Raw genomic sequence first — 144,179 nt, 5'->3', positions numbered from 1 at the left:
TTAAAGGTGCAAAACTTATTATTCAGCATAAACAGAACAAGACGATTGAAGATAAAAGCATCATATAGTCAACCCAGACTACTGCCCATAACATCCTGGGCCTGGAAAAGCAGGTCCTTTGCAGGCATGGTACCCCCAAGAGAATTTCATCCAATAACCGGACTCATTTCAAGAACTGTAGCAATGAGACATGCACCTCCTTCTTGCTTGTTTGAAGAAAATAATTTATTGCAAAAAACCAGACCTTTTTATGCTCTAAACATAAGTAAAACAAGCACACATTGGCTGTCTGCCACTGCGGTGTCACTGTTCATGCATCCTTTTACCCAACCACCTTTTTGATCATGCAGTGTCCATGCATCTCCCCAACCAATCACTGCCCCACTCCAGTTATGCAATTTGTTCTTTGGTTGTATAACCTGCTTTTTACCTCGCTGTTAGCTGAACCTTTCCCAGAGTGCTTTCTGGTGAGCAAGAGTGAACAGAAGTGAACAGGATTTAACAAAGTTGAAAAAGGCCCTTGTTCTTGAAGCCTTTTCTTATCTTCCACAAAGAACAGCCTCATAAACACCTGGGCTAGGGAACATGGCATTGAGTAGGTGTACCACATTCCTTACCATGCACCAGCTGCTGGGAAACTTGAGCTGCGCAATAGAGTGCTAAAAATCACCTTGGAGGCACTGGGCACGGGACTTTCAAAAATTGGGAGCTGCATTTAGCAAAGGCCACCTGGTTAGTTATCACCAGAGATTCCACAAATCAAGCTGGCCCTGCCCAGTCTGAACCCCTGCATAAAGGAGAAAGAGATAAGATTCCGGTGGTACATATGAAAGGTATGCTGGAAAGTCTGTTTGGATTAGTTCTGCCTCAAGTAAGACAAACCCATCTGTGGGGTTGTTCTTGCTCAGGGTCCTGGTTGCACTTGGTGGGTGATGCAGAGGGATGGGGAAACACGTGGCTCCAGGAGGACAAAGACAAGATTGGGGAGAGGCTCTCCTGGCTGAACCCTTCCCCCCGGACCAAAAAAAAAAAAAAAAGCCAAACCAGGATGGCAGGGGCTTATGGAGCTATTCTGGTGCGAGATGGGGGGTTCTGGCGCTGCCTGGGGCAGCTCCGGCCCTGCAGCGTCGGTTTCCCTGCTCCCTCTTTGTGACAGCATTGGTGTGTGTGGGAGGTAGGTCCTGCCACTTGCTGTCTCTTCCTGCCACCTGCTGTGCTCCTTTTTGGCTTGGTTTGAGTCAGTATCGGGGGCGCGGGGGGGGGGGGGGGGGGGGGCGCGGGCGCAAGGAACGGTCCCACCGGGCAACAAAAACTGCTGCCCCAGCCCCTGCTGGTCCAGGCTGTGGTTCTGAGCTGTCACTTCAGCACTACAGCTCGGGAGCATCTCTGCTACTTCCTCTTAGCCCCCTTGTCTGGCAGAAGAATCCCAGAGGGGTGGGGAATGGGAAGAGACCCATCAGGCGTGCAGTACTGGGATCTGCCTATCCCTTCACTTGAGTGAGCCAGACAAAATTGTGAGAAAGGATACTCACTTCTAAAAATTTTAAAAGGTTTTTTAAAACCTTATCAAAAATACAACAGAAGACTGAATAGAGAAAATATTACAGCGCCAGGAGCAAAGGATTTTTCCCACCATGTGCTCATCCACACAATGGAAGTTTTGCCTTTTAACCCTTTAGCCCCTCCCAAAGTTCTGTCCATCGACTCCTTCTTCGCTGTCTGTGGAATTCACATTCTCTGAACCTGAGAGAAGCAGTGAGAGAAGCAGAGAAAAGAATGATCAAAACAATTCTTATCTCATTTGCTTCTCCTGTGTTGTGCCAAAGTAGAATGCAATATGGAGATTGTTCACCCAAAGTGATGGTGTTTTGTTTCCTTGGCCTATCAGGGTCAAGCACGTGTCCAGACTGTCGGTCATGAGACAGTCACAAGATTTTATTGAGTTGAGTGCTTGTGCAGTTTCAGTTTAGATATAGTGTAATATAGTATAGAATAATATAGTACAATAAAGCAATTAATTAGCCTTCTGATATCAATGGAGTCAGATGCATCATTCTTCCCTTTGACGGGGGCTTACCTGATTTACAATAGCTGTCCAGTGGTGGAGTTCACTTCCTTACATCTTGATTGGAGGTCAGGTGCTGCCATAGTAACAAGCCGACCCTCCCAAATGTCCCAGGTCACCCCATGATAACAATGCAAGGCGGGGGGGAGGTAAAACATAACTATAAAACTTCTCCTAACATATACATAACATTTGCCTTTTAATTGTGAGTCAACTACCGCATTACTCGCCTATCACAAAATGGACTCCCTTCTGGTTCCAGCCATGGCATTTTCCCTGCTGAAACCACACCCATGACTATGATATAAATGGTATTTGAACAAATAGCAGTGAAAACTCCACACCCTTGTCTTTGTATCTGGGACACTGAAATCAGAAATTAAGCCCAGCTGCACCCAGCCCCTTTGATCTCTGTGGACCAGCTGGAATACAAGGGGCTTTATTTTCTGCCAAATTTCTATACTCTTAATGAAACATTACTGTATTATATTTTTATGCTACTTTTGTAGCTGATATCACTGAGATCATGTAGTTACTGAAAAGCTTAATTCCATCCAAAGTAAATTTTTTTCCCATATAACTGATCTCTATTACTTTGCCAGTATAACTAGCCAACAACTTCAGAAGCTATTAGGGGAAGGACACACAGAAGAGGCAATTACATTAGATCTGTTCTCTTAGAAAAGCAAATTAAAAATCACTACTTTTTGACGCTGTTGAGTCAGGGATGGGAAGAAAAGACTCCAGTCTTCAGAAGGTGAAGCAGAAGGCGTTTAATGAAAGTAGTGCATCTTTTTATAATGCGACTCACTAAGGTGAGATTTGATTGGTCTCAAAGTAAAAACCTCTCACACTATTGGTGAACTATGAATAGCACACTCTGGAGAATCATATCTATAAACAACAGATACAGAAAGAGAGATAATATTTGTTTAAATTCTTTTTTCTAAGTTTCCCAGGCTTGGCCTGGGAGAAATTATCTCCATTCTGTCTTCGACTGAACTGATAATATCCACAACTTTTCATTTCTTTCCTGCCACAATGAATCATGCACTTTTCTCTTTAAATCAATAAGACAGAAAAGAAATTGACAGATAGATGAGACTATTACCATTATGGAAAAGACTGGAACTGGAAATTAAATTTGCAGCATGTCTAAAGGTAGTGATATTAAGCAGCTTGCATATAGCAGTTGACTAAGGTCAGTGCTTGTTTTGACATAGGACTCTGTATTGGGTGTGGCTGAGCGGGAATTCCTTTTCTCATAGCAGCCCTCACAATGCTGTGCTTTGCATTGGTAGCTAGAAAGGTGTTGATAACACGCCAGTGTTTTGGCTACTGCTGAGCAGCACTGCCAGAGCACCAGCGCTGTCTCTCCAATATTCTGGCCCAAGTCAATAGGCTGGAGGTAAACAAGATCCGGGGAGGGGACGCAGCCAGGACAGCTGATCCAAATTAACCAAAGGGATATTCCATACCATATGATGTCAGCTCAGATAAAAAAGCTAAGGGAGGGAGGAAGAATGGAGGGCATTTGTTATTTACAATGTTTGCCTTCTGTGCTGTCACTACATGCGCTGAAGCCCTGCTTCGTGGGAACTGGCAAGACATTGCTTACCCCTTTTACTATTAGTACTAATGAGAAGTAGAGAATAAAATTATTGTTTTTTCTCTTTGCTTGTGCATGCATGAACTTTCAACTTTGCTTTAGTAAACTCCCTTATTTCAACCTACAAGTCATTTTCCATCTTATTTTCTCTCCCCTGTCCAGCTGGGAAGAGGACAGATAGAGCAGCTTGGTGAGCACCTGGCATCCAGCCAAGGTAAACCTGTAGCAATGAAAAATGAAGACAGACCCTCTTGGTTCTTGATCCAAAGAAAATCGAGTTTATTGCCAACACAGAAGGTCTTAAATACTGTACAAGTATGCTTAGGCTTTTATACTATGCTAAAAATACACTAGCTAAAATTATACTTGCTAGCATTTTTCGTAACCAAAAGAAACATACATTGGCTGCATGCCAACACCTGTGTTGCTGTCCATGTTTTCCCTTAACCAGTCAGCACTCTGGTTATGAGGAGGTTACACAACTTATTTTTTCTTCATGCCAGCTGCACATGTGGTAAAGTGCTTCTCATTGTGGAAACCCAGGGCACCGGGAATATTTCTCTGTCTGCTATGGGGTGCCTTGACCCCCAGGGGAGCACTGACTTTGACCCTCATTCATGGAGAAAGTTTCCTAGACTTCAAGATAGACTAGAGTCCACAAAAGTGTGAAATAGATTAGAGAGAGTAGTGTAGGTGTATCACTTGGTGAGAAATTTAGGTTTTGGGATTTTTAGTATGCTGTGGATAGAAGCAAGATGGAGGGCACAGGGTGTTGTCCTGGGTTTCTTCTTCATGCTTCTTCTTCCTTCTTCTTCATGGGTTTGGGTGGCTTTTTGTAATTGAGCAGAAAAGTCCTCATTGTGGGCTCTTTGGGATCAATTATTGGGTTAAAAGGGAAAAAAATCTAGGTGTCAGTTCTTAATTGGATAGTTTAGTCTTAAAAGACCTTGTAACAAGAGATTGTTAGCCATTTTGTTACTTCTAATGAAAAGCTACCAAACTCACAGTAGTGAGACTGTTTTACTGATAAGAAATAATAAATACTTGAGTCCAAACATGAACTACCATCTTAAATGCCTTCAGTCCAGACCTAGAGAAACCGACAACTGGTACCCTGGCACTCATGAATGAACAGAAGTGATCAGAGACCTATAAGGCCCTTATTCTATAAGATTTTTCTTATCTCCCACATCAACCCAACTGTGACAAGAACTTTCACCCCTGACTGCAAAAGCTTATTTGTTTTTCCCCCATGGCTCAGTCAAGGGGGGATAGCTTGCCTTGTGGTGAATTATCACAGCTGGAAAACATCCTTAGCCAGCAATAAACATCCTGCCCTGAATGCATGGGAAAGAATAAGCAAAAATTCATGACTGACAGACACAGCACTTGTACAAACTGTAGAAGATCACTATAAATTTCATAACATCAGTGTGAGAAACGACTGCTCACTTTTAAAAAATTTAAAGGTTTAATAAACCTTAACAAAAAAAAATACAGCAAAAGACTGAATAAGGAGAAATTGTAGTGCTTGGAGCACCACCCCCCCCCTCCCCCGTGACTATCAGCCACATGCTCACCTACAAAATAGATTCTCTGCCTTTTAACCCTTCCCAAAGTTTTGGCAGTCATCTCCTTCTCTGTCGTCTATTGGTGGAGATTATTTTCTTACATTTTGATTGAAGGTCAGGTGTTGTTACGCTGTGCCTCTTGGAAATAAGCCAGCCCTCTCTAAATGCCCTGACTACTGAGGCTATTACAAGGGGGAGGGGAAAGAGGACTATGGGGGACAGATTACAATAACATCACTATGCATCTTAACATACACATGATATCTATCTCTTAATTGTGAGAGCCAACTATTACACCACTCATCTATATGTTATAGATACATATTATAATATTGGCTTTTCGCAAATATTAAAATGGATTTTATATGTTTGATGTAAAGTAACTTTGTTATAAAGATATAGTGTAGCCGCAGCTCTCTCCACAGAGAGCAGCAGGCACAACTTTCCCAGGCATTTTCCTGGGGAAGGCTGTGAGAAGATCAGAGAAAAGAATGAGAAACAATTCTTATCTTCAGTTGCTGCACTGGTTGTGCACATGTGGAATGTGTTATGAAGATTTGTTTACCAAAGGGTGATTTCTTGATTAGCCACTGGTGATGGTGTTTGGATTGAAGGGCCAATTGGATCCGTTTGTATCAGACTGTCTGAAAGGGTGAGGGGTTTTCTTAATAGTGTGAAAAATGCATATTTTACGACTGGCTTTTCACAAATATTAAAATTAATATTATATGTGTTATGTTAGAAAGTTATGCTGTATTAATTTTCTTAAGTAGTGTGTTAAATATAGTTTCAGGTTATAACAGAATGTTAAAATAGAAACTATGTATGTGGGATATTTTTTTAAAAAGAGGAATTAGGTACTCGCACCGAGATAGCAGCCACAGGACACCTAACTCTTTACAAGAAAAATAATTTATTGCTCCCTTATCAGAAGAAACTAACTTCTTCCTGCCTCGCTCAGCTCTGAAGACGCTGTCAGGATTAAGAGGAAGAAATTGACACCGACCAGACCGAATCCTTTGTTTGAATGGAATTTATGCATCATGTATAAGATGTATGAATATGCAACAGGCTATTGTTTTTAAGGGTTAATCCTCTGTTAACGTGTGTCCTTTTTCAGGCTTATTTTGCCCAGAAAGAGGTACCCGGGCCAACTCTTTGTTTTTATTGTCTCGTATTGTCCTAATCCTAATTGTCCACATTTTTATTACTCTAATTATATTAGTATTTTTATAACCATTTTATTACTATTAAACTTTCAAAAATTTTAAAAATGAGTGATTGGTGTTTTTCACACAACATATTCACTCTAAAACATTTTAGATTATTTAGAACTCTTGTCAATGACTCTCCTCTGACAAAATATATTTTTTTGCCTTTCCATTGCCCTTTGAATTTTCAGAAAGACATCAGATATACAAAATGCCCTTATGGTATTTCCTGCCATGCTGCAGCTAAAAGAACTCCTGAACTGATCAATACAATTTAAGTGATTGCATCATCTCATCTACTAAACAAAAATCCAATCTATGCTTAGATTTGAAAGCATAATGTGGAAAACATCATTCACTTTTGTTAAAATTTTAGAAGTTTAATAGCAATTAAGAGTAATAAAAATTAGGACAATAAGAGACAATAAAAAGCAAAGAATTACGGAAATCCAGGTGCCTTGCACTCTGCCACAAAGCACACCTTGCTAACAAAGGATTACCCCTTAAAAGCAATAGCCTTTTGCATATTCATATATTTCATACATGATCCAAACATTCCTTTCACACTAGGGTGTTTCTGCTTAATTTTAGCTTCCCCCCCTCATTGTAAATTAATTTTTTTGGTTCATCCAAGGCTGAGCTTTCCCAATAAGGAGGAAATAATTCTTCTCTTGAGGTCTTGGTGTCTTGTTGCTGTTAACTCTATCAAGATAATGCAAAGAATTTCTTGATTATCTTTTCCATTCCTTGAGCTAGTTACAAAAAGTATCTTACATCACATAGTTTCTATTTTAATATTATGCTATAGCCTAAAACCTATATTTAACACACTACTTAAAAGAGATTAATACAGCATTACTTAAAAGAGATTATTACAGCATAACTTTCCAACATAATACATATAGTATTCATTTTAATATTTGTGAAGAGCTAATCATATAATATGCATTTTTCACAATAATGAAGAGTTTTTGTTCACATCAATGTATGCATGAACACATGTACAAAGGGAAAGCGAAAGGCTTGGTGCAATGCACAAAGTGAAAACTCAAACCTTAAGTATTCAATATGAGCAAATTAAGGCCTGTCACAGTCACTCAGACTATACTGTGATCAGCTGAGTATTTTTTTTGAGGTCAGTTCAATAGGGAACAGTGCAACAACCAAAACTGATAGCAGTACGCAGTTTTTACACAGCACTTTTACCCGATTTACAGGTTCTTTGTCCCATTTTCTCGAGGATTTCACCTGTTCATCCCTGGCCTCTGTTCCCCTGCTCTAACCCACTCCTCCAACAGCTTAAATACCACCCACCCTTCACAGCACAGAAAATCTGTCCTCTCCAATAGTATAATGCAATCCACCTCCCTCCAGAAAATAAAGTTAAACTTTAAATCAACAATCTTTATTACGTGTTGCGGTGTGAAGCTATATCCTGCCCTTCAGGTGTGCCAACTTCTTCCCCTCCCCCTTGCCCTCTTCCTAACTGCTGTCTGTCAAGTTCCACATTCCAGTAAGGGCGTCGTGTGATTGGCAGAAGTTCAAAAGATGCTTCTCAGACCTGGGGTCATTGGCCTGTCCAGGTGTCATTGTCCCCTGAGACCCTCCACCTCCCACCTGGTTGGTGGCTCACCTATCCTCTCCCTCCCACCTCCTGGTGGGCTTAAAAGTTACTGAAACCATGTGGTTGGTATTCTGTTGGAGCTGTTACCAAGTTTCAGAGGTCTGTCACCCTGGAATAAACTCTGGATTTAACCCTCCGGCGGAATCCGCTCTCTTTCTCTTCACCATCGCCTGCACTTTTTCCACTAGAGGTAAACTGAGTTTCTACCGTGCATGGACTCATTCCGAGTGCCTAACTGCCAGCCAGCCAAAGGTGTCTCTGAGGTGAAAAACCACAGCTGCCGCCCTTGGTCCAGCACAAGGGCCGGACGAGCCCAGGCACGCTCCACTCAGCAATATTGGGATTTATATTCTAATAATTACGTATATGTTATAAATACATATTATAATATTGGCATTTCACAAATATTAAGATGGATGCTATATGTACAATGTTAAAATAACTTTGATATAAAGATATAGGGGTTTTTTTATTCCTGTTGTTAACTAAACTTAGACACAGTCGTGAAATGGCTGACATAGTATGCTTGTCTAAAAATGCCTGCTTGGTTGGGATAACATTCAATGAACATATGATGGAGACCCCTGCTACTTACATGCCAATTATCAGCACCCACGGTCCGTAGAAAATATGGACCAAAGCCCAAACTGGAGGTGACAATAAGAATGAACTAAAACCACAGCCAAGAAAGAGCAACAACAGATCACACAGATGTTAAGTGTTCAACAGGCTCATAGAGAAGTTGATGGTATCCCTGTCCAATTTTTATCTTATCAGTGCCCCTTATCAGCCAGATGCCTTGTTAGCCCAATGGGATGATGCTCAAAAGAACCCCCTTGCTATTTTAGAGTCAATTTTTTTGCCTCATCAATTTGGAAAAACCATTGTTTCCCACATAGAACTGGTTTTGCTGTTAATACAGAGAGGTCAACAGCACCTGCTGCAACTTGATGGTGCTGATCTCTCTGTTATCTACTTACCCATGACCCAAGATTATTTAGATTGGCTGCAGCAGCACTCACTGGCTTTTCATGTTGCCCCGCAAGGGTTTTCTGATCAATTAAACATTCATTTGCCTTCTCATATGTGGTATTTTGCACAAGGGTCACAGGATGAGGGAAGAGACGAGAAAGTTGACTCCATGCTTCAGAAGGCTTGATTTATTATTATATGATAGATAATATATTAAAACTATAGTAAAAGAATAGAGGAAAGGATTTCACTAGAAGGCTAAGCTAAGAATAGAATAGGAATCAAAACAAAGTCTTGTGTCTCACCGAGACAGTCCGGCCAGGTGAACTGTGATTGGCCCATAATTGGAAACAGCCTGATGAGGCCAATCACAGATTCCCCCTGTTGCGTTCCACAGCAGCAGATAAGAATTGTTTACAGTTTGTTCCTGAGGCCTCTCAGCGTCTCAGGAGGGGAAAAATCCTAAGGAAAGGATTTTTCATAAAACATGTCGGTGACACTCATACTTTGCTGAGAAGCCTATCACAGTTGAATTTTATTGAAAAATCTTATTGTTCCCTGTTGAGAGGTATTTGCAGGACAATGGACAAATGCAACATATGCAGAATCCAGCCTTCATAGAAACTGAGTAAGGTCACTATACTGTAAAAAAGCCACGGGGGCTTGCTTCTTAACCGGATAGCTGATTCCCCATAGGGTCAGAGCACCCTCAGCAAGCAGTATTAAGGCCGGATATCTCAGCCCTCCGGGGGCTGGGTGCCCGAGCCCGAACTGCTGCATAGCTGTAGCTAACCTTTATCAAGCTTAGTGATTGTCAGCTCTTAGTGATACCAGCTCTTTTATGGTTTCAGCTCTTAGCTTGCCAAGGGGCTCTGGCTGGTCGTGGCTTTCAGAAGAGCAGACGAGGAGAGAGAGAGAAGGCGGCATCGGCTGTTGTTGTCTTGTCCACTGGGGTCCCAGGATGAAGGAAGAGACAAGAAAGTTGACTCCATGTTTCAGAAGGCTTGATTTATTATTCTAAGATAGATAATATATTAAAACTATACTAAAAGAATAGAGGAAAGGATCTCACTACAAGGCTAAGCTACGAATAGAAAAGGAATGAATCAACAAAGTCTTGTCTCAGACCGAGACTGGCCGGACAGGTGATCTGTGATTGGCTCTTAATTGGAAACAGCCTGACGAGGCCAATCAGAGATTTCCCCTGTTGCATTCCACAGCAGTAGATAAGAATTGTTTACAGTTTGTTCTTGAGGCCTCTCAGTTTCTCAGGAGGGGAGAAATCCTAAGGAAAGGATTTTTCATAAAACATGTCGGTGACAGGCTGTTCCACGATGGTTTATTAGAGGGATTCATGAAGGGTCCAATGGTAGCTCTTCCAACAAAATGGGCCAAGGCAGCCCCTTTTATAGGGTTAGGGGGGCTTGGAAACTGACCAATTGTAAGGGTTAGGGAAACTAGCCTATGGGGTCACAGAAAGATAAACAGGCCTGGAGGCCCGGAGTGAAGACTTCTGGTTCAATTCCTATGACTTGGCATTTCCTTATCTCTAAACTTTTGTTCTCCACCGGGCTGTAGCTGGCCCCGTGTCTCCTACACTATGACGTTGAAGGACACAAAAGAAGAACATGCTCAGAAGCAGACAGTTGAGGATGCAAAGGCAGACAAGAAAACCGCAGCAAGATGCATGAAGAAGAAAGACTAACTAAAATTAACTGAACTATTAAAATGCATGCATAAAAGGATTTAGCCAATCATGTATTAGCTTGAGGCATGAATGGTAGAACACAAAATAAATATAGCTTGCTTTTTGCAATATAGCGGCTTCACTTGATCATAATGATCATGGCGTGATGTCCCGTTACTGATCCTCCGCAGTTCCCCAGTTCCAATTGCCAATGCCTGCATGGTGTTTACAGATGGCTCTGGAAAGACTGGATGGTCTGTAATAGTGTGGCAAAATAACGGGCAGTGACTACAAGATATAGAAGCAGTTTGTGGTTCTTCACAATTAGAACTAGCAGCTGTGGTTAAGGTTTTTGAAAAATTCTAGAATGAGCTTAACATTGTTACTAACTCCGCTTATGTTGCAGGTATAGTAACCATAATTGAAGAAGCTTATATCAAAGAAGTAACTAACCCATTACTCTTTTCTTTATTATTATGCTTGCATTTTGCAGTGCAGTCGTGTACGAAAAGGTATTATATCCTACATGTACGTTCCCACACTAGTCTTCCTGGCCCCATCTCTGAAGGTAATGTCCGTGCAGACCAGTTAGCTGGAAATGATGTTGGTTTTTCTCAGGCATGTCTGTCACATGGATTTTTTCACCAGAGTGCAGCAGAGTGAAAACAATTCCAGCTTACACACAAGCAAGCATGGCTACTTCTTCAAGCCTGTGCCGACTGTCAACAGGTCGTGCCCTTGCCTGTCCTCAGAGTCAGTCCCAGGGGACTTCAAGCTCTAGAAATCTGGCAAATCAATGTTACCCATTTTCCTGAATTTGGTAAGGCATTCGGCGTCATTTGTTGTCCACTTTTTCAGCCCTTGGAGTGCCTGTCTCCATGAAGACTGATAAAGGGCCAGCCTATACATCCAAACAGATGGCCGATTTTTTTCATTTTTCGGGGGTGCACCATGTCATGGGTATTCCACACTCCCCTACAGGTCAAGTGATTGTTGAACAAGCCCATAGCACTCTCAAGTCTGTGTTGTTAAAACAAAAAAAGGGGAGTGTAGGGATGGGATATACCCCCCACCAAAGACTGCAATAAGCCTTATATGTTCTGAATTTTTTGAATTGCCTTCAGAATGACCTAACTGTGACAGCTAACACCTGCCCTGGAGGCCTCACAGTCATAAGTAACAATAGTATATGGTAGAGATAATTCATGCTATATATGTGTATAAAATATTGTAAAATCCAAGTTATGTCTTTGACCACCCTGGCTGGGAGCAGAGTCTTATTTCTATTCAATTAGTTCCCTCAACGTTAAGATAATATCAAGTCTGTTAACGTATGAATGAAACCTTCCCAGGCCATGACTTCTGACTTCCCTGGAATGTCTAAGCCACTCACAAGGACCTGCACCTGGGAAGATTGCATCTACCATACTCAAGCACCGGCTACATGTGAATGCAGGCTCTTCCAAAGAGTTCAGACAACCATCCAGACACCTGGACTGACTTCTGTATATTTCTGCACATGTCTCTCCCCAGTTCTACATGTGAAGGAATACAAAGGAACATTCGGTCATTTGTGCCTCGGGCAGAATAAACTGTATATAAGCTAGCTGCATGAAGCAGTCAGGGTGAACCACTGGGGAGACACTGACACTTTATCGGTCGGATCTTGGTTCACCCAGCGCCAACACCCGGGGTTGACGCTGCCTTGGCTGTGGTGGTTTTTTCAAAATTCCATTTTTGTTAACAATCTAATAAATCTTTGTTAAATTTTATTATAAATTTGGCTGCTGATTTGATCATTTATAACAGTCAGGAAAATTAATCCATTATGTCAGAGGTTTATGTTCAAAATGGAGATAGAGGAGTCTTGTAACTTTATATGAATAAAGGAAGAGGCCATGGGGCATTTCCCCTGAGATCTTGCAAATTTTTAGAAGACACAGCCTCCTTTTCACCCAAATTTCCCGGACGCATTTCCCTCTCTCTTTCCCTATTGACTTAAGTACTTGAGAGGTACAGACTTCTCGAATTGCCTTGATTTGCTCCAACGCTGAGCCAAGAGTCACCTCAGAGACTGATTCAGTGAGGTGGGTACTTGCTTTATTTGGCACCGGGTATGTGGGGGATCGCTCCTCCTAACATGCACACCCAGCACTTTTACACAGCACAATATACGGTTAAATTAATGCATATTAATTACATTCCTTGGGATAGGAGTGGTTGTACAATATACTTCTCAGAAGTCATTAATATCATTAGCATATGTGATCCACAAGTGCAGTGTACTCTGGTGGTCACACTAAGGAAGGCTCCGAGTCTTCCTCAGGGGTCGTTCTGATGAAGGCCAGCAGTCTTCCTCACTTTGCACTTTTCACCTTTCTTTCTGAAGCATGCACAGTCCTTCGCTGGCTGGTTCAGCATTTTCTGCTACTGGTTTCAATAGGTTTTGTTCCTCTTATCTTGACAAGGTGCATTCTATTTCTCTTAACAAGGCTAAGGCACATCCTGCTTCTTAGGCTTATGATTAATATTTGCTGATTCTTAATAGTTAACTCATGCTTACATGGGTTAACTACTGATCAACTCCTTTCAGCCTAATACAGACTCCCTTTTTCTTTGTATCTCTGTTCTTTTTTGCTAAGTCCAGGAATTTAGTATGGCCGTGGGTGAGAAATAGCCTGCGTCAATTAGTGGAATTACTGTGGAACTGATGGTTCCCCCCCATTGCTTCTTTCACCTATCAGTATCTGGCTTTATCTACCAGCAGGCCCACAGTTTGTAAAGACACATCTCTCTCATTCCTTTCATGTTCATTACATTTGTTGCCTTAGTCCCAGATAATGGTCAAGATGAAATTACATGGATTCTGTGTTTCCTAGAGCTTTTTTGTTGTCCCCAAAAGCTGGATTTGTCACCCAGTGTGCAGTAAGCCAAACTCACACACAGAGCTGAGGCATTTGTCTATTTCATATTTGTGCAAAGATGGGTGCTAACACACCAATTCTCAAAAGTTTACATTAGCTATACATTTTAACAAGCAGAGAAATCATGGTTCATTGGCTATAAGTTACCTACTTCTTCCAATAATTAGTATTCAACTTTCTATTGGTTGAATGATTCTCTGGCTTCTCATGCTAATTAGTCCACATGTTCAGTCTTCTTTTGAGTCAGCGGGCTTCTTGAGTCGGTGGTCCCAATCTCCCACTGCTGGAATTACCTTTACCCAGTTGGCTTGGTGTGCAAATTGCAGATTGAGCTCTGGGTGGTGGGAGCTGTCCTGGTTTAGGGAAATTTGGGAAAAACCTCTGAAGGGGTTCCTCTAGAAAGCAGATTTAAGCAGCCCCTCCCCCAACTGGTTCGGGAAAAAATTTCCTTGGAGAAAAGTGGAAAAAACTGTTTATTTAACAGTCAGAACATTCACCAGCACAAAAAACCCGAACAATATTAAACAATAAAACCTCTTGCCTTTCCAAAGAGATGACAAACTCAGAAAAGTCTCCTTGGTGGGTTGCAGCTCATCTTACCCAGTCTGTTATCAGTCCCTCCAGCACTGGAAATGCTGAGGCCCAGGCCCAGCCCAGTGGGCCACAGGTATGAGCTGCCGGTGCTCTTCTGGATGTTCAGTCCAGAGCAGGTTCAAACAGTTCCAAGAAAAAGAAAAATCACAGTCCAGGGAACTTCTCTGCCTCAGCTAGCTAAAAACTAAATAAAAAGCAAAGGAAAGCTCTCTCCCGCCGTCTGTTCGCAGACAACGCAGTCCAGGAGAAGGATACAGGGGAGCAAGTGCAGTTTCTGATAACAAACTCCACGCTTCTTCTCTCCCCCCCTTTGCTCTTGGAACCAGTCTTAAAGGTGCAAAACTTATTTCTGGGCTAAACAGACGAATGGGGATACAAGCACCATAAAGTCACCAGAGGACAGAGCCCAAGAGAAAAACTGGCTTGATCCCTTGCAATACAAAAGACACAGGGATCTGTGGCTCCAGCCAGGTGACAAGAGACACAGCAGCAGCCCAGGACTCAGCAGGAAGACCCCAGACTACCCATGAAGGGTATAAAAGCCCAGGTGGTCCTTTGTTCAAGGTCCCTCTTTGAAGCTATGAGGCCTGGTTCACAACCCTCTTCTCATTCTCTGTAACTTTCTGGGCAAATTGTTAACTATTTCTAACCTTTAGGATATCACCTGCACTAAATATATTCCTCAACATTATTTTTCCCAAACAATCCATATGTCTAGAGAATCAAAGGCCTTCTTCATGTTCTTTCTCCACAGTTTCTTAGACCAATGCCTGAGTGGTTAGGAAATTGGAACCAATTCTGCACTTATTTTAAGTGTTACATTATTTTTCCAGACTGGAAAAAGGAAGGTCCCTCATTGAAATGGAGGAACCCAGGACAAAGGATAGCTGCACTTCAGGAGGAAAAGTGTAAGGAGAGTATGCTAGGGTTTAACAGAGAACAGGAAGGAAGTGGCACAACAGAAGTATGTCAGACCACTTGGTGCAGTTTCTGTCAACCTAAACTGAATGATGACAAGAGAGACGGCAAGAAAGGGAAGTTGTTTGACTCCCTTAAGAGTTTCAGGTTGTGAGCCACGAAAAAAAAGAATTTTTCCCTTTAGGCTATTTTTCCTGCTTTCCATTATCCCCATACTATACAGCACCTTGGTTGCCCAAAATGTAGTGATTGTACCCGTCAGGCATCCCTTCTTTGTGAGGCATTATAAGGCTGGGCTCACTTAGCCTATATGGATGTCTTGGGGATGGTGTTTTATCCCATATCCATTTTTGTTTTGTTTTTGTTTTGTGTCCAAGGTGGTCGCTGCCCCCCCCCCTCCCCCCCGCTCCTTCCCCCCCTCGGCTCCAGGAGTCCTGGAGTATCAAGATAGGTGAGTGTGGGATTCACATTCTCTGAACCTGAGAGACGCAGTGAGAGAAGCAGAGAAAAGAATGATCAAAACAATTCTTATCTCATTTGCTTCTCCTGTGTTTTGCCAAAGTAGAATGCAATATAGAGATTGTTTACCCAAAGTGATGGTGTTTTGTTTCCTTGGCCTATCAGGGCCAAGTGCGTGTCCAGACTGTCGGTCAGCAGACAGTCACAAGATTTGTTCAGTTGAGTGCTTATGCAGTTTCAGTTTAGATGTAGTGTAATATAGTGTAATGTAATATAGAATAATATAGTATAATAAAGTAATTAATTAGCCTTCTGATATCAATGAAGTCCTCCTCATCATTCTTCCCTGCCATGGGGGATCACCTGTTTACAATAGGTGAGAGCCATTCCAGGATTTCCTATGAGAGTTGGGTGGGCGGCTGTGTCTTGGTTTGAGAAAATTCGGAGGAAATGTCCTGAAAAGGGTGTCTCCTCTAAAGAAAGGTAGGTTTCAACAGCCCCTCCCCCACAAGTTCAAAAGGAATTTCTTGGAGGAAAGTGAAAAAAACCTGTTTATTTAACAGAGTGCATGCAGGCATGGAAAAGAAAATGAATAATGTTAGATAATAAACCTTCTCGTTGTTGAGAAAGGTGGTTGATTTTTACTCCTGCTTGTCTTCTCCCAAGGTCTGGAGCCAGGATGTAGTGTCCCTGAAGCCTCCCCCACCAGGCTGCAGCGTCAGGCTCCCGGCAATGTTCAGGTATTTCGGGCCGGAGCAAAGCTGAACAGTTCCAGAAGAAGCTACAGTCCCAGGAAAAACTTCTTGCCTCAGCCAACAAACAGGAAGCTAGCTAAAAGCAAAGATTTACTCCCTCTGTCCATGCTAGGCAACATAGCTGCACGAACCTGGGGGAATCTGTGAGAACTGAACACAAACTGTGTGCCAAGGAATTTTCCCGGCTTCCCCTCCTTCGAGATTTAAGTTACAGGACCCATGTCTGGACATAAAGCAGAGGGTAGGGCATACAGTATCCTAAGATCACCCCAGGACAGGCTGCTTCTTTCCAGTGGAGTGATTGTCTCTGCAGCTATGCAGAACAGTGTCTGTGACTAGAGATACTGTTGTCATTTTGGGTTTTGCCCGGTTTTTTTCCTTTCTTTTGACTCTGTGACTGGAGCTTACTGGCTTGGCTTGCTTCTCTGCCCCCTTACTTGCTCAGGAGTCCAGACCCAGTGTGTGCTGCACCCCGCCTGGGCGGTCCCCTTTGCACAGCACAAACCCAGGATCAGCCACAGCCAGTAAGCTATTCAGAAGAGCAATTCCCCGCCCAACCGCTCTGTTGTCTGCCGCTCCTTCAGGGCTTCTTGCTACACTGTAACCCAACACCCAGACAATCCCATGGCTTCAGGCAGGACCCCAGAGTTTCTGCTACATTTTGTTTGCCACCCCCAGTTGTGCCTGCCTCTGCTGTTCTAGCTTGCTGCTAATAAGGTTTCCTGCTGCAGTCCATTCCATTTCCCAAGTGGCACTGAGACCAGCTGCTTCCCATGAGTTTGCAATGGAAAGCCCCTTCTCTCTCCCGCCAGTGTACCCACAATAACCATGTGGAAAGAGGGGGTTGAGCTTGCACCACAGCGCCCCCTGCAGCCGCGGAAGAATTATCACACCTGCCCTACCCCACCAGGAGTCAACAGTGCCCCTGCCGGCTGTGACCACAACTACACCAACAGGGAAAGTGCTTGACAGCTGAGAGAAGGCTGTTGTTGGGGTTCTGCTTTTGTTTGCTGTTGCTGCCATCACTGTTGTTTGTTTGCCGTGTTATATATACTAGTAAATAACTGTTATTCCTTTTCCAATCTCTTTGCCTGAAAGCCCCTTAATTTCTTAGTTACAATAATTCAGAGGGAAGGGGGTCATATTTTCCATTCCAAGAGAGGTTCTCACCTTCCTTAGCAGACACCTGTCTTTCAAACCAAGTCAGATTTTGGAGCCCAATGTGAGGCACAAAGGCATCGAGACGAAAGAGTGAAAAAGGAATAACAGTTCCTGAGTAACCTAAGCTTTTGTGTGCTGAATATAGAAACCTCATTAAGCAGCACCACGTGGTCCAGCCTACCCTGGTTTGGTTGGCACATGATTGTGGCTATATTTTTCCAATTAACAGCTCCTTATCTAAACATGGGTTCTATGACAAAGGCTGCTATGGCTGTAATCCAGTTTGCACAATGGGTCAATAAGGTGAGGAATAAATGGATTTTAAACTTCCTCTGGAAGGCGGGCACCTGGATACATGGCTATCACACACTAAGTGTATGCTTTTGGGGATTCATTAATAATGGTAACCATTGTGAGAAAGTAAGCCTGGGGGAAATCTTCTCCCAGCCCTTCAACCATTTGTTTGGGCCTACCCCAACAGCTTCCAAAGAGTTCAAATATTCTCTAAATGCTAATGATATCATACAGTGGCTAGTGTTGCAGATAGGCCTATTCTATTAAGCATTCAGAGATAAGATGAGATTGCCTTGGATAACTACCCTGATATCTACCTATCCTGGTTCAGGGCAAATTTGGGAGAGAACCCCCAAAGGGGTTCCTCTAGAAAAGCAGATTCAATTGACCCCTCCCCCAACCAGTTTTGGAGAAAATACCTCCTTGGAGAAAAGTGGAAAAAACTGTTTATTAAACAATAAAGCCTAAACACTATTAAACAATAAAACCTCTTGCTGCTCCAAAAGAGATGACAAGCTCAGAAAAGTCCCCTCCCTGGGTTGCAGCTTGGCTCACTCAGTCTCTTATCAGTCCCTCCGGTGCTGGAAATGTCGTGGCCCAGGCCTGGCTCCGTGGGCCACAGGTGCGAGCTGCTGGTGCTCTTCTGGGTGTTCTGTCCAGAGCAGGTTTAAACAGGTCCAAAGAAAAGGGAAAAAACCCCACAGTCCAGGGAACTTCTTTGCCTCAGCTAGCTAAAACTAACTAAAAGCAAAGGAGAGCTCCGTCCTGCTGTCTGTCCATCCGCAGACAACAACAGTCCAGGAGCAGGAATGTGGAGGAGTGAATGCAGTGTCTGAAAACAAACTGTGCACTTCTTCTCTCCCCCCTTTACTCTCTGGAACAAGTCTTAAAGGTGCAAAATTTATTATTCAGCATAAACAGAACAAGACGATTGGGGATAAAAGCATCATATAATCAATCCAGGATGCTACCCCAGAGACTAGGGATACAGCCCAACAGTCTGACCCTGCCAAACAGCCCACCTCAGAAATAAACCATCCAGATTGGATGGGGGTAATAGAGGAGAAGATACGTCAGGCGCTGAGGGAATAGTCTTCCCCAGCTGGTGGGAATCCCTGTCCCTGTCTCAAAGAGGATAAGTCTGATGATGCAGTAGTGGAACCCAAAGACGTTACAACCGTCCAGGTTCCAACTGAACCACAAGGGCAGCCACAGCCAGCAGCAGTTGCTCCTGTGAAGAGGAGGAAGTATAAGATGAGATCAGTGCACCCAGTTAATGAAGATGGGGAAGCAGGGCCCTCGCAACCAGCAGGGGAACCAGAGCCTGAAATCATCATCAAGTCCCTGTTGCACGATGGTCTCCTTAATCTGTGAAAAAACATTGTGTGACGGGGGCGTGAGGCTTACATGGCCTGATTACTTCGGGTTTGGAACCTTATGGGTACAGGTGTGCAACTAGATAGTGGTGAAGCAAGGAATTTGGAGTCCTTGACCCAGAACGTGGATATTGATCTGAGTGTTCTTAAGGGAGCCAGGGCCCCTTCCTCTCTGGGAGCAGTTTTTAATAAGAGAGAGGTTTTTTCAGAGACAGAATTCAGGAGCCCTACCATAGAATGCCCTGGAATACCATGGAGGAAGGGATCCGATGCATGAGAGAAGTGGCAGTATTGGAGATACTTTTTGGAAGGGACTGAGACATGGGGGTTAGAAATGAAAAGGTAATTGATTTAGGATATCTGGTTTAGATGATCTGTGTTGCTTAACATTTGCTGTGCTTGCAAGGCAGGATTTTTTCTTTGCCTTCGAAGATGGGACAAAAAGAATGCAAGGATATCCTGATAAGGAGAGCTACTTACCCTAAACAAGGTAATAGGAATGCAAGGCTTGCAAGGCTGTTGAAGATAAGAGAGGCTCCTCAGACCATAAACTGGCTTCAACCTGCCTTGTGGCTTGAACTGCGACCAAGAGACGAGAGGACATGTGCAGGGAGAGAAAGGTGAAAAGTTCACATTGATGAAGACTCATTTGCCCTTCCTCCTGCAACCACCAGACAACCACCAGAGAGCACCGCCCAAGCGCAGGACTGATAAGCTAATTATAATATGAAGCGGGGCTAGGTGGGGCTAGGTAATGAATATGCATGGATCTATTGCGAAACTTGATGCATATGTAACATTTCAGAGAATAGAGGGTTAGTTTCTCGGGAGGCGCATGTGTCTTTGGAGGAGCTTGGCCGAATAAATACATGCCTACTTTTCTGGAGTCTTTCCGTGTTTCATTTTTGGCAAGCCAGCCGGAGGGCTCTTTGTCTGGCTGCAGCATCAACGGAGAGGCCGACCTCCTAAGGCGCATCCCAGGACCTTCCCTGGAGGAACTCCACATCTCAGCTCGCTCACTGCGGGGACAGACAACAGCCTGCTGGGACTGCGGACAAACGGTATGTATCGAATCTAAGGCAGGGGGCCTGTAAGTCGTACACAAGGCTTGAAGGGCTGCTGGTAAGCCACTCAGAGACGTCTGGCACACAGCTCAGTCCCTGTGTAAGTAAAGGTTTGGGGCTTGCAAGCAGCCACCAGGCGATGGGGTGGCCGACAGTGGAGGAAATCGCCAGCCAATAGGGCAGCTGATGAAAAGATTTACTGATCGATTGCACGACCACTAGCAACCCTGGGGGTGGGTCAAGTGAATCTTTCCTTTTATTGCTGCTATTTACTGCTATTGTGTGACTGTTACATCCGGACATTTTAGTTGTGTGAGTGGCTTTGTAACTATGTGAGTGGCTTTGTGGTTTTGGTTGTATGAACAAGTGAGACGTACCTGCAGTATGGGGGGGAGTGTGGAGCTCTACCCGCATTTCCGGGAAAAGCGAAGCAAGTGGAAGTGCGGAAGAGTGTGTTGTGTTTAAGTGTGGTGATTAGTGTATGTTTTAACCGTGGCTAGGAAAACTGAAGGGATCCCTTTATCCCTGTGGTTAAGGCTTGATCCTTGGGAATTTGTAAACCCAGTAAATCATTGGATAGACAGAGGAAATGAACAGGTTCATCTAGATGGATTACATTGGACCTCTGCAGGGGAACTGGTAGCTTTGGACTGGGAGCAGCCTGCACTAGAGAATTTGAATATTCAAGAAGGCATAAATGGAATAGCTTGTTTTCGTGGAAGTTTTAGAACTCTCAGTCCATCAAGAGGTTGGCATCTCGCCTGAGTATTGTTGCAGTGTAGGATTTGTGCAGGATGCTACTACTGTTCTTCTGCAAGGCAGTGGAATGTGTGCGCTCAGTGCAAGTGGGGACAGCATTTTAAACGAGTAGATTTTGAACCCAAGATTTTAAAGCTTGTGTGTGAAAAGTTGGAGGAAAGACATTCTGTGCTGTTTTTGTGAACTAGTAAAGGCCTCCAGAAGATAAGGAAGCCCTATATCTCTCCTGAAGGAAGACACCAAGTTTGTCACCATGGAGACAGGATGAAGGAGAGAAAGTTAAGAGATATGGACTCTGGCTAGCTCACAGAGTGACATGGCTCCCCGGTCACCTACTGGAAACTCTGTTTCTCTTATATGACCAATGGGCATTGAATGTGTATGCTGGATGGGTGTAAGTGTCTTGAAAAGTATAAAAGCAACGTTGCAAAAATAAATCACTCTCTTGCACCCTTTCTGATGGAGTTGTGTATTTCTGTACTGTGTCGTGCTCTATTATGACAGAAAGTCACATCTAGGTTGTGCGAGAGGAAAACTGGTAAAGGAATGTGAGAGCCTGTGAAGAGAGGTTTGGGAGAAAGCGAGATAAGATGCAAAGAAGATAATGGGAACTAGTCAGAGTAAAGAGGTTTCCAGGGCCAGCCCATTGGGATGTATTTTGGCACATTGGAAAGAAGTTGCCAGCAGTGGGAATACAGAAAATAAAAGAACTTTAATTAAGTATTGTAGCCAGTGGTGGCCTTTATAGAAGTTGGAGGATGGAACAAAATGGCCATCTACTAGAACTTTAGATTATAACACCTTATTGCAGTTAATGCTGTTGTTAAGATGGGAAGGCAAATGGGATGAGGTTTCTTACACGGATATGTTCTTCTCCCTCCAAAATCACTCAGAATGGCAGAGGGATTGTGGACTCAGAGCTCCCTCTGACCCACTGGTATTAGCCCTTGAAAGAGAAAATAGAGCCAAGAGAGGACAACTTAAGTGATGTTATTCAGCATGCAGTATAGGACAACGATGCACAAAATCAGATAAGGTTTATCATACTGCTGCCCAAGAACAAGATGTAATAGATTTGTTAAAGGCTTCCCCTAGGAGACAGGAAGAAGAGAAAGAGATGGACTCTCCACCTAAAAGAGAAGAGGATGCAGGCTTGGAAGGAACATCCACTCAAACCCACTCTCCTCCTGGCAGCCCAGTTTCATCCAAGACTAGGAGGCAAGTACTGCAAGCTCCTTTGGGAGACGCAGTGGGACCAGAATGAGGGAGGGTAATGGTTAAGGTACCATTTTCCACTATTGATTTGGAGGCATGGGAAAGGGTTGCTAAGAATTATCTCAGTGATCCGTTGATTACTGCCAAACGCTTGCGGTATATCATCAAGCAGCATAACCCAGATTGGAGCGATATCCAGTTATTGATAGATGCTTTAACTGAAACAGAAAAGCAGTTGGTTCTGAAAACAGCAGGGGATCTGGCAGAGGATTTTTATAAAACCCAATGCTGAGATGTAAAAGACTATTTTCCCCTCCAAAATCCAAACTGGGATCCAAACAGATCAGCAGAATTGAAAAAATTAGAAAGTTACCAGGAGTGAATAGCAAAAGGAATGGAGAGAGCAATTCCTAAGACTATAAACTGGTCAGCTCTGTATGCTATCAAACAGGGGCCTTCTGAGTCTCCATCAGAGTTCCTGTCAGCCAAGAAAACTTCCCCTATAGAGAAGGACCAATGTGTGTACTGCAAGAAGTGGGGACATTGGAAGAATGACTGTCCAGTGCTGAAAGAAAAACCCTCAGTTCTCCAACTTCCAGTAGTACAAACTTCAAGTGATTCAAGTTCCAAGTGATGGGGACCAATGGTTACACCCCCAGTGGAACCTTCAGTTATAGCTAAGCTGGGGAAAGATGACATTGAGTTTTTGGTAGATACTGGAGCGGCATATTCTGTGTTAAATACATTAGAAGGGAAACTGAGTCACGAGACTGTACATGTTGTTGCAGCAACCGGGGTAAGCGAAACACGGCCTTTTTTCCAACCCTTAAAATTTAAACTGGTAAAGCACTTGGTAACCCATCAATTCCTCTATATGCCTAACTCCCCAAAACCATATCCGGGGAGGGATTTGCTATAAAAATTAGAAGCAGAAATTGAATTCAAAAAGAGGAAGGGTGTACGAGTTGTAATTCCTGAATCTAAATTTGTCCAAGTTGCTGCACTTTTTATACAGGAAAAATGTGGTGAAATCCCCACTGAAGTTGAAAATACAGTAAAGCCAACAGTGGGGGCCAGTGATATCCCAGGAAGATCCAAGCTGGCAGAACCAGTGAGTATTACACTCAAACCAAGAACTTCACCGTTAAGGCAAAAACAATACCCTTTGAAATTAGAGAACCATAAGGGATTGGTATCTATAATTGAAAAATTCCTACAGCATGGTTTATTAGTGCAATGTTAGACAAAATTCAACACTCCCATTTTAGCTGTTAAAAAAGCAGATGGCAAGAGTTATCTATTAGTACAAGATTTGAGGGAAATTGCAAAATTACAGAGGATATACACCCAGTAGTAGCCAATCCCTACACTATTGAGACCACACTGACAGATGAATTAGGATGGTTTACTGTTGTAGACCTGAGGGATGTCTTTTTTCTGCATTCCTGTGCACAAAAACAGCCAAGAGCTTTTTGCTTTTGAGTGGGAAAATCCTGAGACAGGGAGAAAAAGTCAACTTACATGGACAGTTTTACCCCAAGGTTTCAAGAACAGTCCAACAATATTTGGAAACCAGATAGCAAAGGAATTAGAGGACTGGAAAAGACAGGAGGCAGAAGGAGTTATTTTTCAATATGTAGATGGCATCCTGATTGTGGCTAGAACCAGAGACGCCTGTATATGACTTACCGTAAGTCTATTAAACTTCTTGAGACTGAGTAGGTACAGAGTTTCTAGAGGCAAAGCACAGATTGCAAAGGAAGAAGTAGTTTACTTGGGGCTTGAGATCTTCCATGGACACTAACAGCTCAGCAAAGAATGGAAAGAAGCCATCTGTCGACTTCCAGAGCACCATACCATGAGAGAGATGCAAGCTTTCCTGGGAATGGTAGGTTGGTGTAGTTTGTGGATAGCAAATTATGGACTGCTGGTAAAACCCCTATATGGAGCTTTAAAAGCAGCTGAAAAAGGAATTATCATATGGACTGAAAACACCAGAGCAGCTTTTAAACAGCTGAAACACTCTCTAATGTCAGCTCCAGCACTGGGACTGACAGACTTAACTAAACCTTTAGAACTTTTCGCACATGAGAGACTGAATGTGGCTTTGGGGGTACTAGAACAGCGCCTCGGGAACCAATGGAGGGCTGTGGCGTACTTTTCTAAACAGCTAGACAGTGTTGCCCAAGGCTGGTCAGGGTGCCTGAAGACTGTGGCAGCAACTGTCATCTTGATCCAGGAGGCCTGAAAACTCACCCTTGGGCAATACATTGTAGTGTACGCACCTCATGCAGTACCAGCTGTACTGGAGGTCTATAAAAAGAGACTGATGCAGACGAAAACATGTTTTAAATTATTCCTCTTCTGTGCCTGAAGAACTGTTCACAAGAATCATTATTCTTTGCATGATTCTACACTGTGCAAGGCATTAGTGTTATTAGATATTACTGTTTATGTTTATTATTATTAATATTGTTAGGTATTTATCTATTATTAGATATTTACTGTCAGATATTTACTGTATTTAGATATTTATCTAGTATTAGGTGTTTATTGACTATTAGGTATTTATCTGTTGTTAGATATTTATTATTATATGTTTATATTGATAGTTGTTTACTATTGTTAGATACTTATCTGTAATTAAATACCTATCATTAGTAGATATTTAGAATAGATACTCAACAAGGTAAAGGCCTTGTCGAGCCTCTTAAGGGGGAAAATGATGCCTTAGGTTTTAGCTTTTATATTTTTCAGATTCTGTACTGCTTTTGTGTGTAGTTCTGAGCTTCATATTAAGGGATGGTAAGCTCTCTTCACAGAGTAGGTAGACAAAACAATTCCTTTTGCTAGCTTGGGACCAAGGACAACTGATCCAAATTTCAGGCCCAAGAGCATAAACAATGTGGACTGAAGAGAGAAAAACAAGAAGGATGGGACTTCATAACCTGAAGCTATAATTGGACAATTAACTCCAGTATGCTAATGGGCCAGAAGTTATAAAAGTGAAAGACCCCATGACTGGTTGACCATTTTGTGACCATTTTGGTTTCATCTTGGGTTTAGCCCTGGCTGGGCTCTTGTACTGCCCAAGGTGTATCCAATGAGGCCTTTTAATAAATACCTACTTTATTCTTTAGCTGTTGTAGCAGGCCCAGAGCCTGCAATGCCTCCATGGCGGTTAGCAGCCTAAGATAGGAAATGCCGAGTCATGGTGACTGGACTTTAGAAGCCCCTTTTTTCACCTTGGACCCTTGCTTATCTCTCTGTAAGACTATACATGACTTTCCTTTAGACCCCTGCTATTGGACAATTTCTAAAACTCCTGTATGCTATAAAACCCCCTACTTTTGCCCAGCTCGGCAGAAGAGCTGTCCCTGAGAACCTTTGCAGAAGACTTCAATAGACACTCCTGTGGAACCTCACACAGAGCTTCTCCTCTCTCTCCCTGCATCTGCCTACTGGCACCTAGCAAGCAAAGAGCTGAAATCACAAATGAGCTGATAATCACTGAGAGCTGATCTCACTTAAGCTTGCTAAGGTAGCCAGCGGCTGGGGGCTGCTTGGGAACTCAGACAGGGTGTGCCGAGCAGGACTGCACTATCCGGACCCCGTTGCAGCCCACCAGGGATACCCCGAAACCCAGCGGAGGCCGCATTAAACTCTGTCTAGCCTCTGTTCTAGGTCAGCATTCACAAGGCATCAGTTAGATACCTGCCAGTTGTATCCGGCCTATACTACATCCTGCTCGGGACCACAGGCAGCATCCTCCTGATGACCCCCTCAACAGACATCACAGAGCTGTGTATGGAGCAGTAACCAGAACAATTTTTCACCTACCTCATGGAAATCTGGGACTCTTGAAGTGACAGTTCATATAAGCACTTCATTTGTTTACAAATTATTTTTTTCCTGTTTACCTACTATTTTTTCTGTTTAGCGATTGTTTTCTATTAGTTGGGCTTTTCTCTAACAGTTCTAAGGATTAAATGGTCTAAGGGTTAAATGGTTTCTTGTTTTTAGAGTTAAGTTGTAACTTGTAACTATAAGTAGGTAACCTGTGGCATGTTAGCCTGAAGGATGGTGATCTTGCCTAATAGCTCCTAGAAGTGAATGCTGCCGCTCCAGTGATACATGGCCTCATGCAAATTAAACCCATGCTGTCTTCTGTCACCCTGTTTGCAAAGCACCCTTGCAGATAGGTGACAGAGAAGGTTGCAATTTTTAATAAAGAAAGGAGATGTTACAGTACACGCTAGCTTGTACTGGGCAATAATTCAGTTATAAATAAGAAACCCAGCCCAGTTCCATAAACCGGTCTTTGGGTTGACATACTGGAACTTCAACCAATCACGTTCCATCCTAAGCTGCAGACATTTCACTGGTCAGAGAACTGGGAGGTATTAAGATCAGACCAATGAGTGTTTTAGACCGGGACATTTCAAACCCCCTATATAAAGCTGGGTTCAAAGAATAAAGCTCTCTGTTGTCACATGGATCTGAGGGTGTGTGTCGTCCCTGTCTCCAACCACCAACCCCATCTCTGACCACCGACCCCACAGTACATTTGGCCCTCCACGTAATACCCTCACCCCTCCCTCCTTCCCAGCTCTACCTCCTACCCCAGCAGCACAAGGAGACAGGGAATGGGGGTTATGGTCAGTTGATCACCCACGGTTTCTCCCACTGCTTGGGAGTTATTCCCCTGCTCCACCATGGGGTCCCTCCCATGGGAGACTTCTCCACAAACTTCTCCAACATGGTTCCAACTCATGAGCAACAGTTCTCTGCAGACTGCTGCAACGTGAGTTTAGCCCATGGTTATCACCTCCCATTGCCTGGGACTTTACTCCTGAAGAGGTAAGCAACCCTAACGAACTGGCCCATCAACTGATAGAAGGGTATCTTTTTTACCACCATGAACGCGAGTAGCTTCTCGCCCTGTACTGGGGCCTGGCCTGGGCCTACTGAGTCTCTGTTCAACACTCTCAGAGGACTGTAGTTGAGGCAGGAACCCAAACTGTGTTTAAGGACACCATGGCTGAGGCAGGGACACAAACCACAACTGTGGCTGAGATAGGGACTCAAACCACAGCAACTACAGTAATTTCCCCAGTAGTGAAAACAAAAAAATGGACAAGGCAAGTTGCAGGTCCATACCACTGATTAGTGAGGAAGAAGAAGAAGGAGAGGAATTAATAGTAGGAAAGGAGGGATTAGATCAAGAGGCAGGCCCTTCCATAAAGAAATCAAAGGGAGTCAGGCAAGTAAAAGAGGAAACCAAAGTTACTTGGTTAGAACTTCAAGACTTGTGAAAAGATTACAGCCACCAGCTAGGTGAGTGGATTTCTACATGGCTGCTGTGATGCTGGGATAATGGGGCTGACAGCAGTTAAAAGGTCATGAAGCCCAGCAGCTGGGATCCCTTGCTAAAAATCAGAAAATTGAAAGAGGAATTGGAAAGGAAGGAGCAATTTGCAGCTTCTGGAGATGGCTTCTCTCAAGTGTGAGGGCAAGATATCCATTTAAGATCTTGTGAAATCCCCAGGGAAGTGGACCACTGCAGATGAAGGTATCCAGTACTTGAGAGAATTAGCAGTGCTGGAAGTTGTCTTTAGTGATCTAAAGAATGACAGTGTCTCTAAAGATCCAGAGGATGTCCCTTGCTCAATGGCCCTGTGGAGGAAGGTGGTTCAAAGCGCCCCTGCATCATATTCCAGCAGCTTGGTAGCACTGTATTACCCCCAAATGGATACACATTTCATACACAACTGTAGAGGTGGCATCTGTCTAGTTCTTTCTGCATGAGCAGAGGGAGGACATGAGGAAGTGGTATGGTGAACCCACCTTTAATCTGGAAGCCCGTATCCATGAACTGAGAGGGAAGAGACCTGTTAAGAAGGGGCTGCCCAAGAAGACTGTCAGTGTAGTTGCCGCAGAGAGAGCAGAAGACAATCGGTGATCTCCCAGATATAAAAGAATTAAACCATTTCCTAAAACCCTGGTGAAGGAACTTCTGATCTGGCATCACAAAGGTCAGATAGTGAATACTCTGACCAGGAACAGGAATAGAGGGTCCCTGCCTTCAGCCAGGAGGAAGAAAGGGATGACTGGGTATACTGGACTGTGCAGATTCGATGGCCTGACACATCAGATCCGCAGAAGTATAAAGCTTTAGTAGATACCAGCGCACAGTGTACACTGATGCCATCAAAGCACAGGAGTGCAGAACCCATCTTGATCTCTGGAGTGACAATGGGATGCCACGAGTTGTCTGTAATAGAGGCTGGGGTAAGTTTAACAGAGGACAGATGGTAAAAGCACCCCATTGTGACTGCCCCAGAGGCCCCTTGTCTCCTTGGCATGGACTACTTCAGGAGAGGGTACTTCAAGGATCCAAAAGGGTATTGATGGGCTTTTGGTGTAGCTACAGTAAACACAGAGAAGACCAAACAGTTATCCACCCTGCCTGGCCTCTCAGAAGGTCCCTTCATTGTGGGGTTTCTGCCAGTGGAAGGCCAACAAGTACCAATTGCTACCAGGACAGTACACCAGCAGCAGTATTGCACCAACCGAGACTCTGTAACTCCTATTCATGAACTAATTTGCTGACTGGAGAGCCAAGGAGTAATCAGCAGAACCCGCTCAACCTTCAACAGCCCCATATAGCCAGTGCAGAAGTCAAATGGGGAATGGAGGCTGACAGTAGATTACTGGGGCCTGAACAAAGTCACACCACCTCTAAGTTCTGCTGTACCAGATGTGTTGGAACTCCAATATGAGCTGGAGTCAAAAGCAGCCAAATGGTATGTCACAACTGATATCATTAACATATTTTTCTCAGTCCTTCTGGTGGCAGAGTGCAGGCCACAATTTGCTTTTACCTGGAGGGGTGTCCAATACACCAGGAACTGACTGCCCCAGGGGTAGAAACATAGACCCACCATCTGCCATGGCGTGATCCAGACTGCACTGGAACAGGGTGGAAATCCAGAATGCCTACAATATATTGATGATATCACTGTGAGGGCAATTCAGCAGAAGAAGATTTGGAGAAAGGAAAGAAAATAATCCAAATTCTTCTGAAAGCTGGTCTTGACATAAAACAAAGTGTGAGAAATGATCCTTCCAAAATTTAAAAGGTGTATTAAAATCTTATCAAAAATACAACAGAAGACTGAATAGAGAAAATATTACAGCACCAGGAGCAAAGGGTTTTTCCCACCATGTGCTCATCCACACAATGGAGGTTTCTTTTTTTAATCCTTTAGCCCCTCCCAAAGTTCTGTCCATCAACTCCTTCTTCGCTGCCCAGTGGTGGAGTTTACTTCCTTAAATCTTGATTGGAGGTCAGGTGTGGCCATAATAACAAGCCGACCCTCCCAAATGTCCCAAACCCAGGTCACCCTGTGATAACAATGCAAGGGGGGTAAAACATAACTATAAGTCTATAAAACTTCTTTTAACATATATAAGTGATATTTGCCTTTTAATTGTGAGAGTCAACCATCACATTACTCATCTATCAAAAAAGTAAGATAAAGGGACCTATTTGAATTTTGGTTACTGCGAATTTTAGACTTTCTGTGCTTTCAGGCACTGACCCCCAAGAGAACACTGCATTTGACCTGAGGCCCATGGAGAAGGCTTCCAAAATTGAATGATAGAACTGGGATTATGGGTGTGTAGTTTGAAAAGAAGTGTGTAATATCACATGGTAGAAAACTTGGAGTTTAAGGTTTTAGAATATGGTTAAATATATAAAGCAAGATGGAGGTTTTAGGGCAGAGGCTAATCCTTCTTCTTCACCTTCTTCTTCATGGGTTTGGGTGGTATTGTGCAATTGGATAAAAAAGTCCACATTGCGGGCCACAGGTGGTTGGTTATTGGGTTAAAAGTAAAAATAATTTAGATGTCATTTCTTAATTGGAAAGTTTATCCTTAAAAGGCCTTGTAGAAAGAGTGATAGAGCTCCATTTCTTAGTTTGTTAGCGTGAAGTACTGTAGAACTCATGGTTTGTGAGACTGTAATATAGATAAGAACTAATAAATATCTGAGTCCGAACAACAAATACCGTCTTGTGCATTTAATCCCGACCCTGGCAAAAAAAAAGATAAGAGTCAGCAGGGACCTGCACAGGAGATCCAGTTCTTGGGAATAAAATGGCAAGATGGACACCGTCATGTGCCTACAGAGGTGGTTGACAAAATTGCAACAATGACTTCACCAGCTAATAAGAAAGAAACACAAGCTTTCCTGGGCCTTGTGGGGTTCTGGAGAATGCACATTCCAAGTTATAGTCAGCTTGTGAGCCCCCTCTATCAAATGACCCAGAAGAAGAACCACTTTGAGTGGGGCCTTGAGGAACAACAGGCCTCTGAGCAGATCAAACAGGAAATAGCTTGTGCGGTAGCTCTTGGGCTTGTTTGGACAGGACAAGCTATGCAAAATATACTCTACACTGCAGCTGGGGAGCAGGGTCTCACCTGGAGACTCTGGCAACGGACCTCAGGAGAAACCCAAGGTTGACCATTAGGGTTTTAGAGCTGGAGTTATCAAGGATCAGAAGCCCACTATACTCCAACCGAAAAAGAGATACTAGCAGCTTATAAGGGGGGTTCAAGCCACCTCAGAAGTTGTTGGGACAGAAGCGTGTCTCCTCTTGACACAATTGCCCGTCCTACGCTGTATGTTCAAAGGAAACATCCCCTCAACACATCATGCAATCAGCGCTACATTGAGTAAGTGGGTAGCATTGATTACACAACAAGCCCGAATGGGAAAACCCAATTTCCCAGGAATCCTAGAAGAGATTTTGGATTGGCCAGAAGCCAGAGATTTTTGAGCACTGCCTGAGAAGGTGACTTGTGGCCAGGAAGCACCACCATATAAAGAGTTACCAGAAAACAAAAGAGGCTATGCTTTATTTACTGATGGATCCTGCCATATGATAGGAAACCATTGTGGCCACAGCTCTCTGGTCACAGAGAGCAAGGCACAACTTTCCCAGGCATTGTCCTGGGGAAGGCTGTGAGAAGATCAGAGAAAAGAATGAGAAACAATTCTTATCTTCACTTCTTGCACCTGTTGTTGTGAACATGTGGAATGCGTTATGAAGATTTGTTTACCAGAGGGTGGTTTCTTGATTGGCCACTGGTGATGGTGTTTGGATTCAAGGACCAATCTGGTCTGTCTGTATCGGACTGTCTGTAAGGGTGATGAGTTTCTTAATAATATAGTATAATAAAGCGATTGATCAGCCTTCTGGAATCATGGAGTCAATGCTAATTATTATCCATTCAGGGACTCACTGCTACAACAACCATCAGCAGTGGAAAGCTGCTGTATGGGGTCCCACACGATGAGTCATTGAGGCTGCTGAAAGGGATGGCTGTCACCAACATGTTCTATGAAAAATCCTTTCCTTAGGATTTTTTCCTCCTGAGAAGCTGAGAGGCCTCAGGAACAAAATGCAAACAATTCTTATCTGCTGCTGTGGAATGCAACAGGTGGATCTGTGATTGGTCTCATCTGGTTGTTTCTAATTAATAGCCAGTCACAGTCCACGTGTCCAGACTGTCTCAGTCTGAGACAAGCCTTTGTTATTCATTCCTTTTCTATTCTTAGCTAAGCCTTCTGATGAAATCCTTTCTTTATTCTTTTAGTATAGTTTTAATATATTATATATCATAAAATAATAAACCAAGCCTTCTGAAACATGGAGTCAAGATTCTCGTCTCTTCCCTCATCCTAAGACCCCTGCAAACAATGCATCAATGGCAAGTCAAGCTTATTTGCAGAATTGAAAGCCATTCAACTAGCCATAGAAATTGTGGAGCGAGAAAAGTGGCCCATGCTTCATACCAAGTCCTGGATGGTGGCTAATGCCCTGTGGGGGTGGCTGCAGCAGTGGAAGAAAGGCAATTGGCAACTCAGGGGTAAACCCATCTGGGCTGCTGCAGTGGCAAGACATCACTGCACAGGTAGAAAACATGACTCTGAAAGTACGTCGTGTAAGTGCGCATGTGCTCAGAAGTCGTGCCACTGAGGAACATCAAAACAATGAACAGGTAGATAAGGCTGCCAAAATTCTAATAGCTCAGGTGGACCTAGATTGGGAAAGAAAGGGAAAGCCATTTATAGCCTGATGGGCCCATGAAACATCAGGGCATCTAGAAAGGGATGCAACATACAGATGGGCTCATGATCAAGGGGTGGACCTGAACATGGAGGCCATCATACATGTTATCCATCAGTGTGAAACATGTACTACCATCAAGCAAGCCACACAAGTGAAGCCTCCTTGGAATAGAGGGCGGTGGCTACCTTTCCAGTATGGTGAAGCCTGGTAAATTGATTACAATGGGCCATTGCCATGAACATGCCAAGGCAAGAGTTATATCCTCACCATGGTAGATGCAACAACTGGCTGGCTGGAAACGTACCCAGTAAACCATCCATGGCCCAGAACACGATTTCAGGTCTTGAAAGACACATTTTGTGGCGACAGGGAACCCCAGATAGAATTGAGTCAGACAATGGGACTCATTTTTGAAACAATCTTATAAACTCCTGGGCAAAGAGACATGGCATTAAGTGGATATATCATATTCCCTATCATCCACAGGCGTCTGGGAAGATTCAAAGATGTAATGGGCTGCTGAAAACTATGTTAGGGGCATTAGGTGATGGGACATGAAAGCACTGGGATGCAAACTTAGCAGAAGCTACTTGGCTGGCCAACACTAGGGGATCTGCACTCCACCCTGGTCCCACCTAAACTAAGCCTTTAGACACTGGAAGGAGACAAGGTCCCTGCATTACACATAGGGAAGTGGCTAGGGAAGTCAGTGTGGATTTCTTCCTCCATGGGAAAAGGCAAACCCAGTAGTGTGGCTGTCTTTGCCCAAGGACCTGGGTGTACTTGGTGAGTAATGCAGGAGGACGGGGGAGAACCGGTGTGTGCCTCAAGGAGATTTAACCTTGGGGTAAGAATAATCTATGGTGTAAGTTTTATGTTGCAGGAGATAAACTAGCAGGAGTGACATGAACTGACGAAGGAATTTTGCAAGGAGCAAGAAGAATGTGATGATGAGCTGGGATGGTGTCAGTATTCAACCATCAAGTGTACTACTCCTGTCCTGACCCCTCATCCTGCTGGAATGGAGATGTGGAGGAATGTGAAAAGACAGGCAATAGTAGTTAATGAAAAATGTATGTTTGGTATGGAGATGGTTTAAAGATGTAGGCTGTATGTGTGGGTAAGAAAGGATTCCAGTGATGAGAAATACATAAAATGGAAGAGTTGGAAGATTTATAGATTCTATGGGATCCAAGTATGAAGCAAATGGTATGGAATAACAGGTTGAGATTGTGTTGGGTCTGACATGTTTAAGTTCACAGCCCTCACAGTGCTGTGCTTTGCATTAGTAGCTGGAAGGCTGTTGATAACAGACCAGTGTTTTGGCTACTGCTGAGCAGTGCTGTCCCTCTGACATTCCTTCCCCCATTAAAGGGATGGGAGTGGGCATGATACTGGGAGGGGACACAACCAGACCAGATGACCCAAATTAGCCCAAAAGGATATATATATTGGTTTTGCATGGCCTGGTTTTTAATAGCAGGGGGGCCACAAAGATGGCTCCTGTGAAGAGCTGCTGGAAGCTTCCACCATGTCCAGCAAAGCCAGTCCTTGACGGCTCTGAAGATGGACATGCGGCTGGACAAAACTGGGCCAATGAGAGAGGTTGGTAATGCCTTTGTGATGACATATTTAAGAATAAAATCAATACAAAGTCACAGGTTTTTGCATCCAGTCAGAGAAGAGGAGGTAAAACATGTGAGGGAAAACAACATGGCGACACCAAGGTCAGTGGAGAAGGAGGGGGAGGAGGTGCTCCAGGTTCTGGAGCTGAGGTTCCTCTGCAGGCCATGCTGAACACCATGGTGAAGCAGGTTGTCCCCCTGCAGCCAATTGGGATCCATGGGGGATGCAGAGATCCACCCATGGGGGAGGTGCCCATGCCGGAGCAGGTGGATGCCTGGAGGAGGCTGTGATCCAGTGGAAGACCCGGTGGAGAGAGAGGGCCCTTGCTTCCAAGCTGGAGCAGCCTGTCCTTGGAGGACTGCACCCCATGGAAATAGAGACCCATGTTGATGCAGTTTTGGGAGGACTGTGTGCCCGTGGGAGGGACTCATGTTGCAGCAGGTGCGGTAGGGCTGCTGCTCATGGGAGTGGACCCACGCTGGAGAAGTTCATGGAGAACTGTCTCCCGTGGTCAGGACCCCATGGTCTCACAGGGGAAGGACTCCTCTCCCAGAGCAGCGGAAAAAAATCTTGGTGATGAACTGATCAAGACCCCCATGCCCAGTCTCCGTTAGCTATCAGTGGAAAGGAGGGAGGGGTGGGGGGAAATGTGTTTTAAGGGCTTATTTTACTTCTCATTATCCTCCTCTGATTCTGTTATAATAAATTCACTGTGCAACATTAAGTTGAGCCTGTTTTTCCCTTGAAGTGTTTTCTCACAGTCCTTATCTCAACCCAGGAACCCTTTGTTAACTTTTTTTCCTTTTCTCTCCTCTGCCTAGCTGTGGCAGAGGAGGGTGAGTGAGTGACTCTAGTGGATGCCTGGTGTTGGGCCAGTGTCAAACCACACAACACCATATGACATCAGCTCAGATATAAAACACTAAAGGAGAGAGGAGGAAGGGGGGGGCATTCGTGATTCTTCAGTGTTTGCCTCCCAGAGGAACCATTACACGTGCTGAAACCCTGCTTCCCAGGAAGTGTCCAACATTGCTGCTGATGGGAAGGAGAGATTGATTTTTTTAGCTTTATGCACATGCAGACTCTTGCTTATTTCTTTCCTCTCACTGTAATAAACCTGCCTTATCTCACCCGCTGATTGTTCTCCATCTTATTCTCTTCCCTATTCCATTGGGAAAGGGAGCGATAGAGCATCTGAGTGGACACCTGGCACCCAGCCAAGGTCAACATGCTAAAGGATGGCATCCTTTCCCTCCACTGTCTTGACCACACCACACAGTTTGGTGTCATTGGCAAACTTGCTGAGGGTACACTTGATCCCAGTAATATCTTTGTCGGCCACATGGAGAAACAGTGTCGGTCTCAGTATTGACCCCTGAGGATGCCATTTACCACTGGTCCCCACTTGGGACATTGAGCCATTGATCACAACTCTTTGAGTGTGACAATCCAGCATATTCCTTATCCAAAAAGTGGTCCACCTGTCCAATTTATGTTTCTCTAGTTTAGAGACAAGGATGTTGCATGGGACATTGTCCAATGCTTTGCACAAGTCCAGATAGATGATGCCAGCTGCTCTTCCCTCATTCACCACTGCTGTAATCCCATTGTAGAAGGCCAACAAATTTCTTAGGTGTGATTTGCCTTTAGTGAAGCCGTGTTTGTTTTCACCAATCACCTTATTATTTTCCATGTGCCTTAGCATAGTTTGCAGGAGGATCTGCTTCATGATCTTGCTAAACACTGAGGTGACACTGACCAGCTTGTAGTTCTCTGGGTCTTCTTTATTTCCCTTTTTAAGAACAGGGGTTATGTTTCCCCTTTTCCAGTCAGTGGGAACTTCACTAGACAGACACAACTTCTCAAATATGATGGATAGTGACTTAGCCATTTCCTCTGCCAATACCTCAGGACCTATGGATGTATCTCATTGGGTCCCATGGACTTGTGCACCTGCAGTTTCTTTAAATGTTCTTGTGCACCTCCAGTTTCCTTAGATGTTCTCAGACATGGTCATCTCCTACAGCAGGTGGTTCTTCATTCTCTCAGTCCCTGCCTTTACCTTCTGCTACTTGGGCAGCTTGGCTGGAGCACTTGATGGTGAAAACTGAGGCAAAAAAGTCGTTGAGTACTCAGCCTTCTCCATGCCCTGTGTAACCAGGTCTCCCATATCCCTACTGAGAGGACTCATATTTTCCCTATTCTTCCTTTATTGCCAACATACCGATAGAAGCTTTTTTTGGTACTCTTGGACATCATCTCTTAAGAAACAAGGCTTTTCTAAGTAGCAAAATATGTTAGGAAACAAAATTCATCAACATAGATCTCAGCACTGGAGGATCATCAGCATCCCTGTGCAACATGTAAATCCCATGTACAGCATACTTGTATGATTATGCAGAAAAAACACACTTATGATCCTCCGTATGATAATTTTTAACATTTATATATGTACCGGCTTTGGCTGGGGTAGTGTGGTGGTGCATCCTCCCCCCTTTCCTCAGGCCGCACTATGCTCTGAGAAATGCTCCTAAGGCCTCGACCTTGACAAACAGCCCTTGGGCTGAACTCCTTTTGAGCATATCAGGAACACTGCTCCCAGGAACTGGTGCTGCCTTAACAAGCTCCTGCTTTTTTTTTATGAACAACCTTGGAAACTTTCTTTCTGCCTGAATAGCATAACATTCTTATTCTCCCACTTACAAAGAAATTTTCTGACCCAATGTGCAGCCAGGATGAAACATTGTTATGACTAAAGCCCATCTTTTGGGGTCCTATAAATGGCTGTCCAAAATGAGACCCTTTGAGCTCTCCTGGGCTGCAGCAGCTTCTACCAGCAACTTCCCTCTGCTGGGGCCTCTCAGGGACAGTGAATTCTCACGTTTGCAGTACTCAGAGGATCCCTGAACAAGGAGGAATCCTGGACTGATACCCCAACTCCGTGAGGCTCCACCCTTTGCCCATTGAGAAGATGCAAAGACATCTGAAGTGAGTATTTCACTGAATTCCAGGGGAATTTTTCACAGGTACTCTTGGGGGGTAGGATCTTTCCTTTTGTGTTTTTTTTCCTTACTGAATTTTGTCCCATAAGTTGCTAGGAAACCATAACAACTGAGTACTTAAGAGAGACAAAAATGTAGTCAAGATCAGGGGAGGAGGGCATCTGGCTGCACTTATCTGAAATAGCTCTCGGAGGGGCAGACCCTGAGATTTGGGCTGGTAAAGAAGGGGCTGGGGCAGCTGCTATCTGTCGCTCTCTCTCTCTGTTTCGGAGGAGAACTGTGGAGTTGCTGCTTGGGGGAAGGAATTTGCTGCCACTGCCATAGCCCAGCGCAGTCCTGCTTCTTCTGCCATGGGGTGAGCCTCTGCTCATGAGAGCAGCCACTGAACTGGGACCTTATTAACACCCTACCTCACTGTGAGAAATGACTGCTCACTTTTAAAATTTCAAAGGTTTATTAAACCTTAACAAAAATTACAACAAAGGACTGAATAAGGAAAACTTTCAGCACTGGGAGACTCCGTGACTATCAGCCATGTGCTCATCTACAAAATGGATGTTCTGCCTTTTATACCCTTAGTCAACTCCTTCTCTGCAATCCATTGGCGGACATTACTTTCTTACATCTTGATTGGAGGTCAGGTGTTGTTATGCCCTGCCTCCTGGTAATAAGCTGGCCTTCTCCAAATGTCCTGACTATTAAGGCTATTACAGGGGAGAGGGGAAAGAGGTCTATTGGGGGGACATATTACAATAACATTACTATACATCTACATAATATCTATCTCTTAATTGTGAGAGTCAACTATTACATTACTCATGTATAACAAACCCCCCTTTTCCTTCTCTATAAGTCATTTGGTTTGAACAATTAACCCTTATTTTTGATTCTGATAATCTACCCTCACTTCTCAAAAAAGAAATAAAAATAATTTTTACTAGCATCTGTTGATGTGGGCAAGGACAGTGAGAACAGGGAAAATCTTATTTGAAATTGACAAAATGGGGTCACAGAGCTCTGGTATGGCTTTTTACTCTCATTTGCTGTGTTTATGGGGTTGCTACTCATAGTAGGTGTATCTTAGTGGCAACTACAGAGGCCAGCTTGGTCTTGCCCTTTAGTCTCTGTTGGATTAAGAGACAACTGAGGAATGATAGAGGTCTGGTATGGCTTTCTTGCTCCCACCCTACCATGCCTACGGGATTGCTTGCTCACAGCAGGACTATAATCTTCTTGGTGGCAAACACGGGGGCCAACCCAGTCTTGCCCTCTATTTCTTGTTTTACCTTACTTATTGATTCTTAAGGAAACTTCCAATACTTCTTACAGTTCCCTGTGTACCTCCCCTCAACAGATGCTTCTAATTCTTATCTCTTAAAATAGGACAATTACACTAATAAATGGTACATTCCAAACTCCCCACCCAAAGTAGTAGTTCTTTAAGCTGGCTTGTGGAAGCTCGACTTTACTTTTCAGACATCTTCAAGTTTCTTTGGTTATATCTCACCAGGTCTGGATGTTACAGTCTGTCCTAGGGTGACGTTAGGATGCTTGTATCCCCATTCATGTGTACTGTTTATGCTGGATATTATGTTCTGTGCCTTCAAGACTGGCTCTGAAGAGTGAAAGTTTTGTTTTGGTTTCTTATCAGCCACTCCCCCACGGCCGGTGGGACATACAGACAGTACAGTACATAGTATGGCTTTTGCTTTTCGCCTGGCTTTTCACTTTGCTCTTGCTTCTGCTTTGCTTCTGCTTGCTCTGCTTTTTTGCTTTTTCTCATTAGTTAGTTTAGCTAAACAGTCCAAATTTCTTCCTGGACTATTTCTCCTTTCCTGTTTTGAACCTACTAGAACCTGCTCCGGACTGGGACCTGGGAACACTGAGAGTTTGCACCCTGTGGACTGCAGCAGCTGCCCCAGCGCCGGAGGGACAAAGTGACCACCCCAGGAGAGACTTTCTGAATTTGTCATCTTTTTCAGAGCGGTGAAAGAGTGGTGTCATCCGGTATTGTTCATTTTTTGTGCTGGGGGGTGCTGTGCCTGTTAAATAAACAGGTTCTTTCCATTTCTCTCAGAGGAATTCTTCCCGAACTGGTTGGGGGGAGGAGCTGTGTGGGTTTGCTTTCTGGAGGGGCCCCCCCTATGGGGATTCTCTCCCAAATTTGCCCTAAACCAGGACACAGTCTATTCTTTGGGTTCTTTCACTGGGCTTCCAATTCTGTTGACGTGAGTCCACTCTTGCTCTGCGGTTCTTATAGTCAATTCAGTAGTTATCCATACCTGAAAGGGACCACTCCACTGAGGGGTTAAACTGAAGATATAGTACATAGCACTGCCTTATATGTTTGACACAAGGGAACTGCGTGGGCTATGAAGTATTACAATCACAGAGAGATTTAGCACCTAGCCTAACATCCCATTTTTATGGATGTAGTTTTCAGGGAATGTGGGCTAGAACAGCAGTGGGCCACAGTGATTGTAGATACCCCTGTTTACAGAGATTTAAAATTTTGGCAAACCTATACATAGAGGCAAATTCTTCTCCTTACAAGAACAGGGTGTACACAGAGAGCTAAGTAGTGACACGCATACACATATATATACACACGTCTGTTTTTCTAAGTGGGACAGCAGTCAGATGCACAGAGCTGTGTATCTAGAACTATGTTTCTGGGTGTGCCAAACCTGTGTGTGCACATAGGAACATGTGCAGAGTTAGTGCACATACACACACATACCTGCTGACCTGCACAGAGTTCTTGTGCACTACGGTACTTGCTAGCAGCACACACTTGTGTACACTCAACCTCCTATACTAGCACACGTTACACAGACATTCACTTGTGTACAGTCTTTACTGATGCACACATGCCTACAAGCACAAGACTTGCACATAGAGTTTGAGCACACCAATGTGTGCAGTGTTATATGTATTAATATACGCATGTCTCAGAGCTATGCTCACACTTGTAGAACCTGTTCATACTCACAAGCACAGAGCTGTGCACAGACCCACTCACACCTGAGAGTATGTAATTTAACACACGTGCAAACAGCCGTGCACACATCGCCGTGTATACTTCAGTGTATCTTAAACACCTCCAGGGACAGTGATTCTACCACCTCCCTGGGCAGCCCATTCTGATGCCCACTCTTTCAGTGAAGAATTTTTTCCTTATGTCCAGCCTAAACTTCCCCTGGCGCAGCTTAAGACTGCATCCTCTTGTCCTGTTGCTGGCTGCCTGGGAGAAGAGCCTGACCCCCACCTGGCTACAACTTCCTTTCAGGTAGTTGTAGACAGTGATAAAGTCTCCCCTGAGCCTCCTCATCTCCGGGCGAAACAACCCCAGCTCCCTCAACCGCTCCTTGTAGGGCTTGTGTTCTAGACCCTTCCACCAGCCTTGTTGCCCTTCTCTGCATGCGTTCAAGCATCTCAAAATCCTTCCTAAATTGGGGGGCCCAGAACTGGACACAGTACTCAAGGTGCGGCCTCACCAGTGCCTAGTACAGGGGAAGAATCACTTCCCTAGTCCTGCTGGCCACACTATTGCTGATACAGGCCAGGATGCCATTGGCCTTCTTGGTCACCTGGGCACACTGCTGGCTCATGTTCAGCTGTCTGTCAACTTGTGGAAGAGGTTTTACAGTGACTTCTGTGAGCCAGAGAGAAGTTTTTTTCACAGTCCCCCCTCTTATTCTTTATAAATCATTTGGCTTGAGCAATATTTCTTGTCCACTTGCATTCTCTGGATATGCTGGAAATCAAATAAAACAGGGGATTAAACAAGGAAGAAATATCACAACAGTTGTAACACATAAAAGAAAAAAATCCTAATTTCTTCTACCATCCTATCTTCAATACATTACCCCACCAGCTAGTTTTCAACATTGTTTTCCAATTTTGGACTGGTACCTGGGTTATTTTTCTGATATCTTTTGCTTTTTTTTTTTTTGCTTTTTTTTTCCAGAATGACATCCTTGTTGTCATCTATTTTCAACAATCTGATATATTAAACTTTCCACAAACACCCTCTTCTTTAGCCAATAAATAGTCTAAAGCCAACCTAGTCTGATAAACTACAGTTTTTGTTTGGCTTTGCTGACTTGCTATTAATTCTAATGCCTGTGCAGCTTTATTTGTTATCATCTCTATAACAGCTTGGAGTCTTATAATACTATTCAGCATATAATTTGGGGTCAATAAAGAATTAGACTGCTGTGCTGGTTTTACCTTTTTGCTTACTAGTTTTTTTACCGAATCCTGAACCGTATCTTTAAGATTAAATGTAAAACAAATCCATCTCTCTCCTTTTGGACATTCAATTCCCCATCTATTACCACTTTTTCCTAAGTTTCTTGCAATCCAATAATTTTCTCATTTTCGCCTGCATGTACTTAGTTTGGATGGATTATAACGGTGACTGTTGACATGGGGGTGTGCAATAAAAAAGGAACTTTGGTTTCTTTCCATGTAATGCCTTCGGTAGCATTTGTGACACAATCTTGCCATTATCCCGAAAGGGAAAAGATAAAAAATGAGTGACAGAAAAAGGAATAACAGAGGTCTGGTATGGCTTATACCCCCACCTTCTCTGCCTATGGGGTTGCAACCCACAGCAGGTGTATATGATCTTCTCGGTGGTGAGTACAATGGTCAAACCAGGCTAGCCCTCTTTTTCCCTTGTCACTTCCTTTTTACTAATTTCTAGGTCAATAGTTTTTGACATTCCTTAACTATGGTTTCCTACCATTCCTCAGGTATCTCATTCAACAGGCACTAATAATTTCCATCCACAAAACAGTTATTATTTTTGTTGTTTTGAGTTCTATCTGGATAGGGGATAGATTCAGTACTCGACACTTCTTGCAAAGAGAGCATCGATTTTATGAACTACAATACCAAATTTTTCTACAATTTAAACATTTACTTATAACCCAGGTAACGAGTCCAGTATTGGTATTGTTGTAAATGATCAAATAGGCAGCCAAATTTATTAAAAAAATTTATAAATTTATTAGATCGACAACCAAAAATAGAATATTATAAAACCGCCACAGCCAAGACAGCGTCAACCCCGGACTTTGATGCTGGGTGAACTTGGGTCAGACCGACGTAGTGTCAGAGTCTCCCCAGAGTGCCACCCCAACTGCTCCAGGTAGCCAGCTTATATACAGTTTATTCTGCCTGAAGCAGAAATGACCTAAAATTTCTGTAAGTTCCTACATATGTATAATGGGAACTATACAGATTCAGTCCCGTACAAAAGTCAGTCCATAGGCTTGGATGGCTGTCTGGGCTCCTCGAAATGGTCTTCCTTTCAGCTGTAGCCAGGACTTGCTGCTTTTCAATGTAATCTCTCCCAGGTGTTGTTTGGTGAATGTTCTGGACATTCTTCGGAAATGGTCGCTGATTGCCCAGGAAGGACTCATTCACTCGTTAATGGTCATGATTTTATCTGGGCGAGTCCGGGAAATCTTTTGGAAATGAAAAGCCCTGCTTCTGGCTATGGGGGTCAGATGCATGGTTGGATCTTTATAATTTTTATACAATTTCCAAAGCATGAATTATCTGCATCATATATACAGTATGAATTAAAGTATACAGTATGGTACTGATTCTAATTCCCCCTTTTCCCTCTACAAGTCACCAGCTAAGGCCAGAATATAAGAACTCTTTGACTAAAACAGTCCTGATCCTCCTGTTTGAAGTGGAAGTATTCTTTCCCCAGGAAGATGTCAGAGGCATCTCAGGGCTTATTCAGGTAGTACTTGAAACCAGTGATGTAAGCTCTGCCTTATTTCTCAATTAGGTGTGATTTATTTACATTCCTTGGATCATTTGGGTCTTCCTAAACCATTACCACCAAATCCCTGTTTGAAAGGCAATTTGGTATCACTCAGTCTAGATGTGATAGTCCATTCCTCAGATTCCTTCACAAGTCTTTTGATTTTGCTGGCATGAATTCACCCTCTTTCCGTGGTTCAGATTGCTGCTTCAGTAGTACCTGGAAAGGACTTCTTAATAGTACAGTGATAAAAGAAAGACAATACCACATTAACTTTTACCATTAGCTTTTTTCAAAACTTTCTGGATTTAGCTAAAAGCTTTTTCCACAGCTGCCTCTTCTTCTTGTATCCAGCTGTGCTAAATAGCTGCAGAGGCACATTCTTCTTTCTGTGAGCTACAATTAGTTAAACAAGAAAGGCAAGGTGGATTTTAACACAAGATGAATCACATCTATTGCTTTTTACTTTTTGGGCAACATTTAACTGTTTTGACCTTACAGACCCATTCCTCAGAACAAAAGCCTCCTCTTCTTAACAACAACAAAAATAAAAATAGAAAGAAAAAATCATGCTTTAAAAAAAAAAACCAACTTTGTGAGGTTTGGAGAGCTAGTTATCTCTGCCTTGGTCTTATCTCTAGCGTTGGCCCCTCTCTCCCTCTTTTTCACAGCATTGCTTTCAATGTTGTTTCTCACCCTTCCCCCACTGCTGCCACTTTACTGCAGGGCCCCGGTCAGGGCAGATCCTGCCCTAGTGGGAGCGGGGGGGGGGGGGGGGGGGGGGGGGGGGGGGGGAGAACTCACAGACAGCCATGGGCATGGGGACCGCCGACACTGCTATCCTGGACTCTTCACACCCATGAATCGGCCCCTGCCGCAGCCCCTGAGACCCCGCTGCTTGTACGGGAGTGGTCAGACACCTCCTAACCTTGACAACCCCAAACCTGGCGTCCCCAGGTGCTCCTGACATTCTCTTTTGTTAGTCAACATATCATCTTTTCCCTTCAAGGAGGGCCTGTTCTGGTAAACTTTTTCCAGACCCCAGTTCGGCATTGAACAACCTCCTAACAACCATGTGTTAAGACACTTTTCTGCCCTTCATGCAGAAACTGCATTCAAACTCTTGTCCTCCAGCACCAAGACATCATCACTCCACATTCCAAAATCCCAGAGTCTGCAGTCCCAGAGTCTGCTAACCACCCCTCCCTCCTTACTTTTTCTGATTCAACACACCTTGGACTTCGCGAGGAGTACACACAACTAGTTTACTTCTAAAAGTAAGCTTACAAGTTTTTTTCTACTAAGATTACAGTAGCTGTTATAGCGTGAATACATACTGGCCAGCTGTGGGTCACTGGGTCCAACATCTTTGATAAATAAGCTATTGGTCTCTTTACTTCTCTCCCATCCTGAATTAGAACTCCATGAGCTACCCCATTTTCCACATTTACGTACAGATGAAAAAGGTTGGTTTGGGTTTTTTTTTCCCTATCAAAGGTAATCTTAAAGCTGGTACTGAGGCCAGTTTTAACTTCAACTCTTCTAATTTAACATCATCTTCCTTCTATTTTCCATACAAAAATTTTACTGCCTGTGTCTACCCATCCTTCTAAGGATATAGGATACAATCTTGTTTCTCAATTGTGACCTTTATGGGGTCAATATCTAATCCTCCCCTATTTCCTTCCCTGGCCCAAACTTCCTTTTTAATTTTTCCTCATCTCTTTGGCCAAGTTTTAAAACTCTAGTTGTCATTTTCCCTTCTTCTGGTATAACTCCTATTCTTAGTTATACCTGTAAGTCTCTTCCTAATAAGTTGCTACCTGCCCCAGGGACTAATAAGATATCCTCTATCTAAATTCTAGTTTCTCCCTTAATTACTACATCTTAATGATAGGATCTGTGAAATTCTCCGCATTTGCTCCTGTTACTTTTACAGTGTCTTTGCTTACACTATAACCTTTTGGAATATTTAAGAGGCAGGTTCTTTCTGCCCCTGTGTCTATCACAAATTGTAATTTTTCTTGTGGGGGGACTGTGAAAAACGCCAATCACTTGTTTTTTAAAATTTTAAAAGTTTAATAGTATTAAAATGGTTATAAAATAGTAATACAATTAGAGTAAGAATAATTTGGACAATTTGAATTAGGACAATATGAGACAGTAGAAACAAAGAGTCATGGACGTCCGGGTACCTTTTTCTGGGCAGCACAAGCCCAAAAAAGGACACCCATTAACAAAGAATTAACCCTTAAAAACAATAGCCTGTTGCATATTCATACACTTCATACATAATGCATAAATTCCATTCAAACACAGGATTCTGTCTGGTCATAGGTCAACTTCTTCCTCTGAGTCCTAACAGCGCCTTCGAGGCAGGAAGAAGTTGTTTCTTCTGATAAGAGGGCAATAAATTCTTTTTCTCTGAAAGATTTAGGTGTCCTGTGGCTGCTATCTCGCTGCTAGTCCTTTCTTTAGAAAAAGTATACTACGTAGCATAGTTTCTATTTTAACTTTTTTTATAACCTAAAACTATATTTAACACACTACTTAAGAGAATTAATACAGTGTTACTTTCTAATACAACACATATAATATTCATTTTAATATTTGCGAAAAGCCAATCATAAAATACCCATTTTTCACAGGGACTTACTTTTTAAGTTATCACAGACTCTAGATGGTATCTGTCTTCTAAAATATAGAGCTTATGACTTCTCCATTCCTCTTCTGTGCCCATCTCTCGGAAGTTTTTCAGATCTTTTACCTGATTAGTGCAATTTCTTTTATAATGACCTAAGTCTGTCTAACTATTCAGTTGGAGTTTCTTCTTTCTCTATTAAAAGCTGTCAATTAAAAGCCTTTTTTGCATTTCGCCTTCGGAATGCCGCCTCTTTTATTCCCTTGATTATCAAATTACGATAATTATTCATGGGTTTCCTCCCCTTCTCATCATTTTGACCCCACTCAGGAAGTGCTGTTGGCATTTTCTCCACTCCTGGAGGGGCCCTGTTTTTCTTTTTCCCAAACTTTTATTCTAGAGGCTCGGATTAATTGTCTTTCTTCCTGTAAAAAAAATATTTTCATTATAGACTGCATCTCTTCCCAAGTATAAATGTTCAGACCTAAAAATTGGTCTAATTGTTCAGCTGTGCCTATGGGATCTTCTAAAATCCCTTTGATTTCTTTTTTAAAATTTCTGACCTCAGAAGAAGTCAAAGGGGCATTTCTAAACCCCGTTCCACCCCCTCCCACTGGAACCTCTCTTAGCGGAAATAGATCAATCACTTCATCTAACTCTTTGTCTTTTTAATCTTCTATGTTATGAACAAGAAAAGGGTTAGGCATTTTTTTTTTCCAAAAGTAGAATTACAAGTTTAACCAGTTCTGGCGAGGAGTGCTTTTGTTAGCTGCTTGTAATCACCTGTTAAGTATTGGGTTGTTAGCCATCTATGGTTGAGAATTCACTCTATTGTATCAGCATCACCCTGCTTGTGGCCAGGTGGGAGGATGGCATCCCCCCCCAGATGGTGGAGGGGAGGGGACCAGGAGTTGATATGCAGATAAGTTTAGAGACAAAATGCAATGGGGCAAGCCCCTATTCCAAACGCAATTAATAAACCCCTAAACCAGCAAGCCAATATGAAATTCAGAGATCAAAGTGGTCTCTAGACATCAGGGGTGAGGTGGGAAGCCAGCAGAGACTCTGAAAACCTTAATGGCCCCTCACCACGACTTCAGAAAATGTTAGTTAGAGCCAAGACCCGAGACTGGCAAGTCAAAATCGGGATCCTGGGGATGTATACCCCCGCCTGCTCTCGTGAGGCCGGACCCTCGGCTCTGCCCCCTAGTAGACAAAGCTGCATTTGCCTCCTCCTCCGAGTCACTCCAGGGAGCTGCGACGGCGAACCCGCGGATCCGTCGGGCCTCCCAACCTTGAGCTGATCACTTGTAATAAAGGCATCAAAAAGGAGAGATATCTCCTGCCCTGTTTATTTCATTCTATAGCCTTTCTCCTGTGTTTTGAGAAAGAATCAGGAGAGGGCTGTCTTTTAACTGAGCTCCTAGTTGTTTTGATAAGGTGCTTCCTCTAGACAGTTTCCCTGAACAGCCAGAGCTGTGGTTACCGAGGGAATGGAACTCAGGGCAGGAGGGGGGTTGAGGGGAGGGATCCGCACCGAGGCTTGGTCCTCCGAAGCGTATGGGGGGGGTCTACTGCCAGAACCGCCAGAGGGGGATCTTGCGGTGGAGACCGAGCCGGAGCATGGATAGCCCGCACATGGCTAATGGCGGTTGATCCGGCAGCTCCCGGCAGAGACGAAGCAGGCGGGAGGCCCCGGCAGCAGCGGCGGCACCCAGCGCAGCTGGTACGGGCAGGGCAGCCGGGGATGGGACGGCCGGAACAGACGGGACCCCCCCTCGGTAAAGTCGGCGCGGTGACCACAGACCACGAGGCATGGCCGGCTTGGACCGGGGCAGACGAACTCATTGGCGGGGCCGGAGCCGGCACAGGGGCTGGATCGAGTAGTGCAGAGCCGGGGACGGGGACTGGGGGGGAGTGGTGCATCCGCGAACGGTGGGGGAACAAGCAGGAATGGAGGAGGTGATTTGCGGAAAGAAAAAAAACTGCACAACTTTGTAAAAGTTGTAAAGCCGGTATGTTTATTACAGTGCTGGACGCATGTGGGGATCACTCCCCTTAAAAGACATGCATACCTCTGGGAACTCCAGATCCTTTTTTATCTCCCTTACTAATCCATATGCATGGAATTTCACATTAGGTTCATACATATTTTTTCCACTGATTTCGCGTTACACTTCCAGCTAGTTACCCTTGCAGCTAGGTTTTTATCAGAAAGTACAGAAAGAACTCCTGGGTCACCCTGTCCTGTCTCCCGCAGCCTCTCCGTCTGTTTCAAAGTTCAAGGGGCCCCTCTTATTTCTGTCCTTCAACTGAAGCAGTTTCTTCGAGCATAGGTTTTTTGCAAAAACAGGAAGACCAAACAGCTGTGTTTGCAAGCTACAGACTTAATTCAAAGAGGTTTCTACTCTGGAAAATTTCCACTCTGTCTCAGAGGTAATCTCTTGTTCTCAGCCCTTTTCTTTCACCCTTTTTTCTTTTATTGCTTTTTCTCGGGGGTTTTTGATATTTTAAAGATTTTATTCTCCTATGATCTCTCACCCAGCATGCAGCATATTCTTTTTCTTCTGGATTAAACAGTTCTTATGAATTTACAAGTAAATTCAGAGCCTGACTGTAGTATATAATATAGATAATTCATGCTATGTAGGTGTATAAAATATTATAAAGATCCAACATCTGCTTCTGACCATAATAAGCCGAAGGCAGAGTTCTTTCTTTTTTTATTCAAACAGTTCTCGGACATCATCCAGATAAAATCAGGTTGTCTGCTGCTCTGGCCAGGAGCAAAGTCTATGCAAGTATTTCCCGGACATCCTTCAGATGGCATGGAGTCTGTTAACTCGAGTCTGTTAATGTGTAAATGGGACCTTCCTGGGCAATAAGCACCAATTTCCTAGGAATGCCAAACACTCGGGAGGGCCTGCACCTGGACAGATTGCATCGAAATCAGGACATCCCTGTTACATGTGAAAGAAGGCTACCCTGGAAAGCTCAGACGAGCCATTTGGATTTCTGGACTTACTTTTGTATATGTTTGAATCTGTATAGTCCCAGTTATACATATGAAGGGACATAGGGTAGTCTGTTGTCATTTCTGCCTCAGGCAGAATAAATGGTATATATGCCAGATGCGAGCAGCAATCGGGAGACGCTGACACTCTGTCAGATGATCCCAGAGTTCACCCAGCGCCGACTCCCAGGGTTGACACTGTCTTAGCTGTGGTGGTCTTTTCTGCAATTCTATTTTTGGTGTCGATCTAATAAATTTTTATAATTTTTTTTTATAAATTTGGCTACCAATCTGATCATTTACATCACTGACAAATCTAAAATTCCACTTGAAAACTTTGAAATGGTTGATGAGCTAACTCACAACCTCATAATGTTGTTTTTCACATCACCTTTTTTTTTATTTATCTTTTGGCAAGTTATACATCTTTCAGTGACTTCTTTTGCTAATATAAAAATCCCAATACCCATAGTTCCTTAAAAAAATGATCACACAAAGCCTGGGTACCTCAGTGGGTTTTCTGATGCATGTCTTCTAATATTTTCCTAGTAAGTGGTTTACTAAGTAATTGTCTTCCATCAGGAAGTTTCCATTTCCCAGATTCATCTTGCTCTCCTCCTGTCTTGCTTAATTATTTTTTCTCAGCTTCACTAAACTTTGGAATTTTTAATTTTTCCTCATTTGGAGTTAATATAAACATAGCTCTATCGGCCCCATTTTCTGCTGCATCTTTAGCTTCCTTATCTGCAAAATTATTTCTTTTTATTTCTGGGGTCATTCCCTTTTTCAATAGTTTGCATGTTTTTCTTATCAACTACTACATACCCTGTATTTTCTCCTTTTACAAGGATTTGTATCTCTGTTAGCTAACATAACTCCCAAAGGGCTATCTTGGAGTATCTCTGTTGGTAATTTTTTACTCCCTTTTTTCTTTCCTGTATCCACCTTACTGGTTTTCTGTCCTATTTTTCAAGATCTTATCTATTATTCTTCTGCCTCTGTTTTTCACTTTCTCTAGCAACCTAAATACCAGTGTCTTTCAACCACACACACAAAAATTCAATACATTACACCTCCCTCCAAGGAGATATAGCAAAGCATAAATTAAACAATCTACATTAAAACATACTTTCATTTGTCTACTTTCGCTCACTTTTATTTCTCATTCACTTCCACACATTCTTTCACACCCTCAGGACACTGTAGTATATGATAGAGATAATTCATGCTTTGTAAGTGTATAAAAATTATAAAGATCCAGCCATGCCTCTGACTCCCATGGCCAGAAGCAGGGGTTTCCTTTCTATTCAAAAGATTTCCTGGACTCGCCCAGATAAAATCATGACTATTAACGAATGAATGAGTCCTTCCTGGGCGATCATCGATCATTTCCCAGGAATGTCCAGAACATTCACAGAACAGCACCTGGAAGAGATTACATCCAGGAACAGCGACTGTCCTGGCTACAACTGAAAAGAAGACTATCTTGAGGAGCCCAGACAGCCATCCAAACCTATGGACTGACTTTTGTACAGGACTGAATCTGTATAGTTCCCGTTATACATATGTAGGAACCTACAGAAATCTTAGGTCATTTCTGCTTCAGGCAGAATAAACTGTATATAAGCTGGCTACCTGGAGCAGTTGGTGAGAAACTCTGGGGAGACTCTGACACTACGTCAGTTCGACCCAAGTTCACCCAGTGTCCAAGTCCGGGGTTGACGCTGTCTTGGCTGTGGCAGTTTTATAATATTCTATTTTTGGTTGTCGATCTAATAAATTTATAAATTTCTTTTATAAATTTGGCTGCCGATTTGATCATTTACATGAACACAAAGTGTATCCCTGTCTCCAGAGAATTGCGGGTCCCTGTGGCACCCCCCTCGCCTTGGCGTTGGCCTCCAGGTTTCAGTATTGCCGGGCCTCCAGGAAGGGCCTTGACTCTGGTTGCCTCTGGTGCCAGTTCACCTGTGAAGTTGATTTGCATGTCACTCACACTCTTTAACCATGGCCCCCTCCACACACCTGGGGTAACAATGGTTTGTCACCTATACCTTTTGCCACAGCCCCCACCCACCAGGGAAACAATGGCCTGTTTGCCACAGCCCCCCCTTCCCACCCCCTCCCCCGGAAGTTGAGGCTGATTTTGTGTGTGACTCACTCTCACACCCAGCAAGACAACAATAAGGTACTTTTTACTTTCAAACCACCTGTTACAATTTCAGATGTCACTGACCAGCCCCGGTACTCTTGGATATCCCTCAATCCAGCTGTGTTGTCCAACTCCGGATGCTCTTGGGCATATCCTCAATCCAGCAGAATTTTGCTCAACCCTGGATGCTCTCGGGCATAATAATCCCTCAACCCAGCAGGTTTAATCCTGGATGCTCTTGAGCATTCTCATCCCTCAACTAAGCAGAATTTTTAAGGGCCCCTCCCTTTTGTCCTGTTTCCTAGTGGATTGGGCTAGGAAACTCGTCTGCTCCCTTCCTCTGAGGGGTCCAACCCCTCCCTGAGACCCAGTCCCAGTTACCCCGGGGGATTCTCTCACTCCTTTCACCTCTCACTTTGTCTCTTTAGTGGCTGTTTTTCTTGCAGAAAGTCAAAAACGCAGCATGGGAGACTCCTCACTCAGGTAGCAGGTCTGTGATAAGCAGCCCACCTCATTCACACACACATTCATCCCCCTGTACCTGCCCCCCTGAAAAGTACTTACCAATCCTTTTTTTCTTTCCAGGTTCTTCGTGTGCACTACTAGTCTTAGGGGGCCAATTACCACAGTTTTAGGGAGCCTTTTCCCCTTTTCTTTGTTTTATTGTCTCTTTTTGTCCACCAGTTGGAACCTGCATCTGTCATCTGTCGGCCACCCAGGAGAAACAGAGTACAGCTGCCAAACTGGGCAGGGCGTGCCTTCCCCCCTCGGAATCCCCTAGGGTGCTGGCAGCGAGGTGTTAAATCCGAGTCAGGGCACCAAATTGTGAAAAACGCCAATCACTTGTTTTAAAATTTAAAAAGTTTAATAGTAATAAAATGGTTATAAAAAATAGTAATACAAATTAGAACAATAAGAATTTGGACAATAAAGGACAATAAAAGCAAAGAATATGAACGTTTTTATGCTTTCTAAAAAAAAGCATGGCTTGCTAACAAAGGATTAACCCTTAAAAGCAATAGCCTGTTGCATATTCATATATCTCATACATGATGCATACATTCCTTTCAAACTAGGGATTTATCTGGTTATTGTCAACTTCCCCCCCTTAATCTTGTAAATCATGGTCAGACTCCATGGAGTCTGCAAGGAGACTAGTTCTTCACAATAAGGAGGTAATAATTCTTTCTCTTTGGGATTTTTGGGTCTTGTTGCTGTTATCTCTGTGAGAAGAATTTCTTGATTATCTCATTGTAGCCATGATATTTTCTGAAAAATCCTTTCCTTAGGATTTTTTCTCCTGAGAAGCTGAGGTGCCTCAGGAACAAAATGTAAACAATGATTATCTGCTGCTGTGGAATGCAACAGGTAGATCTGTGATTGGTCTCATCTGGTTGTTTCTAATTAATGGCCAATCACGGTCCAGCTATCCGGACTGTCTCGGTCTGACACAAGCCTTTGTTATGATTCTTCTTCTATTCTTAGCTAGCCTTCTGATGAAATCCTTTCTTATATTCTTTTAGTATAGTTTCAATATAATATATATAATAAAATAATAAATCAAGTCTTCTGAAACATGGAGTCAACAGTCTCATCTCTTCCCTCATCCTGGGACCCCTGTGACCACCGTCACATCTCATCTCTTTCTTGAGCTAGTAAAAAAGTATCTTATATAGCATAGTTTCTATTTTAACATTATGTTATAACCTAAAACTATATTTAACACACTACTTAAGAAAATTAATACAGCATAACTTTCTAACATAACACATATAATATTCATTTTAATATTTGCGAAAAGCCAATCATATAATACACATTTTTCACAAACCTTTGACTTGTCTTCATGCCATCTTGTAGATTAAACTAATTTTTTTTTTTTTTTTTTTTTTTTGTGGTTCCATCCCATTGTATTTTCACTCCCTGATAATGAAGGTCAATAAATTCTTGGTTTTTTGGTGCTCTGGTTTCTGTTTATGTTATCTTGTCTTTCACATAAGATAGTCCCTGAATGTGCGAAATCACCTAATTATTTTACACCATTTTCTGAGTTAGTTACATGAAAAAGCATTTTAATATCCCACAGTCTCTATTATGCTAGGGTCTAAGATAATATATATTATACTACTATTTATAAAAGCCATATGGTGCATACATAAACTGACAGATTATACTATATCAAAAGCAGTTAAAAGTAATTACAAATTGTACTATGTCAGGATTCTTGTGATCAATACCTTGCAAAACAAAAGTTAATACATAAATGCAAAAGCCAGTAACTATATTTGTTATCTATAACAGTCACAAAAATTTCATAACTGTCCCATGTCAACTGAGAAGAGAGGCTAGGACACAAAGTATAGAATTGTAAGAGTAAATTCTTTATTCATGTGTATGAGGTGTCCCATTCAAATCTGGGCACCCCAAATGTGGTTTTACACAATTCTTATACCTTTCAAACATCCAGATACAACATGATTTGGCAATCATTACTTAACACACACACACACAAAAGTATTTTATGTCATCACCATCCATCTGCTGATTTCTTGATCTAGGCATCCCTGGAGTTGGTCTTGCTACAGTTACTTGTCTACGATGCCAGATAATTTGAGGGTTCCACAGAGGTGTTTGGAGGGGCTAGGATGCTGGCATTATCTCAGTAGTCCAGGATATGCTTTCTTCTTTGTGGATGGTTTTAAGATTTTGAGAAACAAAAGGTTCTTATCTTCAATATGGTGGCTGTCCTTTTTACAGTGAGCTGGGGCCGTTTAGTTATGCTGACTTAACAATGTTTATACAATGCAAAATATATATCTCTTTAAAAGCTAATATAATTTCATACTGTAAAGACTGATAAATTTTTAGGGAATACAATTTTTCTAACAAAGCTCTCCTGTTGCTCTTGACATTCCTTGCAAGTCTCAACTCCAGCTGAGCTTTAACTTTCCTGATACCATCCCTATATGCCTGGGCAATGTTTCTTAGTTCCTCCTTTGTAGCCTGTCTCTGCTTTCATCTTCTGCATGCTGCTTTTATGTGTTGGAGGTTCATTATTAGTGCCCTGTACTTTTGCAGAGCTAGCTGTCCTTCAGCACAGTATAATAACATTTACCTGAAAGTTTAATCTATCTCTGATAGAAGTTTTTGGGTCTCAGGAGCCATCCCTCTGACAAACAAGGAAAGAGATCAGCTCTAGAAGACATGTCAGACAAAAATGTTTTTTTCTAATAATTTCAGTGGCATGCTTACTGTAAAACCACACCTTCTAATTCTAGCTGGATTTTTTTTCAGATTAAATGGTTTAAAGAGGCCCAGAAATATATGCCCAAATATACTGTAGCCTCAGAAAATCAATAGAATATGGTAGAAACTGCATTTAGGCAAAGTTGAATTATCTAGACCATTTATCTAAAACAGCTTTGAATTTTACAGATCCTCTATTCCTAAGATACATGTGTCCTGGGTTGGCTATATGATGCTTGTATCCCCAATAGTCTGTTCTGTTTATGCTGGATAATAAGTTTTGCCCCTTTAAGACTTGTTCCGAGAGCGAAGGAGGGAGAGAAGCGCAGAGTTTGTTATCAGAAACTACACTTGCTCCCCTGCATCCTGCTCCTGGACTGTGTTGTCTGCGGACAGGCATACAGCAGGACAGAGCTCTCCTTTGCTTTTAGTTAGTTTTTAGCTAGCTGAAGCAGAGAAGTTCTCTGGACCATGGTTTTTCTTTTTCTTTAGACCTGTTTAAACCTGCTCTAGACTGAACACCCCGAAAAGCACTGGCAGCTTGCACCTGTAGCCCCCCGGGCTGGGCCTGGGCCATGGCATTTCCAGCACTGGAGGGACTGATAAGAGACTGGGTGAGCCGAGCTACAGCCCATGAAGGGGATTTTTATCATCTCCTTTGGAGTGGATGGAGGTTTTATTGTTTAATATTATTCTTTTTTTTTTTTTTTTGTGCTGGTGATTGCTTTGCCTGTTAAACAATTTTTCCACTTTTCTCCAAGGAAATCTTTTTCCCAAGCCAGTTCAGGAAGAAGTCACTTGAATTTATTTTGCTAGAGGAAACCCCTTTAGAGGTTTTTCTCCCAAAATTACCTTAAACCAGGACAAATATAATTTTTGGCGCCCAATGTGGGGCTCAAGAAAGTGGAAAAAACCTGTACTGATTACATTTTAGTTGTACTTACTCTCTATTGGGATAAAGCAGTCAGTAACTGTGTTACTTGAATCCATAATGTCTCTTGGAGTGAAGGCCTTCATTTAGTTCTGGTCTCTAGACTTTTTTAAGGTTTTAATACCTTTCTGGTCCCTAAGATTATTTTCTTATCCAGAAATAGCTCCAGTATTGTCCCTAACACATAGTTTTTACAGTAGAGGGGCATGGATTAGAAGAACTATTGTGCTAGGCTCAGTGATAATAATTTATAGGGAGCTTACAAAGGTACTAGAATCTATTCAAGATAAATATGGTTTATAGTTTCTTCGTCCTACCCTGTGTCCTAGTTCCAGTAACATGTTTTAGGAGTTCATTAGTAATTACACCCAGTTTGTTAGAAGAGGAGCAGGAGATAAGGTTTTTCAACCTTTCCTTTCCTTCTTCTCCTTTGAATCTGTTGCATCATTTTTTAAGAATATTCAATTTCCCCTGAATATTAAAGATACCACTATCCTAGTATTTAATTCAGTAAACTTCCTTTATATGGTCTGCAGTTTGTCTAGAATTAGGACTGAGATGTCCAGAGGACCTGATGAGAGCCCTGACCCAGAAGTAGACCCAGGTGTGAAAAATCCTGAGTAGTGTGGAGAATGGGAGAATATAGACCAAACCCTGAAGGAATTTTCTAACCCTGTAACCTAGAATTTTCCACGTGAACAAACTCAGAACCCAACTGAGGTAGGGAAATACCTGAAAGTCAAGTACCATGATGACTCCAAGGAAAAAAAGATCATTACAATAAGCTGGACCTCGGCCTATGCTTATTGCATGCTACAAGATACTGTAGGACAACAGATAGAGGCAGGAGAGCAGAAAAGTAAATCAACAGCTACCCCAGTCACTCAGGCTGCAACTAAACCAAACAGCGAACCTAAACCAGACAGTGAACCTCAACCAATAGCTGTTGCTCCTACCACAGCAGGCAGAAAACACACATTTAAAACTGATCAACCAGTGGATGATGATGATCCGGGGGAAGGACCCTCAAAACCAAGAACAAAATCAGAGATCGTTCTTGAGTCTTTTTCCCTGAAGGACCTTTGTGGTCTAAGAAAAGATTACACTTGATGACCTGAAAAATCTATAGTTAGTTGGTTAGTCCATCTTTAGAATACTACAGGAGAGACTACAATTCTGGACAATACTGAAGCGAGCCATTTGGGATCGCTGTCACATGATCCAGTTATCAATCAAGGAATGATGAGAGGGGCTAACCCTCACAATCTCTGGGCACAGGTTCTGGGAAGTGTATCACAAAAATATCTGTGTGCAGATGATCTCTTTTTACAGCAAACCCAATGGAAGACCATAGAACAAGGGATTCAATGTTTAAGAGAAATAAAAGTAGCAGAAATTGTCTTCTCAGATAACCTAAACATTGTAAATCCAGACTTAGTACCATGTACACCCATGATGTAACAAAAACTTGTACAGCTTGAGCCACAAGAATACGCTTCTGCTTTAGCAATAATGAAGCGAGATAACAGTGAGGAGATCATACTTAACATAACAAAGAAGCTCCGAGCATATACAGATGCTGTGCATAGCCCAACACATACAAAAATTACTGTTGCTTTCTCTTGAGCTACAAGTGGCTACTGGGGATATTTCTCCTCAGAGACACCTTCGGCTCGCAAGCAGTTACTATTAAGCACTCGAGATAGGCCCATGCAAAGCAGAACTCAGTTTACCTCTAGTAGAAAAGTCCAGGCGATAGTGAAGAGGAAGAGAGTGTGTTCTGCCGGAGAGTTAAATCCAGAGTTTATTCCAAGGTATTACAGTTCCAAATCTCAGTACTGCTCCGAACAGACCCCAACCGCATGGCCGCAACGCCTTTTAAGCTCACAGGAAGGTGGGGGGGGGGGGAGGACAGGTGAGCTACCAACCAGGTGGGAGGGGGAGGGTCTCAGGGAACAATGACATCTGGACAGGCCAATGACCGCAGGCCTGAAGGGCATCTTTTGAACTTCTGCCAATCTCATGATGCCCTTCTTGAAATGTAGATCTTAATACAGTAATCCGGAACTGGGCAGGAGACAGGCAAGGAGGAAGTAGTCACAGCTGAGGGGAAGAACCTAGCTTTACACCACAACAAATTACAACTATAAAAACATGTTTACAGAAATTAGAAGATAAAATAAAAGAGAATCACAAGAAACTCAGGGAGGAGATGAAAGAAGACTTTCTCCAAATCTCAGCAACACAGATCAGAAGTTCTGGTACCAAATGTAAATGTTCCCCAGACAGAGAGAAAAGACACACCCCATAATCTAAGCTGTAGTTCTTCCTGAGTGATTGTAGAAAAAAAATAAATAAATAAGATGGAAAAACTACTGCTACTTTGGCACAACAGGTACTTGAATTGGAAGACAACAAGATTCAGAGAGGAAATTCCACCAAAAAGGAAACAACTCCAGTGGCCCGTAACCGAACTACCATGTATGATAATAATAATAATATATCCAATCCCCTTGAAAGAACCTCCCAGACATATGTCCAGGGAAAAAAAGATAACCAGGCTTAGAGGAACCCTGCCTCTAACCAGGGAAAGGCTAGGGAAAATTGTGGTTTTTGGACTGTGAATTCGTTGGCCTGGCACATCAAAACCACAAAAATAAAAGACCTTAGTTAACACTGGCATGCAGTACACATTAATCCCATCAAAACATGTAGGGGAATGTCCTAGGGTGACTGTTATCCCCATTCGTGTGTGTAATTTATGCTGGATATTATATTCTGTGCCTTTAAGACTGGCAGAGTGAAAGTTTTGTTTTGGGCCTCTTATCAGCCACTCGGCGGGACATACAGATAGCACCCGTACTTAGTGTTGCTTTTCTGCTTTTTGTGCTACTTTTTGCCTTTGCTCTTGCTTCTGCTTCGCTTCTGCTTTGCTTGCTCTTGCTTTTTCCCCCCCCTTCTCATTAGTTAATTTAGCTAAACAGTCCAAATTCCTTTCTGGACTGCTTCCCCTGTGTGGACCTGCCAAACCTGCACCGGACTGGGATTGGAACCACCAATTTGGAAACACCGAGCAGCTGCCCCAGCGCCGGAGGGACTGATAACAGCGACCACCCCCCAGGAGAGACTTTCTGAATTTGTTGTCTTTTTCAGAGCGGTGAAAGAGTGGTGTCATCCGGTATTGTTCATTTTGTGTGCCGGGGGGTGCTGTGCTTGTCAAATAAACAGGTTCTTTCCACCTCTCTCAGAGGAATTCTTCCCGAACCGGTTGGGGGGAGGAGCTGTGTGGGTTTGTTTTTTGTAGAAGCCCTTTTTGGGGATTCTCTCCCAAATTTGCCCTAAACCAGGACAGGGAAGAATCTGTTTCTATTACCAGCGTAACAGAGGAATCAAAGGATTTGACTTTAGTAAAAACTAAAGCAAGCCTGACTAGAAATAATTAAAAAAACTACCCTATTGTAACTGGCCCAGAGGCCCCATGCAATTGGGCATAAATTTCCTCCAAAGCGGATATTTCAAAAACGCAAAAAGACTCAGATGGGTGTTTAGGATAACAGCTGTTGAGACAGAGAACATCAAACAATTAAACACCTTACCTAGACTATCAAAAAACCCATCTACAGTAAGACTCCTGAGGGTAGAAGAACAACAAGTACCAATTACCACCTCAACAGTACAAAACAACTTGAGATACTGTAATCCCCATCCACAAAAGAATCTGTGAACTAAAAAACCAAAGGGTAGTCAACAAAAGCCACTTACTCTTTAACAGCCTCATTTAGCCTGTGCACAAATCTGAAGGAGATTAGAAATCGACTATAGACTATCGTGCCTTAAATGAAGTAACTCCACCATTAAACACTACTATACCAAATATGTTAGAGCTCCAGTACAAGCCAGAGTCCAAAACAGCAAAGTGGTATACCATTATTAACACTACTAACGTGTTTTTCTCCATTCCTCTAACAACAGAATACAAGCCTCAGTTTACCTTCACCTGGAGGGGCGTGCAGTACACCTAGAACCAACTACCCCAGGGGTAAAAACACAGCCCCACCATCTACCATGAACGAATCCAGGCTACACTAGAAAAGGGTGAGGCTCCAGAACATCTACAGTACATTGATAACATCATTGTGTGGGGAAAAAAACCCAGCAGAAATATTTGAGAAAGGAAAGAAAATCATCCAGATTCTCCTGAAAACCGGTTTCACCATCAAGAAAAACAAAGTTGAGACCTACTCAAAACATCCAGTTCCTGAAAGTGAAGTAGCAAAATAAACAGCATCAGATTCCCACCAATGTCATCAACAAGATCATGACAATATCTCTACCAAACAAAAAAAACCCACAAGCTTTCCTAGGCACCATAGGCTTTTAAAGAATACACATTCCCAAGTACAACCAGATTGTGAACCCTTTTACCTGATCACCCACAAAAAAACCACTTTCCATTGGGGCCCTAAACAACAACAAACCTTTACCCAGATAAAACAGGAAATCACTCATGCAGTAACCCTTGACCCAATCAGGACAGGACCAGATGTGAAGAATATACTCTACAGCTGGGAGCCATGGTCTGTCCTAGAATCTTTGGCAGAAGGTGCCTAGTAAAACTCAAGACTGACCACTAGGATTTTGAAGTCAAAACTACAGAAGGTCTAAAACCAACTACACTCCAACAAAAAAAAAAAAAAAAAAAAAAAAAAAACCCCACCAAAAACAAAAAAACCACAAAAACAAAAAAACCCCCCAAAAAATTAGCAACCTATAAAGGAGTCCAAGCTACCTCAGAGGTAATCAGCACTGAAACACAACTCCTCCTGGCATCCCAACTACCAGTGCTGGGGTAGATGTTCAAAACAAAGATTCCCTCTATCCACCATACCACCAGTACCACATAGAACAAATAGATTACCCTCATCACACAGCATGCCCATATTAGAAAACTGAATCACCCTAAAATTTTAAAAATAATTACAAAATGACCATAAAATAAAAATTTTAGTCTTACTAACAAAGAAGAACAAAACCAAGTTACAGGTTCTGAAAAAACTCCACTATATAACCAACTACCAGCAGAAGAAACACACCATACTCTTTTCCCTGATAATTCTTACCACATTGTAAAGATAAAACAGAAGTAGAAAACAAACATATGAAACCCCATACAACAAGTTACACAAACTACCAAAGGAGAAGGTAGATCAAGTCAACTTATTAAACTCAAAACCATTCAACTAACCCTAAACATTACTGAAAGAGAGAAGTGGCCAAAACTCTACCTCTACACTGATTCATAGATAATAACCAATATTCTGTAAAGTTAACTAAAAAAATAAAAAAGACTAATTAACAGCATAAAAGAAAACCAATTTAAGCTGCTGATGAGTGAAAAAACATCACTACCAGGATACAGAAACTGTCTGTGAAAATTCACCATATAAATACCCATATCCCCAAGAATAGACCAAATAAGAAACACCAAAACAATCAGCAAGTACATCAAGCTACAAAAATAAAAGTATCAAAAATAGATTAGCAACACAAAAACAAGTTGTTCCTAACTAGATAGATTCATGATGTCTCAAGTCATCAGGACAAAGATCCCACCTATAGGTAGACACAAAGCCGAGGAGTAGATCTAACCATGAACAGTATTACTCAAGTTATTCATGACTGTGAAACATTTACTATGATCAAACAAATCAAGTGGCTAAAACCCCTCCGATATGGTAGGCAATAGTCCAAATATAAGCATAGAAAAACCTGACAGATTAATTACATCACACTACCCCAAATACACCAAAGTAAACACTATGTACTCACAATAAAGACCACTAGATAGAAACCTACCCTATACCTCAGACTACAACCCATAACACCATCCTAGGCCTTAAAAACAAATCCTTTGGAGGTGTGGCACCCCTTAAAAATTGAATCGAACAACGGAACTAATTTCAAAAACAACCTTATTGACACCTAGGCTAAAGAACATGGCATTGAGTGGGTGTACCATATCCCCTACCATACACCAGCTACAAACAAAGTAAAAAAACCCAATAGACTATTAAAAACATTGGCTAAGAGATCTTTCAAAAATTAAGAGCAGCATCTAACAAAAACCACCTAGTTAGTTAACACCCAAAGCTCTACCAACCAAGTGAACCCTACCCAATCTGAAACCCTGCATACAGTAAACAAAACCAAAATCCCAGTAGTACATATCAAAGGTTTATTAGAAAAAACAATTTAAATAAATTCTACCTCGAGTACAGACAAACCTGTGGCAGCAGCTCTCTGGCCACAGAGAGCGGGCACAGACTTTCCCAGAAAAATCCTGGGAAGCTGTGTAGAAGCTGTGGGAAACTTGCAGGAAAAGAATTCAAACAATTATTATCTCTCTTTCTGTAATCATTGTTGATAGATATGGTTCTCTAGAGTGTGTTACTGATAGCCACCAATAGTGTGGGAGAGGTTTTCACTTTGAGACCAATCAGGTGTTAGGTCCACCATTGTTTCTATAAGAACTGTAGATTTCTAATAATAGTGTCTTTCATGCCTTCTGGATCATGGAGTCAATGCTAATTATTACCTGGCTGGGGGCCTGCTACCACACAAAACAATTCATAGGGTTGTCTTTACTCAGGGACCAGGTTATACATAGTAAATAATACAAGAAGAAAAAACACCACACTGTGTACCTCAGAGAAATCTGATTATTAAGTGAAAACTATGTATAAATATAACTGTTTACTGAATATTACTACCATTATCTGTGTATAGCTGTATACTGTATGTATAATGTATGTATTTATTGAGTTAAAATATATATTAGTTTTAGTAGTAAACTAACAATATAAAGATAAAAAGTAAAATATCCTGAATTAACTATATGATGCTTGTATCCCCAATTGTCTATTCTGTTTATGCTGGATAATAAGTTTTACGTCTTTAAAACTTATTTCAAAAACAAAGGGAAGAGAGAAGAAGCATGGAATTTGTTATCTGTAGGCGAGACTGGGGGTTGCACGGCCGGGACGGACGGAGACGAGAGATCTCTGAAGCCAAGTCGTGGAACTAGCGGTTTATTGCAAAGGGCGTGGGTACAGGGCCCTGCTGGGAGCTGCCAGCTGCAGCTCGGAGCAGGCCCGAGAGAAGAGAGAGGATGAGAGGGTAAGAACGTAAAAGGCAAGAGCTAAGAGCATAGAAAAGTAAGAGCAAGAGCAAAAGCAAGAGAGCAAGAGAGCGAAGTTCTCGTTACAATACAATAAATCATCTTCTGTGTTGAATATTCTGATTCTTGCTAACCAATCTAGTAGAGCATACAAATCTTATAGCATTTACATACAGCTTATAAGAATCACCACATTACCATATTGTGGTACATTTTAAACCCTAAATCTACTCTTCAGACCCTTTCTGCCAAGCTGGCAGGGTCTGCTCTGACCCTTGGACCTGCCTGCTTGCAGAAGGTATTGTTTCATCAAGAGGGGATTACCTTCATCCGGCCACACCATTGTTTTCCCGTTGTTCAGTAACTAAGGGATGTCAAAGCTTGCTTTCATTTCAATCTCGCTTATAGTTTCTATATTCTCAAAATCTTTTGCCAGGCAATCATATTTGTAAGGCTTTCCTGTTTCATCTTCCCCAACATCTCCCCCGTTCTGATGAACAACTAAAATACTTGATACTGTCTTACTCGTAATTTTTTGCACACACTGAAGTATACAGGGTACTGCTACTAAAACTACAATTATTACTATTAGAATATTCAAGCTCCTTTCTTGCAGGCAGAACAGTAACTCAGTGCTTGTGCACCCCTTTTGACTTCTGGGCAATTCCTCCTGAAATGGCCAGGCTGTTTACAGAAGTTGCAAGGTCCTGAAGTTACAGCAGCCTGCATAACAGCCATAGTGTTGCCTTGTTGCCGAGAGTTGAGATGCAAGGCAGCTAGGATTTCAGTAAGTTTTTGGTCCCGTGCTTCTGCTTGTGCTGCCTGTGCAGCTGCTTGCGCTGTTTGAGCTGTAAGAGCCCTTTCAATTTTTTCTCCTAGAGTTTTTCCAAGTTCATTTGCCTGAATAGTTGCCACTTGCTGTGGACTTCCAATTTTATTACAGGCATCAATCATTTCAGGCACTGTGGGTTTTTCTTTTCCTAGGGCTTTGATAACTCTTTTACATTCTGCATTGGCATTATTTTCAACAATGTCCCGTATCATTATTGGGCGAGCTATATCATCACCACATTGCCTTTCTGCTGCTTGGATTACCCGGTCCACAAATGTGGTAAATGGTTCGGACAACTCTTGGCTAATGAGATTATAGGCTTTTTCAAAACTTCCTGCAGGCTGAATTTGCAAAAAGGCTCTGCGAGCCATCTTTTTAATGTCATCTAACGCTGTTTTGGGTAAATTCACTTGATTATCATTCTGATCATCAGGAGGGTCACCAGTCAGCTTAGACATGACAAGGGTACGAAGGTCTGCATCAGTACTTTGTCTATAAGTGGCTAGTACCCCTGTAAGCAGTCTTTTCCATTTGAGTTCCCATAGCATATATTGTGAGTCTGTGAGAATTATACTAGCGAGATTCTTACAGTCATTTGGTGTGAGTGTATGTCCTTCCAGGGTACTTTTAAGCAGTTGCTTAAAATATGGGGAGCAGATACCACTATCCCTTATTGCTTTTCGCAATTCTTTTATCTCATGAGGTGGGATAGCCACCCATGTTCTAGGACCACCAGCTTGCTGGCTGAATAGCACAGGCATAGCTAAAGGATTTAAACTTTCTTCTTTGCAAATCTGGCGTCTGACTTCATGCCAGTCTGTTAGTTGAAAATTATCAAAAGATTTTTGTGAGTTTTCTAATTTTTGGATTAATGCTAGCGGATTTTCAGGGTTTAGTGTCTCATTTTGGGTTGAGAAATCTGTCCCAAACACTGGGGGGACTTTGGAGCTATTTGGGAACGGTTCTTTTTCGAAATTCTTTTGTGAACCCATCAGAGGGTTGACATTTCCAGGGGCAAAATAATTTTCTGTCTGTCCTGGATTTATTAAAGCAGCTGTCATATTCCACCCTCCCCCTCCTCGTTGCACGGTTTGTGTGCATGGATGTGGCTGTGCGCACGAATCGTGATACAAGGTAGTGCCACTCGGTGCTGGGAGAGTAGAAGGCGAAAACGGAGTTGGGTGTTCGAGGAGATGCGGTCGTGATGCGGTGCTGCTTTGTTCGGCTGCGGGATGCGGCGGCGGAGGCAGGGAGGCAGGCGGCGGAGGTGCAGGACGTGGCAGCGGAGGCATATCAGGCATCGGTTGTGCAGGGTTGCGCGCTGCGGTGGGGGTCTCTCAGTGATGTGGCTGTGCCCGCGTCCTCAAGGTCCGGCAGAGGGAGCGACGCGGAAGGATACAAGCAAGGTGCTGCAGGCTCAAGCTGCTGTGGTGCCGTCTGTAGATCCGGCGGCGGCGGGGCCGTGGAGATGGAAATGTTGCGTGCGGCTGATCCCGGAAGCAGCGCTGTGCTTGGATGAGGCGGCGCGGGGTGATATTGCTGGTGCGGGTGTTGTAGCAACTGCGCAAGCGTAGGTTGCGTCACTAGGTCAGCGTTGGGAGTCATGATGGCGGTGGCGTGCGGACCAGGGAGTGCGGGAGGTGGCGGAGCGGCGGAAACGGGAGACGGGGCTGCGACTGCGGTCGTGGAAGGGAACGATGGGCCGTCAGTGGTTGCAGTAGGCGGCGGAGCCGCGCCATGCAGCAGCTCGGAAGCGGGAGGCTGCGGTGGGGAAGGCACGGCTTGGCCAGGGGCCGCGGTGGCGAGCGGAGGCGGCAGGAGCGGGAAGGCGACCACGGGCGGCGGCGGGGCAGCCTCGTCAGCAGGAGATGATCCTTGGGTGGCGGGAGGCAGGAGGAGCGGCATGGAGGCGGCAGGAATCTGCTGCGGGGGGGCCATGGCGAGCGGTGGGCTAGTCGGCGGCTGGACCGCGGCGTGCATCCGCTGGGAGCTCGTAAGCTGGGCTGGGGTGGCTGCCGCCCCGGCGGACAGGGGCGGCGCTAACGGGAGACTGGGCTGGAGCGGCGGCAGGCACGGGAGGGGCTGCAGCCACCGGTTTAGCCGCCGCGGCGCCGGTACGGGACGGCTTGGGGAACTGGGGCGCCCCGGTGCCAGCGCAAGCGGCGCTGCGCTGAGACAGCGGCATTGCGCCGAAACGCCGGCAGGGACGGGGTCAGCCATGGGCGTCTGCTCTGCCGCGGGGACCGCGGGCAGCTCGGAGTGTGCTGCATGCGCTTGAACGGCGGGATAGGGGGGCAGGGTTCCCGCGGTAACGTGCAGAAGGGACGCTGGGGACGCCAGCGCGTCCGCGGCGGAGGCGGACGGGGCTTGGACCACCACCGGCGCTGGGTCGGCAGGGGCGAGGGGGACTTGGGCGGGAAGAGCGGCTGCACTCGCGGGTGGCTGGGGGGAGGCGGCGGGCCCAGCGGGGGCAGGGAGGGGTGGGGCCGCAGTGACGCTGGTGGGCGGGCTCGTAGAGGCGGGGTTAGGGGGCGGGGCCGCGAGGATGGCAAAACCGGGGTTGGGGACCGCGGTAGCAGGGACCAACGGGATGGCAAAGGCGGGGATGGTGGGAGGGGCCGGGGGGACGGGTGTTGGAACCGCGAGGGCGGGGGGCGGGGAGGCAGGGGGGAGCAAGACCGCGGGTACCGGAGCCGAGGGGTCCGACGGGGAGGTGGGGGTCGTATCTTGTTCTAGACTCGCGGCGGGAGAAGAGCTCGGGCGGGCGACCGCTGCGGGCATCTCCCGTGCAGCAAACAACTCAACCAGCGCCCTGCAAGCTGGGACCAGCTCCGCGGCAGCCATATCCCGGCGTGAAATACTATTAAAGAGCTTAATTCCAACTGTGTCCCAAAAGTCTCTGGTAAAGACGGCTGAACGGTCAGCATTTGGGAAATTAATTAAAGTCCATTCTAAGAGGTTTTTTAACTCCTGTTTCGGTAATTGACTTGGCATAGAACTCAATAAATGCTTTAGTTGCTTATAGAGATCTCTGTCGTGGGCAGAGTGAGTTTGTCCCATTATTAGACCAGTGTGTTACCAACCTCGATGTCGCAGAAGCAGTGTCCTCAATCAGAGCTCCGTCGCGGGGGGCTGGCCAGGCACTCCAGTCGGGGCTCAGGACGCTGCGTTCAGGTCCCTCCTCAGAGCTCCGGTTTTAGGCGTTGCTTGGCAACGACTTTCCGTGCTCGGGACCTCGCAGGTAGGTCTGCACTCACAGCTCCAGTGCGGGCGGTGCTTTGCAGCGCTCGCCTGAGCTCACAGCTCGTGGCAAAGTCCCTCCTTAGAGCTCCGGTCAGCGCTGCTCAGCAACGTCTCCGTGCTCGAGGGATGCCACGGCAAACTTCCTCAAAGAGCTCCAGATAGCTGCTGCGCGGCAGCGGCCACCCGTGCTCGAGGACCGCCAGGCAATTTCCTCCGAGAGCTCCAGGTAATCGCTACGTAGTAACGACTCCCCGTGCTCGAGGTTTGCCTCGGCAAAATTTAAGAGCTCCGGCTTTCACGCTGCGCAGCAACGGTACGCCGTGCTCACGACACTTTTAAGGCGGCTATAACTGGTCTTTAGTTACCGTGCATGGAGAAGTCTCCCACAGGTGGAAAAGCTGAACTGGCCCTTTAAACACGTCTGGGCGCCAATCTGTAGGCGAGACTGGGGGTTGCACGGCCGGGACGGACGGAGACGAGAGATCTCTGAAGCCAAGTCGTGGAACTAGCGGTTTATTGCAAAGGGCGTGGGTACAGGGCCCTGCTGGGAGCTGCCAGCTGCAGCTCGGAGCAGGCCCGAGAGAAGAGAGAGGATGAGAGGGTAAGAACGTAAAAGGCAAGAGCTAAGAGCATAGAAAAGTAAGAGCAAGAGCAAAAGCAAGAGAGCAAGAGAGCGAAGTTCTCGTTACAATACAATAAATCATCTTCTGTGTTGAATATTCTGATTCTTGCTAACCAATCTAGTAGAGCATACAAATCTTATAGCATTTACATACAGCCTATAAGAATCACTACATTACCATATTGTGGTACATTTTAAACCCTAAATCTACTCTTCGGACCCCTTCTGCCAAGCTGGCAGGGTCTGCTCTGACCCTTGGACCTGCCTGCTTGCAGAGGGTATTGTTTCATCAAGAGGGGATTACCTTCATCCGGCCACACCATTGTTTTCCCGTTGTTCAGTAACTAAGGGATGTCAAAGCTTGCTTTCATTTCAATCTCGCTTATAGTTTCTATATTCTCAAAATCTTTTGCCAGGCAATCATATTTGTAAGGCTTTCCTGTTTCATCTTCCCCAACATCTCCCCCGTTCTGATGAACAACTAAAATACTTGATACTGTCTTACTCGTAATTTTTTGCACACACTGAAGTATACAGGGTACTGCTACTAAAACTACAATTATTACTATTAGAATATTCAAGCTCCTTTCTTGCAGGCAGAACAGTAACTCAGTGCTTGTGCACCCCTTTTGACTTCTGGGCAATTCCTCCTGAAATGGCCAGGCTGTTTACAGAAGTTGCAAGGTCCTGAAGTTACAGCAGCCTGCATAACAGCCATAGTGTTGCCTTGTTGCCGAGAGTTGAGATGCAAGGCAGCTAGGATTTCAGTAAGTTTTTGGTCCCGTGCTTCTGCTTGTGCTGCCTGTGCAGCTGCTTGCGCTGTTTGAGCTGTAAGAGCCCTTTCAATTTTTTCTCCTAGAGTTTTTCCAAGTTCATTTGCCTGAATAGTTGCCACTTGCTGTGGACTTCCAATTTTATTACAGGCATCAATCATTTCAGGCACTGTGGGTTTTTCTTTTCCTAGGGCTTTGATAACTCTTTTACATTCTGCATTGGCATTATTTTCAACAATGTCCCGTATCATTATTGGGCGAGCTATATCATCACCACATTGCCTTTCTGCTGCTTGGATTACCCGGTCCACAAATGTGGTAAATGGTTCGGACAACTCTTGGCTAATGAGATTATAGGCTTTTTCAAAACTTCCTGCAGGCTGAATTTGCAAAAAGGCTCTGCGAGCCATCTTTTTAATGTCATCTAACGCTGTTTTGGGTAAATTCACTTGATTATCATTCTGATCATCAGGAGGGTCACCAGTCAGCTTAGACATGACAAGGGTACGAAGGTCTGCATCAGTACTTTGTCTATAAGTGGCTAGTACCCCTGTAAGCAGTCTTTTCCATTTGAGTTCCCATAGCATATATTGTGAGTCTGTGAGAATTATACTAGCGAGATTCTTACAGTCATTTGGTGTGAGTGTATGTCCTTCCAGGGTACTTTTAAGCAGTTGCTTAAAATATGGGGAGCAGATACCACTATCCCTTATTGCTTTTCGCAATTCTTTTATCTCATGAGGTGGGATAGCCACCCATGTTCTAGGACCACCAGCTTGCTGGCTGAATAGCACAGGCATAGCTAAAGGATTTAAACTTTCTTCTTTGCAAATCTGGCGTCTGACTTCATGCCAGTCTGTTAGTTGAAAATTATCAAAAGATTTTTGTGAGTTTTCTAATTTTTGGATTAATGCTAGCGGATTTTCAGGGTTTAGTGTCTCATTTTGGGTTGAGAAATCTGTCCCAAACACTGGGGGGACTTTGGAGCTATTTGGGAACGGTTCTTTTTCGAAATTCTTTTGTGAACCCATCAGAGGGTTGACATTTCCAGGGGCAAAATAATTTTCTGTCTGTCCTGGATTTATTAAAGCAGCTGTCATATTCCACCCTCCCCCTCCTCGTTGCACGGTTTGTGTGCATGGATGTGGCTGTGCGCACGAATCGTGATACAAGGTAGTGCCACTCGGTGCTGGGAGAGTAGAAGGCGAAAACGGAGTTGGGTGTTCGAGGAGATGCGGTCGTGATGCGGTGCTGCTTTGTTCGGCTGCGGGATGCGGCGGCGGAGGCAGGGAGGCAGGCGGCGGAGGTGCAGGACGTGGCAGCGGAGGCATATCAGGCATCGGTTGTGCAGGGTTGCGCGCTGCGGTGGGGGTCTCTCAGTGATGTGGCTGTGCCCGCGTCCTCAAGGTCCGGCAGAGGGAGCGACGCGGAAGGATACAAGCAAGGTGCTGCAGGCTCAAGCTGCTGTGGTGCCGTCTGTAGATCCGGCGGCGGCGGGGCCGTGGAGATGGAAATGTTGCGTGCGGCTGATCCCGGAAGCAGCGCTGTGCTTGGATGAGGCGGCGCGGGGTGATATTGCTGGTGCGGGTGTTGTAGCAACTGCGCAAGCGTAGGTTGCGTCACTAGGTCAGCGTTGGGAGTCATGATGGCGGTGGCGTGCGGACCAGGGAGTGCGGGAGGTGGCGGAGCGGCGGAAACGGGAGACGGGGCTGCGACTGCGGTCGTGGAAGGGAACGATGGGCCGTCAGTGGTTGCAGTAGGCGGCGGAGCCGCGCCATGCAGCAGCTCGGAAGCGGGAGGCTGCGGTGGGGAAGGCACGGCTTGGCCAGGGGCCGCGGTGGCGAGCGGAGGCGGCAGGAGCGGGAAGGCGACCACGGGCGGCGGCGGGGCAGCCTCGTCAGCAGGAGATGATCCTTGGGTGGCGGGAGGCAGGAGGAGCGGCATGGAGGCGGCAGGAATCTGCTGCGGGGGGGCCATGGCGAGCGGTGGGCTAGTCGGCGGCTGGACCGCGGCGTGCATCCGCTGGGAGCTCGTAAGCTGGGCTGGGGTGGCTGCCGCCCCGGCGGACAGGGGCGGCGCTAACGGGAGACTGGGCTGGAGCGGCGGCAGGCACGGGAGGGGCTGCAGCCACCGGTTTAGCCGCCGCGGCGCCGGTACGGGACGGCTTGGGGAACTGGGGCGCCCCGGTGCCAGCGCAAGCGGCGCTGCGCTGAGACAGCGGCATTGCGCCGAAACGCCGGCAGGGACGGGGTCAGCCATGGGCGTCTGCTCTGCCGCGGGGACCGCGGGCAGCTCGGAGTGTGCTGCATGCGCTTGAACGGCGGGATAGGGGGGCAGGGTTCCCGCGGTAACGTGCAGAAGGGACGCTGGGGACGCCAGCGCGTCCGCGGCGGAGGCGGACGGGGCTTGGACCACCACCGGCGCTGGGTCGGCAGGGGCGAGGGGGACTTGGGCGGGAAGAGCGGCTGCACTCGCGGGTGGCTGGGGGGAGGCGGCGGGCCCAGCGGGGGCAGGGAGGGGTGGGGCCGCAGTGACGCTGGTGGGCGGGCTCGTAGAGGCGGGGTTAGGGGGCGGGGCCGCGAGGATGGCAAAACCGGGGTTGGGGACCGCGGTAGCAGGGACCAACGGGATGGCAAAGGCGGGGATGGTGGGAGGGGCCGGGGGGACGGGTGTTGGAACCGCGAGGGCGGGGGGCGGGGAGGCAGGGGGGAGCAAGACCGCGGGTACCGGAGCCGAGGGGTCCGACGGGGAGGTGGGGGTCGTATCTTGTTCTAGACTCGCGGCGGGAGAAGAGCTCGGGCGGGCGACCGCTGCGGGCATCTCCCGTGCAGCAAACAACTCAACCAGCGCCCTGCAAGCTGGGACCAGCTCCGCGGCAGCCATATCCCGGCGTGAAATACTATTAAAGAGCTTAATTCCAACTGTGTCCCAAAAGTCTCTGGTAAAGACGGCTGAACGGTCAGCATTTGGGAAATTAATTAAAGTCCATTCTAAGAGGTTTTTTAACTCCTGTTTCGGTAATTGACTTGGCATAGAACTCAATAAATGCTTTAGTTGCTTATAGAGATCTCTGTCGTGGGCAGAGTGAGTTTGTCCCATTATTAGACCAGTGTGTTACCAACCTCGATGTCGCAGAAGCAGTGTCCTCAATCAGAGCTCCGTCGCGGGGGGCTGGCCAGGCACTCCAGTCGGGGCTCAGGACGCTGCGTTCAGGTCCCTCCTCAGAGCTCCGGTTTTAGGCGTTGCTTGGCAACGACTTTCCGTGCTCGGGACCTCGCAGGTAGGTCTGCACTCACAGCTCCAGTGCGGGCGGTGCTTTGCAGCGCTCGCCTGAGCTCACAGCTCGTGGCAAAGTCCCTCCTTAGAGCTCCGGTCAGCGCTGCTCAGCAACGTCTCCGTGCTCGAGGGATGCCACGGCAAACTTCCTCAAAGAGCTCCAGATAGCTGCTGCGCGGCAGCGGCCACCCGTGCTCGAGGACCGCCAGGCAATTTCCTCCGAGAGCTCCAGGTAATCGCTACGTAGTAACGACTCCCCGTGCTCGAGGTTTGCCTCGGCAAAATTTAAGAGCTCCGGCTTTCACGCTGCGCAGCAACGGTACGCCGTGCTCACGACACTTTTAAGGCGGCTATAACTGGTCTTTAGTTACCGTGCATGGAGAAGTCTCCCACAGGTGGAAAAGCTGAACTGGCCCTTTAAACACGTCTGGGCGCCAATCTGTAGGCGAGACTGGGGGTTGCACGGCCGGGACGGACGGAGACGAGAGATCTCTGAAGCCAAGTCGTGGAACTAGCGGTTTATTGCAAAGGGCGTGGGTACAGGGCCCTGCTGGGAGCTGCCAGCTGCAGCTCGGAGCAGGCCCGAGAGAAGAGAGAGGATGAGAGGGTAATAACGTAAAAGGCAAGAGCTAAGAGCATAGAAAAGTAAGAGCAAGAGCAAAAGCAAGAGAGCAAGAGAGCGAAGTTCTCGTTACAATACAATAAATCATCTTCTGTGTTGAATATTCTGATTCTTGCTAACCAATCTAGTAGAGCATACAAATCTTATAGCATTTACATACAGCCTATAAGAATCACTACATTACCATATTGTGGTACATTTTAAACCCTAAATCTACTCTTCGGACCCCTTCTGCCAAGCTGGCAGGGTCTGCTCTGACCCTTGGACCTGCCTGCTTGCAGAGGGTATTGTTTCATCAAGAGGGGATTACCTTCATCCGGCCACACCATTGTTTTCCCGTTGTTCAGTAACTAAGGGATGTCAAAGCTTGCTTTCATTTCAATCTCGCTTATAGTTTCTATATTCTCAAAATCTTTTGCCAGGCAATCATATTTGTAAGGCTTTCCTGTTTCATCTTCCCCAACAGTTATCAGAAACTACACTTACTCCCCCGCATCCTGCTCCTAGACTGTGCTGTCAGCAAACAGACAGCAGGACAGAACTCTCCTTTGCTTTTAGTTAGTTTTTAACTAGCTGAAGCAGAGAAGTTCCCTGGACTGCAATTTTTCTTTTTCTTTAAACCTATTTAAACCTACTCTAGACTAAACACCCAGAAAAACACCAAGAGTTCACAACTGTAGCCCACTGGGCTGGGCCTGGGCCATGGCATTTCCAGAACCGAAGGAATTAATAAGAGACTAAGTAAACTGAGCTACAACCCATGAAGGAGACTTTTCTGAGTTTATCATCTCCTTTGGAGAAGCAAGAAGTTTTACTGTTTAATATTTTTTTTTTTTTGTACTGATGAATACTTTGCCTGTTAAATAAACATTTTTTTCCACTTTTCTCCAAAGAAATCTTTCTTCCAAACCAGTTAAAGAAAAAAAAACACTTAAATTTATTTTTCTAAAAGAAACCCCTTTAAAAGTTTTTCTCTCAAAATTACCCTAAACCAGAACAACATGTAATTATGTAAGCATGGTATGCTTGTCTTCCATTTCCTAGAAATACTACCTTACAAATAGTTTAATTACCTGTAATTTATTATGAGAAATTAATCACTTTCCTATACCTACTGACAATGGTTTGAAACTATAAGCTACCCTGTGCTCCTCCAACAGTGAGGAAGAAGTCCGAAATAACAAGCTTTACTCTTTCCTTTGTTTTTTCCTCTTTTCATGCTCTCGAGGCTTGCAAACCCTTCTAACTCCCTCTCTCCACAGTGATGTAACTTTCTATCACTCTTACCTACCTAGGTCAATGTTACATCCTCTGAACATGTAATTTTATCAACATCCAATAGACACAAAGTCTGATTTAAAGTTTGGACATGCAAAAATATATAAATACTTAATTGTGAGATTCAGTGACCCAAAAATTAGTAAATCTGAATGCAGGCCAAGGTTTGGATTTCAAGTTTACCCTATGTTTATAGGTGATCACAACCAATAAAGTTTGTGAGGAAAACAACAAACCTTCAGGCAGACCACAAAGAGATTTTATCCCATATACAACAAATCCCTTCCTGTCTCAATTGACTAGAAAATATGTTTTAATATTATATCTTTGTATACTATAGAGATTCCTTTACTTTTAGTAAATACTGTTTATAAACATTCAAAATTGTAGAATTTTAAATCAGTAAAACTCACAAGAAATAGAAATTCTTTATACTATAATCTCACCAAAAAAAATCCACCATCAAGCACAGAACTTTTCCATTTCTTTTAAAACTGAATTATCACTGCAGACAATTCATTATCAGATAACCTGTTAAAATAGAAGTAGCCAACTAGTGCCTAATAGTTGTTTAGGTAACAAAGTATAAGTAGCCAATAGCCAATGAACGCAAAAGATAGATAAGACAGGAGTGCAAGGTTAAAAAAAACAAATGGCTGCTTGTGATGCCTACACCTGCTATGAGTGAGTGAACAGTACTTTGGTTCAGGCATCATCAACAACTAGGCCTAACTGAAATCATCCTTGATGTGCAGACCTTGAAAATTGTGCTAGGCGATATCTTCTCAGGAACTAAGGAGTCTGTCAGGAGCTAACAACACTAACCTGAGCTGGAACTAGACAAAACTAAAACTGCTACAACTGCACTCCTGCACATACGCCAAAGGGGGGGGGGGTTGACTACAAGTCAATCACTTTATGTTATAAATATATGTAGCCCCCTTAAATCCATTGAGCTTGCTTGTATGGCAGCAGGCTACACGGCGATCGCCTCCTTGAGCAGAGGGATGCTTCTTAAGATTACTCCTTGCAGGTGAGACCCCTTATCCAGCATCTGATACCTCTAACGAGGTAAGCAACATTTTGCATTAGGCCTAAAAGGATATTGTATGTTAGCAACATTTATATATCTAGCTAGAGCTTACTTATTAAAAGTCTAGTAAGTAGTGTTTGACTGCTATCAAAATCACTGTCTAAATTGTTAAATCATTTAAATATTTTTCAAATCACTCTCAAATTGCCATTCAATTATTGCTTAATCATCATTTGTTGTTTACTTTTCATTAAGTCATCAATAACTATAATTTAATAATCGTTTAATGATTAGTAGAACCCCTTTAGTTTACTCCACAACGATGACTTCTTTTAATAATTTACTTGTGACACCACTGCACATGCAAGTTTAAATGGAAATGTTAACTAGGAGCGGAGGCGTCTGTTATTAGGACAAGTGGATGGGGAGAGGCTTTGTTTCCTCTGCGCGCAGCTCCATCCTTTTTCTGTGGACAGGGTGAGGCCGCGCGAGCCAGTTGTCACTGCTCTGGACACCGCTCTTTCCGTGATTCCCCATTCCCCTGGAGAACAGACGACATTCTCTGATAACGCGCGGAACCTCTGTCCATTCCTGTATAGTCCCTAGTCTCAGGGAGGGGGAGGTTGGTGACTCCACAGGCAAAGGCGACGGTACTGTGAGTCGCTTCACATGTCTTTCGTGCTCTCTTTCCGCTTATGTAGGACCGCGCTGGCGTGTAGGCCTCAGCAACAGCCAGAAGGAGGCGGAGCTGACGCGAGCGAACCAGCTGGTTCAGATTCTCTCCTTCATCCACCCTTCTTCCTCAATTATTTCTTTTTTGCGTCTTCTTTTCGTCTTTCTCCTGTGCGCTGCGTGTCTCATTCCGTGCTGCAGCCGCAGAAGGAAAGTGGTGGTGGCACGGCCAGCTTCTTGCCCTTCGCTCTCCCCGAAACAGTCTGAAGCCATCTACAGCGCCTCCGACATCGACAGTGGGGTTTCTGCTCCGCCCCCTTCCAGGAGCAGGTACGCGGGCGCTGAAGGGTGGCTGCAGGAGAATGTGGACTTGATTTTTGAGAGCTATTAGCGCGGTGGCGTTGTGCGCAGAGGAGCGCCGCGGGGGGTGCTTGGGCCTCCCCGGGGCGCTTTTGCTGCCTTCCGCGAGGCGAGGGCTGGCAGGACGTCTATCGGTTTTCCCGGCGGACTCTGTCACTGATGCGGCGGGAGGCCGGGGGCTAGGATGGCACACACACTACTACTCCCTCCTTAGTTGGGGCAGACAGGGAGCGAGACAATGAGGCTTCCTCAGTCCTCGCTAGGAGAGGAGCTGGGTTTGTTTGTTTTTTCTCCCTAGACCGGTAGCCTCCACGTCTTTTGTGTTTTGGTGTCGGGAGGGGGTGGGGCGAGGCGGGTGTGTGGAGGCGATGGCGACTAAAAAATACCACGCTTTCAGCACTTGGCGGTGCCGCCCTTTTTGTCTGGATTATCGAGCTGCATTTAATTATCATTGGGAAATGCCTGGGTTTGATACGCGTTCTTTGAATATACTTCGTCTTTTTGCTTCACCTAGATTACTGTTAGAGAGGTGTATGCCTGAAATATCCTTGCTGCGGTTTTTTGTTTTGAGTTTGGTTTTTTTATGGTCCATTTTCTAGCTGAGGATATTCAGGTAAATAAGTATTTATTTAACCAGCCAGTTTAGGTTTTATTATTGATTTAACATTAGTTAGTATTCGTATTCCCTTTATTATATTAAGTAATTAAGTTAATCTACTACCTAAAGGGGGTCTACAATAAAGTAGGAGAGGGATTTTTTTACAAGGGTGTGTAGTGATAAGAAAAGGGGGAATGGCTTTTAACTAAAAGAGGGTAGGATTAGATATTAGGAAGAAATTATTTTCTATAAGGGTGGTGTGACACTGGAACAGGTTGCCCAGAGAAGTTGTGGATTCCCAATCCTTGAAAGTGTTCAAGTCCAGGCTGGATGGGGCCCTGAGCAACTTGATCTAATGAAAGATTCCCTGCCTGTAGCAGGGGGTTGCAACTAGATCATTTTTAAGGTCCTTTCCAACACAAACCATTCCAGGAGTCTGTGAAGTATTAGGGTAACTTGAAATGCTTTTATTATGTATTTCACATAGTTCATAAGTTGTAGTTTCTTGGAAGTGCACTTGGTGCACACAAAAGCTTAATTATATTTGCCACTCAAATAATCTAAATATCTGCTGTTATTAGAATTGACTTATGCCTCAGTTTAGTTGTAATTTGGAATTAAAAGATGTCTTAGTTATGAGACTGTTAACTTTAATAGTAACAAAGTATTTATGTTCACCTTTTAGTTTGTCTGGGTAAATTTGCCAGTAACTATGAATGTCAGTGGTGTAAATTACTGTTTGAGTTAACACACTGAATTAAAAAGCTCCTTTTTATTGGGAGGTCAGGGCTAAACAGGGACATCTCTTCAAGTGTTAAGACTCTTTTTGGAGGTAAGAGAGATCATTTTAGTTTTTGTAAAGGTTTGGTTGCAACCAGTCAACCAAATGATTGGGGAATGTAAGGTCGTGAGAGTCTAATATGTTAGGTCTCTGATCATAGCCAGTTTTTTGTTCTTGCTGTGAAATAGAGATGAAAATGTCTGAGGTGACTACCTCATGATGCTGCATTTTCTTGATTGAAGTATCTGCACTCCCTTTTCCTCCAGAAAAGAAGCTGTAGTTGTGTAAATTGAATTTCATGTTTTCCTCTTATAGTAGGTGTATGCTTGGCTGCTTCAGTTCTGTGAGGTTGTAGGAGTTGGCAGTTTTCAGAGATATAAATAGAAGCTGTTTTCAGAGGCCCCTGTTGACAAGGTTTTGTGTCTGAGCTTTTAGATTAGTCTGTCACACTGCAGCCTTGTGACAGGCAGAAGCTAATGTGCTCAACCATTTGATCCAATTATTAAGAATTTTTAGAGGTGCCTCTGCCCAAATTAAGGTGCAAATGAGAGCATAGGCTGAAGTCAATAGTATGGATTTTATTTAATAGTAAATGTGAGAGAGAGAGCTAGAAAGAAATATAAAAAGGTGTGGGGGGAGAGAGAGTGACAGATTAAGTAGAAAACTTCACTCTGGATCCCGACGGTGTCCTGTTGATCCTTCTTGTCTTCTCAGTGGTGAGGGTCCAGCAAAACATAGAGTTCAATGGATTAATATACATTTGGGCCAGGTGAGAATGCCTAGGTACCTCCCCTGGGGAGGGCAAGTTTGACACTGTGTCTTGTAACAGACTCTGGATCTGTTGCAATGCTTTGCATCATGTGCAGTCGTTTGGTGTAAGGCCTCAGGAACCAGTCTGAGGGGCACTTTGGGGGTCTTTGATGGTTTATGATACCTTCTCAGCTGCTTCTCACATGAATGTCCTGTGTGTATGTGGTCTGCCCAGGGTGGGAGGCGTTTACAACTGAGACAGTTTGTGTAAAAGAGGATGAATGTTCACTCCCTCTGACCAGAGGGTATGCCACACACCCAAAAACTCTCCTTCCCCCGTGGTTGGGGGGAGTGTGTGCAAACCTGGCCTCAGCAGATGAGCCTGTGGGCTATGGCCTTCTTCACCCCCCCCCCCCAACCCAGCCCAAGCTGATTTTCAGGACAGCTGTTGTTGGGTTTGGCTTTCTTGTGGATACATTCTTCTCCCTCAGCCTTCTTTACTTCTCCCTAGACCTGAGATAATTGGACAGTAGTGTCACCTTTATCTTATCTCAGGTTCCATTAGGCAGCTTAACTCACAGTCCAAGGTTCCAGTCAGGAGGCATATTCAGGGAGGGGTGGGCTTTGGTGGTCACAGCTTCTTTATACAGTTTTGCCATAATGGGCAAAAAGTTTTTCGTAACAATGTTTAAGCTATTAACCATAACATTTCAGTCTCTCACACCAAGTTTCTGAGAAAAGTTCAGGAAAGCAGATACATAATGGTATTCGCTTGTTTTTCAGGGTAACAGAACTGCATTTGTAAGGCCTTAGGTACATACTGATCTTATAAAAGTTAGTAAGGAAGAATTGCAGAAGTCTGTAATCTGTCTTTTCAGAAAACTTTACTTTTGCTGTTGGTTCAAAATATTTAATGGCATATTTTAGTGTTCTGATTATTAGATTAAACTCTGGGAAGTGTATTATAACCTATACAGGGGATATCTAGACCTTGGAGTGAAAAAGCAAAATTTCTTAAGCATTGAAAAACAACTTAATATTTTTTTTAATAAGCAGCATGTATTTCAGGTAGTGAAGGACTGTGCTGAAAAAGAGCTATAAAGACTCATTTGTAACATGCTCATATCATCATTAATACCTAAAGCTAAAATTAGTAAATGCTGAAAGATTCTAATTTGAGAGTGGAGCAAGTCAAATGAGATTGATGATGATAGTGTGTGTTAGTACTTTTGATAGTGCTTTGAGTGTACCTGCGTGTAATAAGGCCAGAAGTACAGTCTTTATTTGTGTTATAATAACATAGAGCTACAATAAAGATGCATATATTTTTTAAGGTCTTAGATTTTCTGTTGTGTCCACTGATTTGGTGTATGGCTGTAAAACTGCAAACTCTTAAGTGGCATATCAGAATAAGTGCAAGTTTGCTTTGTAGTACTGAAATGAAGGTATAAATTCTTGAAATTCTGTAACCACCAGCAGGCAAGCAGATTGATTTTACTCTTTTCTCCTGCTGTTGAATTACTTTGATCCCAGAAATTTAGATTAACTAGACAAATACTGCTGTCAATTGCAGTTGTCATACTGTTGAGATATACAGTTATAGCTTGTAGTATGGCTTTTTTAAGTTATGAAAAGTATTTCTTTATACACTAGAGTTAATTAATGTTTGGTATGCTTGAGTTCTCATGAGCATCAGCGGACAAATATCCTGTTTTGTGGCTGCCCTTAAAGAGGAAGGCCGTAATCTGGAGTTTTCACTAAAATGTCTAAGTGCTATAGGCAGAACTTTCACTAAATCTAAATTTTTGGATGACGAGCGTGTCCTCAATTTAGTAGATTGCTTGATTATTATAGTCTTAGTTCCCAGTGGCAATAAAACTAGGATTTGGTTGCTATATCAGTTTTTCTACTAGCCTTGTTTTGCAGAGGTCAACTGCCAGTGAAGGTGAAGTATTTTTATTCCTAACTTTTGCAGCTGATGGCAGATATGAGGGTTAGAATTATCTACCTTTGAAAGATGCAGAAGTCTGCCTTTATTTTAAAGACAAAAGATTTAACTGGCTCTTTGGAAATGCATATAGTGTGCAAATGAATGTATGCAACAGTCTAAAATAGTTTTATTTTTCTTGGAAGAGCAAAATTTGGTTAAGCATATTTCAGTAATGCTTTTGGATCATCTGTTTTGAGGGCTTACTGTATGTATGTTGTTGCTAGTTAATATTCAGTATTGGGCTTTGTATGCAATTTAAGCAAAGGTAAAGGTCTTGTTATAGAAACATCTCCTAAAGTTGTAAAATACAGTTTTAAAAAGACTGTTGCCCATCCTTAAGTGATTTTTGTTCTGTTTAACAAATGTATTGTGAAAGTACAAACTGCTAACAATGTTATTAGCATCAGAATGATACAAGATCACCATTACTGAAAAAGTGGAGCAGTTCTTCTGGAGTCTGCAAAGATAAACTGTGCTAATTACCAAAACAATTTAGTAGACTCAGACTTGGTCTTCCTTGTTGTACCGTCTAGCTGTGGTTTGTTTTGGTTTTTTTCTACCCTGTAAGTGCTCAGAGGTTAATAATTTTTTGTTGGCCAGTTAATTAAATTTGGTCATAACCTGCACACATAGTTTGGTTTCTGATAAGTATATTGCTTATCAGTATTACTGTGTGTATTGGGTTTGTGTGGCAGGGTTTTGGTAGCGGGGGGCCATGGAGTGGCTTCTGTGAGAAGCTGCCAGAAGCTTCTGCTATGTCAGAGTCAATGCCAGCTGGCTTTAAGATGGACCTGCTGCTGGCCAATCAGCAATGGTGATAGCACCTCTGTGATAACATATTTAAGAAGGGGGGGGGAAACTGCTGCACAACAGCAGCTGAAAGAGAGGAGTGAGAATGTGTGAGAGAAACAACTCTGCAGGCTCCAAGATCAGTGGAGGAGGTGCTCCAGGTGATGAAGAGGGGGCTGTGACCCTGAGGGAAGCCCATGCTGGAGCAGGTTTGCTGGTAGGACTTGTGACCCCTTGAGGGACCCACGCTGGAGCAGTCTGTTCCTGAAGGACTGCACCTCATGGAAAGAAAAAGTGGAAGGGACCCACACTGAAGCAGTTTGTGAAGAACTGCAGCATGTGGGAAGGACCCACATCAGATACATTCACGAAAGACTGTTCCCTGTGGGAGGAATCCCACATTAGAGCAGGGGAAGAATGTGAGGAGGAAGGAACAGGAGAGACATGTAATGAACTGACTGCTACCCCCATTCCTTGTGATGCTGGGGCATGGAGGGGTGGGGAAATTGAAAAATTGTGAGTAAAGTTTAGCCCAGGAAGAAGGGAAGGGTGTAGGGAAGGTGTTTTAACATTTGATTTTGTTTTCTCATTATCCCACTCAGGTTTAATTGGTAATAACTTAATTTAATTTTTCCCAAGTTGAATCTGTTTTGTTTCTGATGGTAATTGGTGAATGATCTCCCCTCTCCTTATATCAACTCATGAGCCTTTCATTGTATTTTTCTCCACCTGTTCAGTTAAGGAGGGGGAGTGATAGGGCAGCTTGGTGCACACCTGACATCCAGCCAAGGTCAACCCACTAAACTATGATAATGTTTTTTACCTCTCTTAGATGTTCCTGACAATGTTACTTATCAATACAATTGAAGTATTGAATTATATATTAACATCCATATAGCCATCTTTAAAAATGCTGATATCACTTTTTGTGGGCAAGGTAAGCAGACCTACTTTAATTCTATAATCCTGTAACCGATTTTTGTGAAATGCCAGTTCTTAATGCAGTTCTTGGTTTTATTTACAGAATTGAAATGGCTCAGGAGACAAACCAGACCCCAGGGCCCATGCTGTGTAGTACAGGATGTGGATTTTATGGAAATCCTAGAACAAATGGCATGTGTTCTGTTTGCTACAAAGAACATCTTCAGCGACAGCAGAATAGTGGTAGAATCAGCCCAATGGGTAAAGGTTTGAGATGTGGTTTTTTTGTGTGTGACTTGAAAACATAATGTATAGGTGATGAGATATATTCAGGGGATCTTCTGATAGCTACATATTAAAACTATGAATATCAAAGGAGATAATACTTTAAATCACAATAAAAATGCTTTTTTATGTAATGTATTCTGGCCCACTTGGTGTTGCACCTTAAGTTGAATTTTTACTTACTCTCTGCTACAGTTTTGTTTTTATACAATCCTTGTGGTTTGGTCATTAACAATATAGCCTATATTAAGATGCAGTAGAATGAGGAAAGATTTGAAATGGTTCATAACTGTATTAAAATCTGCTTGACTAACTTGTGTTCTATGCTTTGTTTATAATTAACTTCTCAAATTTCTGTTATATAGGGACAGCTAGTGGTTCAAACAGTCCTACCTCAGACTCTCCATCTGTACAGAGAGCAGATGCTAGCTTAAGCAACTGTGAAGGTACTGCTAATAACACATCTGGAAAATCAAGGTAAGATTATAGAATCATTTAAGTTGGAAAAGACCCTTAAGATAATCAAGTCCAACCATTAACCTGACACTGCCCAGTCCACCACTAAACCATGTCCTTAAGTGCCACGTCCACATGGCTTTTAAATACCTCCAGGGATGGGGACTCAACCTCTTCCCTGGGCAGCCTCTTCCAATGCTTGACTACCCTTTCAGTGAAGAATTTTTTTCTAATATCCAATCTAAACCTCTCCTGGCACAACTTGAGGCCATTTCCTCTTGTCCTATCCCTTGTTACTTGAGAGAAGAGATCAACTCCCACCTTGCTACAGCCTCCTTTCAGGTAGTTGTAGAGAGCAATAAGGTCACCCCATAGCCTCCTTTTCTCCAGGCCAAACACCCCCAGCCCCCTCAGCCGTGCCTCATAAGACTTGCTTTCTAGACCCTTTACCAGATGAAGGTATTATTTTGAGGTTTGAATGAACTGTGAGTATATAGCAAGTTAAAGTAACGTTGCCTTATTACAGAGTTTCTGCAGAGGAAAAAGTGACAGTGCACTTTACAGTGCTTTATGAATCTTTATAAATTAGGACTAATTAGTGTTTGGTATTGGACTACTACATTTACAAGGACATTTCTGGTTTATCTGGGGAAATATTTGCTACAGTTTGCCTAGTTTCTTCTAGGGAAGAGACACAGAAGTACAGGTCAAGAGTGTGTATCAATAATAACTGATCGGGTAGTCTGATGGATTTTGACAGTTTAAGCTCTTATGTACTCTAAACTAATGTAATCACCCATTTCACTGTATGTAAACAGAAATGTGCCTGTTGCTGCTTTGCCTGTAATGCAGCAAATGACAGAAATGAGCATTTCAAGAGAGGAGAAAGTATCACCAAAACAAGACATCGAGCCAGGTATGTTTGCAGAGTAACACTGGATACAACTGGCTTAACAGAAGCTGACAATTTATTTACTTTCTCTTAAGTAGGCATCTCTGGGGTGATTGTCTTGAGGAAATGTTAATTATGAATGCTTCTTGAGTATTAATACTCTCAGAATCAAGAAGACTTACTGGTGCCAGAACATAGTTTTCAGACATGTTCAATTTTAGTACATAACTTTTGACATTTGAGGAGCATTTTGGCTATCAAACCTTCATTTTTAAAAATAAGACACTTAAATTGTATCTGGGTGCAAGATGTTCAGTTTTGAAGTCAGTGTTGATTTCTTTACAAAGCCTAGCAGTACAGTTTCTGCTAACTTGTGGCTATCAAAATGGTTTGTTGCATTTGAAGAACAGGGTTCTTAATTCTGTTTTACAGAAGGATGAGAATAGGGCAGAAGGGAATACTTGATTTAAAATACTAACAAAGACTGCTAAAGGGTCTTGGACTAAGTGAGTAATCAGTAGATATAACTAAAATGCTGTTGAGTGGATATGGAGTACTTACAGCATTAATTGCTTTGTAAGAATGTTCAATTTTATAAAGGGAGCAAATTCATTTTTATTATATGGCAGTTTATTCAAATGGATATCTTAATGTACAGGTTTGATATCTATAGATATTGATACTTGTTAATTTTAATAGTTCTGAAAGTCTTAAAGCTGATTTTTAATAGGAAAATGTGTTTGCTACAACTGAAGATAAAATTACTTCTTTTGTGTTGAAAATTCCAGAATGTACCACTCAGCACTGTATACAGGCATCTTTGTTTAGGACTGCTGTTACAGCTACTAGTTAATTGCTCAGGTTTTGTTCACAGATTTTTACAATTTTAGTTGTCATGTTAAGTTAAAATTGTGACATGAAATAAATTACAGTTGCTTTTACTATATTCTTTTTTGGTTATGTACAGACTGAGGAGATTTTTACATGTTTCAGCTTCCTGTAACTGGTGTTATCTAAAGAGTTATTGTATGTAACTTAGAAATTTATACTTTGTTACAATATTTATAAACCCATATTGTCTTGTTATGTATTGGTACCTGAAAAAGTGATAGGCAGGAAAGGAAAACATAAATTGGTAGCAGTGGTCAAGTAATATCTGAATTTTGCCTTATTAAAACTGCCAATAGGGATTTGTCATTTGGCTAACTATAAAGGCCAGTCTTCTATTTGTGTGACTCAATATTCATTTTTTTATAACAGGGCAACTAAATGGTAGTGTCACACACAGCACTCTATTGATTAGAATAGGAGGAAGAAAAAATCCCTAAAAGCAACTCAAGATAATAATCTTGCAGCTTGAAACTTGGAGTTGAAACCAGTCAAAGCTCTGTTAAAGCTTGCGTAGAGATAATAGGGAAAATGACTATGGAATTTAAAAGTTTGGGAAACAAACTTCTATAACAAAATTGTCTTCCTTAGTACATATCCCTAAATTCTTGAAACAGTCTTCAGCTGATCTAAAAGTTAAGTTGGGAGCAGATTTTATACAGCGCAGAATAGTGCCTTTGTCTGCTGTTTTTAGATTACAAAGAGTTTATCAGACATTTAAGATACAGCAAGTGTCTGCTGTATTTACTAGTATATTGATCCTGTGTCTTGCAGTCAAAAAAAGCTGGCCTCAACTTTTTATAAATCCCTATTGTGTTTGAGTTAGTTTCTTTTTTTTCCTTTCTCTTTTTCTGCAGCATCCAATATGTGTTGGTCTCTCTTGAGGAGGTGAAACAATAGTAGTAATTAATGTCACCTTGTAAAACAAAGCTAATACTTTCTCTGAGATGTAATTCTCTAAGCTAATGCCTGTCATGATGTTGCTAATGAAAATACTTTAGTTTTATCTGTAGTCTCACCTTAGCAATTGAATTTCATAACTGTCTATTAGATGGTAGGTCTGGAACAAACAATGTAGCCTTCAAGCAAAGTAAGTTTGGGTTTTTCTTTTCTTAAGCATTATGAAGACTTATTCTCCAAGTCAAAGTTCTAAATAGTTAGGTCTGCACAATTGTCTTCAAGTCTGTGGGCTAAAAGAATACTCTCATGCTGTTCGGATTTTAAGCATCTGATTCCAGAGGGTTCTGAAGTTGAATAAAATTAATCTTAACAGGCTTGTATTTTCTTTCGTTTTTCTCAGGTTGAGGTTGTAATCTGGATTCTCATTTAGAACAAATCAGGTCTGAAGGCAATGAATCATATCCTAGCATTTGAAGGAGGAAAGGCATAACAGATATAACTGGCCTAGTTGGTTATAATTTAAATGTCTAACATACTATATTTTAACTTATAGTTTCTTAGTTCAACTTTGTTGCTTGTTGTAGTTTTGTAATTGAATTGTGGCATGTGTTCAGTTGCTTATCTGATCAACTGTGTAGAAGTCAATGAAATATAAATACCTTTCTATCAAAACTCCATAATTGGGCATTAATTATATAATGCATTTTATAGGCTTTTGATCTGCTTCTGCACTTCTTAACTAAGGATTTTTGTTCAGTCTTGACCATAGTCAGAATATACCCAAAATATTCTAGAGACATTGTTCAAATTTGTGGGGTTTTTTCCCCATGCTAACTTACAGGAACTAAATGCCAAAACCCCCTTATATAACTAATTTATTTCCTTGTGCTGATTATTGCATCAGAGCAATACTATTACTAAGTTGGTGAGGCGTAGTAGAAGCCTCGAAGAAACCTGTTTTGTTTAAGCAGATTTTAAAATGGCAATAAAAGATTCATACAGGAGAGCTGACTTGCCGCGCTGCTGCGTCGAGTGCACTTTACTCCCTTGAGAGCGGGGGGAGGCGGCGCCGGCTAGCTGGGAGCACAGCAGCAGCTAGCAGCTGGGGGCACTACCCTGATGCGTTGGGGCGTCTGGGCAGCGCCTTCGACAGGGCAGCAATATCGAGAGGAGCGGCAAAAGCGGAGAAGCTTAAGGGAAAAGAGGGTCTTAACTCGCCTGGTGCAGTCCAGAGATTTATTGTCTCCAGGGGATCCAGTCAGGAAAAGGCAGAGAACAAAGAGCAACAGCAGTATATAAAGGGGGTGGAACATAGGTACAAGAACCAATGGGGGAAACTGAGGAGGGGAATCGGACATAACTGACACGGGCGAGAACTAATGATATAAGAGCTAGGGAGGGGCTCGGAGCACCTGCCCAATCACCTTGTGAGGAAGGGAGAAGTTTCTGGAGAAATGGGCAGGGCCCCGGGAGATGGACAGGGCTCTGGAGGAGGGGAAAATGTAACAAGTGGGGTGGTTGCTAAGGGAACGGGGGTGGAGACAAGGGCTTGGCAGTATGCCCAGACTGGGAGGGAACCATTTCAGGGAAAGGGGGAAACCAGGACTGAACCACCAAAATAGGTTTAGGATTACAACTGGGGGGAACATTACAAAATGGGGAGAACAATACAAACAGGGAATATAACACAACTGGAAATCGGATGCGCGCCACAACATCTCACCCTTTTTTGTTTAGAAAAACAAATAAAAGAAATAAGTTTTTAAAGGCTAGTTTCAGAACTAGTCGATACTTGTTCTTGAAGCTCATTGGAAGGGCTCCGAGTTGAAAACCATTGTGAGGCAGTTGTAGTCGTAGAAGGTTGCATCTCTTCATAAGGTGAGTCTTGTTGAAGATTAGCAGAAGGGGAGACTGTTGCATGATTGACTTGCGGCGTGGTGGCGAACAAAAGGCGAAGTAGTAATTTATAAATAATAGAAAACTCCAGGATAACACATAGGAGAACAAAAATAATGAGGATAACAGTCTTTAACAAGGAGCTCACCCACTCAGAAATCCCCCAGTTGGCCAGGTGTCAACCGGGTAGGTGAGGCAAAAAACTATGCTTAGAATTAAAAGTCGGGTTCTAACTGAAATAGACGAAGGAAATACGTTAGGACTGAGGGTTCTGAGGTGGATGGTTCAGCCTGGGGGGCACCGGACACAACATGGACTTTCCGTTTTCGCCTCAAGGCGGATTGGGTCACTTGGGGCGAGGTGTTGGATTTGTGTGCTTTTCCTGGAAGAAAGGGTCTGACCCACTTTGAAGGGACCCATTTGAGCCCGGTGGGGGTGGACACGCAAGCGTATCTACGACCCCACGTCACTAGGTCAAAGGGCCCTTCAGTTTTCCAGGTTTCTGGGTCCTTAATTAGGACGGGTGGTTTGTCCTTAAATTGGGTTGCTCTCTGGTTGTTAAAATGCCTCGTGATGGGCGGGTTCAGGCACTCAAAGCTGCAGTTAAGAAAATTGATTGTAAACAAGGCCCTGGCAAGTCGGATCTGAGGGGACTCCACCTTCACTGCTCCATTTTGGTGTTCTAGGGTTCGTTTGAGGCTCTGGTGGGCCCGCTCAACCACGGCTTGCCCTGTCGGGGAGTAAGGGATGCCGGTCTTATGACTTACTCCCCACTCCTGCAGGAAGCTTCGGAACTCCCTGTAGGTGTACCCTGGCCCGTTGTCTGTTTTTATTTTTTTAGGGATGCCCAACACGGAGAAGGCCAGCAACAGATGCTTTTTGACATCTGCAGCCTTCTCCCCTGTGCGGGCAGAAGCGTAGACAGCCCCAGAAAAGGTATCGACAGAGACATGCACATATTTGAATCTGCCGAATGACGGGATGTGGGTGACGTCCATTTGCCAGATCTCGCAGCTGTGGAGCCCCCTTGGGTTAGCGCCAGCATTGATGGCAGGGAGATGGAAGGACTGGCACTGTGGGCATGTGGCCACAATCGCCTTTGCCTGGTCCCTAGTCAGTTGGAATTGACGGACCAGGCCGGGCGCGTTCTGATGGAACTGCTGGTGGCTGAGTTTTGCTTGCTGGAAGGCATTGGGGAGCGGGGCCATTTCAACAGGGGCAGCCAGGGCATCAGCACGCCGATTCCCTTCTGCGATGAACCCCAGGAGGTCGGTGTGGGACCTCACATGCAACACATAAAATGGTTGCTCTCGACGGGAGACCAGCTGTACAAGTCTCGAGAGCAATTTGAAGAGGGCCATGTTGGAAACTTCCTGGAGAACTGCGTTCTCCGCTCTGGACACCACACTGGCTACATACGCCGAATCGGTCACCAAATTGAAGGGCTCGGAGAACTTTTCAAAGACTCTGACGACGGCGGCCAACTCAGCAATTTGAGGTGATCCCTCAACTATAGCGACATCGGTCTTCCATTGCTGAGTCTGAGGATCCCTCCAAGTCGCCACAGACTTGTGGGATGCTCCGGACGCGTCAGTGAATATTGTCAAAGCCTTTAAGGGCTTCCGGCTCTGAATTCTTTTTAGAGATAATTTAAATTGACCATCCTGATTGAACAATTTGTGGGCCGGTTTGTGAATTGAAATTTGTCCGGTGTAGGAATCCAGAGCGAATTGGAGAGCTTCATTCTCCATGAGGAGATGTTCCAGCATGGCCTTGGTTAGTTGGCCCGATTTCAATTGAATTGGCATGTGTATGCATGTAAAGTCGTCACCGGCCAGTTCCCGGATCCGGAAGCGAGCCTTCCGGATCAGCTCAGCCATCAGTTCTTGTGGCCATGTCATTCTTTTGGACCTGTGGTGGCTGAGGAACACCCACTCTATAATCAAGAGAGGGTCCCTTAAGCCAGGGTCCTGGGATGTTTTTGCTGCTTCATCCCACTGGAAAATCAAACCGTGGAGGTGCGGCAGTGATCCCAAGATGATAAACTTAAAAGGCAGATCTGGGTGGTATCGACGTGCCTGTCTCTGTGAAATGGTTTTTTGTACCTTTTCTAAGGCTGCGGCGGCTTCTGGGGTAAGGGTCCTTAGAGAACCAAGTTCTTCCCCCCCTTTCAAAAGATTGAAAAGGGGGGCTAGGTCTTCTGTAGGGATGCCTAGCCAAGGTCTTACCCAATTCAAAGCTCCACACAGCTGTTGGGCATCTGCCAAAGTGGACACTTTAGTGTTAATTGCCAATTTTTGCGGAACAATGGTCCGCTTAGTGATTTCGAGACCAAGGTATTTCCAGGGTGGCATCTTTTGAATTTTACTTTCTTGAAGCTCGAACCCTGCAGAAGTCAACGCATCGGTTGTCAGGGCAAGAGCGTGGGTAAGTGTGTCATCGTCAGGAGCACAAATTAGAATGTCGTCGATGTAATGAAGTATGATGGTGTTCTTTGCTGCCGCGCGAACGGGGGACAGCAAGGAAGAGACGTACCGCTGGCAAATCACAGGCAAATTTTTCATGCCTTGAGGCAAGAATCTCCAGTGGTACCTCTTCCCTGGGGCTTCACGGTTGATGGTGGGAACCGTGAAGGCGAAGCGCTGAGCATTGTCTGGGTCAAGGGGAATTTGGAAGAAGCAATCTTTAATGTCTAAAACGGCCAAATTCCAATTTTGGGGGAGCATGGTCGGGGACGGCATCCCTGGTTGGAGAGTTCCCATATCTTCAATAATGTTGTTAATATGGCGGAGGTCGTGGAGGAGTTGCCATTTGTCTTTGTTTGGTTTTTTGATAACAAAGACGGGGGAATTCCACGGTGACATGGATTCTACGATGTTACCTTTTTTCAGTTGCTCTTCCACGAGCTCCGTGAGCGCCTTTTGTTTTTGTTTATTGAGCGGCCACTGCTCTACCCAGATAGGTTCGTTTGATTTCCAGGTCAATTTATGGGTAGGGCGCTCTTCAGTGGCCGCTACTGAAAAACCTGGGGAGCTTTAGGCAGGTCAATTGTGGCTCCCCATTGGGCTAAAACGTCTCTCCCCCACAGGGGTTCCGCATAGTCTAAAACAAATGGGCGGACTGAAGCTAATTGCCCATTTGGCCCCATAATTTGCACCACGCTCTTTGACTGTTTTGCCAATTGGAAGCCCCCTACACCTTGGATTCGCCCAGCAGCGCTTTGCAATTCCCATTGTGATGGCCATTCCCTTGCGGGGATGATCGTCACATCTGCCCCCGTGTCAAGCATCCCATTTATTTTGGTCGTTTGGCCATTCTTTAAGAGTTTGCATGTGAGTCGAGGCTTTTCATGGCTCAAAACTTGAGACCAGTAGGCTTCAAACAAAGGGGGTGAGGTGTTCAGCTCGGGCTCACACTGTTGTGACTCAGGTGGAAAAATTGGGATGGCTTGGGCAATGATTTGGCCCTTGGGCAAGATGACTGGAGGATGCACACAAATAACAGTTATAGCAAATTTGTTAGTGAGTGATGGCAGCACCCCCGGAATGATGGAAATTTCCGGGGGAGTGAATTTTGTGTCTCCCACAACGATACACTTACATCTGCGCTGGTACCAGGTACTTGGTGCTTCGAACTCGACCATGGCTGACGTGTGCAAGGAGTTTGCGATGGTGAGGGTGTCAGCGAGGCGCAACCTGAAAGGGAAGGCACACAATGCGGATGGTAGAATTGGCAAAGTCTTGTCAGGTGAAAATGTCATGTCCGGTGAGTATGGAAAAGTAGAGGTGCGGGATAGGGGTCCCCTCCCTAAATTCCCCCCTTTATTGATGTTACTTCCTGCCATATTTGTATCATTGCGCATGGAGGGGTTGCGCTCATAATTTAGTTTTTTGGCAGTTGTTCATTCCCCTCTGTGGATGCTGCCTGCCTCTTCCTGAATTCGTAAAATTGGCTTCGCAGGGGGCAGTCAGGCATCCAATGGCTTGGATCGCCACACAGGTGGCACTGTCCTTGGCTTGGCTTCCATCTCTGCGTCGGTGTCTGTTGTGTGGTCATCACGTCTCTGCTGAAGTCTGCCGCCTCAGCGAAGGACACCCGGCGGGCTGGTGGTCTTGCTCCGGGGTCCTCCCTGAGGATTGATGGGACCTTTCGCTGGCAGACTTCAATCATCTTCTGGATGGTTGGTGGTGGATCCAACGGGAGACTCAAGATTGCAGCTCTGCAGGGTGTGTTAGCGTTAGCATTCGCTAATTTCACTAGGATTTCAGGTCGAGCGCTCTCCGCCTGGACTTGTTGTTCAATAGCCCTGCGGAGACGCTCAACAAAAAGAATGAATGGTTCCCCTCGCCCCTGCAAAATTTTAGAAAAGGTGGGCTCCTGGGTGATAGGGCGGAGTGCTAGGAAAGCTCGCTCGGCCACCTTTGCACTCTCCCGGAGCACTAAACGGGGGATGACTCTGGCTTGAACAGCTCCGTCGGCCGAATTCCCAAGACCGACCAGTAGGTCGGTACAAACAACTTCACCACTAGGAGTTGTGGCAGTCTGGGTATTTTCCCACAATTGTGGAAGAATATCCCTTATTCCCTTTTTCCACGCTTCTTCCCACACCAAAAATTCGGTGGGGTTAAGGAGACATGAAAAAAGCGTCCGCAAGTCGGCGGGTACTACATTTGTATCTAATAAAGAGGCCCGGAGGAGTCCCCGGAAGTATTCGCTCTCTCGGGAAAACTCCTTTTGAGCCTTGCACAACTCCTTGATGGTGGAGTGGGGGAATGGGGTCCATTGCGCTCGGGTGGGCCCTTCACCGTCTCTCTGGTAAGAGACTGGAGCTGCAGTTATTAAAGATGGCAGAGTAAAATTCGAATCATCTTGATCTCCACTCCCGGAAGTCGGGGCGTGGGAACTGGGAGGCGGGGCGTGGGAACCCGGAAGCCAAGGGGAGGGGCCAGGTGTGGGAACCAGGGTGGAGCTAGGAGGTGGAGTTGATGGAGTCGGCTCCGCCTGAGGGGCGTGTGCAAAAGGCGGGGCTTGGGAAGAAGGAGGGGAAAGGGGCGTGTAGGAAGGCAGGGGATTGGGAGGAGAATTAACATAATTAGGGGCGGGGTTACAGAAATGGGAAGGGGCGGGGAAAGGGTTGGCGGGAGAAAGAAAAGGATTATGGGGAGAAGAAAAGCTGATGGCGGGAAAAGCCATGCGGTCGCCGCCATTTTGGGCTCCATGGGAGCCATTTTGTGAAAAGGTCTGGGGGCTGCTGCCCTCTGAAACTGCAAATACAACTTTGGGATGAACAACTGGGGACTTAGGGGAAAAGGAGTCGGGGGATTGGAGAGAGCTCTCCAAAGTCTGGCCAGGACATCGGAGGCGGGGGGTCAGGGAACCCTGAGGAGAGCCCGGCAGGTGGTAGGAAGCCGGCGCGGTGCCCTCGCGAGCTGCTCTCCTAAGGGTTCTTCTGTTCTCAGGGAGAGAAGGGGTGGAACAAGGGTCCGGGGCTTGGGGGTAGGGAGAACACGAATTGGAGGGTGGTTGTTCCTTCAATTTCTGTTTTTCTCTTCAAGCTCTTATAATTTGGAAGCTCCAATAAACTAATTTTTTGGTTTTTGATCTCCCTTTAGATTCTAATTGCGCTAATTTGTCTCCAACTGAATTCCAGAATTTTATTTCATTGACTAAATCGGGGGAGATCTCTGGAAATTGAGTGAACAACCATATAACTAAATCTTTTAACTCCCGCTTAATTATATTAACTTCCCTCCCCCCAAGGATATCCACAACTTGGAGAAACACTCTTTTCTGGGGGACAGAGAGTTTGCCACCCATCTCTGCCCCGCAAAAACAAACTTTCGGAGTGAAACAAAAAAAAAAAAAACAAAAAAAATACGCTAACAAAAAACCCCAACCGCTAGCCCCAACCTCACCGAGCCGAGGGCGAAACCTCTGACTCGACCAGGTGAAACCGGGAGATAGGGCGGGGGGGCAACTCCCGAAGTTGGGAAGCTGGAGTTACTCACCCCTGACCAGCGGGAAAGCGGGGAAAAAACTCCGAGGTCCGCAGCTTCGATCCCGGATCGGCTCCTGGGTGCGGGAGGTGTCGATCTGATCCCTGTCCGGAGCGCTACCCTTAAAACAGGGTCTGCTCACGGCACAGGGTAGCTTAACGTCCACGGAGCAAGCGGCAAACGACGAAAAGGAGGCGAAACTCCTCTCAAGGCTGCTGACTCCTGCCGCGGGGTCCGGCGATCTCCTCAGACCCGACGCTTTGGCGCCAAGCTGCCGCGCTGCTGCGTTGAGTGCACTTTACTCCCCTGAGAGCGGGGGGGAGGCGGCGCCGGCTAGCTGGGAGCACAGCAGCAGCTAGCAGCTGGGGGCACTACCCCGATGCGCCGGGGCGTCTGGGCAGCGCCTTCGACAGGGCAGCAATATCGAGAGGAGCGGCAAGGCGGAGAAGCTTAAGAGAAAAGAGGGTCTTAACTCGCCTGGTGCAGTCCAGAGTTTATTGTCTCCAGGGGATCCAGGCGGGAAAAGGCAGAGAACAAAGAGCAACAGCAGTATATAAAGGGGGTGGAACATAGGTACAAGAACCAATGGGGGAAACTGAGGAGGGGAATCGGACATAACTGACACGGGCGAGAACTAATGATATAAGAGCTAGGGAGGGGCCCGGAGCACCTGCCCAATCACCTTGTGAGGAAGGGAGAAGTTTCTGGAGAAATGGGCAGGGCCCCGGAAGATGGACAGGGCTCTGGAGGAGGGGAAAATGTAACAAGTGGGGTGGTTGCTAAGGGAACGGGGGTGGAGACAAGGGCTTGGCAGTATGCCCAGACTGGGAGGGAACCATTTCAGGGAAAGGGGGAAACCAGGACTGAACCACCAAAATAGGTTTAGGATTACAACTGGGGGGAACATTACAAAATGGGGAGAACAATACAAACAGGGAATATAACACAACTGGAAATCGGATGCGCACCACAACACTGACTTGCATATTGAGCACTAAAACTCAACTGTTGTGAAAACAAATATGTTTAAATAATCATATTGTATCAAGTCCTAGCATATTTCTAGCATTTTTGTGGGTCACTACCTTTCTGGATAAATCTCTCAAAGCTGTTAGTGTTTCCAGACTTAATTAGTCTAGTGTGCCTATCAAAAACCTTATTTTTCTGAACCCAGTGATAGCATTGTTTTACAGAGCAATGTGGTGAAGCCACAGCTGTGCAATAGTGCTGCCTATGAAGAAGGTGAACTGGAACTTGAAATATATATGTTCTTGTGTAAAATAAGTGTTAAAATTCTTCCACAAACACTGAACTTAGAGTCTTATTCCATCCATGTTGTAGGTTGCTCTTCCTATTCCTGAATGTTGTCAAATAATGAAATTATTGAGATGATGGTTAGCTCATTTTTCTTTTGGCTCCATACCAAGCCAATATGATGTGTTATTTTAATGTTCAACACCACAGCTATCTTACATGCAACACCCTGTTAAGGGATGCCCTCACTTATGTTACAGATAAAACCAGTAGCTATGAAATTTACAGTGTGGTACAGAGAATATTCTGAGTAATATGCTGAATATCTTATGAGCTATTGAATGTTCAAGATGATAGATTATATTGCTTGCTTCTTGTTTTAATATCTGATTCTGACTTGTTTTCAAACATGGCTATAGTATTTAAATGTGGGTGCTATCTCTAGACAGCTCCTTTGTGGCTGTCAATAAAATCATCAGATATATCAACTTTGTCTTGTGTTCAAAATTACCTTCCCATTTCCCATGTCTGCTGTAGCTCAAGTAGATGCCCTCAATTGAAACAATTCTGAAATGGAGCTAATAATCTTGAAGTCTTGAAGCCATCTATCCTGAAGAATAAGTCTGGAGACCAAACTGCTGGTCCTGTGCTTGTTGCGAATAACGTGCTATCGTATCTTTTTGAGATGTGCAAAAGGCATCAAGTCTTGATGGCAGCCAATCTAAACCATATTTTAGTGTGATACTTAACAGGGGTATCTGTTATATTGATGTAAGAGTAAAAATATTCAGTGTGCCTGTTGAGCATGTGAGAGATTAGTTTCATGCTGCAGAATAATTTTATCCCAGTTCTTTGGCATCAAATTGAATATACAGTTTATTCTTTAGCATTTTATCATGGACAGGTAGATCAGCATAGCAGTTGCAGTTTCTAAATAATAAAATATTTATTCTCAAGTTTGATAAAGCATAATAAATACTGTCCATCTTATTGACTCAAACTTTATATACAATTCAGTTGTGTTAATGTGCAGCACAAGAATTATGTAATTTGTAGTATAGTCTTCAGTTCTGGTGCTGTGGAAGTGCTGTATGTTTTTCTGATGACTTTTGGGTGCTCTTTGTCTATTACCTTTATCCCTTCTTCTGTTTTATCTTTCCCAGCCCTTCTGTGGTAGGAGTTGGGGTTTACCTTCATGTAAAAGTAGTTAGAATGCTTAAAGCTTTTTTTTTTTTAATGCTTTCAGGCATTTCAGTCTTTGTTGGCATGCTTACTGCTTCCTATTACTGTGGAAGGAAGTTCATGCATTTTTTTTTAAATGATAAGGTACTGTTTTGGCTAATTTGTTTGAGTATACAGGAAGCTTTTGAAACCTTGCTTTTACTTTAGTAGTCCTTTCTGGATTAATTTAATTTATTGCCAACTAAAAAAATAGAGCATGATAGTAAGAAACAAAGAAAACTAAAAATGCCTTCCCTTCACCCCTTTCATCCTAGACCCATCTTTACTTCTAGACTCTTCTACCTCCTTTCCCTATATTCTGAGTAATGCAGGAGGAAATGGTTGCAGTCAGTTCATAACTGTTCTCTGCTGTTCCTTCCTTCTTGCACATTTTACCTGCTCCAGCATGGGTCCCTCGCACAGGATACAGTCCTTTATGAACTGCTCCAGCTGTATTGGTTTGTGTAAGGAAAACCACTGTCAGTTCTGACAGTCTAGTTACAGAACCACAGAATGGGTCAAGTTGGAAGGGGGACCAGTGGGTCATCTGGTCTGACCTCCCTCTTCAAGCAGGGTCATCTTGGATGACATGGCACAGGATTGTGTCCAGGCAGTTCCTGAATATCTCCAGGGAGGGAGACTCTGCAACCTCTCTGGGCAAACTGTCCCTGTGCTGTCACCTGCACAGTAAAGAAGTTCTTCCTCATGTTCAGGTGGATCTTCCTGTGTTCCAGTTTCTGCCCAATGCCTCTTGTCCTATTGGTTGTCACTACCGAGAAGAGCCTGACTCCATCCTCTTGACACCCTCCCTTCAGATACTTATAGACATTGATGAGGTCCCCTCTCAGTCATTGCTTCTTGAGGCTGAACAGGCCCAGCTCCCTTAGTTTTTTCATCATAAGAGAGGAGCTCCATGTCTCTCTTGTACTGAAGAGCCCAGAATTGGACACTACTCCAGATGTGGCCTCATCAGGGCTGAGTAGAAGAGCAGGATCACCTCCCTCAACCTGCTGGCAATGCTCTTCCTAATGCATTCCAGGATTCTGTTGGCCTTCTTGGCCACAAAGGCACTGCAGGCTCACGGACCCAGTCTTCTTCGACCAAGGGAGTCTTCCTTCTAACATAGCTTTACCTTGGTCTCCTGGGTCAAAGATCCCTGAGCGCTGATCTTGTCAGTGCAGACTGATGCAAAGAAGGCATTTAGTAACTCTGCCTTCTCTGAGTCCTCTATCACTGGGGTCCCCCCTCCATTTAGAAATGGTTCCACATTATCCTTAGTTTTCCTTTTATCACTGATGTATTTGAAGAAGTCCTTCTTGTTGTCCTTGACATCCTTGGCCAGATTTAATTCTTGATGGGCCTTGGTCTGACAACCTCTTTATATTAATTCCAAGTGGCCTGATCCTGCTTCCACCTCCTGTGTGTTTCCTGCTTATGTTTGAGTAATGACAGGAGTTTTTTATTCATCCATGCAGGTTTCTTGTCCCCTTTGTCTGATTCCTTGTTCATTGGGATGCATTGTTCTTGAGCCTGTAAGTACAGTGATTATTGCTTTTTAAGAAGTTTCAGAGTCACTGTGGGTTTAATACTTTGGGGTCAGAGTAGCATTAGTCTTCCTATTTGCAGGACCTTTCTTTGTGTCAGTTAAACAGTTGTCATGCTGTGGCTTGTGGTTTACTTCTAATCATTAGTAACCTTGCTGTTCTCCCTCTGTCTGCTTTGAAGATGCATTTTACTTACCGACCGAATAACTTATATGTTCCCAAATATACAGTGCAACAGTTGTATTTGTGGGGGTTTTGTTTGTCTTTTTATTTTTCAGGCACTATTTGTACTAGGATTAGGTTGGTTCCTTATCCTAGCAGATTTATGATAATAGAATTGTAGAATTGTTTGGGTTGAAAGGGACCTTAAAGATCGTATAGTTCCAACCCCCCTGCCATGGGCAGGGAACCTTCCACTATCCCAGGTTTTTCAAAGCCCCATTCAACCTTGCCTTGGACACTTCCAGGGATGGGGCAGCCACAGCTTCTCTGGGTACCCTGTGCCATGACCTCCCCAGCCTCACAGTAAAGAATTTCTTCTTAATATCTAATCTGAACCTACCCTCTTTCAATTTAAAGCCATTCTCCCTTGCTTTATGACTACATGTCGTTGTAAAATGTCCTGCTCCAGCCTACCTGTAGGCCCTCTAAGTACTGGAAAGCTGCTCTAAGGTCTTCCCTGAACCTTTTCTTCTCCAAGCTAAACAGCCCCAACTCTTTCAGCCTGTCTTAATGGGAGAAGTGCTCCAGCCCTCCTTCCTGAAACCTTTCAGTGGCTCTTCTCTGGACTTATATGAACAGGTCCATGCCAGTGTGCACTGGTCTCCGCTTGGACATTGAGTTGTTGACCGCAGCTCTTTGAGTGCAACCATCCAGCCAATTTCCTATCTACCAAGTGGTCCATCTGTCAACTCTGCATCTCTCCACTTCAGGGACAAGTATGTTGTGTGGGGCAATACCAAATGCTTTGCATGAGCCCGGGTAGATTTTTTTTTTGGTCACTCTTCCCATATTTGCCAATCCTGTAACCCTTTCATAAAGACCTCCATGATTTGCCCTTAGTGAAGCCATGTTGGTTGTCACCAATCCCCTCCTTATTTCCTATGTACTTTAGCATAGTCTCCAGGAGGACCTGCTCCATGATTTTGCCAAGCACTGAGATGAGATGGACTGGTTTGTAGTTTCCTGGGTCTTCCTTATTTGTTTATAAAAATGGGGGTTATGTTTCCCCTTTTCCAGTCAATGGGAACTTTGCTGGACTGCCATGACTTCTCAATATGATGGATAGTGACTTAGCAACTTCATCCACTAGTTGTCTCAGCACCTGCAGATGTATCTCATCAGGTTCCATGGACTTGTGCACCTGCAGGTTGCTTAGATGCTTTCAAACCTGATCTTATCCTGCAGTGGGTGCTTATTTGTTCTCCCAGTCCATGCCTTTGCCATCCAGGTCTTCATCCACCACTACCCCTAAGTCCTCTTATACAGGGATGATCTCAATCCCTGCATCCCCCAGCCTGTATTGATATTGGGGGTTGTCCTGACCCAAATGCAGAACTTTGAACTTTGCCTTGTCGAACCTCAGGAGATTCACATGGGCCTACTTCTTGAGCTTGTCCTGGTCCCTCTGAATGGCATCCCCTGTGCCTGTTTTGTTGTTTCTGATGGCACTGCATTTTACACTGCCTGTGGTTAACTTATTGTTGTATTGCTTAATAAAATTAAAAAATCATGTCAATTTCTGGAAACTTCTTTTTGCTCCCAAGTTCTTCAGCCTTGTAGCAGGAGATCTGGTCTCCTAAAATTGAAGTGAAACAAACCTCATCTGGTAATCTGAGTTGGTAGTTGGCAAGAGAAATAACCATGGTGGTGAAGAGAGCTACCTGCCAACAGGACCTCTGTTAAGGCAGTAAAACATGTTCTGGTGATAAAAGGCTTTGCTCCATATGAATAGGGTTATTGGTACTGAGGAGGCAGGTCTGCAGGTGACAGTAACAACCATTTTCTTACCATCATTTCAGCTTTTGTCTAGTGATTTATTCCATGGCAGTCACTTTGAGTACTTTGCCTGATGATTAACACAGTATGATTTCTGGCATAAAATTTGTTTAATGTATAGTAGAGGGAGCTTTTTGTGACAAGCAGTTGTCAGGATAGTATCTGATGAATGTGGGTATTAATTTTATGTCAGAAGAACTAAAACTTATATTTCATTTGAGATACAGTTTGATGAAAAAATGGGGGGTTGTTTTTATGTGTGAGCTTTAGTTAAATGGTGTTGTCCCTGTTCTAGCTGTTATGCAAAGCTACTTGGAGGACTTCATTACTGAAACCCATTATTAGATCTAACTCTGCTGGCATAAAAGTGGGTGGATGCCTACTTTTTGCAGGTGTTATCTGTGTCAAGTAATAAATTGAGCAATTCTGATTTAGGAGAACCTGTAAAATCTCCTTGTGTTGGGACCTTTTAGTTGCCCATTTCTGCATGTTACCTGCTTTTCGTTTTTGGAATATGTTTTAGTTGTGGAGGAAGGATCCTGTTTGGCACCTCTTTTCGGAAATGGGCCTTTGCACTTTGGATTATCATCATTGCTTCCTAGTTCCCAGGTTGCTGGTTGTGGCGGTGAACACCTGTCAGTTTCACAGAGTTCACAGAATATTATGAGTTGGAAGGGACCCACAAGGATTTCAAGTCCAGATCTTAAGTGAATGGCCCACAGAGGGATCAAACCTGTCACCTTGGTGTTACTAGCACCATGCTCTTACCAACTCAGCTAATCTTAGGGTCAGTAAATTTATGTAGAGGAGGAAGTAAGTTTATTTGTAGTAGTTGGTAACATTTTCACTTAAATGGATTTATTTTAATCTTTGTATTTTGACACAAAATTATCTAATACACTATCTTTTTCTCTTGATGGATCAGTGAGCTCAAATCTGGTCACTGCTGCACTTGTACTGCTTCTTGTGAGATTTGTTCTCCATTGGTTCAGGTGGCTCCTACTATAAGTACATCCTATAACATGTAACTCCAAACCCAGATTACAACAGTTTAAAGGCATATCCATTACAGTCTCTACCCTTGATCCCTTTGTACCAGGCTGTGACATTGTTCACAGGGGTCTTAGGATGAGGGAAGAGACGAGAAAGTTGACTCTATGTTCAGAAGGCTTGGTTTATTATTTTATGATATATATATTATTAAAACTATACTAAAAGAATAGAAGAAAGGATTTCATCAGAAGGCTTAGCTAAGAATAGAAAAGGAATGAATAACAAAGGCTTGTCTCTGACCGAGACAGTATGGACACGTGGACTGTGATTGGCCATTAATTAGAAACAACTAGATGAAACCAATCACAGATCCACCTGTTGCATTCTACAGCAGCAGATAAGAATTGTTTACAGTTTGTTCCTGAGGCCTCTCAGCAACTCAGGAGGAAAAAATCCTAAGGAAAGGATTTTTCATAGAACATGTTGGTGACACCAGGCCATAGGATTTAACATTGCAATGAACTCCTCCCCTTGCCCCTGGTCTGACTTGGATTTATTCACGGACTGCAGTCCCTTAGGGGTGTTGCCTGCTCCAAGTGGAGCTTTATCTACAAGCCACAGTCTCTTTAGGGTATACCTTCTGCTGCACAGACTTATCCATAGCCACAGTTGCTTTGAGGTGCGCCTGTTCCAGCATGGCCTTTTTCATGGGCCACAATTCTTTCAGAGATGTACCTGCTCCAGTGTGGCTTTACCCACAGCAACAGTCCATTCAGGAGTGTACCTGCTATGTTGCAGACTTATCCACAGCCACAGATGCTTCAAGGTATTACCTTCTCCAGTGTGGACTTCTTGAGCCACAATCCCTTTAGAGGTGTACCTGCTCTGGCACAGATGTAACCATGGCCACAGATGCTTCAGGGTGTCCTGTTCCCACGGGGACTCATCCACAGGTCACAGTCCCTTTGACTTGAGTTCACACAGATTTCCAGCCTGTCCAGCACAGCAGCAATGCACTGGTCATTTGCCAGCCCATGTGCATGCATGGTCATTGCTATTATCAAAATGTTCCCAGGCACAGCAGAATAAGACGATAAGCAGTGAAAGCAAAAAGCAGCCACTAATGAGCACTAGAGTTTATTTTGCAGTCAGGCAAGCAAGCCCATGGCAAGCCCAGGAGCCTGCTGATTGCTAGTTAAACAGCACTAACAGATATAAATTTGACCTAGCACATTCCAGTCAAGTCTGTTGTTATCTCAAACCCTTCAAGCCCTTTGTTGGGTGCCAAAATGGTCTGTTGTGGTTTAACCCTGGTAGGCAGCTAAGCACACACAGCTGCTCACTTGCTCACTCCGCCAGAGAATTGGAAGGTTCCCTTTTTCCATCTGCCATAGCCTATAACTAGCATTTCATTTTAAACAGAATGGAAATACAAAAATTCAAAAACGAGCTTGATCATGCTGCTTGATTTGGGAGATGTTTAATGAATTTCTTAATTCCTATGAGCTAAGGTGTGTGGTATCCAACAGGTTTACACTGTGGTGTCAGTGTTTTTAACCTGACTTTTTTTGGTCATAGGCTTTCAACTAGAATATCTAATACTGAACACTACTTTCCTTGGGGCTTAAAGATGAGTTCAAAAGGTCATATCTGTTAATTTTGAAAATATTAATTGTCAAGGCAAAGGAATTGCTTAACTTAAAAAAAAAAAGCAGCTGTTGAAATTACTCTGAAAATTATTAATAGCAGTTATGATTGTAGTGCCATACCTTTGCTTTTTATTAATAGCATGCTTAAGTATGGAAAAAACATTATATATCCAAGACTGGATAGTATTGATGTCCTCAGAATCAGCAAAATAGTGTTGATGCTGAACTCTTCACACTTTCTAGAAGAATCTATAGAATATTCAAAAATAAAGTCAGGAAAGAGCTTGAGTTGTTCCCTAGGACTTACAGCTATAATATTGTATAAGAAAATACTGATTCCCTGTATCAGACTTTTTGGGTATGAGCAGTGAAAGTTCCTTGTTGCCTCTAAAAGTTTGTCACTACTGAATCTTGTTTACAATCTGAAATATGAACTGACTGGAGGCTCTCTTTGTTCACTTCTACAGTGAATTGTGAAATGGGGCTTGGATCTGTGAGGCTTTGTGTTAGTAGTAATAGGCATACGAACATAATACAAATAAAATCTTATAAGAGCGACTATTAATAGTAAGGATAATAAAATGTTAACTATAAGGGGTTCATGATGTTGAAAAAAATCCACTTTCAGAGTGCAATGCTTACTGATCTAAAAGGATCTCAACTAAGAAAGCATATTTGTGGGCATAAAGTTGGTTACAAGTGAGTCCTTTAAACCTATAGTCTCAATCATTAATTATGGAGTATATTTTATAGTTTGCTCATTATTTTTTAAAACAATAGATGTAATCATACAATTGAGTGTCCAGTAATACTGAACAGGGACAGACTCTCTGGGATGTATGCATTAAAGTTTGTATACAAACATATCTCCCTTGTGTTTCTTCTGCGCTAATTTGGGTATTTAAAGAATTTTTAAAACAATTGATAAAAAATTTAATTTTTCAATGAAAACTAATAGATCCACAGAAGGACCCATTTTTATCCTGCATAGAACTTGGATAAAAAGTGAGAAATGTAACCAAAAGTGTTCATGACAAAGGCAATTGAAAAATAAACCATTTTGACTCAAACTGCTTGATCATTATGGTTGAATATAGTACAAGGATACTGAAATCCAATGTAAATATGTACTTTTTTCTTTAAATTACTGAAGAAAAGTGTCTGAAATAAGGGCTTTTTTGAGCTGTGTGGCTTGTAGTAGTATACTTGGTGTATCACAAAATCAGTGGTTTGAAGCTCAAGAATGTTAGGTGGAGTACTGTTTGAGGTTTTAGATCATCTGACTTTGCAAGTATAATGGCAGAGTAACTTGGTATTATGACAAAAAAGCATTACTGTAAATGTCATTCATTTCTAAAATATGGTCCAATTGACTATTTTCCACAAGTATCCCCTCTGTTCAACAACTTAGTGTTGTTATTGTTTTAGATTAATTTAAACTGGATCATATTACTTTAATATTGTGTGTACAGGACCTATATGGGTGTATACAGGTGAAAACACTAGGTATGCTGTATTTTCTAGATGATGGAACAGTGGGGAAAACTGGATAATTTTCTGTAGAGATAGAAGGGAAGTTAATAGAATACCTATTCTACTTACCACTTCAGACAATAAGCTTCAGTGTCTTAGTAGAGGGGATTTTACTGTTAATAAATACAAACATGCTAGTGAAGTCAAAAAAAGGGGAAAAAAATAACCTTTATTTCTTTTGCTTGCTTTAACAGTTGTTACTCAACCAAGCCCATCAGTTTCTCAACCTAGTACTTCACAGAGTGAAGAGAAAGCTTCTGAACTGCCTAAACCAAAGAAGAACAGATGTTTCACATGCAGAAAGAAGGTTGGCCTTACAGGTATGATAGTACTTTGTTAATTTTGAATAGATTTATATTATTAGTTGCCTCTTACTAGATTGTCTTGGTTTGAAAAGACAGGTGTCTGCTAAGGAAGGCAGAAACCTCCCCTGAAATGGAAAATGTAAACCCCCTCCCTCCAAATTCTTATAATTTTAAAATTATAAGGCTTTCAGGCAAAGATATGGGAGCAGGAATAACAGTTCTTTACTAGGAAAACTAAAAATACAAATGTAATAGTACAAACAAAAAACCAAACTATTGACTGTCCTGGTTTAGGGCAAATTTGGGAGAAAACCTCCAAAAGGGGGGCCCCTCCAGAAAGCAAACCCACACGGCTCCTCCCCCCAACCGGTTCGGGAAGAACTCCTCGGAGAGAAGTGGAAAGAACCTGTTTATTTAACAGGCACAGCACCCCCCAGCACACACAATGAACAATACCGGATGACACCACTCTTTCACCGCTCTGAAAAAGATGACAAATTCAGAAAGTCTCTCCTGGGGTGGTCGCTCTGTTATCAGTCCCTCCGGCACTGGGGTAGCTGCTGCAGCCCACAAGGTGCAAACTCTTGGTGTTTCCCAGGTCCCAGTTCAGAGCAGGTTTGAGTAGGTCCAAAAAGGAAAGGAGAAACAGTCCAGGAAGAAATTTGGACTGTTTAGCTAAACTAACTAATGAGCAGAAGCAAAAAGCAAGAGCAAGCAGAAGCAAAGCAGAAGCAAGAGCGAGAGCAAAGTGAAAAGCCAGGCAAAAAGCAAAAGCAGCACTATGTACTGTCCCGTCTGTGTGTCCCGCCAGCCGTGGGGGAGTGGCTGATAAGAAACCAAAACAAAACTTTCGCTCTTCAGAGCCAGTCTTGAAGGCACAGAACATAATATCCAGCATAAACAGCACACATGAATGGGGATACAAGCATCATAACGTCACCCTAGGACACTGATAGAGTCAGAATATGATCTGACACCCTGTGGGTCAGGGTGTTGGTAGCAGTCTAATTAAATGGTGGCTGCAGTCCTCGTGGAGTGACAGATGTGGTTCTGTTGAAGCAGTGATCCTCTAGAAGGGTATAGTTTTCCTCTGAAGGTGTGGTAGTGGTGTAGATGGGCCTGGTCTTCCCCTTGGAATCCAGTGGAGAAGACAGCTACTCCTCCGGGAATCCAGTGGGAAAAGGCTGCTCTGGTATCCCAAAATTTCTGATTATATCTAGGAAGGAATGCTTGGCTCCTCCCCCTGGGTGGAGCATCTCACAATGGGATGCTGTAATTTTATCAGTCATGCAGTGGCACTCAATGGCCCATTAACAGCAGATCTCTCCCTGGAGGGAGGATTGGTTTGTGGAAGAGATAAAGTAAACTGCCCAATTAACAGAAGATAACTGCCCTACCTCTGACAGATGGCAAATAGAATACACACATTATCTTTCAATCCAGGACATAGATGAAAGTTTTTTGAAATCTGTAAGTATTAAACTTTTGCTTGCTGTTACAAAATCCATAATGTTAGATCCCTTAATAGAGTTGATATTTGAAAATATTAATTCCACTTAATCTGTTTGATACAGAAGATGTACATAGCCCCTTTGAACTGGCTAAGCCCTGAATTTATAGCTTTCTTAAGTCTGAAGCTTCCTGGTGATGTTGTTTTTCCTTTTCTTTATACAGGGTTTGATTGCCGATGTGGAAACTTATTTTGTGGACTTCACCGTTATTCTGACAAGCATAACTGTCCATATGATTACAAAGCAGAAGCTGCAGCAAAAATCAGGAAAGAGAATCCAGTTGTGGTGGCTGAAAAAATCCAGAGAATATAAACTAGTCTATTTGTGAAAAGACTGACTTTTGTTTTATTTTAATATGCCCTATGAAAGCATTAAAGAGCAGATGCATGGCCATTTTCCTTTGTTCTCCAAAGTTTTAATTTTAGCCTTGTCTGTCTTAATGTTTTTTTACAATGATTGGGTGTTTGTTGCAGGCCGAATTGGATAGATACAGTCCTTGAAAATGTATATGCTCTCCTCAGAATATGATTGCATGGCTAGAACCTGCACAGGAATACACATGCACAGAAGACAGGCTCTGGTCCACATGTGCTAAAGAGATGTTTACTTAATGTTTGCCACAGATCTGCCTTTTGAGATGTTCAAGGTGTTTATGACTAACCAAAGACTGTGCCCGTTTGGGAGAAGGATATGTCAGAAAGGCTGATGGTCTACTTCCATCCATTTGAAATCTTATTTTATTTTTAGTTTCCATGTTCCATTGTATTACAGCAGAATATAAGACATGTAGAGGGCTCTACCATCCAGTAAGATGAGTGTTGGTGCCATATTTAATAAAAAGTAATTTAGCATTTGCAATGAGAAAAATGGGAAAGAGTCAGATATGTATGAGAAGAAAACTATTTTAGAACAGATAACAACTTTAGAATAATGAAAATTATAATAATTTCCCAAAGGAAATTTCCTGTTAGAAACTTAAGAACTGTTCTGCAACAGTTGTCTGCTTTTCCTTGCGTAGCTAATAATATTGTGTAGCACAATATTGTGCTAAGATTGACTTAGAAAACAAAAACTATGGGTGGTGTTTTTAGACATGCCACAGCAACTCTATCAAGTGACACATGCATCTATGTAAGTTGCAGAAGTATTTGAGCAGTTCATTATTCATGTGCTTCTTAAATTCAGCACATTCTGGGTTCAAAAGATTATTAGGAGCTTTTTTCAGTTAAAAAAAAAAAAGTTTTAAATGTAACAATTGTTGTGTATGGGAATCATACTCAACATTACTCCTGTAGACTTAAGTGGGAGCTGGAACCACTCTTGGAAGGTTGCTTTATAATTTTTAATTGTATTTGGGTGTAGGACTGCAGTGTTCTTGGGTGTATTGCATGGGCTCCATTATCTACAGCTTTGTATAATAACTAGAAAGGACAGTATAGTTCACTGATGCTTGTCTGGTAAAATAATTTCTGTGTTATAATGGAAAGGGGTTTTGTGATGTATGAAACTTGTGGTGGTTTTTTATATAATCAAGTATAGTGTGGACTAGTGTTGTAATGCCTCTTCATGTATATGTACACAAGATGCTACTTATGATTTTTATTGCAGTGTTCAATCTTAGTTTTTTAGTTCACTATTAAAAAATCAAGCTTTTGCTTTAATTTTTTTCTTTCAATTTAGTTATCAGATATGCAAGCATGTACAGATAGTTCATACTTAGGTATTGCACATAATCACTCTATCCAGCATCTATGCTCTGCAGTATTATGTAAATAATAAAAATCATGTACAGAAGGAAATACTTTTTGTGATAGTTCATTGGTTTTAGTTATTGCTGTAACTTAAAAGTGGCCCTGTGGCAGTTGGGATACAAAACTAATGCTATAGATTTTTTTTTTTCTTAAACCATTCTAACCTCCTTATTTCTTATTTTGACATACTGACTTCTTTAAGATTACTTGTTGAGGTCAGAAAAGCATGAACAGCTGGAATACAGGTAACTACTTGATGACCAGATAAAGATGTCAGCAAACAACAATGTACTTAAAAGGGAATGAAGAAAATATTAGTAGCAAACTTGAAAAGTTTCTGTTCTGTTGTGGGTTTTGGGTTGTTTTTTTCTCCTTTTGTCTACAGAAGTTATTTCTGGTGGATCTGTTCTAATACAGCCAGTGTACTGACTGCATTGTTTTGTTAAAATCTTCATCAGAAGGCCTGGGCAGAGCTGTCAGAGTCTGCATCCAAATATGAATGTTATATATGCCATACATACACAAGGAAAAAAAAAGTACAGAGCACACAGCACATGTTGACTTGAAAGAAGCTATCTTTGCTGGTGATTAATACATAATAATGACTGCCACTATATATGGTTCTGCTAAGGATGCAAGGGCATGTTCTGGGCCTTCATGTGCTAGGATGAATTTTATTTTTTTAAATTGTGGAGCTGTTTTAAATCATCAAAGTTATGTTTTTTCTACCTTTCTGTATTAAAGTCAAATCAACTCAACTGCATCATAAAAAGCTTGTTAAGTTTGGGGATTGTTTTTTTTTTGTTTGCTTGTTTTGTGAATGCACCTTGGAACTGTATATTTGGGGAGAATGTATCCAGATTTGTGATATTGTTAGGGTGAGAGCATTTTAGAAAGGATAACCATACTGATACTAGTACTTAGTTATTCTGATGGTCCCTCTTGCATTCATTTGCTTTTTTAATCTGCACAAAGGCTTGTTTAACTTAACTCAATAGATCTGAGGAGGAAGGTATGGAACAAGAAATCTCTCATTGTTCTATAAAATCATTAACTGTATCATGTGTAAATTGTTGGCAGGTGGGATAGGAGCCTGTATTCAAAACTAAGCTTTATTCTGTTAATAAATCATAGAGGGTCTATAATAATTCAGGAACATTAATTCCATTGAGGCTCATTGAACTTTCAAAGAGGGGGAAGGTTGGTAAGTAAGAGTGGGTACTGAAAAGTCTGATAAATGGATCTTTAAATTTTAGTGCAAACAGTGTGGTACATATCCCTTGGCAAAAAGAATATGAATATAGGTGCAGAACACTTTGGATTATTGTTATTTGGTCCTTAAATCTAAAGTGATAAATGCTTATGACAAGGTTATCCACCTAGTTGATCAAGGGAAGCCAGTTGATAAGAGAAATTATGCATTACTACATCCTATGAAAAAACAGCCTTGGAAAGTCCTGAGAAATGCAGACTGAGCTCTGGAGGCATAGATAAGATAAAAGCAACCTTGCTAATTGCTAGAAACAAACTGTGCATGTTCAGAACCAGAGGTCAACCAGAGAACACCACAATTTGGGGAACAGACCACCAGAGACCCCGAAAGAGACCCCCAAGAACCAAATAAGGACTTTTGATAAGGATGGGAATATGCAAAACAGGACAATGAATATATGTCAAGCAAGTGTGGATACCTGAAAAATATGTAAACAATATGTATAATAAAAAGCCTTACTTGCCTGTCTCGGGTTACACAAGATTAGAGGAAAAATTCCTCATGTCCAGCATGCTGTAATAAAGAATGCCTGCTTTCTAATACTCAAAACTGTGTTAGTTTCTATCTGGCTGATTTCGGTATCAGAATTGGCACCCCAGATGGGACAATCTGACTGATTTCCCCTGGATCCTGGGATCTCTGGATCTTCATGCCAGCACTGGAACTTTCTTGAAGGAGACCACAGATCCCCAGTCCAGCCTGGGACACAGGTAAGATCCCACCTGTTAATAAGGCATTCTTTCTAGGAACCCTGCCCACATGAGATGTGCAGATTTTCCAGTGCTGTGGGTGGATTATTTGGTATTCCAGAATTTGGTATTTGATATTGTCATTATTGATTGATAATTGTTTTGTATTTGTGTAACTGTTTTGTATTGTATTGCAACATTTTGGGGTTGGTCCCCTGTCAGAGCGATGGTCGGAGGACAATCTAAAGGGGACATTCTAAGAAGTCCCCACTTGGTTGTATTTTGAGACACTGGGGGAAAAAAAGGGTGAGCCCCCTGGGGAAACAGCTACCAGGGAGAATTTGATGAAGTATTTTCATCAGTAGTGGCCATAATACAAAATAGATTCTGGAAAAAAATGGCTACACAACAGAACCTTGAAATAATGTTTTTTAAAATGAGAACAGAAATGGGCTGGAAATTTCATGAAAGAAGCCCAAATGTTTAAATGTAGAAACCCCCTTAAAAAAAACCCAAAAAACTAAAAAACCCCACAATCCCCATCCAAAAAACATCCTTCCACAAATGGGTGAGAACTGTTAAACATAATCCACCCCAGAGAAATGGACTATGGAGAACTGTCTTGCTTTGGGAATATGGAGAAATGTCTTGCAAGCAAAGGGGGGGGGAAGTGGCAGATTTAAACTCAGACCTTCTACAGAGAGAAAAAAAACCTGATTCCAATTCCTTTGTGTTATAGATAGGTAAAATGATGATTGGCTCTCGCAATTAGGGGATGAATATTTTGTGTAAGTTAAAAGAAGTTTTATTAAGGTATGGTTCTGTTATTGCAGTTTGTTGTTTAGATGTCCTCTGTTCTCCCCATAGTCCCCTTCCTCCCCTCTGTATTGTTGCCACCAGACAGCCTGGGTTGTCTGAGGCATGTTGAAGAAAGGCGTGTACATGTGCCTCTAGCATGGGGCAGTTGAGAATGGAGAAAGCTTGTTGCTAGGGGTGTGCGTCATGACAACACCTGACCTCCAATCAAGTTGCAAGAAAGTAGTCTCCACCAATGGACGGCAAAGAAGAGTTGACTGACAGACTTTGGGAGGGGCCAGGGTTGCCTAATGCAACCCCCAGGGGTATAAAAAGTGGATCAGCCATTTTGTAGATGAGTTTGTGGCAGATGGTCACAGACTGTATGCTGTCCTTTTTCCTTATTCAGTCCTTTGTTGTATTTGTTAAGGTTTAATAAACCTTTAAAATTTTAAAGTGAGCAGTCATTTCTCACACTTTGCAACACAGCAGGGAAAAGAAAACAAACCTTAAGTGCTGGTTGAACTTTGGGGCCCAGCTAGTACATTCCTGCATAATGGTTTTCTGATAAGAAAAGCCCCTCTGTTTATCTGGCTGTAGGAGCAGAAAGACAATCTTTGAAATTCATTGGAACCTCTAATTACTCCTAGGGAAGCTGAAAAACTAAACCTAAGTTTTAAAAATTGAAATTGTTTAACTGGCTTTTATGAAAAAGTATTACCTGTTACACTGCTAAAATCTGTTTTGATGTAATTAAAAATTTAGAAGAAAAGGCATTGTATTTTAGATGCATTCTGCTTACAGTTCTCCTGTTTGGCTGGTGAAAAACAAGAAACCAGACAGGAGCTGATGTTTAACAATTGATTATCAAAGGCTTAATGCTTACATGGGACATTTCACTGCAGCTATCGCAAATATTGCAAACCTCACTGCTACACTGCAGGCACCTGCAAACAAATGGATGGCAGTTTGGAATAGAAAAGACACAGTAGCTTTAAAGCAGCCATATAAACCTAGTCCTATACTGGATACCCGTGCATTTACCTCAGACTCTGCAGTTGACGATGTCTGATTCACTGATGCCTCAGCCAAACCCACTGATGGTAAATGGAAGTACAGGGCAGTTGCTCTTAATGCCAAAACAGGAGTGGAACTAGTAGAAGAAGGAATAGGAAGTGCGCAGGTGAGACAATTAAAAGCAGTGTTGCTGGCAGTAAAGGAGAAAGCAAGGATGGTGTATGTTGATTTTTATGCAGTCTGGGCTGGTGCCACACAGTGATTGTGTCAGTGGAAGTGTTAAATTGGCAAGTGAAGGGAAAGAGGTTTGGCAGAAAGAACATTGGAAATGGCTGTTGTTACAGGCTCAGTCCTGACAAATCCAGATAGGATGGGTCAAAGCTCATGTGAACCAGTCATTGTCAAATTACCCCAAATTGGGATTGTACCTATGACTCTAACAAACACTTGAGGACCATTAGCCTGGGTGGCTACTGACTCTAATGGCCATCAACAGAGAATCAGTTCCCGATGGATATTTCCCACATTCTGAACTACTCTTATCATTGTAGAAGTTGGTTTTTTTTAGCTTCTTTAATAACCTTGGATGTTCAAGTATATCCTCACCAGACAGAAAACAGTGTATATCCAGATATGAGACAAGGAGCTGTTCAAGCAGCAGTGGAAAGGACTTCTGATTACCTACATGGCTGTGGGAACTATGGGCAGAGACTCCTAAAAACCTCCTATGAGCGAATAAAGCCAGTTCCAGACACAGAGGAACCATACTGCACAGCACAGTAACTAATAAATCTGTTGTAGCTTAAGCTGCAAGAGAATCAGAAACTCTAAAAGTACAATCATTGTATAGTTTACCTTTTTATGTTTACCGGCCAATATTTTCAATACTGTGGCATGGCTGTTCACACCTGGATTTTTCAGCCATCCAAAAACCCCTTGCAACTAATGATTATAAAAGAAAGGAGAGCAATGTCATTTTTCCTAAGGGCCACTCTAATATAACACACACAGAACAAATACTACCTGACCCTTGGAAGAGAAATTCACACCTAAAGCTGATGCAAGCTGTGACACATAACTGCAGTAACTGTTGGATTTGTTCTCAGTTTCCTACTCATTCAGATGAAAGTGTTCAGATGATGGGAATTCCAACAGCAAACATATTTTCCAATGGTATTCCTCCCGCTGGAATGATGCTCCTTTTGGAAGGGAAGGCAGTCCAAACCTCCACAGACCAACAAATCCTGACAATAGATATAGTAGCTGTTGAAACCTCCTGTGTTCACAGATGCCTAAAGGGACCAGGGATGACTTCACACCAAAACATGGAATTACCAGAGTGCAACCAAGGAATAATGGTAGGAGATTATCCCAAGTGTCACTTATATTTGGATGTAACAGGAATAGGCATTTAAAATATTTATTGATGGCCTATTCCAGACAATATGGGATACTACTGGCTTTGTAGAAATCAAACTAGAAAAGCTCTACCCCCTAAATGGCAAGGAATATGCACCATTGGAAATGTAGTCCCAGAGATAGACATAATTGATAAATCAGAATTCCCCAGAGGACACCTATGATCTTTTATAACAAGATAAAAGCAATATTTGAATCCCTTGGTTGAGAGATCCTCTGGATTCCACAGAATTGTGAGAGGGCTCCTACCATGGTTAGGAGTGCCTGAATTAGAAAAGGCGATAGTGAATATATCTGGAGTATTCAAATAAATAGAAAATCTGACAAACAATGCAATCAATGCAACAAGAAGTTACCAGCCTCTCAAAGGTAGTCAAGCAAAACCGAAAGTCTTTGGATTTCCTTTTGGCTTCCAAAGGTGGGTTGTGCACAGTTATCAACACTAGCTGCTGTGTATACATAGATCAGACTGAGAATACAGACAGATTTGAAAGAAATTAGAATGAACACTGTAATCTTTCACAAAACAGAAAAAATCTAGGGGAAGATATATTTGGTTGGATAACATAATGGATTTCAAATTTAAATGTGATTGTAAGAAAACTGATTGGCATAATGATAACAGTTCTGACATTAATGCTTTGTGTATGGATTCTATTCCAAATCTGCAAAATAGGATGGAACAAGATGTGTAAATCTGACAATATACATTTTTTGTAAAAAGGTCTCAAAAGGATGGATGGTTACTCTAACTTAAATCTTTTCACATAGTGTTAGGAATCTTGATCAGCATTATTAGAGTACTAGATAATCTGAATAAGAGAAGTTTTCAATTATTTTGATGAATATTTGTATATGTTTTAGTTTTGCAGTATATTAATGAATTTTCTGCAAGCATTGCTTTGGAATGTTTGTGGGGTTTTTCTCTGGTTGCCACAGTGGGCAGAGAACATTCCTCCCTAAATTCAGCTTGGAAGCTGGCACAACATTTCATATAATTGTGGAATCAGATTTGTGAACCTCTTCAGAGCAAAGTATAAAATTACTATATTGAAGGAAGTGTATGTAGTAATGGGAAACAGTGTATGAAGCATGATTGTACAAAACAAGGAATGCTAAACTTCTGACGGCTCCTGGAGGAAGGGAGAAAGAACTGAAGGAAGAGAGAAAGAAAGAACCTTTGGGTTTGGGAACCAATGAAGGATTTGGTAAAATTGGGAAGGTATTTGGTCCAAATTTAGGACCCTGACTGGAGTAATATGCTGAGTAGGTAGGAACGATTTGATTTCATTTTACCTTTGATTCTCCCTGAGGCAACCAGACTACTGTTATTGTGTAGTAAAATTCCTCTATTTGTTAATACTGAACTTAACTAAAGAACTGTATTAAGAAGCATGATTGAAAGTGAAGGAAGTTGCTGACCAATCTGCTGAACTCCTCCAATCACTGCAACTGAAAAACAGGCTTCATGAACCCTTTTTCCTGGATCCTGGTTTACATCACATCATTCCTACAGTTTTAAGACTCAAGGAAAGGGAAAATCCTGGTCTACATAAGCTGGTAACATCATGGAAGGATGATTCATTTGGATTGTTCCCAACTACCATGGACACTTTGAATTTAATATTATACCCTGTTGTTATAATATTTCTAAAAAGAATTTTTAATTTTCTTGGTAATCATTGTATACATATAAAAGTGTAGTACCATAAATGACACCAACCTACCATTCCTAGGAAAGCTTGTATCTCTCTTATGGTGTGGGGCTCTGGGTGTCAACAGATGGCTTCTTTCTGTTATTTGCTGAGCTGTCAGTGTCCATGAAAGATCTCAAGCCCCAAAGGAACTACTGCTTCCTTGGTAATCTGTGCCTTGCCTTTGGAAACTTTGTACCCACTTAGTTCCAAAAAGTTTAACAAGCTTACAGTGAGTTGGATGCAGTCATCTCGTGTTTTAGCTGCAATCAAGATGTCATCAACATGTTCAAGAATAACTGCTCCTGGCTCTTGTCTCCTCCAGTCTTTCAATTCCTTTGCTAGCTGGTTTCCAAATATTGTTGGGCTATTCTTGAAACCCTCAGGTAGGACTGTCTAAGTAAGCTGGTTTTTTCTCCCTGTTTCAGGATTTTCCAACTCAAAAGCAAAGAGCTCTTGGCTGTTTTTATGCACAGGAATTCAGAAAAAGGCATCCTTCAGGTCTATGACAGTAAACCACCCTAATTCATCTGTCAGTGTGATCAAAAGGCTGTAGGGGTTTGCTACAACTGGGTGTATGTCCTCTGTAATTTTGTTAATTGCTCTTAAATCTTGCACTAATCAATAACTCTTACCATCAGCTGTCTTAAACGATGTATGTCTTACACCTAGACTTACACTGCACTAATAACCCATGTTGGGGGAATTTTTCAATTATAGATGCCAATCCCCTATGGCTTTTTAATTTCAAAGGGTATTGGTTTTGCCTTACCAATGTGACTCCTGGTTTGAGTGCAATACTCACTGGTCTTGCTTGTTTGGATCTTCCTGGAACATCACTGGCCCACACTATTGGGTTGACAGCATTTTCTGAATTTTAAAATGGGGTTTTCACCACATTTTTCCTGAATAAAAAGTGCAGCAACTTCAACAAATTTAGATTCAGGAATTATAACTCATACACCCTTTCCCTTTTTAAATTTAATTAAGTTTCTCCAGTAAATCCTTCCCCCACAATGGCTTAGGGGAGTTAGGCATATAAAGGAATTGATGAGTTACCCAGTGCTTCCCCAGTTTGAATTTTAAAGGTTGGAAGAAAGGCCATGTTTCACCCACCCCTGTTACCCCAGCATGTACAGTATCTTGGCTCAGTTTCTTCTCTAAAGTATTTAACACAGAATACACTGCTCCAGTATCTTTCACTGTCACAGACATGTTTTATGAAAAAACCTATCCTTAGGATTTTTTCTCCTGAGAAGCTGAGAGGCCTCAGGAACAAAATGTAAACAATAACTATCTGCTGCTGTGGAATGCAACAGGTGGATCTGTGATTGGTCTCTGTGGTTGTTTTAATTAATGGCCAATCCCAGTCCAGCTGTGTCTCTCTCTCTGGTCAAACACAGGATTTTGTTATTCATTCCATTCTCGGCTTTCCTTTGCTTGCAAGCCTTCTGATGAAATCCTTTCTTCTGTTCTTTTAGTATAGTTTTAATATAATATATATCATAAAATAATAAATCAAGCTTTCTGAAACATGGAGTCAACATTCTCATCTCTTCCCTCATCCTGGGACCCCTGTGAACCCCACCACATTTCACAAAATCAGTGTTGTCTTTCCCCAGCTTAGCTATAACCAAAGGCTCTGCTGGGGGAGAGGCCTTTGGTCGCCATCACTGAGTCCTGTCCCACAGTGAGTTGGGGGACTGGGAATTTCTTCAACATCAGCCAGTCATTTTTCCAATGTCCCTTTTTCTTGCAAAAGGCACTCTGATCTTTGTCCAGAAGGGAAGAAGTTCTCTTGGGTGACTTCTCCTGAATAACCTTTTCACTAGGTTGGTAACTAGCTTTGTCACTTGGGTCTTTGTCTCGATACACCCTCCAGGCTACCTCTAATAATCAACTCATGTCCTGAACCCTGTCTAATTTTTGCAGCTTTCTTCTTATATCATTTGTAACTTGACCTGCGAACAGGAGAGTTAGATGAGATTTCCCTTCAGTTGAATCAGGATCTAGGTTTGTATATTTGATTGTAGCTCATCTCAGCCTATTTAAAAAATCAGTGGCAGATCTATCTTGATTTTGCTTTATTTTGTAAAGCTTTAACCAATTTAGAGCTTTAGGGGCACCATGTCTTAACTCATACACTATGAAATTCTGGTATTGTTTTAGCCTTGCCATCTGTTCAGGCACGTTAGCGTCCCACCCTGAATCATCCAATAGGAAAACTCCCGTAACTGTGCCCTAAATAGATCTGAATTGTTAAAACTGAAAATCACGGACAAAGACTCTCTAACTAGTCAATGTTAGAAACTGATATGTTGTCTTAGTTTGGAATAGGAGGAAATTCAGGGAAGTGATGCAAAGCTTTTTGTGTAACTGACAGTTTGTGGAACTACTGAAAAGCTGAACATGCCTCTGTGAAACACACATGTTAAAGACAAAAAACCCCAGGAACTTTTTCTTTCTTTTCTGGTCAGGAATGAAGTAACACGTCTGGGCAGGCTCCATCCCGGGCCAGGCCCACCGGCCCTGCCGCAGCGCTGGGTTCCCCTTCCCCGAGCTGCCTGCCGGTTCCCCCTACCGACCTTGCTAACATCTAGCTGCTGTCTACAACTCTTCAGCCCAGGGCCCAGCCGTACCGGCTGTGCCCCGGGAGCAGCCCCGGTTCGGTGCCAAGATTTTACTCTCGCGAAAGTTGCCTGCAACCATCAGGCAGGGGGAAGGAGAAGGCCACCCGCCCCCATCCCCCCCCCCCCCCCCTCCCCCCCCCCCCCCCCAGCCCCTGCGACGATCCAGGCGTGCTGCTGCTGCGTTCTGGCCTGGCTGATTAGATAGCAGCCTCCCAGCCGCCTCTCCTAACTGCCATCTAGAGCACTCAGCTCGACCAGGGCTCAGGTGGCTATTTGAAGAGCTTATACGTGATGTTAACTCTTCCAGTGCTTCAATCCTCTCACGAGTGGAAGAAAAGAAGATGCAAGCATGTAAAAGAACAGCATGAAGACATTAAAGTCACTGAAGAAGAAGTTAAGTCCCAGATGGGAGGGGGGAGGAGGAGATGCCTTATTTTAGAACTGAAATCATCTTGTAAGCTATGGAGAAAGGACTCTTTTTCTAATGCATGAAACTATGGGGAGATGAAAGTGTTCAAATTAATATCAAGCAAAAGCCTCCATGCTGAGATAAGCAGATGTTGAAATAGCTGTGAACCCATGAGAAGTTTGAACAGAAACAGCAAGAAGAGTAGTCCTGTGCTTCTAGGAGAAGAAGAAGATTTCTGTTCCCAGACATGAAGATAATTTTAGAAATAGATAATGAGGACTTCTGCCTTTGAACAGCTCATCTTTAAAACAATACTCCATAAGTCAACATGGCCCATTGACAAGCTGTGGGAAGGCTTGTGGCTATAGAAAAAATTTCACAATGGCAGAGTTCCCTGGGCAGCTGCTATTCGTGATGAAATTGAGAGCCACAGGAAAACTGGTTTTTTCCTCTTGTGAAGAAGTCTCCATAACCTTAACATAACCTTAACTTCTCTCCCTCGGTGAACTGAAGAAAGACTATTTTAGAAGTGGTAAACTGACTGGAAATCTTGGGCGTTGTTTCTTTACATTGTCAGTGGAAAAGTAAAGGTTGTGGGGGAAGAGAAGTGCTCTGGAGATTTTGTTTTGATTCTTACTACGTTTTTTTTCTTCTAGTTACTTTTAATAAAATCTTCTTTATACCCTTTTGAAGTTTTGAGCCTGCTTTGCCTTTCTCCTAATCCTATCTATTTCACAGTAAGAAGTGAGTATATTGGTGATTAGCCAGCACCGAACCTGCCACAATCTTTGGTGCGTTGGCCGAGAAAATTTCAAAATTGGAGAAATCTTAATTTGGCAAACAAAAACCACTACACAAAATCAGTGCTTCTGCCCGATTTCAAGTGTGATCAAGGAATGTGTCTGTCGCCCTGATTTTTTAAGATTTTCTAAGCTTTCTGATGTTGACATTCTTGTAGAGAACTTTCTCACACACTTTCTGTAAATAACTCATTGTTTTGCATTCTTTTATGGAGGAGGAGAAATTTGATGGACTGTTGGTTTGTCCAGTGTCATTGGAGAGGTGGCACTGTCACCCTCCAATCCACTGTCACTTTTAGAAAACTATAGATGTTGGAGTCAGAAAATGAACTTCCCTTTTTTCTCTTCACCTTGAGAACAGCGGTGGGTGCTTGTGTTTTTTCCTGTCCTATAGCGACATCTGGTGACCCCGACGGGTACTGCAGCCTAGGCTGAGAGAGTTCGGATTGCGGTGAGGCCGTGTCATTTCCCCCCCTTTGGCGCTTTGCCTGCTGTTCTTGTGGTGATGGCATATGTCCTAGGTTGACTATATGATGCTTTTATCCCCAATCGTCTTGTTCCGTTTATGCTGAATAGTAAGTTTTGCACCTTTAAGACTTGCTCCAAGGATTTAGGTGGGGAGAGGAGGCACGCAGTTTGTTTTCAGACACTGAACTCACTCCTACACATTCCTGCTCCTGGACTGCGTTGTCTGCAGATGAACAGACGGCGGGACAGGGCTCTCTTTTTATTTTGCTTTTAGTTAGTTTAGCTAGCTGAGGCAAAGAAGTTCCCTGGACTGTGTTTTTTTTCCTTTTTTTTTTTCCCCTTTCTTTGGACCTGTTCACCCCTGCTCTGGACTGAACAACCATGAGAGCACCAGCAGCTCGCATCGGTGGACCGGGCCGGGGCCTGGGCCACGGCATTTCCAGCGCCGGAGGGACTGATAAGGGACTGAGTGAGCTGAACTGGAATCTGGGGAGGGGACTTTCTGGGTTTGTCATCTCTTTTGGAGCAGCAAGGGGTTTTATTGTTTAATATTGTTTAGGTTTTCTTGTTTAATAAACAGTTTTTTTTCCACTTTTCTCCAAGGAGGTATTTTCTCCCGGACCGGTTGGGGGAGGGGTGATAGAATCCGATTTCCTAGAGGAGCCCTTTGGAGGTTCTCTCCCAAATTTGCTCTGAACCAGGACAGCATCCTCTGTGGGTTTCAAGAAGGATTCTCTCGTTTTGGACCTCTGGAGGAATGTCCTGGAGGTGAAACAGGTTTCTGTTTCCTGGAGTGATTTTGAGAGGCTCTATCTGTGGGCCAAGGAACAGGGGTTCTTTTTGGACCCTGCGCAGGCGTTCTCCAGGCAGGCGTTTTCTCTCGTGGGGGTCCGCCTCATGGAGGCTCTCTTTGATGATTGCACCGTAGACGTGGGGTCGCTGCTGGTGCAGTGGAAAAAGTGTGAGGAGACTTGGCGGGGGTCTGGTTCTTGTAGCCCTCGGAGTTCCCAGGGGGGCCGTTCTGTCTCGGTCGTGGACTAGGGGAAGTTTGGGTTTCTGTGCGATGTGGAGCCCTTCCCGCCACCCCGGGACGGATACTACTCGGGGGATGGCGATTGTTCTCCCGGGGCTGATTGTGCTCCCGGCCAGCTGGTCCCGAGTTCAGGGGGCGGGGCCCTGCAGGCTCCTGGCGGCTCTGTGGAGTCGGCAGGGCGGGGAGAGTGCCGCCCTCTCTTTGTGCCTTCCCGGCGCTTGGGGGCGGCGGGGAGTCTCTGGATCAGCCTCCGCCTCTGATTGGATCCGATTCGGTGATGACTCTTTGTCCGAATTGCGGTGTTTCCACGACGATGTTCCCCTGAGCACAGCGGGGGCGGGTTTGCCCGCCTCCGAGTCGGGCTCGTCTGCGGGGGGGGCGGTTTCCGCCCATCTCTGGGCCTGAGCAGCCTGCTGGGCATGCGCAGTCGTTGGAAACAGCTGGGGGCGGGGAGTCAGTCGGTGCTCTGTCCGACCCCGCTCCAGCGGGCGGGCAGCCGGCCCCGCTTCTCTCTGCCAGGCTTTACCGCACGCGCCCAGACAGAAGCTTCTCTCCAGACCCCGGAGACAATGGAGGTCTGCTTTGCCCGCTTGCTGCCAGCACCCGCGGATCCGCAGGTGTGGATGTCTGCGCTGCAGCAACAGTTGTCTTAGAATCTTGTAAGATACACAAGGTTCCCCTGGATGCCTTTGGTCACTTGGGTGGGGGCATGAGTGCTCTCCTGATGGGGAGGTCTAGTGCCACCCTTCAGGGCATCATTGTGCACCTGGGGCTCATTGATGCAGATTTCACAGGGCAGATTTGTGCCATGGTCTCCACACCCACCCTCCCGTCACGATCCCAAGACGGACGCAACTTGCTCAACTTGTGCCTTTTAAGTCCTCTGTTCGCAGGACAGCTGACCGGTCACATGGAGCTGGTGGCTTTGGATCCACTGGGCCGCCTCCAGTTCACTGGCCCGCTGTCCTGACCAAAGAACATCCCAAGATGCTGTGTACCCTGTCCATCCCTGGTGCGACACTGTTGGAGATCCGCCTCCTTAGGCTTCTTGACGGCAGTGCTGACATTACGGTTCTCTCCCTTGACGCCTGGCCCCTAGAGTGGCCCCTGAATCCAGTGGAGACTACTGTTGCGGGCCTGGAGGGACGGCGCAATGCTACATGAGCCAGCAGCCCGTGCTGGTTGTGAACCCAGAGGGACAGACAGCCTGGATTAGGCCTCATGTTACTTCTACTCCTGCCAACCTCTGGGGGAGGGATGTTCTGTCCGCCTGGGGGGTGCGCATCGGGATGGGTTTTTGATGGGGGCCACTGTGATGAAGGGCGCAGAGTGTCCTATGCCTCCTATACAGTGGCTGGTGGACAAGCCTGTCTGTGAAAACCAGTGGCCCCTCCCTCAAGATAAATTAGTCGCCCTTCGGAATCTGGTGCAGGAGCACTTGGACCAGGGTCATCTGGAGCCTTCTACCAGTCCCTGGAACACTCCTGTCTTCTGCATCAAAAAGAAATCTGGGAAATGGAGGTTGTTGCAAGACCTCCGAAAGGTCAAGGCCGTGATGTAAAGCAGGGGAACATTGCAGGCAGGCATGCCATCACCTACCATGCTTCCCACAGACTGGCCGGTCCTCATTGTGGATCTGAAGGATTGTTTCTTTACAATTCCTTTGCATCCTGATGACAGACCGAAGTTTGCCTTCTCGGTGCCAGCGATTGACAATGCTGAGCCCGCACAGAGATATCAATGGAGGACTTTGCCCCAGGGCCTGCCCAATTCTCCGGCCATATGCCAATGGTATGTGGCCCGTGCCTTGTCTGGAGTTCACAAGCAGTTTCCTGATGCGCGTCTGTATCATTATATGGACGACATTTTGGTGGCTGCGTCCATCCAAGATGAGCTGCTGAGGATTCAGCCGCAGCTGCTCAATGCTTTGCATTCTCATGGGCTGCAGGTGGCTCCAGAAAAGGTTCAACAACAACCGCCTTGGAAGTATTTGGGGGTCAAAATTCTGGAACAGACAATCCGTCACCAGGAGGTGCAATTTGTGCATTCTGTGAAGACACTGAATGATGCTCAGAAATTGGTAGGTGTCATCACTTGGTTACGTCTGTACTTGGGACTGACCGACGCACAGCTGTCTCCACTGTATGATTTGTTGAAAGGAGACTCTGATCTAAAGTCGCCTCGCACATTGAACCTTGAGGCACATCAGGTGCTGGAGGTGGTTCAGAGAGCTGTTTCGGCTTGCCAGGTGTATCTCATTGATCCCTCCGTTAATGTCACTGTGTTCACCACCACTCCAGATTCGCATCCCACAGGCATCATTGGCCAATGGAGTGACAAATGGTCCGATTCCTTGCACGTTTTGGAATGGGTTTTCCTGCCCCATCAGCTGCAGAAGACGGTAACTGCACTGTTTGAGCTAATTGCTCGCTTGATAATCAAATGCCAGCAACGGTGTTTGCAATTGATGGGTGCAGATCCCGCAAAGATCATACTCCTGGTGCAACGGGGGGATTTTGACTGGAGCTTTGCAAACTGTGTCCCTGCAGAGTGCTCTGGAAAACTTTTCAGGGCAGATCACTTATCATCTACCCAGCCATAAGCTATTGCATGTGGCGAAATTCACACAAATCTCTTTGCGGCCCAAAAATAGTCAGGAACCCATGCAAGGACCCATCGTCTTCACTGACGGTTCAGGGAAAACAGGAAAGGCCATTATTACTTGGAGGGACGGATTTGAGTGGAAGGTTATGAGTATGGGTCAGCCCAGTTGGTTGGGTTGAGGGCTGCTGTCATGGCATTTGAGAAATTTTCTCAGGAACCTTTCAACTTGGTCACGGATTCCGCCTATGTGGCTGACATTGCACAGCGGTTGGGTCATTCGGTGTTGAAGAAGGTCAGTAATCCTGCCTTGTTTCAGTTACTGAAGACCTAATGGTGTGCCATTCAGGCCCGGGTTCATCCATTCTATGTTCTGCATGTGAGGAGTCATGAATTTGCCAGGATTTATAGGGGAAGGTAACGCGAGGGCTGACAAGTTGGCTAACCCAGCATGGGTAGCGCCTCAGCCTGATACACTCGCGCAGGCCGAGGCATCACATGGGTTTTTCCACCAAAACGCACATACCCTGCAAAAGCAGTTTCAGCTGATGCCGACTGAGGCTCGTGACATTGTTGAGTCATGTGATGACTGCCACGCACTTGCTCCGCCTTTGCCGGCAGGGGTAAACCCCAGAGGCCTTCGGGCCTTGGAGCTTTGGCAGACCGATGTCACCCAGATTGCCGAGTTTGGCCGGCTCAAGTATGTGCATGTCACGGTGGACACGTTCTCCTCTGCGATGTGGGCTTCGGCTCACACTGGGGAGAAAGCCCGTGATGTCCTTGCCCGCTGGAGGCAGGCCTTTGCCGTTCTGGGCATACCTTCTGCTGTGAAAACCTACTATGGTCCTGCTTACACATCCCAGAAAGCGCGGCAGTTCCTGCAGTTGTGGGGTGTCTCACACAGGTTTGGTATCCCTCATTCTCCGACTGGTCAAGCTATTGTAGAACGCACTCATGGTACTCTGAAGCAGGTTCTTCAAAAGAAAAATGGGGAATGCAGAGTGAAACCCAGCACAGTTGGTTGGCAAAAGCTTTGTGCACAATCAGTCATCTCACTGTGCCGCAGAACTCAAATAATCCTGTCATTTTGAATCACCATCTCTTGTTGCAGGCTGCGGATGAGGCACATCAGCCTCGAGCGAAGGTTCGGGTGCGGAATTTAGTCACCAAACAGTGGGACGGTCCCTATGACCTTATCGCTTCGGGGCGCGGGTATGCTTGTGTATCCACAGATACTGGGGTACGCTGGGTACCATCTAAGTGTGTTCGCCCTGACCTGCGACCGCAGAGACAGAATCCAGCTGATGGGCAACATGGAAACCGTGACCAACCTGAAAGGCATCAAGTGGGTGAATCATTGAGTGATGACTCGGATGCAGATGACTCAAGTGATCACTCTCATGATTCCTCCACAAATGGACCCTGAACATTGTTCATGTTTTCTTTTTCACATTGTTCATTTTCTTTTCTCTTTTTCTTTTTTTAAATGGAAAAGGGTGAGATGTTGCTCTGATTTTTTAAGATTTTCTAAGCCTTCTGATGTTGACATTCTTGTAGAGAGCTTTCTCACACACTTTCCGTAAATAACTCATTGTTTTGCATTCTTTTATGGAGGAGGAGAAATTTGATGGACTGTTGGTTTGTCCAGTGTCATTGGAGAGGTGGCACTGTCACCCTCCAATCCACTGTCACTTTTGGAAAACTATAAATGCTGGAGTCAGAAAATAAACTTCCCTTTTTCTCTTCACCTTGAGAACAGCAGTGTGTGCTTGTGTTCTTTCGTGTCCTATAGTGACAGGATAGCTTCTTGTTTGAGTGGCTGGGAGAAGGAGACTTAGGTTTAGTTTTTGTGTTGCCCTCTCTCAATTGGATGCAGCAAGTCTACTTGACCTTGGAAGAGTGGAGGTACAAGGTAAGATGTGTTGATGTGTGCCATGGGAACACTGAAAGTTTGAGGGTTTAGCACCACTTCATTTCAAAGCCTTCAGTCTCTGCTAGGAATTGCCTCAGTGTTTTCATAGTTCTGGGAAGAGAACAGAACAACAAAAAGTTCTCCATTTTGTGCCCTCCCAGCATTGTAAGGTAAGAGATGGGGGATGAGAGTCCAATACAGTCTTTCTTTAACCTTTCCTTTAAAACAATATTGTCTGATCCCACCCCAAAGGCACAGAGGGTAAAATACTACCTAGAAGTGGCAGAGTGGTAACAAACAGTAGATATCCTACTACTCTCTTACCAAAAGAGCTCTGGGGAGTTCTTTACATGTATATGCCAGTGTGTATCTATGGGTACACGTGTACCAAGGTGTGTGAGTCTGTACATGCAATATCTGCATGTGCCAGTGTGCACAGCTCTGAGTGCACGCACAAGCACCAAAGTGTACGTGTGTTGTGTGCATTATTATATTTAAGAATCCGTGTCTGGACAGGCTGTTCAGCTCCAATCCGGCTAGCTGTGGACCCCAGCCCACACGATCTTACATGGACAAAGGGAAAAGACCAGAAGCGCTCTTCTCCACGTGGGGACGAATGTCCTCTGTTTATTGACTTGAGATGAGACACCAGACCCAGGCAACCCCCCAGATAGAAAAGAGAACGTTGTCTCATGGCGGGAGACTTTTAACCTGGAGGAATGTGGGGCGGAGGAAGAGGACCACAGCCAATGGGATACAAGTGAGGAGTGGCAAGGGGAGGGGTAAACCAGGGAGAGACCACCACACTGACACTTGGCGGGGGGAGAAGAGGAAGCCCATGTGGTGGTAGGATACAAATCATGTGAACAGTGCAAATTACCAAACACCCAGTGCAAACAACTAAATAACTATTTAGTGCAATGCAACAATTATATGCATATGTGTTAAATTTTCCTCTTAAGTATGACTATGTTAGTGTACAGCCCTGTGTTTGTGAGTGCGCACAAGCTCTGCAAGTGTGAGCATAGCCCTATGTAAGATATGCATGTTGATAACATTACTCATATTAGTGTGCACAAATTCATATGCTTGTGTTAATGTACACAAGTTCTACGTACAAGCAAGTCTTGTGTTTGTGAGCATGTGTGCACTGGTAGAGACTGTACATAAGTGAGTATCTCTGTGGCACATGTGTGCTAGCGTGTGCAAGTAGAGCGTGCACAGCTCCATGAGTGTGTACAGGTGTGTGCTGCTAACAAGTACCTCTGTATGCTGAGGCTCTATACCAGTAAACAAATACCTCTGTGTATGTACTAGTTCTGCACATACCCCGTACATGCTGACATGGGCTGAGCATGCCCAGAAACACGGCTCTGGATGAACAGCCCTGTGTATCTAGCTGCTGTCTCACCTAAGAAAACAGATGTGTGTATTTGTGTGTGTCAATGTGTATGTATCACTACTGAGCTCTACTGACCAGTGGAACCCCTAATTCCCTGTGTACAATATGTAGAGTTTGTAGGAAAGATATTCTGTGCTGTTCTTATGAGCTAGCAAAGGCTTCCTGAAGATAAAGGAAAGCCCCGTATCTCCTGAGGAAGACACCAAGGTTGTCACCATGGAGACGTGATGAAGGAGAGAAAGTTAAAAGATAACGGACTCCAGCTGGCTCACAGAATGACGTGGCTCCTTGATCACCCAAAGAGAACTTTGTTTCTCTCTTATAACCAATGGGCAGTGAATGTGTATGTTGAGTGAATGTAAATATCTTGAAAAAGTATAAAAGCAACATGTTGCTATAATAAATCTCTTGCACCCTTCTGATGGAGTCGTGGTACTTTGTGCTGTGTCGTGCTCTATAACGACAGAGTTGAACTTAGTTTATAACAGTAATACAAACCAACCCATTCAAACTGTTGTTATTTACATTCTTACTTCGTGCCTTAATTTTGTTTCAGACTTGTTAAAACGTATAAATGTGTACTGTACTTTGTGAAATACAAGTGAAAGCCTCACAACTACCCTAAGTGCTTTCGATAACTGTTCAGATAACATTTTGAAAAAAAAAATTAAATTATATAAGTCATTAATACACTTGTGCTATGAAAATTACAAGTATCTGTTAAGGGGAGGAACAATGATAAACATTAAAATGATTCGCTTAAAACTGAAATATAGTGAGAACCAGAGGGCATGACCAGGTTGGCCCCTGTACTCGCCACTGAGAAGATTAGAGTAACCCTGCTGCGGGCAGCAACCCTGCAGGCATGGGAGGTGGGGGTAAATGCCATACTGGACCTCTTTTCAAAAATTCTACCAATCATTTTACTTAAAACACTCTTCCACTGTCCTCACCCACATCAACGGATACTATTAAAAATAAATTAATTACTTGAGCCAAATAACTTAGAAAAGGGGGGATTGTTATAGATAGATAATGAGATGATTTGGTCTTGCAATTAAAAGATAACTATTGTGTGAATATTAAGAAAAGCTTTAGTGATGTATAGTTATGTTATTGTAGTTTAGATGTCCTCTGTTCTCCACATGGTTCCCCCCCCCATATTGTGACCATCAGACAGACAGGGTTGTCTAGGACAGGTGAAAAAGAAGTTGTGTACATGTGTCCCTTACCTGGGGCAGTTGGGAATGGAAAAACTTGTTGCTTAGGGGGGCGCGGCATGGCAACACCTGACCTCCAATCAAGTTACAAGAAAGCAGTTTCTACTGATAAATGGCAAAGAAGAGCTGACTGACAGACTTTGGGAGGGGCCAGGGCTGGCTGATGCAACCCCCAGGGGTATAAAAGACTGAGCATCCATCTTGAAGATGAACTGGCCACGTGGTATGCGCAAGGGGCAGTTCCCAGTGCTGCAGCTTTTTCCTTATGTCGTCCTTTGTTGTATTTTTATTAAGGTTTAATAAACCTTTTTAAATTTTCAATGTGAGCGGTTGTCTCTTACATGATCAGTTCAGGTTTTGAATGTGATGAATTTTTGCCTGTTAATCATTGCCAGTTTTTCAATTTTAAGCCTTAAGGAGACTCTCTAGGTATTTGAGTTGTATCTTCACATGAGAAGATACAGCCCATGTCTTACATTTATAAACAAGAAAGATCGCAGAAATAAAGCAAACCAACCTAACCACACACTAATAAGCAAGGAGAGAAAGAGAGAGAACAAGAAGAAGGAGCACTTGTTCAAACCCACAACCTCTGGACCAGCAGTGTGGGACTTAACTCACCGTGCCACCACTGGCCCCAGGTCAACACTCGCCACTGCAGTGCTAAAACTCCGCTCTTTCAGGGGGCCTCTCCCCTTACTTTACAAGCAAATGGGAGTGACAACAAACAAATTAATAAACCCCCTTGGACCCTCTTGGATCCTTCCACACACTAAACAAAACCATAAGAGATCTCTTAACCTTAAACCTAGGTGCTAACCACAAAACACTGCTTTTAACTCACTTACTCACGTTTCTGCTTCTGTGCTAGATTCTTGGTCTCTGATGCTGCCTGGACCGTGGCCACTGCCCCCCCCCAAAGTGCCATCTGGGGGGGGGGGGGGGGGGGGGGAGTCATAGCTGGGTCTTACTGGGTCCAGAAGATTCTCCTGTCCCTTAGTGGTCGCTAGAAATTGATGCCTTTTTCTGGGCTACCTAAAAATGGAGGCCAGACAAAAATAAGGGAATAAAAAGCAGATATATTTATTGAAGGGCCTTCAGGTACATTTTGGGCACCCCCCAGGGGCTACACCCAAAATAGATGGGTCACGAGTTTTCACACTTTTATAAGTCTGGTATATTTGCATATTGGGGGTTAATCTTTCAATTACAGCTTCAGGTAATGAAGTAATTTGCCAGCAGTTTGCTCCCCTCCAACTCCCTTCTGTTTACATTTCTCGGGGCCTGAGACAGGAAGGTGTCCTTGATCTCCAAGCCTGGAGACGAATTGTTTTGTCTGACCAAAATGTGAAGACAGTAGCTAGCACTGTATATGGAGTTTAGAGCTATACACTAAAGAATTACAGGATTACAAATATATGAAAAATATACAAGCTAAAATCCTAAGGCATCACTTCACCCTGATAAAACTTATCTGCTTGGCCTGGAATACAGTCTGAAGATAAAAACAATGCAAACTATCCATGGTGAGCTATCTGTGGAGGCACCAGTGGTATTTTTTGGTGTTGGATATACTAAAAAGCCACTCTGGCCTACCATCTTTAAACAGGCATCTCCTCTCTGAAGTAAGGTTTGACAGATAAGCTATTAAACTGCCCTGAAGGCATATGACTTGCTGTCAACTTCTTTACACTATAAAAGTCCAGTATACTCTCCATACAGTTAGGTTCTTCCATATATTCCTGGATGTATATACAGCTTCTCTTGTGGATTGGGATGCATCTTCATGGTTACTTCCCAGGGACTGAGAGAAAGAGGAAGAAGCATTCCACAAAATGGAGTATGGTGAGATATATCAAACATCTATTTAATGTTTTTTTTGCTAACTTTAATACATAATTGCTTTAATGTTATTGTTTAATATAGTGCACTTCACCATTTTATGTTATAGTCAACTAGTGCTTTTAGATTTTATACTGTGTAGTAAATAATTCTGATTAAGGTCTTCTGTCTGTTCATGTCTTAATTAATCTTTCATAAGTATATATGATTTGCCATCATTAAAACTTGTGGCAACTGCACGGACTCAGATCAGTGGGGATACGTAGACTTTTACTGCAAAAAGCAAACTCTTTTTATACACTTCTTCAAGACACCATCTTTCCTTATGTGGTATTTCTTCACTAAGCAACCTATGACACATTGCCATGTCAGCAACATAGATTAATGTCTTTATATGGGGGTGATCACGCGGTGTTCATTCATCCAACAGGCTCCGGTAGGCTCCTCTCCATAGGGCATCTTGAATCATGATTTTAAAAATTTAAGATTTTAGCTGAGGCTTATTACCAATTCATATTTGTTAGATACACCTATGATAAGTTAATGATTATTAGATGCTTAAGCTAAAGCTAATCGTTATATTATGAGCTCATTTATACAAGGAAGTGGAGCAAGTGAACCATTATAAGAACATATTGAAACCAGTAGAACAATGCCCAGCACCTGGACTCTATGTTAATCCATCATGAAGCAGGGGGCCTTGGATCGTGCCAGAGGGTCACAGAGACCTGATGAAGATGTTCCTGACTTCATCCCTGTGACCACTGACCCAGTTTGAGACCACCGACCCAATTCAAGAGAAGAACTGCCCATGCATGAAGGACTAATAACCTCATTTTAATACAAGGCAGGGATGGGAGGTGCTGGAGTTCTGCATATGTATTATTTTGGGAAGTAAATAGAAGGCAAAAATCCTTGTGCGATGCAGTCACACATTTCAGGAACAATCCCCCCCCGTGCCGCCCGCCGGCATAATAAATATACCACTTTCTAACTTTGACTAGTTAGAGACTTGTGACGGTGTTCGCAGGGGTCCCAGGATGAGGGAAGAGACGAGAAAGTTGACTCCATGTTTCAGAAGGCTTGATTTATTATTTTATGATATATATTATATTAAAACTATACTAAAAGAATAGAAGAGAGGATTTCAGCAGAAGGCTAGCTAAGAATAGAAAAGGAATGAATAACAAAGGCTTGTCTCTGACTGAGACAGTCTGGACAGGTGGACTGTGATTGGCTATTAATTAGAAACAACCAGATGAGACCAATCACAGATCCACCTGTTGCATTCCACAGCAGCAGATAAGAATTGTTTGCATTTTGTTCTTGAGGCCTCTCAGCTTCTCAGGAGGGAAAAAATCCTAAGGAAAGGTTTTTTCATAAAACATGTTGGTGACAGAGACTCTTTGTCTGTGATTTTCAGTTTTAATTATTCAATCTGCTGTGTGGTATTTCTTCCTTTTAAGGTCAGGTGGAGACAAGCTTCTCTGTGCTGCCATGGCATGCTGCAGGAGTGTCCCATGGCCTGTAGCTCAATTCCATCTTATCTCCCTCTACATCTCCCCACTTTTTGTTTTCAAACCGTACTACCATAACTTTTTTCAGTGCTTTATCAGTTATACAAACAAGGATCATGAAACAAAACAAATCCAGTGTTAGAACATGTTTGACACATGGCCCAAACCCTACAAACCCCATTCATCTTGTTCCCTGAGTTTCCCAAAAAGCTGATGATGAAGCCAGAGCAACCAAGGCTGGTCAGACCACCCTTGCAGGTACCCATTGTGGACTGTAATCTGTGGAAACACAAGCATATCCCCATCCCCAGGTTATCAATGGAAAGGGTCTTTCCCATTTTCCACTTTCAAGATTCTTAATAAGTACTTGAGCATTTTTTAAGTGAGCCACTAAAATGGCATTGGACAGGGGCTAGGTGTTGCAGTTGAGACAGACAGGACTTGACACTCCAAGGTTCATGTGGCAACAGCAAATTTTATTGTTAATAGTTTTCTTTTATATGGTTTTCAAAAAACCTTGTGTTCAGTCCCAACTGGCTAGAAATTTGTTACCACCCAGCTCACTGGCCAATAGCTCCCTGCCTACATGCTCATCAGGGATTGGCTGGCATCTGTTCTCCCTTTTTGTTTTTTGAATACGAAGGTGGTCTTTGTCATCTTCTGCAGGGCCCCTTGCAGAAAGGATAGCAAACATGGCACAAAGTGCAAAACAATTATACACCAATGATAATCCCAGTTCGAATGAGGCTCTTTACCCAACTTGACAAGCCTAACCTTTCCAGCCATTGATTTATCCCAGAAAATCTTTTCACACAACACATGCCATCAAATCATCAAATTTTTCACAGCCATGTCCAGGAGCTAAAAAAAGAATATCAATAACAGCATGATTTCACAGGGTGGCATGCCACACACTATTTTTATCTATAGCCGAATCTCTAAAATGTTTGACCCTTGGGGTTCAAGTGAGGTAATGGGTAAATTGTCTTACAATTGTAAATAACATTTTGTATCCTATAAACTGTCAGTTTATTAGGTCACGTTACTGATAATTTGTCAGGAAATCTTGTCTTTCTTCCTCTATATATTTTTTAACAACTTTGTCAGACACTGTTCTGTCAAGTTTTGAGATTGGAATAATTTTCATTTCAGTGTACAATACCTATGGTTCCAAAGCAACTTGAACCTCTCCCCCAGTGGCAAATATATCCCCATCATGGTCCCCATACAAATACAATTTCTTAATGCTTTGATAGAATATCAGATGAGTCATAATAGTTTTCACCAGCTGTCCAGTTTTGTACTTTTTCCATCACACTCTATTGCAGCATACATTGTCCAAGGGCTCTGCATTTTTTTGATAGTATGTCAGTACATACAGTTATTCCTTCAAATAATGTGCATTTCATCTGTTCATCATATTTTTCATTACAGTCTTTGAGCCACAGAGCAAATTCTCTGTCAATTCTCATTCACTGCTCCTGTCCATTGAAGATTCTCATGAACAGAGTATTCTTATCCTTTAGCTTCAGCTCCAGATCCATGAAAGTGAATTTGTTTGTGCTGACCTGGAACTTATCATTGGTAAACAATGCACCAGAAATTCTGTTGTAGCATTCAACTGGTGCCAATCCTCTCCTCTTTGGAGGAGGACACCAGTCAAAATCCTCCACATTTGTGTATGGTATCAATCTTCAATCAATTCAGCAAGGGCAAATGGCAAAGGATTTCGGCCCTTGTTGGCATAGTACTTGTACATGTCACTTTTGACAAGTGTATCGTAGTGGGGCAGAAAGTTGATTTGTTTCTTGGTTGTCAAAAGCAACATTTGATCAACTGACTGTAGAAGATATAAAGTAACTCCATCTTGAACAAGTTCACTGAAGTTATCTTCTGTAATTTCCTTCCTATTTGTTGTGGTGGTAACAAAGGTTTCATCAGAAGCTATGCCAAATGCCTGGCAGACAGCACTGTGGAAAGTGTGGTAGTTGTCCTTGCCGTAGCTGAGCACTTTTCTTATTATGAACAGTGAAACAACACATTTAATAAAACAACAAGCACTACTGAACAAAAATCAACAAGGTAATACTTACAACTGCCTAAATGCTTTACCATCACCCAGGGTCTGCCATAGCTGGGGAACCCCATTTCACAGCTAGGACTTGAAAAGCCTTTCCCAAGAAAGGCTTCCAAGTTTACCTCAAAAGGGGGTCTAGCTTTTATAAGACCAAATCCACAAGTCAAAGTGACTTGATTTAATTTTTAGCACAGAAACACCTGGGTCTGATGGCATACTTTCCCTGCCAGCCAGGGCCAGGGCTTGGCCAGAGCCAAGACCATGACTGGAAGGGTTTCCCTAACATATTTTAAAAACAAGTTTCTCGGTAAAAACAATTAGGAAAGTTTGTAAAACAACTGGCTTTGTCATTTATTCTTAGCTAAATGATTACTGATACCATGAACAACCTGCAAACAACTAAGCGATGAACATGTGCAACCCCAGTTGATTTCTTACTCTACAATAAAATAACTGTATCTTGTAATTCAAATGAGCAGATCTCAACAAAAGTAAACTCCATGCAAATTTCACATCACTCATCTCAACAACAAAGGAATTACATTTTATAAATCAGACAAGCATATTTGACAGAATTTAAAATTAATTTCACCGAAACCTAATGTCACTTGAATTTAACAAAAGGCACATCAAAGAAAACGTAAAGTTAACATTTAACAGGGCTTAACAGAACTCAGATTGAGCAATGGATCTGATCACTGGCTCTCTCCAACATAGCTGCACCCAACTGGCTGTGCCCCTGCCTCTTCCTGCTGCTGCTGGGAATGGGAATGGTGGTGGCAGCTGCCAGGACCCCCAGTACCAGGGACTGCAGCTGCAGTGCTGGCCGGGCCTCCGGGACCAGGCAGGAGGCAGTGGTGGGCTGGCAGCAGATGGGAGCCCTGGCTGCAGCTGGAGCAGCGCAGATTGGGGGCTGTGCTGGGGGGGCTTGCAGGGCTCCCCCAGCATGTGATATGGAGTCCATGCCTCACTGGGCAAATCCTGCGGTGTGCGGAGAGCAGGGACATGGTGCTGCCTCTGCTGGTGCCACCAGGCTTCCTGGGTTGCTTGCTTACTGCCCACATGCAGAGAGCTGCAGGCGTCCCGCAGGCCATTGTCCTGTGGCTGGGCCACGTGGTCGCTGGCATGGCACAGCCATGTGCTTGCTGCCATGTGCTTGGTACCATGCACTTGCTGCTGCCACCACAACACCACGCCCCTGTGGCTCTGCACACTCACCCCCTGCTGCCACTATAGGACACGAAAGAACACAAGCGCACACCTCTGTTCTCAAGGTGAAGAGAAAAAGGGAAGTTTATTTTCTGACTCCAACATTTATAGTTTTCTAAAAGTGACAGTGGATTGGAGGGTGACAGTGCCACCTCTCCAATGACACTGGACAAACTAACAGTCTATCAAATTTCTCCTCCTCCATAAAAGAATGCAAAACAATGAGTTATTTACAGAAAGTGTGTGAGAAAGTTCGCTACAAAAATGTCAACCTCAGAAGGCTTAGAAAATCTTAAAAAATCAAAGCAACACCCTGCCACCTCTGTTGCTGCCTCTGCACCCTTGCAGAGGGCAAACAGAGAGGGAACACACTGTTGGGAAGGGCTCTCCTGGCTCCATCCAAGACAAGCATGACACAGAGTGGCACGAACTCCTCCGAAATGCTGTCTGGCTGTCCTCCAGGATAACAGGGGGTACTGAACAAAGTGCACATGGAGCGTCTGGCTGTGGCACAGACAGATTCTTGCGCAGCACAGGCAGGCCCAGTGCTGGGGGGCCTCCAGCGACACGGCAGGGCGGCACGGCAGGGATAGAGAGCTTGGATAACAATCATTCCCGTCCTTGCCACTTGCAAACTCGGTGTGGCACCTATTGCCCCAGCCACTCCCCGCCCCGTGCTCTGTCATAGCTGGGTGCTCCGGCAGGTGGTGTCCACGGTGCCTCAGATGTGGCTTTCTCACTCCACTTGGCTCTTATTTGCTTTAAAGTGTCCAATACCAGCTGCCAGGTCATCATGATATTTTTCGGGGTTTCATCGCCTCTGGAGGCCGACTCAAATATCAATTCACCATCCTGCTCCCATGTTTGAATATTAAAAGCAGCTTCTGCGGTAGCATCTTTTCCTTGGCTCTTGCATTATGACACTAAGGTTTGCAGAGCCTAATCAGCATATTTTATCCCCCATTTACTTAAAAAGAGGGTCCATAGCCTCACTACAGCTTTTTGTTTTGTTGGGACTCAAGTCCCCATGTCCCCAGCATATACTTTCCATTTACAGTGGTCTGGACTCTTGCAGCTCTGCACACTGCCAGCAGGTCTCCAGGCTGCTCTCTTAGTGGGGTCCATCTCTCCTCTCTCCATGTGGCAGGCTGCTGCTGATCACGTTGGGGTCACCAATTGTCGCAGTTGAGATGGATGCAACGTGACACTCCAAGGTTCATGTGGCAACAGCAAATTTTATTGTTAACAGCTTTCTTTTATGTTTTTTAAAAAAACTTGCATTCAGTCCCAATTGGCTAGAAATTTGTTACCACCTAGCTCACTGGCCAATAGCTCCCTGCCTACATGCTCATCAGGGATTGGCTGGCGTCTGTTGTTTGCATTTGAATCTCTCAGCCTCTCGGTGCCTTCTTCATAGAGATGTTTGCTTCTTTTCCTTTAATGGTATAGGCTGGTCAAGTTATGGTCAGGGTTATGTTATAAATGATCAAATCAGCAGCCAAATTTATAATAAAATTAAACTAAGATTTATTAGATCTGTTGGGGAAGATGAAACAGGAAAGCCTTACAAATATGATTGCCTGGCAAAAGATTTTGAGAATATAGAAACTATAAGCGAGATTGAAATGAAAGCAAGCTTTGACATCCCTTAGTTACTGAACAACGGGAAAACAATGGTGTGGCCGGATGAAGGTAATCCCCTCTTGATGAAACAATACCCTCTGCAAGCAGGCAGGTCCAAGGGTCAGAGCAGACCCTGCCAGCTTGGCAGAAGGGGTCCGAAGAGTAGATTTAGGGTTTAAAATGTACCACAATATGGTAATGTAGTGATTCTTATAGGCTGTATGTAAATGCTATAAGATTTGTATGCTCTACTAGATTGGTTAGCAAGAATCAGAATATTCAACACAGAAGATGATTTATTGTATTGTAACGAGAACTTCGCTCTCTTGCTCTCTTGCTTTTGCTCTTGCTCTTACTTTTCTATGCTCTTAGCTCTCGCCTTTTTACGTTATTACCTCTCATCCTCTCTCTTCTCTCGGGCCTGCTCCGAGCTGCAGCTGGCAGCTCCCAGCAGGGGCCCTGTACCCACGCCCTTTGCAATAAACCGCTAGTTCCACGATTGGCTTCAGAGATCTCTCGTCTCCGTCCGTCCCGGCCGTGCAACCCCCAGTCTCGCCTACAGATTGGCGCCCAGACGTGTTTTAAAGGGCCAGTTCAGCTTTTCCACCTGTGGGAGACTTCTCCATGGCACGGTAACTAAAGACCAGTGTAGCCGCTTTTAAAAGTGTCGTGAGCACGGCGTACCGTTGCTGCGCAGCGTTGAAAGCCGGAGCTCTTAAATTTTGCCGAGGCAAACCTGAGCACGGGGAGTCGTTACTACGTAGCGATTACCTGGAGCTCTCGGAGGAAATTGCCTGGCGGTCCTCGAGCACGGGTGGCCGCTGCCGCGCAGCAGCTATCTGGAGCTCTTGAGGAAGTTTGCGTGGCATCCCTCGAGGAACGGTGGTGCCTAGAGCAGCGCTGACCGGAGCTCTAAGGAGGGACTTTGCCACGAGCTGTGAGCTCAGGCGAGCGCTGCAAAGCACCGCCCGCACTGGAGCTGTGAGTGCAGACCTACCTGCGAGTGGGTCCCGAGCACGGAAAGTCGTTGCCAAGCAAGCGCCTCTAAAACCGGAGCTCTGAGGAGGGACCTGAACGCAGCGTCCTGAGCCCCGACTGGAGTGCCTGGCCAGCCCCCCGCGACGGAGCTCTGAGTGAGGACACTGCTTCTGCGACATCGAGGTTGGTAACACACTGGTCTAATACTGGGACAAACTCACTTGCCCACGACAGAGATCTCTATAAGCAACTAAAGCATTTATTGAGTTCTATGCCAAGTCAATTACCGAATACAGGAGTTAAAAAACCTCTTAGAATGGACTTAATTAATTTCCCAAATGCTGACCGTTCAGCCGTCTTTACCAGAGACTTGGGAACAGTTGGATTAAGCTCTTAATAGTATTTCACGCCGGGGATATGGCTGCCGCGGAGCTGGTCCCAGCTTGCAGGGCGCTGGTTGAGTTGTTTGCTGCACGGGGAGATGCCCGCAGCGGTCGCCCGCCCGAGCTCTTCTCCCGCCGCGAGTCTAGAACAAGATACGACCCCCACCTCCCGTCGGACCCCTCGGCTCCGGTACCCGCGGTCTTGCTCCCCCCTGCCTCCCCGCCCCCGCCCTCGCGGTTCCAACACCCGTCCCCCCGGCCCCCTCCCACCATCACCGCCTTTGCCATCCCGTTGGTCCCTGCTACCGCGGTCCCCAACCCCGGTTTTTGCCATCCTCGCGGCCCCCGCCCCCCTAACCCCGCCTCTACGAGCCCCGCCCACCAGCGTCACTGCGGCCCCACCCCTCCCTGCCCCCGCTGGGCCCGCCGCCTCCCCCAGCCACCCGCGAGTGCAGCCGCTCTTCCCGCCCAAGTCCCCCTCGCCCCTGCCGACCCAGCGCCGGTGGTGGTCCAAGCCCCGTCCGCCTCCGCCGCGGACGCGCTGGCGTCCCCAGCGTCCCTTCTGCACGTTACCGCGGGAACCCTGCCCCCCTATCCGCCGTTCAAGCGCATGCAGCACACTCCGAGCTGCCCGCGGTCCCCGCGGCAGAGCAGACGCCCATGGCTGACCCCGTCCCTGCCGGCGTTTCGGCGCAATGCCGCTGTCTCAGCGCAGCGCCGCTTGCGCTGGCACCGGGGCGCCCCAGTTCCCCAAGCCGTCCCGTACCGGCGCCGCGGCGGCTAAACCGGTGGCTGCAGCCCCTCCCGTGCCTGCCGCCGCTCCAGCCCAGTCTCCCGTTAGCGCCGCCCCTGTCCGCCGGGGCGGCAGCCACCCCAGCCCAGCTTACGAGCTCCCAGCGGATGCACGCCGCGGTCCAGCCGCCGACTAGCCCACCGCTCGCCATGGCCCCCCCGCAGCAGATTCCTGCCGCCTCCATGCCGCTCCTCCTGCCTCCCGCCACCCAAGGATCATCTCCTGCTGACGAGGCTGCCCCGCCGCCGCCCGTGGTCGCCTTCCCGCTCCTGCCGCCTCCGCTCGCCACCGCGGCCCCTGGCCAAGCCGTGCCTTCCCCACCGCAGCCTCCCGCTTCCGAGCTGCTGCATGGCGCGGCTCCGCCGCCTACTGCAACCACTGACGGCCCATCGTTCCCTTCCACGACCGCAGTCGCAGCCCCGTCTCCCGTTTCCGCCGCTCCGCCACCTCCCGCACTCCCTGGTCCGCACGCCACCGCCATCATGACTCCCAACGCTGACCTAGTGACGCAACCTACGCTTGCGCAGTTGCTACAACACCCGCACCAGCAATATCACCCCGCGCCGCCTCATCCAAGCACAGCGCTGCTTCCGGGATCAGCCGCACGCAACATTTCCATCTCCACGGCCCCGCCGCCGCCGGATCTACAGACGGCACCACAGCAGCTTGAGCCTGCAGCACCTTGCTTGTATCCTTCCGCGTCGCTCCCTCTGCCGGACCTTGAGGACGCGGGCACAGCCACATCACTGAGAGACCCCCACCGCAGCGCGCAACCCTGCACAACCGATGCCTGATATGCCTCCGCTGCCACGTCCTGCACCTCCGCCGCCTGCCTCCCTGCCTCCGCCGCCGCATCCCGCAGCCGAACAAAGCAGCACCGCATCACGACCGCATCTCCTCGAACACCCAACTCCGTTTTCGCCTTCTACTCTCCCAGCACCGAGTGGCACTACCTTGTATCACGATTCGTGCGCACAGCCACATCCATGCACACAAACCGTGCAACGAGGAGGGGGAGGGTGGAATATGACAGCTGCTTTAATAAATCCAGGACAGACAGAAAATTATTTTGCCCCTGGAAATGTCAACCCTCTGATGGGTTCACAAAAGAATTTCGAAAAGAACCGTTCCCAAATAGCTCCAAAGTCCCCCCAGTGTTTGGGACAGATTTCTCAACCCAAAATGAGACACTAAACCCTGAAAATCCGCTAGCATTAATCCAAAAATTAGAAAACTCACAAAAATCTTTTGATAATTTTCAACTAACAGACTGGCATGAAGTCAGACGCCAGATTTGCAAAGAAGAAAGTTTAAATCCTTTAGCTATGCCTGTGCTATTCAGCCAGCAAGCTGGTGGTCCTAGAACATGGGTGGCTATCCCACCTCATGAGATAAAAGAATTGCGAAAAGCAATAAGGGATAGTGGTATCTGCTCCCCATATTTTAAGCAACTGCTTAAAAGTACCCTGGAAGGACATACACTCACACCAAATGACTGTAAGAATCTCGCTAGTATAATTCTCACAGACTCACAATATATGCTATGGGAACTCAAATGGAAAAGACTGCTTACAGGAGTACTAGCCACTTATAGACAAAGTACTGATGCAGACCTTCGTACCCTTGTCATGTCTAAGCTGACTGGTGACCCCCCTGATGATCAGAATGATAATCAAGTGAATTTACCCAAAACAGCGTTAGATGACATTAAAAAGATGGCTCGTAGAGCCTTTTTGCAAATTCATCCTGCAGGAAGTTTTGAAAAAGCCTATAATCTCATTAGCCAAGAGTTGTCCGAACCATTTACCACATTTGTGGACCGGGTAATCCAAGCAGCAGAAAGGCAATGTGGTGATGATATAGCTCGCCCAATAATGATACGGGACATTGTTGAAAATAATGCCAATGCAGAATGTAAAAGAGTTATCAAAGCCCTAGGAAAAGAAAAACCCACAGTGCCTGAAATGATTGATGCCTGTAATAAAATTGGAAGTCCACAGCAAGTGGCAACTATTCAGGCAAATGAACTTGGAAAAACTCTAGGAGAAAAAATTGAAAGGGCTCTTACAGCTCAAACAGCGCAAGCAGCTGCACAGGCAGCACAAGCAGAAGCACGGGACCAAAAACTTACTGAAATCCTAGCTGCCTTGCATCTCAACTCTCGGCAACAAGGCAACACTATGGCTGTTATGCAGGCTGCTGTAACTTCAGGACCTTGCAACTTCTGTAAACAGCCTGGCCATTTCAGGAGGAATTGCCCAGAAGTCAAAAGGGGTGCACAAGCACTGAGTTACTGTTCTGCCTGCAAGAAAGGAGCTTGAATATTCTAATAGTAATAATTGTAGTTTTAGTAGCAGTACCCTGTATACTTCAGTGTGTGCAAAAAATTACGAGTAAGACAGTATCAAGTATTTTAGTTGTTCATCAGAACGGGGGAGATGTTGGGGAAGATGAAACAGGAAAGCCTTACAAATATGATTGCCTGGCAAAAGATTTTGAGAATATAGAAACTATAAGCGAGATTGAAATGAAAGCAAGCTTTGACATCCCTTAGTTACTGAACAACGGGAAAACAATGGTGTGGCCGGATGAAGGTAATCCCCTCTTGATGAAACAATACCCTCTGCAAGCAGGCAGGTCCAAGGGTCAGAGCAGACCCTGCCAGCTTGGCAGAAGGGGTCCGAAGAGTAGATTTAGGGTTTAAAATGTACCACAATATGGTAATGTAGTGATTCTTATAGGCTGTATGTAAATGCTATAAGATTTGTATGCTCTACTAGATTGGTTAGCAAGAATCAGAATATTCAACACAGAAGATGATTTATTGTATTGTAACGAGAACTTCGCTCTCTTGCTCTCTTGCTTTTGCTCTTGCTCTTACTTTTCTATGCTCTTAGCTCTCGCCTTTTTACGTTATTACCCTCTCATCCTCTCTCTTCTCTCGGGCCTGCTCCGAGCTGCAGCTGGCAGCTCCCAGCAGGGCCCTGTACCCACGCCCTTTGCAATAAACCGCTAGTTCCACGACTTGGCTTCAGAGATCTCTCGTCTCCGTCCGTCCCGGCCGTGCAACCCCCAGTCTCGCCTACAAGATCATTAACAAAAATAGAATTTTGAAAAACCACCAGAGACAAGGCAGCGTCAACCCCAGGTGTTGGCGCTGGGTGAACCAAGATCTGACCGACAAAGTGTCAGCGTCTCCCCAGTGGTTCACCCTGACTGCTTCATGCAGCTAGCTTATATACAGTTTATTCTGACTGAGGCACAAATGACCAAATGCTCCTTTGTGTCCCTTCACATGTAGAACTGGGGCCATACATATGCAGAAATATACAGAAGTCAGTCCAGGTGTCTGGATGGTTGTCTGAACTCTTTGGAAGAGCCTGCATTCACATGTAGCCGGTGCTTGAGTATGGTAGATGCAATCTTCCCAGGTGCAGGTCCTTGTGAGTGGCTTAGACATTCCAGGGAAGTCAGCAATCATGGCCCGGGAAGGTTTCATTCATACGTTAACAGACGATATTATCTTAACGTTGTCCAGGAATGAATTGAATAGAAATAAGACTCTGCTCCCAGCCAGGGTGGTCAAAGACATAACTTGGAATTTACAATATTTTATACACATATATAGCATGAATTATGTCTACCATATACTACACTGACAAATTGGGAATTCATCCAGGATACTTCCACCAGCTGGGGGTGGTGGGCAGTGAGTGGAGCTGAAGGCATGTCTCACTCAGTTTTGGTGATCAGCTCCCCTTGGTGGCGGCTGGCACTGGGTGATTGATTGGGTTCCCGAGACTGTCCAGGAGACAGATGAGTGGCAGACCGGGGGGTCCGTGAAGAGTCTGCAGGAAAGGACCACTGAAAATCTCACTGGTGAGTACATTGGGAACTTTGGGGAGTAAACCTGAAAGGGCACCCATGGAGGGTAGCACAGGTAAAGCTGGGAAGGGGTCCCAGCAAAAGGGATGATGATCCCAAAATGTCTCTGAAGAGTCCCTTGGGAGAATTTTGAGTTGGTTTGCACATTCTTACAGAGGTAATTAAGGACGTGGATGCCCAAGGGGAGCAGTAAGTGAAAATCAAGAAGGGGTCTCGACAATCCATGCCGGGGGGGACAATAAGGGGAGTCTAGAAGGGGTCTTGGCAACAAGGGACGGATGGATAGTGTTGGTATGTTGGGAAAGGATTGGTTGAAGGGGAGTGTGGGGAAATATGGTTAATGCAAGGAGCAGCAGGACTGGGCATGGAGGTGTGTGACTGGGAGCACGGGCTGGGGGCCTGTAGGGAGGTGTGGGGCTGGGCTGGGGCTGTGGGACAGCTACAGGCTCAGTGCCAGGCAGTCCCTGACCCTGCTGCCTTCCCAGGCAGGGAGGCCCCCGGTCCCCATGGGGCTCTGGGACACCCTGGGTGCATGTGATGCTGCTGGCTGTGCCCACCAGGTGTTCTGGGGGGGCTGTGTTTGGACACTGTGGCAGAATGGGGACTGACTCTAGTATATGGTGTGTGGCAAGGAAGGTGAGCACAAGGAGGAGGAGGAAGGAATATCTAGGAAATGCAGATTGTACCTGGAAAGATTAGGATTTTCTTTTAAGGATTTTGTTGGGTCACTGGAGAAACAAATTATTTTGAGCTGTTGGAGAATGAGTACCCACAGGCAGTAGCAGGCAGATTAGAGGAAGGGCAGAATAAGCCCCTGGATTAACTGGTTAGAAAGATACAGCAAGTGTATGTAACAAGGGATGAGGAAAAGGCAAAAGTGACAGCAGAGTTATTACAGCCCTGGAGAAATAAACTGCAGGGCCCTAGGGAGCTCCTGGGACAGAGGGGACGGGGTTGGCCACAAGGAAGTGTCAGAGGCATTCCCTCCTCAGCAGGGGAGAGCCAACCCAAACAGCGGTAGGGAAAGAATCAGTGTGCTATCTGCAGGGCAGAGGAACACTGGAAGAGGGAATGTCCACAAAAAACGGCTGGATCCTCAGGAGGAAGAAGTCCAGAGTATTGATTGCACTGAGCTAGGGGTGACTATTGGGGATATTTCTCCTCAGAGACACCTTTGGCTCACAGGCAGTTGCTGTTAGGCACTCGGAATGAGCCCATGCAAAGCAGAAACTCAGTTTACCTCTAGTGGAAAAAGTTCAGGCGATGGTGAAGAGAAAGAGAGCGGGTTCTGCTGGAGGGTTAAATCCAGAGTTTATTCCAGGGTGGTACAGTTCTGAATTTCAGTAACAGCTCCAACAGACCCCAACCACATGGCTTCAACACCTTTTAAGCTCACCAGGAGGTGGGAGGGAGAAGATATGTGAGCCACCAACCAGGTGGGAGGGGGAGGGTCTCAGGGGACAATGACACCTGGACAGGCCAATGACTCCAGGTCTGAAAAGCATCTTTTGAACTTCTGCCAATCACATGATGCCCTTGCTGGAATGTGGAACTTGACAGACAGCAATTGGGAATAGGGCAGGGGGCAGGCAAGGAGGAAGTAGTCACAGCTGAGGGACAGGATCTAGCTTTACACCACAACATCTCCTCCTAGTTTTGTTTAAAAAGAAGAGGACTGAGTTTGTGGTGCAGAAATTTTGCCAAACCATGGTTGGTAAATTGGCTCCTCCTCTCCCGGAGAGTCAGTGTTTTCTACTGAGGCTTCTATGTCATCTATTGGAGCACTAAGGGCTTCTAAATGGTACACTTCAGGAGGGGGAGGTGAGCTTGAAATCAACTTGAGAACCATGCGTTTGATCAAACTAAAAACAAGGCTAACAACTACAATAACAATAATTAAAATAAACAGTACTAAAAACAAAGTTTTCAGAATAGATCCCAGCCAGCCCGAGAGTCCCCAGCCTTTGAACAATCCACTGAGCCAGTCGTCAGTTTCTATCTTGATGTCGTTCACCATGGTTTTCATCTTGTCGATCGTGGCATGGACGTTCTCTGCTTTTGATGAAAAGTTAAGGCAGCAGAGGCCTTCAAATTCTTCACAGCGATGGTTGTGCAGAAGGAGCAGATAGTCTATGGCTGCCCTTTTCTGAATGGTGGCTTGCCTGGTAATTTCATCGTCCGATAAGAGGTCACTCAGGGCAGTAGAAGTGAGATTTGCCTGTTTTGCAACCCAGCATTCCAATCGGCCTAATTCTCCCATGCTTTTTGCTGCCGAGATCCACAGCAGGAGGACTGTAATTGCAGCGGCCTTAAGTCTGGACCAGTGAACAATTTCTGAATTACAGTCAGGGTCTAATTGCCTTAGGTCTCTTTTTTGGATAGCCAATGTATGTGTGTTGTTTTTTCTTTGCCAATGTATTAGGTTTGTTCGATTTGGGGTTAACAGGCTCAGCTTACCAAAGGTGCATGGACCTCCGAGCAGACGAGGAGGGAGACATGCCCATGCTCTGTCTCCACATATTAAAAACACACCTCTTGGGAGTTCACGAGGCTTATAATCACCACTAGATGAGTGCATGACTAGGACTGAATTTTCACACCAGTGTTTGTCTGTGTAGTGTGGGTTGCTAGGATCAGGATAAGTGTTTCGTTTAGTTTCATGATATGGTAAGTGGGAATAGAATTTAAAGTGAACGCAAAAGGTTGCATTCATGGAGCCTAAGAGATGGAACTCTTGTGGCTCCCTTTTTGGCACTGGTAACGTTGTCGCCCACTCCTGCCAAAACACTAAGGGATTGTCAGCAGGGTAGCGGCCAGGAGAAGGTGCGAGTGAGTTAACTTCATTTAAAGCATTCCACATTTCATTTGGGAACTCTGAGGATTTGAAGGGAACTCCCACCAGGCAAGTTGACAAGGGGTCAGAGGCTGTTGCTGTGGAGAGACAAATGTGATCTTGTCCAAGGGCTTTGGCCAAGGTGGTCCATACGTTCGCTTTGGGCTGAGGGACTATCCAGGAGATCACTGGAGAAATGATCGCAAGTAGGACGAGGAGCAGGCTCGGTCTCATGGCATCTCAAGACTGCACACGAACTGCAGGATCTAAGCCGGTAAAAGGAAACTTTAACATATATTACAAACTATTCCAGATAGGAGGCTTAAATGGAATTTCTTCCAGAGAATGCACACGGCGTTTTCTTCTCCAGGCAGCATTAGCAACCTGGGGTGCTTCAGTAGATTTTTCTGAGACTTTGGGAACATAGGGCTTTACCCATTTGGAAGGAACCCACTTTAAACCAGAGGGAGTGAACACACAGGCATATCCATGACCCCAAGTAACTAATTTGTAATGTCCCACAGTTTTCCAGGTCTCAGGGTCCTTTACTAAAACCAGAGGCTTTTCCTTCATCAGCATGTGACTGCTCCCCCCAAAATGGCATAGGATGGGCGGATTTAAGCTGTCAAAGGAACAATTCAGAAAATTGATTGTGAACAGTGCCCTGGACAACCAGATGTGGGGAAGTTCTACTTTCAGAACCTGATGTTGCTGGTCTAGGACTCTCTTGATATCACGGTGAGTCCTTTCTACTATGGCTTGACCAGTAGGGTAGTAGGGGATGCCAGTTTTGTGCCCTACTCCCCATTGGTGCAGGAAGCTCCCGAATTCCTTGGATTTGTAAACAGGTCCATTATCAGCTTTCAACACCTTGGGGATGCCCATGAAAGAAAAGGCTTGTAAGAGGCACTTAATGGCATTGATAGATGATTCTCCTGTGTGGGCAGAAGCATAGACGGCTCCAGAAAAGGTATCTACACTAACGTGAACGTATTTCTGCTGTCCAAATGACTGTATATGTGTAACATCTGTTTGCCACAGTTCACAACTGTTCAATCCCCTTGGGTTTGCTCCTGTACTCAATGTAGGGAGTGCATGTTGTTGGCAATTTGGGCATGTGTCTACAATCACTTTGGCCTGTTCTCGAGGGATGCGAAACTGACGAACCAGGCCAGGGGCATTTTGGTGGAAAAGCTGGTGGCTGATTTTTGCCTGTTCAAAAACATTTGGGAGAGTGGCCATATCTGCAGGCGCAGAAAGAGCATCTGCCCTTCTGTTGCCCTCAGTGATAAACCCTGGCAAGTCACTGTGTGACCTGACGTGCATCACATAAAATGGTTGCTCTCGGTGGGTGACTAACTTTACAAGTTTTGAGAGTAATTCGAAAAGTGCGATGTTAGAGACCTCTTGCAGTATTGCTTGATCTGCCCTGGATACTACTCCTGCCACATATGCAGAATCTGTAATCAAATTGAATGGTTCTGAGAATTTTTCAAAAGCTCTAACAACTGCAGCCAATTCTGCAACTTGAGGTGAACCTTCCACCTTAGCAATGTCTGTCTCCCACTGCTGGGTTTGAGGATCTTTCCAAGTCATAACAGTCTTGTGAGACCTCCCGGATGCATCTGTAAAGACATTCAGAGCCTTTTTTAAAGGTCTCCTACTTAGAGCACCTCTCAATTTCAGAGTGAATTGAGCATCTTGTTCGAACATCTTGTGGGCAGGCCTCTGGACAGAAATTTGTCCTGAATAGGAATCCAGAGCAAGTTGCAGCACTACATTTTCTTGAAACAATTGTTCTAATATTTGCATAGTATTTTGGCCCGATTTTAACTCAATTGGAATGTAAATGCACTCAAAGTCACATCCTGCTAGCTCCCTGATTCGGGTCCTTGCTTTCCGGATCAGTTCTGCTACCAGCTCTTGAGGCTTTGTCATTCTCTTGGACCTTTTGTGACTGAAGAAAACTCATTCTATGATCAAGAGAGGGTCCCTCTGGTCTTGGTCCTCTTTTGGTTTATCTTTTGCCTTAGGTGTTTGTTCTTCCTCCCACTGGAAAATTATTCCATGGAGGTATGGCAACTTACCT

The 144,179-nt window shown here is 44.3% G+C and overlaps 3 protein-coding genes across 5 annotated transcripts; 2 read left to right on the top strand and 1 right to left on the bottom strand.

Annotated features, from left to right (window-relative positions):
* Positions 1-64,711: 64,711 nt before the first annotated feature.
* On the top strand, positions 64,712-65,544 carry LOC127060957 (uncharacterized). Its single transcript, XM_050986301.1, has 2 exons — positions 64,712-64,801; positions 64,963-65,544. Exons 1-2 carry the CDS (start codon positions 64,712-64,714, stop codon positions 65,542-65,544), a joined length of 672 nt encoding a protein of 223 aa, XP_050842258.1.
* A 1,702-nt stretch (positions 65,545-67,246) lies between these two features.
* LOC108961409 (proteoglycan 4-like) lies at positions 67,247-70,266 on the bottom strand. Its single transcript, XM_050986300.1, is given in 3 exon segments — positions 67,247-68,708; positions 68,710-68,778; positions 69,070-70,266. Coding segments are annotated over 3 exon segments (2,724 nt in total). The 3' UTR covers positions 67,247-67,250.
* Positions 70,267-73,951: 3,685 nt separating this feature from the next.
* On the top strand, positions 73,952-107,443 carry LOC103812267 (AN1-type zinc finger protein 5-like). 3 transcript variants are annotated; one of them, XM_009085284.4, is made up of 7 exons: positions 73,954-74,657; positions 80,428-80,532; positions 80,620-80,777; positions 81,167-81,278; positions 82,076-82,173; positions 102,216-102,341; positions 104,001-107,442. In XM_009085284.4, the coding sequence occupies exons 3-7, from the start codon at positions 80,627-80,629 to the stop codon at positions 104,147-104,149; spliced, it is 636 nt and encodes a 211-aa protein (XP_009083532.1). In that variant the 5' UTR covers positions 73,954-74,657; positions 80,428-80,532; positions 80,620-80,626; the 3' UTR covers positions 104,150-107,442. The 3 variants fall into 3 exon arrangements, with proteins under 3 accessions (XP_030091043.1, XP_009083532.1, XP_018764283.1); XM_018908738.3 differs by having other exon boundaries at positions 80,620-80,783; XM_030235183.2 differs by lacking the exon at positions 80,428-80,532 and having other exon boundaries at positions 73,952-74,657; positions 80,620-80,783; positions 104,001-107,443.
* The last annotated feature ends 36,736 nt before the right edge of the window (positions 107,444-144,179 follow it).

The sequence above is a fragment of the Serinus canaria genome, chromosome W (genome assembly GCF_022539315.1).
Source record: "Serinus canaria isolate serCan28SL12 chromosome W, serCan2020, whole genome shotgun sequence".
Taxonomy (NCBI): Eukaryota; Metazoa; Chordata; class Aves; order Passeriformes; family Fringillidae; genus Serinus; species Serinus canaria.
This window is presented reverse-complemented; position numbering and strand designations above follow the sequence as displayed.

Bases quoted from the DNA above. Each gene is read 5' to 3' on its own strand.
- LOC127060957 (XM_050986301.1), top strand. From the start codon at position 64,712: ATGGAGGCGGCAGGAATCTGCTGCGGGGGGGCCATGGCGAGCGGTGGG. The intron at 64,802-64,962 runs GTAAGCTGGGCT...CCCCGGTGCCAG, and splicing joins CGTGCATCCGCTGGGAGCTC to CGCAAGCGGCGCTGCGCTGA.
- LOC103812267 (XM_030235183.2), top strand. From the start codon at position 80,627: ATGGCTCAGGAGACAAACCAGACCCCAGGGCCCATGCTGTGTAGTACA. The intron at 80,784-81,166 runs GTTTGAGATGTG...TCTGTTATATAG, and splicing joins AATCAGCCCAATGGGTAAAG to GGACAGCTAGTGGTTCAAAC. The intron at 102,342-104,000 runs GTATGATAGTAC...TTCTTTATACAG, and splicing joins AAAGAAGGTTGGCCTTACAG to GGTTTGATTGCCGATGTGGA.